General features: G+C 46.0%; 1 long non-coding RNA gene across 3 annotated transcripts; it reads right to left on the reverse strand.

Annotated features, from left to right (window-relative positions):
• Positions 1–21,331: 21,331 nt before the first annotated feature.
• Positions 21,332–120,803, reverse strand: LOC133268298 (uncharacterized). 3 transcript variants are annotated; one of them, XR_009743030.1, is made up of 3 exons: positions 120,718–120,803; positions 35,029–35,163; positions 21,332–22,809 (listed from the first exon to the last, which is right to left on the reverse strand). It is a non-coding gene; the product is annotated as an uncharacterized LOC133268298 (long non-coding RNA). The 3 variants fall into 3 exon arrangements; XR_009743028.1 differs by lacking the exon at positions 35,029–35,163; XR_009743029.1 differs by lacking the exon at positions 120,718–120,803 and having other exon boundaries at positions 35,029–36,847.
• Between the last annotated feature and the right edge of the window lie 1,093 nt (positions 120,804–121,896).

A 121,896-nucleotide genomic window follows, 5' to 3' on the forward strand; every position in this document is an offset into this window, starting at 1 on the left:
GGAAACAGATTACTCCAAGAGCACGTATGAGAAGAGAGCCCTAGGGGTAGCTTTGGCTCTATAAACTCCCTGCATAGAGAGAAAGAGAGAAAGGACACAACTATTCTCTTCCCAGATGCAAATGGGCAGGCAGGTGCCAAAAGCTTCTAACTACATGACTTAATTCAGCCTGGTGACAACATAAACCCATGTGTAGGAAGATACAACAGCTCTAAGCAATAGATTAGGGTGTTCAGTTTAAGCAAGGCCTAAATGCACTCTATCAGATAGGAACAGTGTTAATATATATATTCTTTAATTATATGTTGGCCCTGAGGTCATGCATCTGAACTGCTTTCTTCTTACTATGCTCATATCCTGCATCTCCATTTCCCACTTAAGCATGGTCCATGCTGCCAGTCCTGTGGCAAAGCGGTATTAGCACCTCATGGCCATTTAACCATTCTTTGGATCAAAGGCTTGCACATCTTTGAACATGAGGGCTGAAGAGGTTAAGGTAAATCAAGACAAATGCAACTCCTGATAATTACAGGAAATTCTGGACACGGAGATTCTTTGGCTGGGTGATTCATTAACAGGTTGCAAGAGGTGCTGTGCTGGTTTTGGCTGGGAGAGGGGTAATTTTCCTCGTGGTAGCTGGTATGGGGCTGCCTTTTGGATCGGTGATGGATACAGCATTGGTATCAGGGATGTTTTAGCTACTGCTGAGTAGAGCTTACACAGAGTCAAGGTCTTTGCTTCTCATGCCGCTCCAGCAGCGAGCAGGTTGGGGGTGCATGAGGAGCTGGGAGGGGACACAGGCAGGACAGCTGACCCAAGGGATATTCCACACCATATGGCATCATGCTCAGCATGTAAAGCTGGGGAAAGAAAGACAAGGGGGAGTGATGGCATTTATCTTCCCAAGTAATCATTATGCATAATGGAGCCCTGTTTTCCTGGAGATGGCTGAACATCCACTTGCCATTGGGAAGTGGTGAATGAATTCCTTGTAGTGCTCTGCCTGTATGCACAGCTTTTGCTTTACCTATTAAACTGTCTTTATCTCTACCCAAGTTCTCTCCCTTTTCCCTTCTGATTCTCTCCCCCATCCCACCAAGGCAATTGAGCAAGTGGCTGTGTGGGGCTCATTTGCTGGCTGGGGTTAAGCCACAGCCTTGCCTGTCAAAATCTCTCCAGTTATGAGCGCATGGCTTGCCTAAAGGAGCATAGAGGATGATTGGAGTATGGATTAGATCATTCTGCACCATAAGGACACCCTGTCCTCCCTATTTATTCTTTCTGCCTGGAGCTATGGGATGGATTATCCAAGCAGAGTACAGCTGCATCTCACAACTTGTGATCTATAATTGTGATGAAATCAGGTTTTGAACTCTCAGGGACTGTATGGGCCATGATGTTGACCTGGGAACCAAGGGATGAAGCGGAGAAAGGGACAGAAAGGTGGTGCTGTCCTGCCCAGAGAAGGAAGAGACTAAAACTGTCTGACTGCGGGGCCAGGGAGCCTGAGTCCTAGATCCCAGCTAAAACCTTGTATGTGTGCTGACTCCATACCACTCCTCCATAGGCTTTGGTTGTCTTTGTAAGGAGATCCAAGAAGCTGGTCAAAGAAGAGCTACAAGAGGCTCCATTATGCCTCAACTTCCGGATGACGTCCTGTGCTATGCATTGGCTGTACCCCTTCTTGATCCAGACCCAAATGAATCTGAGACAGGAGGGACTAGAAGGGTAAGGATCATTCCTAGGGACAACTTAAAGGGTGGACACAACACTGCTAACGCAGCTGCAGGAGGCTGGGCGAAGCTGGGTGTACTATGACAACTTCAGGTGGATAAAAATAATCTGCAGCGTGTCCAGGGCTGACTCTTAGGTGTTAGGGAGGACCATAAGGAATGGTACTTAGAGTTTGGAAGGCTGAGTGGAACGTTCCAGTTCTTCCCAAAATATACAGTGGAAACACTTGGGCTCAGAGAGGATTACTATAGCCAGGACAACAAGAGAAGCAGCAGTGAGTCCGAGTGCTGGCAGTGCTAGGGAAGCTGAGAGCTGACTCAGACATTATCTTCCATGCTGCCGATCCCAGCGTCCTCGTCTGGCCTTTGTCAATGCATTTCACTAGTGCTCTGAAGGCCAGATCCCCAGCTATGGGTCAAGCCAAAGAGAATAGGCTTGAACGTGGGGTGACTGGCAACAGAAAAACTTCTCCAGACACTTACTGTGGGCCAGAGGTGAGCTGATGTGTGATTGTTATTGCAGGCTGGGAGGCGTGGTGTGTTTGGCAGCTGCTGTTTCCATCTGCCTGCATGGCTGGATAGGGAAAGGCAAAGAGAACTCATCCAGGCTGCAGGCTCCAGCCACCCATGGGCCTGTCAAGGATAGTAGCCTTATGAATAGGTAAACCTCCCAGTGGGACAGTCTTTCCTGGTTTGCTGTCCCTTTGACAAGAGGTCACTATTTCCTGATGAAGGATTCCTCAAGGACATCAGGAATCAGAGGCCAGAACTGCTTCATTTTCCCTGTTGCTTATTCTGTTCCACCCAAACCATCATATGGAGTTTCTTAGTGCTTTGCCCAAAAACTTGGACAAAGGTTAGTGGACTGCTTCCAAACTGAACACGACTATTGATGATGCACCTCTGCTGAGTCTGTTTCAGGTTGTCACCATAAAATGATTATCTACTAATAATCACGATGTTACTGCACTTAAACTAACAAGCAGATTACAATTGGCATCCCATCAAGTGCCGCCAACTCCCACCAAGGCACCAAGGAAGGCAAAGCTCCTCCTCATATCAGTATCAACACATGTAGGTCCAGTGGCATGAAACTACATGAGTTATTCCTTCCATTTGTGAGCATTCAATCCAGGCATCAGCCAGACCACCAGCAGCTCTTTTCCTTTTGGCCTTCACCATATCTAAAGACAGCTTAGCAAGAGGAATTTCAGCCTCATTACAAAGGGACACTGTGTTTTAGGGCACATCCCACAGTACCACCCTTCTCATCAAACCAGGCCAACAACTGAAGCAGGACCAGAGCTGAGTTTAGGGCCATGAGTCCAAATTCCCTTCCCATAGCAACCAGCCATCAAGGAAAAACAGAGTCAGCGTGCATCCAGGGAGCACACCCAAGTCCCACCATGGGAGTGCTCCAAAGAGATGTCGTGGTGATGCTATTAAAGAAACAAGCACTGAGTTTTCCCCACCCTCACTGTTCAGTTTCACTCTTTATGATCATGAGGCCGGAAAGCATAAATAAATCCCACTTAATGTCACTGTCATTTTTCAAGCAGGAAGTGTCACTGGTTGACACCCAGCCATTAATTTGACATGGGGTAGTAAAATCATTTGATTCTGCAAGTAGGATCTTATAGGAATTAACCAGCCTAAAGATTTATGGCCAACATAACTGCTTTCACTGTAAAGGCTGGTATTAAAGAAAAGAAGCATCACGATTACTTATTGTAAAGGGTTTTTTGACAATGGAAACAGTCACTTAGGAAACCTGTTTTTTCTATAGAAGCACACACTAATTTTACTCACATTCTTTAAAGAAATGCCACAAAGGTATTTTAGGAGAAGCAGATATTGTGAGAGGCATAGAGAAATAGATGGGGTTTTAGCGGAGTGTAAACTTTGACCCTAAAGAACAAGCACATATGCTGCAGCCAAAGAGATGATGGTCATAGTTTACCTCTCAAAGGGTTTCTAACTGTCTAGCTACCTGATAAAACCTGAGATCATAGAATGGTTTGGGTTGGAAGGGACCTTAAAGCTCATTCAGTTCCACACCTTCCACTAGAGCAGCTTGCTCCAAGCCCCGTCCAACCTGGCCTTGAACACTGCCAGGGATAGGGCATCCCTACTTTGGGAACTGCAAGATGCACCCAGCTGTGAGCCACCTTCAGCACAAGGAGCACCACAACCGATGAATCCAAATTGGACATCCACAGCACCTGAGCTAACACCGTGAGATCCAGCATTCATTATTATGGACATAGCTGTGCGTTAACAGGCTCAGGTGGCTTCTGGCTTGCATCCCATCACCTTGGAGCAAGGTGGAGCCATTCCTGACCCACAGGCAGAGCTGCAATCCTACTGCTGGTGTCTGCATTGCCTCTGCAACACCTCACAGCCTCAGCCAGAATTCCTGCACGAACCAACCCACAGCAAGAGGGCCTCTGCACCAAGGAGATTTATATGTTCAACAGCAGGAGACTGTAGGAGAGCAGATGGAGAGGAGGTCATGCAAGGTCATATTGGAAATACATGGCAGAAGCAAGAACTTTCACCCAGTTGAGCTAAAACCCTCGCTCAATGGCAAAACCATGAGACCATCCTTGCCCTTAGAAGAGTTTTTCCATGCCCTAACAAGCCTGGTGGGGAACTTAATGACATCTGCGTGCTCTTGCCTGAGCAAGGACCTCATGATTTGGCTGGGGGCCATGAAAAGAGATGTCCAAAAGTTATGAAAATAAAGGTATTTATCTTCATTGTTAGAAACAGAGCCTGAGCCTTTTATTTCCCTCTCTTGGAGGATTAAGCTCACAGATTTACAAAGAACTGGTTGATTACCAAAATAAATACATGGCCATGCCAATTTATAGGACAGAAACGTAGGAAACCCATCCAACCAAATCAGGCAAAGTGTAATTCATGGGAGAGCCCTCAGCATGTGCAAAGGGCACAGTGCATGTGGAACAAAGTACATAGGGAAAACATGCTAGAAACCTCTATCTGCAGGAACAATTCCCAGCACAGCATACAATGGAGTTATAAAATAAATGGCTTGGCTCTCCACTGGAGGCAAAGCCCAACTGTTCTCAATGAGAAGGAGGATCATGTATCTTTATAATGAGAATTCAGTCATTTTTAAATGTTGGCTTTGCTCATATCACCACCAAATCTGTCTGCAGAGCTGACAGGCTGCAGACTTCATTTGGATTTCTAACTGTGATTATACATGGCAGTGATGGATACCACAGGGTTTCCAGGGGCTTAGGGTTTAGGGCTGGTTTTTGGTTTTCAGTTGTTTGGGGCTTGGGATCAAGGGGGCTGTTGGGGTATTTTTAGTGCCACTGTCCAATGAGGCTTAAAGAGCTCTTTCCTCATTTTAATAGTTCTGATAATGCACAGAGATGAAAGCAGACCCTGAACAAGTTCTTCTTTATATTGGCAAAGCTGCCCCTTCTGCAATGAAACCCAAGAGCAGTTTCTGCTTTCAGTGCTCAGTGAGATGGAGCAGAACATGCTTACTGAGGCTGAACATACCATTGCCCTCAGAGGTGTAAGCACCACCCTTAGCAGCAAAGGTGATCCTCAGAGCACTAAAACATCTGCTTGCTCAGAAACAAAACAACCCCATAACCACATGAACATAAAGGAGCGTGGCACGTTCAGGCATTAAAGGAACTTTCCTTCCTCACAAGGTAGAATATTGTTTTATAGACAATAGCACATATACAAGTGATGCGTTTCACAATCAGATCAGCTCCTTTCACAGCCCAACCTGAAGAAACAGTTGAAAATGAGGAAGCCTTCATGCAAGGCTTAAACCCACATTTGGAATCAATTCTTTCCCTGTCCCACCAAGGCTACAGACAAGCACAGCACTTGCATTACGGTGGGATGCAAAGCAAGAGACTCTGTTGTAGCCCCGTGCAGCAACATCCAAGGCTTTACAGGAGATGGGCACAGTTGGGTACTCAATTTCTCCACATCTTTGTTCCTATTATTAAGACTGAAGAGCAGAAGATTGTCCAATTACTGTTCTGGAAACCAAGTAAATGTTATCCCTAGGGACTACAGCCTGGTCTCCAATGGGAATAGCAACAGGAATTTTGACTTCTGTAAGGCTGTTCTCCACATCCTGAGGAGAACGTTCCTGCATTTGCAACACAAGACATTTAGAAAGCAGCAACCCACATATTAGCCTGATTTGGGGCACATGAGACAGACTGGAGTTTAGGCATGTGGGCCAAGTGGTTAACTGCTGCTTTGGAGACAAGTTAAATGCATATTAATCAGCAAGCTGGCGACTTTTACCGAGTTCACAGCATGTTCTTTACAAGTGGACACAAAGCAGGGCAAAGAACAGGTTCAGATGAGTTGCTGATAACAAATGTGCTCATCTGAGCTAATCTCGCACACCACAGGGCTTGCTCCCAGCAAAAAGGATCTTCCCCATACTTCCAAGCACCACGAGGTCCACAGCATAGAAGTTCTGCACAGAAGCTGGATAACACCTTGGGCTCCAGGCTGCTGTGGACTTCAGAGCAGCAGTACATGGCCAGGTAGCATGAAAGCAGCTCAGGAAGATCTAGACCACACCACGGTCCTTGCAGTGATGGGAACACACCGAGATGCTCTTTGTTCTTTGCACAAAAGTGGAAGGTTGGATGCAATTCCTTTGGGACTCCCATCCCTGCAGTGAGCAGCATTCTGCCACTACATTGATAGCGAGTTTAAAGGTGATAAGGACAAGTCCACGCTTCAAAACTGAGCCTAAAGCACAGATGCCCCAAAGTCCAGAAGCAGCAGCTCCCAGTACCCCAGCTAAGTGCTGCTGTGGCATAGACCAGCTGCAAAGTGTTCATAGAGCAAAGCACACAGCAAAGCCCAGCAGGGCTCCGGCTCTCCTCCTCATGCCAATCCCTTCAACCCAGCACTCCTTCCTGAGCTTTCGCCATCTGTGCACAGACCTCGAGGCCAAAATGAGAGGAGCCTTCCCAGTTGCAGCCTTTGGAGCAGGCCAAAGCCTGTACATGGTGAGCTGTGAAATATATGAACCCCCAGGCTTTACATGAGCCTCACTCTTCTGTGCAATATCATATGGCTTTTGGATTTGTCTGCCCTGTCCACCTCTCCCATGTGTTTCTGATAATTGCTTACATATGGAAGGGTTTCTCTTGTTTGCCCTTAGAAGGGACACGCTGTTGTTCCTCCTTCTTAGATGAGGCTACAGGCGTACACATCATTTTTATGGGTGTATTTTATTGCCCCTACTTCTTTACAGCACATGCCACTGGTCTCCCTAGCCTTTCCTTTCAGTCCGCTGTTTGCCGTTGCCTTGCTGTTAGGTCTCCTCATTCCCCATCTTTCTTAGTCAAAACAGGGGCCCCTAATTAAGAGAATGCCTTATAAATCTCCCTGCATCCAAATAAGATCCAGAGCCTGGCTGGGTAGACAGATCTGGAGACAGCGGGTAGGTCTGGCATTCCTCATGCTGCACACAGGCTTCCTCTGGTGATGCTCTGCTTGGCACATGAGCTTGGGTGTCTGCACTGGCTCCTGGTGCCCACAGCTTATAGCAAGCATCTAAGAGAAGGATGGGCTGGAGACCATCCACTCGGGCCCCAAACCTTGGTTATACAGAGCAAAGACCCAAAGTAGGATGCTGACCCTGCAAAGAGGCAGTCACCTTGTCTAGGGCTCCTTCACAGGACCCCATGGCACACAATGGTAGAGGAGGGTAGCAATCTCTCCCTACAAAAGCTGGAGATTCACTGCTGGGGATTCACACGGCCACCAGAGTGTTGGGTCAGGGGGCAAGCTGCATTCACATGTTGTTCTTCCTTAGTCAGGGCATATCCTACCCTCAAAACTCCCCAGACCAACCCAAAAAGCCAGGAGGGAGGGTCCCGTTATGAAGCCCTGCCTGGACTTTGCCCCAGTTTCACACTGACTGGTACAAGGCAGTTCCCACCTCAGCATACCCATCCCATCCCTCACCCATCACCCCATGGAAAGGCGGTCAAGAAGCTCATCATGGTTTAGGTCTCCTGGGTTGCTCTCTTCTCTTTCCATCAGTGATGGGTGTGCACAGGGAAGACAGGTCTTAACCTGGGCAGGATCACCCTGATGAGACAGCAGCCTGTGATTTACACATTGCACCACCCAGCTTATGTGTCCAAAGCGGAAGGCCTGGGTATGGCCCTCAAAACTCACAGTAACACCAAGCACCGTACTGAAAACCTGCTCCTTGTGGAAGAGTGATGCTGGAGGCACTATAACCCCAAAAGCACAAAGGACAGTGGTGGCCTGAAACAGAAATCACCCCACCCCACTAAATCACAGCATTACCTTTGTCTGTGCTTGCCCCCAGCCCTGACTTTTGATCAATACTGTGCCTGCCTGGGGATTTAAGCTCAGCCTCCAGTTGTGTCTCTGCATTACACTCGCACACAATAATTTCCTCAGTGTACACGTTGCTGGAGAAACAGCTGGTGCCAGAATTCCCCAATACCAAATCCCTCCTTGGGCCAGTGCCCAGTACTCTGAAAAGGCCGTCAGCATCTGGAAACAGTGATACTGCACATCTGCGAGACCCTCGGAATCACAGGATGGAGAGAGAACTACCTACAGGATGACTTATGTGGATAATTAAATCCCAGCTAGGAGGACACTATAGATGTACTCACCTTCCCTAACACCGTAATGCTTGAACTACCACATGACCCAAACGCGATGCTGCTGCCATAAACAACCCTTGGGGTAGAAATAGATGTAAACTTTGCTTGCCCTTACAACGGAATTGCAGCTAGGGAGGCTAAGCAGGTAGGATAAATCTAAGCAAGACATGCCTAATTATCAAGGGACTGATTCCAAGTCTCTTATTCACACGGAGTAGTAACAAAGCACATCATTGCACTGGTTGTCAGCATGACTCAGCATACTAGATCCAGGCTTTAACCACAACCAGGACCTCTAGGACCAAACTAGGGGGTCATATAAAGATTCTCCTGGCTTCCCACAGACTTGGGAAACCCATTTTCCCACTTAGGTTTCACAAAACATGGCTAGAAGCAAAATACCTTCATGGTTCTAGTACATTGGTTTTCTGGGTGCCTGGTATGGAGGGGCACAGAAGAACAGCTTGTGGTTTTAGCTGGGTTGGAAGCATTCCTTATTCATAATTCTGGTACAATTTATTCCACAACATACAAGATACCTTGCTCCAAAACATGCGACACTCTATCTTTAATGCATTTTCTTCAAGTCATTTAGGTTTTTACTACTAATGAAGTCCTGATTTCAAGACAGGGCAAGAAGGACCATGAAGCCCTCTCCTCTATTCCCCCATCAGCATCACCCAGCTCATGCCATGGCAGAGAGGCTCAGCTCACCCACCACACCACGCATTGCAGCTCCAGCCTGGCCAGCATTTTGCAGACACTCACCTACCCACATCACTTCACGTGCATGAGGAGCCCCACTGAAACCAGTGAGGCTGATGGGGCACCTGGTGCTGTTTGCTGCACTCATGTTTCAGGGATTGAAGAAAGAGGTTTTACCAAGTCACCCAGAAGTCAGAGGTGTTAGAGTCAAGAACTTACAGAAGGATCTACTTCAGCTGTTGCATTTGTGTACTAACACCTCCTGCTTGGCTCAAGGACCATGCGAATTCAAAGAGGCATTACTTAGTCTGTGTATGCTTTTCCATTCCGTTTACATTCTATATGCAGAAGTCACCCCTTGATAGTCAAGACCCTGGGTCTGCATCACCCCAGCTGCCCTAGAAGCTGGGAGGCATGTTTCCCCATGGTGATTCTGAACAGAAGAGCCATCTACACCAACAAAACACTCAATACAGGCTCTGAAGTAGCAGAAGCCACCTGTGCACCCTCCAAGAGCCATCCTGCTGGACAGGATACACACACTACAGACAGATAACAACTTGCACAAAGAACAACATTAGCAACCGTAACATGAAACACACGGTAATGAGGGTTTCTGACACTTATCCCTTTGATCCGAGACCTAAGCTCATTGCAGTTATTTTCTAAGTCATCACAGATAAATCCTGCCATGCATTTTCCATGACCCCAATCAAAAGCTTCCCCAAAATCAGCAGTTCACAGGCCCACGGTGCAGTAGCCTTCAGGAGTGTGTTTTGGAGAGGATGAGGGCAGATTTTTGCCCTTTTGCTAGTGAATAAACCTACTCTGCGGACACCCAGTATCGAAATGATGAGAGATCCGAGTTCAAAACAAGGGTTTTGTTTCGCTGTAAATCCTATTTATGGCTTAGGGTGCAGCTGATACGCCGTTAGCTTTTATTTCATTGATAATTCTGTGATTGCAGTTGAAACCTCGCAACTTAATGAGCTGATGTTATTACTCATACTGTGTGGCCATCTGGAACCAGTTTGGTCAGAGAGCCCAAAGCACCAAAAGCCACCTGTAATGCATTAAGCCTCAGCCCAGTACCAGCTCCGTGGATTTGAAAAGCCAGGCCTGCATAAATACTAACCTGTGAGAATGTAATTGGAGAAGTGATATTTAAGAACTTAGAGTTTGCCAGAAAGGCTCATTCTCAGGGGAATGCATGCAGAGGCTTAAAGTTTAAAGCCAAGCGGTTTTTAGTTTCAACATTGTGAATCAAGAAAAACCATTGCATATGGATGTCGTTGGAGTGTCCAAACCGCTAGGTCTATCCAAACAGACCAAGCTATGCCAGGGCTTTTCAAGCCCAAGGCTCCCTTCCTAGCACCTGAGCCTCACATTGCACATGTTGCTTATTACCGAGGTACTATCTCCAGACATCGCTCCAAAGGGACTGAAGAAACAAGAGGTCAATGCTTCATAATGATTCACAGTCACAAAGCCCATGTGACTGCCACAGTCGGCAAAGAAACCCCCGAATCATTATAGAGCAACCATGTGTATGAGAGGTAACACAAAACAAATCGCAAAGGCACAAAACAGCATCAAAACATCCCAATAAACACCAGCATCAGAACACCCCAACCACAGAATCATCACAGAATGGTCTGGAAAGGATCTTAACATCTTGTTCCAACCCCCCTGCCACAGAAGACCCAAACCACTCTACTAGATATTGTGATCAGATATAAGCTGCCTCTAAGCCAAGAAAAGAAGAGGAGCAATTGCATTACCTTGAAGTCCCTGGTGTGTCCTGAGCAAACCCATCCTTGGTGGCCTTCAGGGAGAACACATGAGCTGGTGGCTCTGGTACTGGGGCACCAGAAAGGTAGGCTGTGCTGGCAGAGACATAAATGAGCGTGGTTCCTCTGTGCTGGTTAGCCCGGTGCTGATTCACACCAGCTGGGGGGTGAGTCACTGCTCAGATTGCAGAGATTTGGGGAAAAACCAATTTGAGGAAAACACACATTTTTCTTCGGGGATTTCAAAATTCTTTTGGCATTTCTAGGGTAAAAATGTATATTGGGAGTTGGTTACACATTACCTAAAGCCCCTGGTTGAGTTAAAGGCTGTCATGGTTTAAGGCACACAAAGCTCTAGTGCTTCCAGGTAGGAGTGCAAATCCGAAGGGATAGAGATGGCTCAGCCTTTGCAAGGGTTTTAATTCCTTTTATTCCCATTTATCCCACAGAAGGGGACTTTATAGAGCAAATATAAGTGGTTGTCTTTCTTCTCACACGTCTTGTTCTTCTACCAAGCTAACACTGAGCAATCAACTTCTCGCTCCAGGAAACACAGGCCTTTCTGAAGACACAACTGGATGCATGGGCATTTTCCCTTAGAGGAGAGATTTAAGTGTTTCACAAGGCCCATGTAAGCATATAAACATGGTCCTTGTGTGAAAAGCAAGTTTTATTCAGCATCGTGTACATTTTACCCACTTAAGATACACTGCAAGGCCTCAGCATGGCCAGCACCATCCAAAGCTCAACTATCACATCCAGCTGTCTTGCCTGGAATTAGTTTGTGCTTTATTTATTATTTGCTTAATGCATTTTGGTGACAGGAATGAATCCAGTTTAGATGAAGGCCTCGAGTACCATTTCCCCCCTCCCTGTGTAATCCTGAAGTGCTTTGAAATTCACAAACAGTCATAAAACCAGGAAAAAAGGGCCAAGGAGAATTCTTTCTGATCTGGTTTTGATATAAGTGATGCGATGCAATATAAAAGAGCATCTACAGAAAGCCCACAGTAACAGCGAAAGCGTGAAGAGGTTTGATTTTAAACCCCAAAGTGTGGTGGATGTGTTAACCAGGAGTTGGGGAGAGGTCATGCATTCCTCACACGTCAATGTTTTCCAATCCCACCCCTGCCTGGAAAACAACCCAACCCTTTCCCCTCCCCATCCCCATGGCCAGGTAGGGGCTGCAGTGGAGGCTCATGGAGAAGCGGGTTGTCCCCTGGCCATGCTGACCAAAGCCCCACCATGGAACATAGGGAATAAAAGCTAACCCCAAAAGGAGGGCTGAATTTCCACATGGACATGCAAGAGACAGATCTGGCAGCCGCTTGCTTTTCACTCCCTTGCTTTGTTCTGTGTCAGAATATATTAAACAGGGGAAGTTTAGATGGAATATAAGGAGGAAGTTCTTTCCTGTTGGGGTGGTGAGGCACTGGAATGGGTTGCCCAGGGAGGTTGTGAATGCTCCATCCCTGGCAGTGTTCAAGGCCAGGCTGGACAGAGCCTTGGGTGAGCTGGTTTAGCGTGAGGTGTCCCTGCCCATGGCAGGGGGGTTGGAACTTGATGATCTTAAGGTCCTTTCCAACCCTAACTGTTCTATGATTCTATATTAGGACACAAATCTTTCTGGCTCACAGACATGAAAGCCTTTTTTGTGGGACAGCAGATACTTGTTTCTTCGTGATCCTTCAGACTCCTTCTTCTCTTCTGATTTCAGCAGATTCTTCAGTATTTTGTGGTGGGGGGTTGAGTAATTCAGTGTAAAACTGTCCAAGCAAATCTGCTCTATAAGAGCTCTTTGTGGCTTGACTTCCTGAGAACACACTTGAGAGCTCCATCAGAAATGCTGCTGTCTCTTCAGCCGGGTGAGGATTGGGATGGGAGGATAAAAGCCCACAAACCTTTGAAGGCTTCACAAAAGTATTTAGGAAACGTACTGAAAATTCCCCAGTATTTTCTAGGAATATTAATTTTTTTGGTTAAAAATATATATTCCACCTCTTCCCTGAAACGTATTTGTGGCTTGGACTGCAGTAGGAATCACTCTTGCCAAAGCTTTATTAGTCCGAGCATTCATAATTCCATGTACATAGAGGCAACAGGATGAAAGACCGTATCATCCCTTACAATTGCTGCATGCTGTAAGAAACCTTGGGCTTCCTTTGAACCTCCAGTTAAGTCCCATTTATTCCCTACTTTTTATTTCAAATCATTTTCTTCCTCTGAAGCTTTTCATTTTTCCTTGACACCGTATCTGAGATGGGAATCCCACCCATGCCAGTATGCCATTTCCCTGACCATGACTGCATCCTCCCAACCTCCTCCATTTCTATTCCACCCGTGCTGCTTTGATATATAAGATCTCTGAGGTTGGGATGGAAAGATTTTTATTCCAAATTTCTTTCACACTTAATCAGCCTCAGGACAAAAAAAAAAAAGAAAAAAAGAAAGAAAAAAGAAGGAAAAAGCAGGATTCTTGGGAAGCTCAGCTTGGAAAACATCAATCACAACTCCTTGAAGGCCTCGCACTCACTGATAAATCTGACAGTGAACAGTGCCACCAACTCACTGCTGGTGACAGCTCTGGTTCCACATGGGCCCCACAGTGACAGAGCTCCTTGCAGTCTGCTCTCTGAGCAGGTACCTGGTTTCCTGCAGGACAAGGATGCCCAAGCACAGCCTCCAGCAGACGTGTTCCCATTGCAGCCAGGAGCCACGCTCAGAATAGGATCCAAGAGAAGGTGCTGTTTGCTTTGCTATTCTATCTCGTATAAACCCCTTGGATTTGCTCTAGGAATAACAAAAATGCCTTGCTGCTTTGTTTGCATTTTATTCATTCACAGCTAGGATTTCCAAGAGCTCCGAAGTGTGGGCACACAGACGCTGCTCTGCAGTCAGCCCAGCGTTTGGCTGTCAGGAGAAAATTCAACCTACACTCAATGCCTACAAGGCAAAAAACATAAGGAAACCCATTGAGATTAACTGGCTCATTCAGCATCCCACAAGTTTTCATTCACAGCTTTCCCTGCCAGCGTCGCACCATTACAAATTGAATGCTTCAAAGCTTTGTTTCTCCAGAGGCTTTTTCCTTTCATATAAAATAGACGTTATTGCAATGCATCCCCATGGCACCGTGCCAGGTAAGAGCAGGCATCTGCACACACCAGAGCAAGCAGCTCGCTTGTGCTTAGCCAAGAAGAAAGGGGGGGGAAAGTTCATTCATGGACCACACAGCGTTAAGTTGGGGTACAGGGGCTGTATCTGTCCTGGACGCCTGCTCAGGGTCACCTCCAAGCCTCAGCAGCATCTGCGCCATCCTTCACTTGAATCCATCCTACACTCTGCTGTGTGTTCCCCCAGCTATCCCAAAAGCCAAAGCAACCCCCAGCTCCACGCATGAATGCCTCTTCCAGTGGCAAAACCAAACCTCTGGGCTTGGGTCTCAACAAAGAGACTAAATGGGGCTCAGCTCTTCCCTGTGGCCTTACCCTGTTACACAGTTTGCACCTTGCTCCTTTCCCTCGTGTAGTGCAGTAAAAACTAGGAGACAAAACCAGCATCATTTTATAAACAATGTGTGCGAGGACCAAAATCAAAGCCCAGAACTCACGTGACATATCCAATCCATGGGCTGCTCAGCAAAGAGAGGCTGAGAGATCTGGGCATGTTCAGCCTGGAGAAGAGTGGGTTCCTTAAGGGGAGACCATAGAGCAGCTCTAGTGCCTAAAGGGGCCAACAAGAAATCTGCAGAGGGTCTTTTTACAAGGGCCTGCAGTGATGGGACAAGGGGGAATGGCTTTAACCTGCCAGAGGGGAGACTGAGATGAGCTCTTAGGCAGAAGCTCTTCCCTGTGAGGGTGCTGAGGCACTGGCACAGGGTGCCCAGAGAAGCTGTGGCTGCCCCATCCCTGGCAGTGTTCAAGGCCAGGTTGGACACAGGGGCTTGGAGCAAGCTGCTCTAGTGGAAGGTGTCCCTGCCCGTGGCAGGGGTTGGAACTGGATGAGCTTTAAGGTCCCTTCCAACCCAAACCAGTCTGGGATTCTATGATTTTCCCAACAGTTTACATCTTTAGACCCTAAATCACCCATTGTGGATCTCCCCACACATATTGAAATATGCCTGTAGAGACCTCACTGGGGAGAAACCCTTTATTCAGACTGGGGGTGAGCCGGGCAGAGATTTCTACCTTCCTGTACTTAGCATTTCAAATCCTTTATTAGTGATACAAAGCAATAGGAAATTACAACCCCACTGTAACAAAAACCAAGCACCATGCTGCAGACCAGTGAGCATCTACCCAATCCTGCTCTGGGCTTACTGCTCCTATTCATTCACCTGCCAGAAACCTCCACTCCCACTTGAAATAAGAGTAACATGAAAAAATCACAGCATCCCACATGCAAAACCATGTTTATTTGCAAACGTTAAAGGTGAATCCTCAAGACAATGGGGCAAAGTGGTGAGTGGTCAACAATCACTCTTATTGCTTCCCAAAAGCTGACAATTAAGGCCTTTCTCCATCTGTCTCTCATAAGGAGTGTTTCTTCTTGCTGTAGCCCCTGTGCATCCCAGCGCTATGCGCTTGACACACTGCTTGACGTTTAATGGGACTTTAAAACCAGCAGGTGTGCAAGAAGCAACCCCAGGTCAGGCGGTGGGGATGAGAGGCTCCATCCAGTGCAACAAACCAAAGCAAGCATGCTCTTTTTCATGGCTTACAGCTGGTCACAAACAGGCCGGAGCACCGGAGCCCTCCCTAACCTCGGGGTCTTCTGCGGGCAGCGGATGGGAGGGGAGCGGGTGCCTCTGTCTCCATGGAAGTGCTTATCAGGTGGAAGGAAGTTATAATAAAATTTACTGCCGTTCCACAAAGTACCACTGTTTGCGTGTTATTAATCACTTACACGGGTCCCCGTCAGAGGAAATGGAGCCCCGACAGTGATTTATATGCTATTTAGATAACCTGGAGAGCATGTTCTGAGCTCTGTGCCCAGGCTGTTGTCCACTGAGGGGGTTCCCCCTCCTTCAAACCCCCTGGGGTCCCCCCTAGAGCCTTCCTTTTGCCTTCAAAGCCACCGCTCTCCTTATCAGGGCCACCGCCAAAGCAGGCGCTTTCCAAGCGCGTCCGAACGCAGCAGCTTTTCCCATCGCTGCGAGATCAAACAGTCCCTCCTGCCTGCAAACAAAAACCTGGCTGGAAAACAAAGTGGCTTTCCCCTCTCTACGAGTCCTGAGGGACACCAAGTGCAGGCAGATGGTGATGCTGAGGATCCCACCCAGTGCTGAGCTCTTGCAGGGCAATGCCCAGTACAAGTCCCATCCCCTGCCTACCTCAGCATGAGAATATCCCATTGGGATGTTCATTTTGCAGTCGTAAAGGGGTTAATAAAGGGACGTCAGTGTCCTGTCAAGAGTAATTTGCATAACTTTTCATTTTAACATACATTTTCATAGTATAGAATCATAGAATAGTTAGGGTTGGAAAGGACCTTAAGATCATCCAGTTCCAACCACCCTGCCATGGGCAGGGACACTTCACACTAAACCATGCCACCCAAGGCTCTGTCCAACCTGGCCTTGAACACTGCCACGGATGGAGCATTCACAACCTCCCTGGGCAACCCATTCCAGTGCCTCACCACCCTAACAGGAAAGAATTTCCTCCTTATATCCAATCTAAACTTCCCCTGTTTAAGTTTTAACCCATTACCCCTTGTCCTGTCACTACAGTCCCTAGTGAAGAGTCCCTCCCCAGCATCCCTATAGGCCCCCTTCAGATACTGGAAGGCTGCTATGAGGTCTCCATGCAGCCTTCTCTTCTCCAGGCTGAACAGCCCCAACTTCCTCATCCTGTCTTCATACGGGAGGTGCTCCAGTCCCCTGATCATCCTTGTGGCCTTCCTCTGGACTTGTTCCAACAGTTTCATGTCCTTTTTATGTTGAGGAAACCAGAACTGCACACAATACTCCAGGTGAGGTCTCACAAGGGCAGGTGAGGTCTCACAAATGCAGCCTGGGGTGCAATATACACAGGCAGCAGAAGCTGTTTGGGTTGCAAGTGTGTCTGAAGCACTGGCCTGGGCTCCAATCAGAGTCCCACAGTCACTGGACCCCATGTGATGCAAGGGAGGACAAAGAGAAGAGTCCTGCTCTGTTTGCTGTCACTGACACCCAGGCTAACCACATTATAGCCCTCCTTTTCTCCTCTTGATTCCTCCAGGAAAGCTGCTCCTGCTCATCACCCTACAAGCTGCTCCATGCTCCTGTAGGACAAGATGTTGCTCTGTGCTCCACTCTTGGAGACACAAGAAAGGACTCAGTGGACTCAAACCTGCAGGCTGGATGTGGCTCATTCTTCAAGAAGCTGCAAAACTTCTGTTTCTTCCCCCCCACACATACACCTTGCTTTCTCATTTTGGTAACTTCAGGCCTGATTTCAGTCAGTCCGAACCTATGTATTCTGCACAGGAAAGCCCTCAATTCTCTCTTTCCATCCTGATTCGTTTTCTCCTGTGATGTGGAAGTTTCTGCATCCTTGAAAAATCCACATCCCTGTTTCTGAGGAAGCAGGTCGGGGGGACGGGGCAGCAGTAGGCTAGTCTCAGTTTCAGTAGAAGGGTTATTTCCCTTGCTCCTAATCTCTCCTGCATATCACATTTCCTCTCTGTTTCATAAATGAACAAATTTATTGTAATCATTAGAGTTTTACTTCAAAATTAAAGGCAGGCTAATACAGAACTCTGCACGTATTAACTCTGACTTTGCTTTTGTGACATCAGATGTTTCTTAACCAAAACCATATTGTTTTGTGAAGTCTAGTGATTTTAGGCACCTTCAAAACAAGGGAGTTAACCTCCCATTAACTGTTAGCCTTTCTTCATCATAAACAACCCAGCTCCAGATCAATGGTGGTGACATTTGCTTTCGCAAATGCAAGTGTTTGTTTCTCTCTCTCTGTAAACAGAGGTAATGTCTTCATGGCCTTTTCGGTTTAGTTGACATTGAGAAACACACAGTGTAAAGACACAGCTCAGAAAGCCCTGGCTGCAGGGCTGGTTCTTCTGGGAAGGTCCGGAGTCTCATGCTAAGGGTGGCTCTGAGGTTCAAGCAGAGCTCCATGGGTTGGTGTGCTTGAAATCCAGAAGCTTTCTGAGAAGTTCATTTGGAACTCCAGATCTGACATTTGGCCTCTGCATCATTTCAGCCATGCCCCAGGCAAGCCCAGGACTCAGGACCATACATTTGGTGGGGCAGATGCCCTCACCTCTGCCTGTACGAGATAAACTACGTTGAGAAGAAACAAGAGTGGCTGGAGCCAAGCACTGGAGAGAAAAAGGCCATCTGCTGCCCACAGAAGCTGTGGCTGCCCCATCCCTGGCAGTGTTCAAGGCCAGGTTGGACACAGGGGCTTGGAGCAAGCTGCTCTAGTGAAAGGTGTCCCTGTCCATGGCAGGGGGTTGGAACTGGATAAGCTTTAAGGTCCCCTCCAACCCAAACCATTCTATAATTGCTCCATGGTACAAATGCTGTATTTGCTGGAGCTTCTTTTGTCCTAGTCAGGTCATGGGAAAGGGAAGACAAACACTGCAACGTGAAATGTGTCCTCACATGGGTTCTGTGAGGGAGCAATAGGGTCGGAGTGGAAATACAGGAAGATGCCAGAGAAAGGATCCTTCCCATTCCCTCAAAACCTATTGGAGAATAGGCTGCATGCATTTCATTGTTTTCCAGTCTAGAGGTTGCACCTGGGGTTGTTGATACCAATGCCACTTCTTCCCACTTTTCCCCTCTATCCCATGCTGCAGCTCGGAGCTGCTGTCCGAAGCAACCACTAGAGAAAGGATTTAACAGCCCAGGAGACCCAGCCATGGCATCTCTGTCTGTGCTTCAACCACAAGCTCCCACACTGGCCACAGGGCTAAAAATAAATGGGAGCTATTTAAATCGGAAAGCAAGATGTACTTTTCCTTCAGTCCTGCAGGTCTGAGCAGGAGCAGCTAAAAGAACAGAATGGTTTTGTTGTTTTCCTCAGCTTATTTTAATCCTCCCATGGATAAGTTATGAAATTGTGGTAGCACATTTATTGACTCCAAGCATTCATTCAGAAGCTGCAGACCACCGAAACCCACAATTTTACTCATGGAACAATCCCTCTCCCAACAGAAGCACCAGTTTGAGGCTCATAAATAACAACAGTAGGGAAAGAGGAAAAGCCTAAATAAGATGGGGAGAGAGGGTTCAATAACAAACACAGCTTGCTTTTCAAAACAGCCTTGCAAAAATGCTGTTTGTACCACAGGTCTCAGCTGGACAATACAAGGAATGTCAGGAATCTTATTTCTCGAGTCCATTCTTTGGGGAAAAGGCAGTTTTCAAGAAATACCCGATGATACGATCCTGAAAACAGTTCTATAAATCACAGCTAATTCAGCCCCAAAACAGCTATTTTGGAGCTCCAGCAACCATGGCACGAGACGTGCACATATCTATTACTTCTGGTCTGTGTTTCTTTCAGGACGGTTTATTCCAAGACCTAAGTGCTTTGCACGTATCTTCTTAGAATCACAGAATCCCAGACTGGTTTGGGTTGGAAGGGACCTTAAAGCTCATCCAGTTCCAACCCCTGCCACGGGCAGGGACACCTTCCACTAGAGTGGGTTGCTCCAAGCCCCTGTGTCCAACCTGGCCTTGAACACTGCCAGGGATGGGGCAGCCACAGCTTCTCTGGGCACCCTGTGCCAGCGCCTCAGCACCCTCACAGGGAAGAACTTGTGCCTAAGGTCTGATCTAAACCTACCCTCTTTCATTATCATATTTTTCAGTTTTGTGTTTTAATCACCTCCTCAGCACACAAAATAGCTGCTTTTCCTCACTGACTCCTCCCCATGCTCCTGTGGGGCAGCAGCGCGCATAGTGGCAGCTTCACCAGCATGGCTGACAGCAAGCAGAGGACAGAAACTACAAGAACTAAGCCCAGTTTCCCCCATGGCATTGCCTAATTGGCAGTGTCAAGAAGCAGAGACGCAAAGGCATCTACTGCCCACCAGAACCCCCCAGGTCATGGGATCAGCTGTGTGTCTACACTCACTGCATCAGCAAGGTATCAAAGGAGACATCCAGAGTGAATCTCCAGACCTGCTGGATGTAAAGCTCTGTTCATTGCGTGCCTGTGACACAGAGCAGAGGCGTGACACAGGAGCGTCCTGAGGATGGATGGGCTACTTAACACATTGGCTGTCTCTGTGGAGCTGCTTGGAAGGAGGTAGCTTAAAGGATGGAGGCTTGATGGGCAGGCAGGGAGTCTGTGTGCTTCTTTGACACACTGCAGTAGCAGTCTTTTGGGTGGAAAAATGATGAAAGCTTTGGAAACAGAAGAATCATTCCAGGGAAGGTTGAGAGAAGATTTAAAGTAAATTGGGATGGTGTCTGCACCAGGATGCCAGCGCTGCCAGGCATCCTGAGGGGAGGCCACCCTTGGAGCCCATCTCCTTCCCGGAGGAGGTGATTTCCTGGCCATGAAGCTGAGGATTATTGAAGGTTACTGGTCTTACCACTTTCCCCAGACAAGGAAGATGAAATGGCACCAACAGAGCAACTGAACAAGGCTGGGAGTTGGGAGACATCCTCATCATGGATGGCCTGTGCAGGAGCAGCATCGCAGCACAGCTCAGCCACCTTCCCCTCCTCAATGCCTGTCTGTAACCCTGTAACAGGGCAGGGAGCAGAGGCTGATGATGGCAGTAGACAGATTCCCATTCCCAGAAAGTCAGGGCTTCACAGGAAAAAACACGTTCATAGAATCATAGCATGGTTTGGGTTGGAAGGGACCTCAAAGCTCATCCAGTTCCAACCCCCTGCCACGGGCAGGGACACCTTCCACTAGAGCAGCTTGCTCCAAGCCCCTGTGTCCAACCTGGCCTTGAACACTGCCAGGGATGGGGCAGCTACAGCTTCTCTGGGCACCCTGTGCCAGTGCCTCAGCACCCTCACAGGAGAGAATTTCTCCCTAATATCCAATGTTCTCCAGGTACATCTCATGTCTACCAAATGCCACAGACCTGTTCCCTTGCTCCACCATTAGCTCTGTATGGACAGCCTCCACATCGACCTTGGTGGTACCCAAGTTCATCCTCCCTCCCTCTAGCCCCAGCTGCAGGGCACTGGGGTGTCTCAGTTGGTGCTGCCCCATATCCACAGTCACTTTGGCCCTGCTACCCGCAGTGTCAGTGGCTGAATTCCCCTCATTTGAGTGCTGCCCTAAGTGATTAACCAGACAAACACCACCCCACAGCAGACCAGCTGGACGGGTGACTTGAAAGCAGTTTTGCTCATGACACGCTTGGACTCTGCCTGGCGAGAGCGAAGGGTGAAGCTAAAAACACCATCCAGCAGTGAGCACATTTTTGCATTTCAAAGAAAAAACAATTTTACTTGCTAATAAATGATTTGTTTATTTACCCTTTCCTCCCAGAGAATGGCTTCATGGCTGCAAGTCCAGATAACTTATGCTTCTATTTAACCCACGTGTGACTTTGAGGTCATCCATTCAGGGAAGTGTAGCATTTCTTACCATGGTATGGAATAAAAATAGGGCTGGACTCTTGCCAGATGGGAGGTTTGTATCTCCCAATGCAGAAGACACCCAAGTGGCAGTCTGGCTGGTGGCCATGCGTAGGGGAGAGGTCAGGAGCCATCCATCAGGTTGGGTCCTTTCTGGGTGAGCAGAGCCGAGTCAGTAAGTAGTTAAGTCTCCTGCTCCATGCCTGGAATTGGAAAAGCCATTGGGAGTGGTGTTATTTTGCTGTGCAGTATAGCACAGAGTGTCAGCTGGTTTGTTTTGTTTGCTAATGTAGCCCAACAAGTGACTGGTGGGTGAATTTAATCCGCTGGAGAACACACAGTTCCTGGATAGGTTTTGAGATATGCCCAATAGTGAAGCCATTTCCCTGGACACCTCCAAGGGTTGGGGTTGCGGGTTGTTTGCTTCCCCTTTGCTTTGTTTTTAACAGAGAGCAGACCTCATTTATTGTAACAGGAAAACCAAGTGCTCTATTAAAGTCATGATTACGCTGCTGCCAAGTATTTGGGATGCTGGAGTTAGGATTTTTCCTTCACTAAGAAAAATCTCCCTGATCCCCTTCACAGGTAAATCTCTACACACCTTTCAAAGGTCAGTTTTTCTTCATGTTCCCCTTGTGTCAGTATCATTTGTTTCATACTGGTAAGTTTCAGATGAAAACAAGAATATCTCAGTGATTCAGAACTGAAGCACCCCAGTTCAGGTTTGCAATAGAAAACAGCTTTCCAATGAGACATTTGTGTGTCTTCAGGAGCTCCAACCATTGCCCAAAGAGAAGACTGCAGTGCTACAGATGCTGTCTAATTAATCCTCCCTGCACCTTTGGTGTATAGAGGGTATTAACCTCAATTTACAGATCAGAAATAGGAGGCAGGAGGGAGATGATTGACAGCTGTAATGAGCACATTGCTTCACTCAGCCAAGGATTACAGCTCATGGTTCCCAATTCCCTCATTAGTAAGCTATGCAGTTCTTCCAATGGACCAGAAATGAATATTGGGGAATAAAGCAAAATATTTGCCTTTAGATGTTTGTGTTCCTGCAAAATATCTTGCTACTGAAGGTGATTACAAGCCCTGCTTCTGCCACTGTCACCTCTCCTGGCTTTGTTAATGACAAATTCATCTTGAGGGAGGAAATATCTGCTGTCACACCACGTCATAGGAGGAAGCATTACAGAAATGTAACTATTCAGCAGTCTTCAGGGGATCTGGCTGTGCCGGGGGCTGTTCTTCACATGCTGATTACGGCTCCCATGCTGCTTTATTTGCTGAGTGTTTAAGTCCTGGTGCCAATGGAAACCCAGTTTCATCAACAGTGTTTTCTGGCAAGAGAACATAAAATTGATTAAAAATTAATTCAAATCACCTTAGTAAAATCTTAGAACTTTGTATAACTCCAACAAGTGAAAACCAACACTGCTCTGTAGATGACACAGCTTTTTTACATACATTGGGGCTGCTCAGCCTGGAGAAGAGAAGGCTGCGTGAAGACGTCAGAGCAGCTTCCAGTAGCTGACAGGGGCCTGCAAGGATGCCAGAGACGGACTCTTCATCAGGGACTGTAGTGATAGCACAAGGGGTAATGGGTTAAAACTTAAACAGGGGAAGTTTAGACTGGATATAAGGAGGAAGTTCTTTCCTGTTAGGGTGGTGAGGCACTGGAATGGGTTGCCCAGGGAGGTTGTGAATGCTCCATCCCTGGCGGTGTTCAAGGCCAGGTTGGACAGAGCCTTGGGTGACATGGTTTAGTGTGAGATGCCCCTGCCCATAGCAGGGGGTTGGAACTGGATGATCTTAAGGTCATTTCCAACCCTAACTATTCTATGGCTATATGCAAGCAGCAGGCCAGGAAAAATCCATAGGAGAAATCCCAGTGACTCCAAGGCATTGCCCCGTGACAGTTGATTTCACTATTGCATCTCTTCAACAGTACAGAAGAACAGATCACAGTGCCACGGAGATGCTTGTGGATTTATGGCCTCATCCTACCTACTCAAACCCCTTCTATACCTCCTGTCTATGGACTTTAAATCTTAAACTTCTGTAGGCACTTTGGGTTTAACAGAGAGGTTTTTCCAGAATAAAGTTGTTTGGGTTTCCCCCCACACTGGAAAAGAAAGGGTTTTCTATCAAAATCTGTGAGATTCATAATTGTGCTGCAAAAGGTATTCCCATTTTCCTGAAACGGAAGGGTTGATGCCACTCCGACTGGAACACCGCAACTTTCCCTTTTGCTTGCAATACAATGATATAATTTCTGAGAAGGGAAAAACACTTTCATCAGTGAAAAAAAAAAAAGACAACAGTTTATTTTTGGTTTTGAGATTTTCTTCCCATTTCGAAACTGTTTTTTTTCCCTGCCATTCCAGAATGTGTTTTCTCTGATTCCAGATTTTTCCATAAATAACAAGTCTGATTCCTGCCCTGCTCTGTTGCATCCTTTCTGCAGGGTCCTCCCAGGAATGGCATGCCTCAAGGATTAAAGAGATGTAATGTTTGTAGAGAGATAAAGATTAAGTTCACTCAGTTCTTAGACCTCATGCCGGGTCCGAGCACGAGGCTGGATTTCACTTTGTAGGAGTTATCACAACTGAAACTGCTCTTCAGTGGAAACCACTATGCAACCATCCATTTGCAGTTGTAAAAGTCAATATATTTAAGCCTGCAGTGCATAACAATGACCCCTATGGATCCTCCAACGTTTTTCTTGGATCTCTATAAGCCTGGTTTTAATATATTACTCATCTAAATTGTTCCTGGGACTTGATTATTTGCTGGAGTTAAATATCCAATCTGAAAAGATTTTTAAACATGTGGATGCTGAATTCCCCACTGCACTAAGCTTCATTTAGCTCGACTAAAACTGCCATGCCATAAAAAAATGCTTAAAAACATCTCAAACGAACTGCTCTCCTGGTTGGTGGAAGCTCCCCAGGCAGGATTCCTTAGTGATGATAATCTCTGGTTTTGGCTGGCTCTGTTTAGTTCCCTGGAAGAATAAAATCCAGTTTTCACTGAGCTGGATATTGAGGTGAAAACAGAGGGCACAGCCGTCCCCTCTCCCCTGCAGCGTCCTTCCCCGTAAGTACATGGATACTGGATGTTCCCCAAGGAAAAAAATGTGGCAAGCCAAGCGATCTACAAAACAATATTGATTTATGCTCTGCCTCTGAAAAGGGGATGAAATCACCCTTGTTTGCATGCGCAAGGGCTCGCTGCATTCCTTCCAGTCACCGGGGCTGTGGAGAGCCCTCCTTGGTATTCAAAGGCAAATCCCTGCAGATCCATCCCAGCACCGGGCAAGTCCCTTTGTAACCATCAAGTGATGGGGCAAAGCCTGCTGAATTCAAAGCAGATCAAAGCCTGTTCAGCCTTTGCCTGGTTTGCTTTCCAAGCGCCAGCTCCTTTTCAGGATGCTGGTGTAAATTAGGGGCCAGTCTGTTGAAGGAGATGGAGTTATAGGAGAAAAGAACTGGCTCAAAAACCAGAGAAGCCAAAAACCACTGCACAGAGTTCAGCAGGCGAGTTTCCTTCCCTATTTCTTCTGCAAAGAAGGAGAACTGGGTCATAACTGCATACAGCCTAGATATTTCCCCCTCCTCTCCTTTTCTATATGGAAGGGCAATTGGGCAATCATGCGAAGAAATGCATAAAGCTCAGCACAAGGTGCAGGGATTTTTTCCTCCTCCTCCTTGGAATAATCTTCCCTTTCGCTCTACAGCAATGAATACTAACAGGGGGGATGTTTTCAGAGTGTTAGGATGGTGTTTAAAGGAAGCACCACACATTTATTCCTAAACCATCAGGTTTGTTTGCCTTTGTGACTCTGAAGTTTGGGGGGAAACACCCCGATTTATGCACCTTTGATTGATACCTGTGGAAATTCAGAGTGTTTTTATCTCAGCCATGCAGTCAGATTTCTGCCGGTTTGGCCACAGAGCCTCCCTCCAGCTTCAACAACTTGATATCCAGAATGAATGAATCTGATCTGTGCATGCTTTTACAACCCCCTTGTCTTATTCCCCCCCAGGGAAAAATATCATCTGCCCTATTGTTGACTGCTGGGATTTACCCCCACAGTATCTCTCCCATCAACATGTGATTAATCACCCTAATCCAGCAGGCACCTCTCAGGAACTCAAGACCTTTTACAAGCCTTAATTAAGCCTTGCAACATCCCCGTAAAATAGGTTGAAGCTGGGGTTAAATGATTTGCCCGGGGTGACAGAGCAAATCAGAAGCAGGGATAGAAATCAGAAGGAAAGCTGCTGCTTCTGAACTACATGCATGGCTCCCAGGATTGATGCAGGATAGCAAAGCCTTTCTATTTCTCTTTGGAGATGGGGTCCTACAGCCACCAAAGCCATGCAGCCACGCAGGCAGGCTTCCCCAGCTCTCACCCACTGCCTCCATCTCTTCAGCCCAGGCATCCCCTGCAAGCCCAGCCTCTCCCCTTGCCCACGGTCCACGTTCACAGCTCACTAACCGACTACTTGTACAAGCTTTAAGTGCCTGTAAACTGGCAGCTGAACCCTGCCCCGGAGCTGACCATTCTTCATGAGCCACCTCTCCTCATTTGACACCCAAATTGGAGTCAGACCCTCGACACTTGGCACATCATCAATTGCAGAGAAATCAGAGCCAGGTGTGAGGATGCTGGGGAATGGGAATCTCCCTCATGGCCTCTGTAATCACAGCAAGGATGGTGGATCCAGGGAAGCCTTAAGGGAGGCAAAATTAGCAAAGGGGGGAAATGCATAACCTCTTTTCATGGTTTGGGAGCTCCTGACACCTTGCCAGGGGACTTTTGTGGGATCACTTCTTTTCTAGACCCAGGTATTAAGGAGTCTCATGCAGGTGGCGACGAGGGCTGACCATGTGCTTGCTTCTTTCTCTCCATCAAGTTGGGAAACACAGTTGTGGGTTTCTGAGGTTGGTTTTCTTCTTTTTCTTCCCAGGAAAAAATCTTTGCTTTGTTTTCCCTTAATTTGCCCCAGATTTTCATAGCAGACTGTATCATTAAACAAACAAACCAGCAACCCAAAATCAATGCTCTCTCAGCTGGCTTAGTGGTTTCCTCAATGACCCAGCAGCAAAAGCAGACTGGAAGGGGAAGGAAGATCTCTCCCTGTGGTACCCACCAAAGTGGGATCTGTTGGGAAAGACAAATACCTACAGCTCCAGGAAAATGTCAGTTTTCCTTAAAGAAGAGGGTTCCTCTATCCTTCCCTCCACTGCTTGCGCAGCTTCTTCAATGTATTCCTAAAGGTCATCCAAGGAAACATTATTCCTAGAAGACTCCTCCTCCCCCAGCACTTTACATCTCCTCTCACAAGCTTTACACAACTTGGCATAACATTGAATAAATCAACTATAACCAATTCTATGAGGAAATGATGGTCTGAGGCCCTCACGCATGCTCTGCCTGTGAGAAGGAGGGAGAGCATCAGCCCTTTACAGCACTGCTGAAAGCTTTAATGAAACATGAGAATAAGCAAAGCCACCAGATCCCCACTACTGTTTGGCATCTGCCTTATCTATTTTCTTGGGGGCCAGCTCATGTCTTTGGCATATATCTAGCCTGAGGGACATCCTGGCAAAGGGATTAACTATTCAAACAGAAAGCATTATCCACTGATGTGATCCCCTGAACACACAGGACCTCTCCAACCCAGTGGCCTTGTCTACCATGACTCCCTGGAGACACCCTCTGCATCACAGCATCTGATGGGGACAGAAAGCTGGTAGAGCCGGTGGCCCCATGCAGCATCCCTGGGGATGCTCTCGCGTGCCGGTCCATGTGGGTTACTCCCAGGAACAGCTTGTCTCCAGGTTTGCTTTGGTGTACACATCTGGGCAAGTGGCATACCGCAGCGCTCAGGCATCTCTGCCTCGAGAGGTCCCCTGGGAGCTGCATCAAAAGTACTCCTCTTCCTTCTTCACTTCTGCTCTGCAGTTGTATCATCCACCCTGTCACACACATGCTGTGCACAATCAGCGACTCCAACCATCCCTGTCCGATGCGCTCGGTCTGGAAGCAGTTAATACACAAGGTGCCAGGAAATGGTGCTAAAAATAAGCTGCATGGCTCCTCCATACAACATGCCATGCCTTACACATGGCTTTTTTAGTGTGGCTCTTCAGAGCAGCCCTTTACAGAACATGCTTCTGGGGTTGTTTTTCCTACACCTATTTCGACATCCCCAGCAGAGCCACAGGCAACGGGTGGGTTGCTCCCCCATTACATCCTCTTGCGAGGCCAGTGCTCCCAGCTCCCTCAGTCCTTCTGGCAAGTTTTGCAACATTTGGCTATTTTGAAACCTTAAGATAAATTTCCAGGGCTTGTGTTTACAGCAAAAAAGCTTGAAAACACGGATCCTAAACCCCAGAAGACAAACAGACACAACTCCTCATTTCACTGTTATTCTAATCCCAACAATTTCAGTGAAGTACTTGGGTTCTCGATAGGATTGGGCTTTTTTCCCTGCCTTTCAGAAACACTTCCAGAAATACAAGTAGTCTCACCAGCTGGATGGGAATATGGGGAATCAGGAAGTGCACAGAAAATGCTAATTAAAATGAGCTGAAAGCTCAGCATTTTCCCTGTCACCCTCCCCTGTCTGGACTGGCAGCTCCGAACTCGTCTCTCCGTGATGCAAGGGGAGATGAGCGAGCATCCTGTTTCAAACCCCCAAAGCTGCAGGTCCCTCTTGCATAGACCCCATTGCTGGGGTATGGCCTTAGGCTACAAGAAGCCTTGCACCACCCATTTCCTTAAGTCAGCCATGGTACTGCTGCTGTTATCAGCTGAGTAAAATAGCACTTGTTCCACAGAAAGCAGCCAGGAAACAGTTAATCCCAATTAGTTCAAACCAGCAGATATCATTCTTTATATTTTGGCAGTTCTTGTTTTGAAGGAAAAAATATGTTTGTGTTCTTGGAGTCGGTCTGAACAATAAAATCGGATGCCAGTTTTCTGGTCTAAATTAGGTGAAAGACCAGACTTTTTATCGTATGTGTGTGTGTCTGTGTGTGTGCTGTTCTGGTGCATGTTTATTTTATCCCTCTGTATATTTACCATCAAAATCACAGGCTGCCCCAGAGCATGCCGCAGCGTGGCAGGGAAACACGACAGCCCACTTCATTTGCTGAGGTTGGAAATGGAACCTGGTACCAGGAAAACGTGAGCCGCTATCAACTGCAAAAGGAGATTAATTGCCAGAAGATAAACATTATAAAGTCAGTCCTTGTCAGCATATCAAGTCAAAGCCTTTCCAGGGTGTGTGAATAAGGGTTTTAAACTTCTGCACTGGTCGAGGTGTTTTCATGTCTGATTTTAGTGTTTAACACTGAAAAATATCAGAACTCTGGGCTTCAAAGAGGCTAAAATCAAAAGGATTAACAAGTGGTAAAATGCCATGGTCAAAACAACCCAAGGCTGGCACTTCTTGTCCATTGTGAGCCCACAGTCAAGGTGCCGGCACCACTGCCCCATCAAATGGGAAGGAAAAGAAAAAGTGCTAAATAAGCACATTTTCAGCTCTGCTCCACACGCTGTTCACATCTGCTGAGATCAGCTATAGGAGCCCAAGCAGCGGACAGCGATGCCGTGTTACCACTTCTCACCGGCCGTGTCACAGGGCACACAGAACCCAACCTGTGTGATCCACCCGGGAAGGCTCCAGTTCCCGTGTGTTTCTTTCCATGCAAATGAGCTTTTCATAATGTTGTTTTCATCCCTCATTGTCTTCAGATGTCACTAATTTTCAGGACAGGCAAGAGGATGCCAGACTCGCAGTCAGCACAGACGCCGGCACGCAACGGAGAAACTATTCCTGCAGTGGAGCCCAAGATACAACACAACCCAGCCAAAATGTGCCTGGTTCGTCAGCCAGCAGCAGCTCAGCTCGCAGCACGACCCTCCCCATCCAAAATCCCTCCAAACCCTGTCCTCTAGTCACCAGTGGAGGTGCACAGCTATGGGGAGAGCTCGCTGACATCTGGTTTCTGCGCACTGAACTAGGAGAGCGCCTTTGACATTAAATCTCTGACACCTTGTTTACCTCCTTCTTATTGTGTTTGCAACGCTAGAGGGAGACAGGTTTCAAATCGGGTTTTGCAATGAGAAACCAAGATTTATCAATGATGGAAAGCATCCAGATTTGCTTGCAGAGCCCAATGCACCCAGGAGAAAGTAGGTGCCACCTCTGAGCACGGCCAGCTGCAGTCTGAGCAGCCCACTTCCAAACAGGGATTCAAGAGTATTTGGGGCATTCGACTCAAGAAATGCACATAAAAGATAAAATTTGAGCACAGGCTTAAATTTAAGCCCATACTGTAGAGCCTTCTGGCACAAGGGCTTGACCAAGGATTAAGAGCCACACACCATATTACTCTTAATTGAGCTACTGTCTTCCCATATGCTTTCCCCTGGGGAGATCAGTGGCTGGCTTATGAGTTCAAGCAACAACACCAGTTAAAAGACTATTTGAACAATTGCAGTTGGCAGTTCTCTGAATAATATGAATGTTACAGAGTGTCGGAAAATGTCGTATCATCAATTTTCTGGTTTCCTGCACTCATTGCTTTTGATCTCCACTAAAAGATTTATGGAATGGCTTTCATTTTTACATTAACCTACTCCAAATTACACCAATTGAGAGCTGGGTTGGGTTTTTTTTCCTTAAACATCCAAAGAGAGGTTTTTAAAGCTGAGCCTTTTCATTCCTTCCAGTTTTGATTGTTTGAAGCGAAGGGCTGTTTTGGCAGGTTTATGGGATGGCGTCTGTTTTGCTGACAGACATGCCTGATAGATTGCTGTTTCATGTTTTACTTTTGGAGCCGTTTGCAGCGTTATCTGCATTTGAAAACCAATTTACTTTGACTTAAAAGTTAAATCAAATATATGGAAATAGCAGCCTTGCTTGCAATCAGATCTTATATCTGTCCTGTTGAGCATCTTTGCCTCATTGTGGATGAAATGCAGTGATGAAGAAAGTGATTCCTTCCCCTCCAGCACTGCCCACATTCAGTCATTATTGCTCATAGGCAAGGACTAATTCCTCCCCATGAGCCCCACAATGCCTTGAAATGTGAATAAGGGCACTTCTTGCACTGCCTGGCTAACCTAAAGAGGCTATGGATGAGTGTGAAATTAAAACAGTCCTTAAGAAACAAGGTTACAGCAGCCAGGACATTTGACGTAGATGATCTCGCGCAACAGTGAGTTTTAGAGTGACCACAGTGTACATGAAGGATTATTTCCTTTCATTTGTACTGGGTATTCAATCATTTGGAGCCTTTGAGCTCGGCCTAGGAATTGCATTCCAGGAATTTGCTGGTGTTTAACAAGACTATTTTTACTAACCTGTGCCACACCAGAAGTGTGGGGTGAGATAGAGAAAAAACCCTGAGAACTTCTAGTGCCAACCCCTCTATGCAAGGCAACTTGCAAGTCAGTGCTCTACCTTCAGTTTTAAGTGATACCATTCACCATCCTCAGGGGTCTTACAAGCCTTGCTAAAAGAAGAAATGGATCTTTCATTTAAGCTACATTAAATAGAGATGCCTCATGCAATGTATTGAGACCTTCAGCGGCAGATCTGGAAAACACGTTTTCCTCTGCTGCTCTTTGCTCTTGGATGGACTAAACATCTTAAACCCATGAGCCAAGTTCACCTCCACAAAGTCCATCTGTGACAGCACTGATGAGCTTGGCCTCGCTGACACTTCTTGAAACAGCCTCCAGGCCCAGAATAGCCCTGCACACACCATAGCATCATTTCCTGAGCATGAATCGCAGGGACGAGGCAGGCAGGGAGATCTGTGGCAGCTCCTAACTGAACATCAGGTTTGAGGATGGTCCAGTTGTCTATAAATACAGCTAAACAAGGCACTCCTCTCCCACTCTGGATACTTGTTTTCCCTTCTCCTATCTCAGCTGAATTTTCCTACCAGCTTCCTGAAAACACTTCCCGATTTCACACCATAAACATCCTCCACTTTTATTTGACCAACACTTCCTACACTGCGAGGCCTTCCGCCCAGCTCTTCCAGAGCTGCTCCCATGTTTCCCCTATCTTTGATATCCCAACAATAAATGAAAAACAACCTTTCCTGTGCTTGGTACTGGCATGCTTTTGGCATTTATTTATTCCTCCCCCCTTCAGCTGAGTGGTGAGGTTATTTCATGCCTGGGTTAGCCAACAGCCTGCTTTGCAAGAGGCAGCAACGGTGGTGGAAGGACTTATTGCTCCCAAATCAAGGATGGGAGGAGCATCACGCCCGAAAGGAGCTGACGTGGTGCTGGAGGTTGCTCCTGTGCTGCAAGGACCCTTTCAGACACACATCAGTGAAGGCACACTGGGAATGGGACTGTCCACTACTGGAAGGCGGAAGGTCACAGACAGCCCGGTCTCCACAAGGAGCGCTCCCTCCAAGCCGCATGCCACTGTCCTCGGATCACCTCCTCCTCCTCCACTGGGGAATTCCCAGAGCTCAAGCCAAGGCCAGCTGAAGGCAAGGGATGTTTGTGTTGACCTCAGCAGCCTTGGACAAGGCTTCCTAGAAGAAGAGCTTCCTGGAAAGCTGACGGACAGAGAGATACTTCCTCGGGAGCCATGTTGCTGTCAGCCAGGTAAGATGCCACCTTTGTGCTGTCTCTTCCTCCTATGGAGAGCTTTAGCCACTGGTGGGGACTGACCATGCCTTATTTTATAGCTCCTCTTCAACTTGTTCAACACATGAACTCCCCAGAGCTCCAACCATGTACAGCTCTCATTGGAGCCATGAGCGCGCCCAGCCCTAGCAAATGAGAGGCATGTCCTCCACCACAGGCAGCTCACGAACACCCAGGACCCATTTTGTTTGGCTGATGAGCACCAAATGAAGCTGGAACAATCATGTTCAACCAGGCTGGAAGTCAGCCTAATGCCAGGGCTATGGTAGTACATAAAGGTGTGGTAGATGACTCAGCATTTGGATGCCTGAGCTTTAGCAGTATCGTAGTAGGATCTGCAGCATCCAGAAAGGGGTTGATTTTTGGAACTAGCATCACATCAGAAGGGTGATGCACTCCAAACAATGCAGCTCTGATTTAAGGAGAGGCCGTGTAACCTCAGCTTCTGCAAAAGTCTTTACAGAGGCATTTGGCTGGTGCGGTTCAGCAGCAGCTTTGGGAAGATCTTCTGACACATGAGAAAGCAAAAGAATGCGCCAGGAAAACTCGGCTGAGGAGCAGCAATGCGTATTTATGGACACCCTGTAAATGGGTGCTCTTAATTCACCACGATTGTGTTGGAGCCACTGGTGGACAAATGCCCTGCTTGTGATGTAAAAATGAGAAAGCGAGGATCAGTTGGAGAACTGTCATATTTTGTTTCAGCCAGGCTTTTTTAGTATTGGGTGCAGCCAGGGATATACTACCCTCCCTCGGAGTGGCCAAAGATAACATGCAAAGCTTTGCTAGAAAGGATGACTACAGAAGATGAGGGAGTGATGGGGAGGATGCTGCAGACATGCACAAAATACCTGTCCCATTATACGCATCACGCAGAGCCTCCCCCCTCAAGCAGCTGTATTTTTTCCACCCTACAATTCATAAGGGATTCTCATCATTAGATAGCATTTGACTGCATCTAGGGCTATTTCTTTTTTAACAAATGGGGTAAGAAGCTGAGAGCATCCTTTGTTTGTTAGCTGCTTCTGATTTGAAAGCAGGGAGGCAGCAGCTTCTCTGAGTGTCCACATAACATAGGAAAGGTAGCAAAGGAAACCCAACAGCTTTCATTAGAGCAGCTCTGGATATATTATTACAGATAAAGCACATTGTTGAGAGGAGATTAAAGCTGTGAGAGCCCTGGGATGCCGAAAAAAATCCTGTCCATTTCATTTGTGTTTTACCCTGTTGCTTTTCCTTAAAGGGAAAGGACAAAGAAACCATCTCACAGTGTTCCTTTTGGGCAGGATTTCAATCCACCTTCCATCACTGTAAAAACTGATGAACAGAACAAGAAATAGCAAAGTGGTGGTTTCATAATTCTAATTTCTGCAGCATTAGAGCATGATAAAGCAAATCAGAGTTGTCCTTGTTTAGTACTTACAAGACAACACTTATGGAGATTTTGTTGTGATGCTGTAAGAGTCAGGACACCTGTGTGCACAGTTTCCATCCTGTAATTTAAGTGTACACTGCTTAAGGCTGCCAAACATGCAAAGACCATAGCTCAGAAGAGACAGCTGGGTGCAGATGACTCCTCCTGTTTAATCCTCACATTTGGAGCTGAGGGAAGCTGAGCTGAAGCAACACTGACTCCATCCTACCCAGGGGCACCATGCTCTCAGCAGCAGGGCAAACCAGACAACACATAGCATTTGTTTGGTCTGCCATGGTGCTGTAATTTAATTGCCAACTGCCCAGCCACTGTGAGACAAGTAGGATTTATTAGGATCTATATACTATAATACTTTGTCTATTGGTAATATTGTGTTAGGAATAGGTTTGTGTGCAAGTATAGATATTGCCTATATATATTTTATATGTATATTTAAACTACACAGAGATATGCAAAAACAAAGCAGTAAAGAACTGAAGGCAAACATTACACAGCTACAAGCCTCAGGCTCAGAAACACGACAAGAGCACACAGCAAAGGCAGGTCCTGTCTCAACAGTGCCTGCAAGCAAGCCCAGGCCAGCCCAGCTGGATGGGGAGTTCAAGGCCAACAGGAGAACACAGCACACACTGGATGAACTTTGCCCAGGTCACAGCAGCTCCATCAATGGTTTTATGCCTGTATCACATGAGCAAAGAGCTTTAAGGAGGGACTTACGGCCATGTCCACACTGAGCAAGCTCTGGGGGCAGGCGGCTGCCCAAAGGAGGTTGGCAAGTAACGTGGCCACGCATGACAGTGGTGATCCACACCCTTGAGAGCAGAGGCTGCTCTCGGCTTCCCAGCACCACTCCAGAGATGACAACAATGGAAAGCTCAGCCTCTGAGAGCCCTACAAGCCAAAACATCTCTAAACTCCTTTTTCCTCCAATCAGTTTTCACTCGTGGCGAGAATCACTGGAGAGTTCAGTTATTTGTTCCAACACACATAAAGCAGCCATCCGGCCCGATGCCTGTGCAATATCAAACAAGAACAAAACAAAGGACAAACTTAAAGCTGGAGTCCCCCAGGAACGGGCCAAAGGAGTCCTTGGGAACAACATGCTGCCATGCACAGCACACCAGGAGAGTTCTGCTGATTCAGAAACAATGAGCCCCTCCATGGCGAAATACTGAGGACAGGACTCCACCTCTCCAGCATTGGAGATGCATTCAGTACACACCATAGCTCAAGTGCTGGGTGAAAAAGAAAAAGCTATTATCACTCCAAAACAGGCAAACAAGACTCTCTTGAGAAAACAGATCTGGGGAGAGTCAACAGGGCACGGGTAAAAATATAACAACAAACAAAACCCAAATTCTCTGTTTTCCAGCTTGTCCTTTTGGGCCAAAGCTTTCCAGGTGCTGAATGAACAAACTAAATTCATACCTTGGAAAGCCTCAGGGGCTGGGTTTTCTTTTCAACAGAGAGAGTCGGATTCATCTTCAGCCAATGCTGCCCATCAGGGATGTTATGGGGTGATGGATGTCCCTACCCCATTGGTCTTGGGCCCCCACCCCAGCTCTGCAGAATAAGGAGAGAGGATGGACCACACTGTAATCAGAAATCTGTTAAGCAAAAGGAACAGCAACATCAAGAGGCTCAGGCCGACAGCAAAGACACCTTTGTCCTCTGCACACCATCACCACTGATGTTCTCCAGATCATTCACTGCCATCTTCATCTCTCAGTGAGCTACCAGCTCACACACCAACCTCCAAAAACATGAAGACCTGGAAGACCATTAATCCCAATGGGGGTGAACATCTTCTGGCATCATTAGGCACAGCGGGTTTTGGTCCTCAGTGCAGACAGTCATCCCTGCCTGATACGCCATTGCTCCCATGTCCTCCCAACACAACCAAGACCACCAGATTGAGCATATTTGTCCCAGGCCAACTTATTAGCTCCCAACAGCTTGCTGTCTTATTAAAGACCCTTTTTGTCATCCAGGCCCTAAACACCTCTTGGGAGCACTTGTTAAAGGCTTGAATACCTGAAGGTTTCTTTGGGGGAAGAAGAACTCACGCTTCTCACAGGAGCTCGGCCAAGAAGGCTGATAATCATCTCGTGATCACAAATCACTTTTCATAAGGACCATTTATGAGGTAACAGTTGGCATGCGGAAAGCATTGCATTTCACCAGCAGCTCACTGCAAACGAAACACGGTGAACCCTAAAAAGAAACTGTGACTCAAAGGCTGCATTCTTCTCTCCCACAGTGACCCCTTTGTTTGGTTCTACCCGAAAGTTTCATTACGAAAGTCTGATACAGGAGCCTTATTAAATTGTGATTAAATGACGTGTCCACGGCGAAGCCTGCTCATTCCGCTGTTGATGTGGGCTGGTTTTCTTAGACTTTTAAAACACACAGGTTTATGAAATAGCTGTAATATCTTTCCCTGTGATTGCAAGGGAATGGAGGGTCTTTGCTCCCACTCTGGTTGTACCTGGCCTCGCTCCAGAGGATAACATTTTCATTAAAAGTGTATTAGGTGCACAGTTCACCACGCAGCCATCCTGACGAAGCGCCTGATCCAAAGCCCATTGACCTGGCTCAGAAGCCTTAATGGGCTTTGGTGAACTTTGCTGGCCGCTATAAAAACAGAATCACCCATCACTAGAGTGACTTTGAGCTGTTTTACCATCAGTTGGATCCATTGCTTTCCCCCTAACTCCTTCTACACTTTGGGATCTAAAAACCAGTAGAATAAGCAGCATCATGGCTCAGGCCAGATTGCTGATTAATATATTAGTTCAGCAGGGTTGACTTTTGGACACCTAAGAAAGGGTTAAACAGTAGAAAGTCAAAGCCAGTGACCTCCCCACCATTCCTGACCAAGTATTAGTTCTGAGCCTTGAGTAAAAGCTCACAGGAGTGATGCATCTTTCCCTACAGATGACTCACTTTAAATGGTGCCCAGTGATTTACGCACAGAAAAATGTATTCATAAATACAGAAATGCACAAATTCATACATCTTAAGGGCAGGGGAACAGTCACAAATGTTCACTCTGACCCTCTGGAGACTGCAGCCTCACCCAGCAACTTCTGCTTGAAACGCATGGCTTCTGTTTGAGTGAAAGCATCCAAATATCACAGCGAAATGCTTTAAAGTACTTTCCTCTAATAGCTGTCAGAAGGGATGTTGTAAAAACAGAATCCTCCTCTTCCTGCTGCTTCAGAAAATCCAAGTCAGGGTAGGGATGCTTAGAGGATATTATTATTATTATTATTATCATTATTATTATTATTAATAATAATCAGTATCCCTTAGTGAGATGCTGTTTCCATATTCAGTGCTGTGCAGCACAGGGCTTTGGGGCAACACTGGAAGCTCCCAGTCTATCGCACCCCTTCAGCACTGCCACAGGCAGCCCCACCAGCCTGTCTCACCCAGTCATACCCATCTATTCCACAGGCCCTTGCAAACAACAGGATACTGGAGTAAGTTCACCGGTTAGCAAAGCCACCGCTTCATATCATCTACAGCTTCCTCTAGGCAAGAGCAACACTGTGTTCGTCCAGCAGATAGTAGATCAAGCTACGCAAGAAAGGTGGCAGAAGATGGCCAGAAGCTTTTATGGCAATATGGGTTGTTTCTGGGAGATACTGGCAGCCTTCTGGCTGAGTCAGCAAGAATTCTCCATGGGGCATGTATCGTGGGCTGGCCTCCTCACAACCCCAGGACCAGAGGGCTGGATCACAGTCATCCAGCAAAGGCAATTTAAATCATGCATCACAAAGTACAACTGTGTGTAAATATTTGTGTAAGATAAGATCGGTGAGCAGCCTTGCAATATTTCAAAGGGCTGAGCAAGGACAAAAAAACAGATTATATATACTGCCTGAGAAAAATAAAATCAGGAAATCCAGCAGTGTGTTTATGTTAGGGTAACATTTGCTCTGGAGCGGGTTTCTGTCAATGGATGTCCTACACATGGAGCAGGCAGCGCAAATACGAGGGCAAGGCATGCAAAGAGATTTATCTGAAGATCAGACCTGAGTCTCATGAGGGACTCCTAATCAAGCCATCCACCAGCCACACGACATCAGAAGACTTTCAGGAAAGGTTGGTGGACCTGTCAAGTTGACATATGGAGGCACAGGCAGCTGGTTGCTAAGTTGTATTTTATTCAGAGCAAACACACAGTGAGCATCTCTGAGATAGGATCATAGAATACCTAGGGTTGGAAAGGACCTTAAGATCACCCAGTTCCAGCCCCCCTACCATGGGCATGGACACCTCACAGTAAACCATGTCACCCAAGGCCTTGTCCAACCTGGTCTTGAACACTGCCAGGGATGGAGCATTCACAACCACCCTGGGCAACCCATTCCAGTGCCTCACCACCCTCACAGGAAAGAATTTCCTCCTTATATCCAATCCATACTTCCCCTGTTTAAGTTTTAACCCATTACCCCTTGTCCTATCACTACGCTCCCTAAGGAATAGTCCCTCCCCAGCATCCCTATAGCCCCCCTTCAGATACTGGAAGGCTGCTATGAGGATTATCTGCTGTGAGATAATCAGTCTCTTCATATTCAGGAGACAAAGTTTGCTAGCTGAAGTAGCTGCAATGCTTTCTGACAAGGATACATTCCAGATTTCTTCCTTTTAAATTCATATTTTTTTTATTAATACTTATAGCCCAAGCTCAACACCATCACAAACCATTCTGAACTGGAGGCTTGGAGATGTGCCATATGTGCCACACCACCCTGTCACTCTCAGCAAGGTAACACTGCTAGTGCTGACCCGTGACGCTCCAACACAAAAGCAGAATCTATTTCCAGAGAAGGCAGAAAAAAGTCTGCCTATTTTATAGGTAGGAAGCAGTCAGTGCCAGCCTTTCAACTGGTTTAGGCCAGAGAATGAATAGTAACTCTCAGCTTTTCATAAAGATACTCCCATTTCCCAGGCATGAGCAAACTGCAGTATCAGATGTCTACAAAAAGAACTACATCGTTTGATAAAGACTTTGTACCTGTCAGTTGCATTTTGCATCAGAAACCAGATTCTCCGCATCACTTAATCACTTTGCCTAGCACGTTAACCTCCAGCAGTCAACAGTTTCTTCTGCCACAGCCACCTATATAGGTAGAATCCTAGAATGGTTTGAATTGGAAGGGACCTTAAAGCTCACCCAGTTCCAAGCCCCTGCCACGGGCAGGGACAGCTTCCACTAGAGCAGCTTGCGCCAAGCCCCATCCAGCCTGGCCTTGAACACTGCCATGGACGGTAATATGTTGAGACAAGGAGCTTATATGTGACTTCAAGAAGCTGGTTGGATTCCTGACCCCATCTCCACGCTGGGAGTGAGACCACTCAACTCTTCCCTGTCACCCAGCACTGAAACCACACACGGACAGCACAAGGTGGTACGTAACCACAGTGCAAGGACTTGAGCTTTCTAACTGTAGCCATCCGATCTGAAAACATGACTTGGGCAAGGAATGAGGGAGTCAAGCATGCAACCACACTCCAACCACCAGACAAACAACTGCCCCCCTCATTTTGCAGCCTCACTTTTCTCCTCCAGATGCTTTGCATTTCCCCTTTCCTCTGCCAGGTGTTTTTAGCACATCAATGTTAAAAATTTCAGCATGTTCTAGGATCCCAGCCTGCTTTTAAACAAACTACCACAGACCTGTCTTTATGGAAGATGTTTCTTGCCAAAAATACTATTTAATTTGTAAGCAGTTTATGATTTTCTAAGAGTTATAAAGTCTAGAATTAGGAAATAAATGGCCAACGGAAAAGATCCCTCCTGGTAGCCAAAGTGACCATATAATTGATTTTTTATGAACAGCATCTGAAGGAATGAGTCACAACCCATACGGCTGTTTTGGAATCTAGATATACATCTCCTTTTAAGCCTCTCAGAAGACTTATCCAAGTTTTCCACATATAATCAATGGTGATTAGACAAGGATATGAATCATTACAGTTCCTAAGGCCTAGCACATGTTTGCAGGGTGAAGGATTCACACGTTCTTGCTCTATAAATACCCATCCAAGGTTGTCCAGAGCATGAGAAACTCAGAAAGTGAAAAGGTATGGGCAGAGCAAAGTGCAGACTCATTCCAGAACCAAAGGCCTCCTCCCTTAGATGGGTGTAAATATTATTAACTTAGGACATGGTTCAAACTGCAGTTGAAGTCAGATGGAAAAACTTTACCTCTAAGGCGGGCTGTGTATCCTCTTTCTCCATGGCCTTACCCGTTTTCTCATAGCTTGGCCCAGCCGGTGAGGAGCTTAGGTTACAGATTTGCTCACTCCGCTGTGATGCTATACAAACAACACCCACACAGTTCACATGTGCACACTCCTCCCATGGGCATCTGGGCTGTCCAGTGGTGCAGAAACATCCTTCCTATGGGCCCACATTTGCACAACCACACACATGCACACCTCACACAGCTTTACACACCCAGACTTCCTCCTGGGTGCTGCATTTAGCTCCACCATTTAAGCCTGCACTACCTGTCCCATTGCCAGAGGATTCACATTCATTCCATGCCATGGAATCATGGAATCACAGAACGGTTTGGGTCGGAAAGAGCCTTAAGATCATCCAGTTCCAATGCCCCAGCCATGGGCAGGGTCACCTTACACTAAACCATCTCACTTAAGGCTCTGTCCAACCTGGTCTTGAACACTGCCAGGGATGGAGCATTCACAACTTCCCTGAGCAATCCATTCCAGTGCTTCACCACCCTTACAGTAAAGAACTTCTTCCGTATATCCAACTTTAACTTCCCCTGTTTAAGTTTAAACCCATCACCCCTTGTCCTATCACTACAGGACAAGACAGAACTGCATCCTGCACCTTCTGAAAGATGCCGAGAGCCCTGTTTGCAGTTGCTCAGGACTTCAAATTCATCCAACAGCAGTGTTGGGAATTTTGCTCACAATGACAGTAGATGTAACAGGTACAACCCCCTGACCAATTCAACCCCTGCAGACATGACTACTAAATTCTATCGCCTTTTATTCCAGCCTCAGGTGCTGGTTCACAATACCCTTCCTCTGCCCATGGCATGGAATACTGAGCACCTACGTACAACAGAGCACACTTGATTTTAAGGACTCCCAGAGAAGGAACGTCTCCCAGTACAAAACAGACTTCTTGTTACCATGTAAGTCTAAGCCAAATAAGTATTTTGCAAGTTCATATGCCATGGAAGAAAAAAAACCCATGAGCCAGGATTTATGCATGATCTTCACGCATCATAACTCCAAAGCATCTTTCCACCCATCAGACTTCCAGCACCCAGAATTGCTGCCTACAAATACTAGAGATGCTCGGCCTAGATTGCACATTTATAACTTTGGTAGACTTTTAGAACCAGAAGGGACTGTTATTAAATCCCATCCAGCTTCCTGTGAAACACAAACCAAACAATCTCAGCTGATAATTTCTGTATCGAGCCCTGTGACTTCTACTTGAATCAGCACCAGACGCACTCCCAATGTGCTACAGCCACTATATTATATACCTCACAATTCCTGTATTCCTCCAGGCAATGCAAAGGAGAAAAGGGAGCCACAGTCCCTTTTGCTGCCTCTTTGCCCTGATAAATGAGCAAGCAAGCTGAGTGCCGGCAGTATTTTTAAGAGCTGTCTCGTCTTGGAGGCAAGTAAAGCCTCTGCATTCCTTGAAAAGAGACGACGGGGTGATAGAAAATAGACCAGGATCCATAATGTGTTACACAGCTTTAACTTCATAACACTAGCACACATTCAGATCCTGTTTTAAAGGGAAGCTGAAAGATTAACATCGGCTCCTAGGCCAAGCCTGTAGTAATGAAACCCTTCCCTATAGTTCGACAGAGGCACTCACGGCGTCTTTTACGATGGCTGCCAAGGGAAGTCTTCAAGACAGACGAAAACTTTGAGGTTAAAATTTGAAAGGAAGACAAACTTATTCTCGTATTCATGTTACAGCTCATGATAAACTATTCCAGAGGGGATTCTTACCAGGATGCGAAAAGAAATTTTATGGAGAACTAGAGCCATTCATCTAATGTGAGGATGAAAGAGTAACGTATTACCTAGGAGGACACAAAGAAAGGTAATATTTCGCCTTCAATTTTACTGTGTTTCTAAGGCAATTCAGTCAGATAAAATTTGCAAAGCCATTTGAAGATGAAAAGGCCTTTACAATAACCAGATCATCGTGATTTAAGGAAATATTATGCCAGTTGTAGCAAAAGTAGAAGTGTTCATATTTGAGTTATTTCACGTTATTATGAAAGATACCAAGACTAGCATTCTTCCATCAGAAGATTTTCCAGATTTCCCACCCACATCGAATCTAAAATATCTATATAAGGAGTTTTTCCCTACTTCACACATCAAAGGAACCTTCCCCATGTTGGCAGCTCAGCTAGAAATAGGGCTTACATCCCTCAACATGCACTTCAACATCTTTAGTCTTGATTTAGCCTCTCAGTTAACCATTGCAGCAACAAGGAGACACTTTGCAGCCCGCTCTTACTACTCTTTGACTAATTGCCTCCAGAGGACACATCAGTTCTTCCGAGCACATGGAGGAAGATATGATTGCTTGAGTACTAAGAGCATCTACCTGGTTGATTCCCCAGGTAGCACAGATGATTAAACCACCCCTCCAACACAGGAGAATTGAGACTGGGAGGCTCTGTCCCCTCTGGTGTAGCAGGAGCCTTCATGGTGCCGAGGAGCCATGATGAACACAGCCAAACTCACAGCCTTGGAACAGCTCCTGCACCAAGAACAACAGTAAATAACCCGCTCTCAACCAAGAATGAAGGTTTCCAAGCTCAGCTGGGGCCTTTTCCCTTTTCTTTTTTCCCCCCATTTTTTGCCTGAGAAAAGTCAAAAAAGCTCTGAGATGCCTTGGAAATGTAGCCCAGCAAGTGCTGCTGAAGGGGATGTTTGCAGGGAGCCCTGCCATGACCTCAGCTTTTCAAACACTTCAATCAGAAAGACTCAGAAGTCATGCCAACGCCAAATTATCCCCATGCAATACAAGAAAGGCAGCTAATCCCTGCTTCTTGATGATAATTAGCACAATAAGAAACACCTTTCTGACATGATTTAGCTCAGAGCTAAAGCCTAAGCTGGCTCAGAAGAAAACTCGTTCGAAGGAGCAGATGATGACAAAGCCTTGAGTGGTGCATTGCACCACACGGGTGGTGGTCATAGAAACAAACCACCTGGCCTTCCTGGCTCATCTGCTGCATCTGGCCATCAGCCATGCCTTACCTCTCCATGTTTTTGGATACAGGCAGGAATTTCTTCTTCTTCTTCCCAGTGGCCAGCCATATTTGATTTTCTAGCCATTCCACCAAGGAAGTAATCCCCCAGGTGGTTATGTGCTACAAGACTCCCCACAGTGACTCAGCCCTTGTGGAAACGACTTCACAGGAAGATCTGGAGGAAAAAGAAAGTATATTCTTAGTGAATGTGACAGTGAATAGATGTGGTAATGAAACTCGAAGCAGATGCAGGTTTAACTCCCAGGTAACTTTCCGTGTGCCTACCCTCATCCCCAGGCCTGAACTGGCTCTTGTTAATGGAAAAGCCATCACAGGAATAAAATCTTCCATATGGATAATTTGTAGGGGTTGACTGGAGTTCTGCTACTGGCACCTACAAGAGGACAGGTGAGGGTTTCAGCAACAGTGCTGCCAAGCAATACTGGGAAGATGATTACATCAAAAGAGAGCCCTGCCTCAGACTCAAAACCTCACTGCTGCTATTTCTCAAAGGGTTTGAGGCTGGGAAGCCAGAGCTCCCTCAGCAGCAATCCTTTCAAGCTATGATCCAAGATATGGGGCAGGGGAAAGATGATGCTCCATCCCTGGCCATCCATGGCCAGGTTGGACAGAGTCTTGGGTGACATGGTCTAGTGTGAGGCTTCCCTGTCCATGGCAGGGGGTTGGAACTGGATGATCTTAAGGTCCTTTCCAACCCAAACCATTCTATGATTCTATGATTTCCACTAAGATGCCTTGATTGCCTCCAACCCATTAAATTGGTAAAGAACAGCAGGAATCAGAAGCTTTAAAAGGTCCTGGCAAGATCTGGGAATGCTTCTGTTATGTGCAAAAAGCCCCAGGTGCCAATGCCACCCCGCATCTCATCAGAGCACAGATGCCACCTACCCCCATAGCCAGAGCAAGGGATGAACCCTTAGCCCTGCTTTCCCCAGCACAAGCAGTGAGCAGGGAAGGAAAAACTTGCAAGGAAAATTAGAAACCCAAGCAAAAAATCCTGTCCAGAAACAGTTCTCCTCTGGGGGAGATAAGACGAGAAAGAGCAAATCACTTGTGACAGATGGCAGGGGTGGTGGGGAATGCACTAATGGGAAGCACACACATCCCAGGAGGATGAAAGCACTATAAAACCTTATGAAAAACCAACTGCATGTCTCATTGGGCTGCTTCACTGTGGTGTCTTTTATAAAAGATATATTCATTCAAAGGCAGATCTTGATTTCTGTCATGAGCCCATTATTACACAAGTGTTGTGAACTGGTGTTAAAGATACAGTAAGTCTATATACACCCACATGTATATTGAACCCAGATTTATACAGCTACAGGAAACTAGGCACTCTTTATATTAAATAAATGCGGAATTCAGTGCATCAGCAGCATAAACTGCAGTGAGACTAAAAGCAAGGTGCTGACTGCACTGCAGCATGACACCACTGCTGCATACATTAGCTCTGTTTAGAGCCATTGTAGCTGGGTCAAAAGGCAGCACTTTCTTTCTCTCTCTTTCCTAGCAATGCCTAAGATCAGCATTATTACAGGAGTGCTGCCTCTCAGCAGTGTTGGTACAGCTTAGATTTCACTTGTAGATCCAGCCTTAATCCTTTGTCACCGTGCGGATGCACCGGTTTGATGGAAACCCCTTTCCAAGCCCTTGTGCCCGCTGCTCCCCGCACAGTGATTCCCAAGTGATGCATTTCATTTTGGTTTCCTTCACTTTGTATTCTCCAGTTATACACCCTGCTCCAATCAGTGTGCCTGCTCAGGAAACATAGCATAAATACCAGTGCTTGGTCAACAGGACAAAAGATCAGCAGTGAGAGCACCACGGAGTGAGTCCTCCTCGGTTCTCTGCATTCAGGGCAGTGCTTAGGCAAAGGCTTAGCTTTAAGCAATATTTAATCTCATTTACTTTATAAAGCCAAACTACAGGATAAAATTCCCAGAACATTAATCCCATCTAACACTGGTGAAAAAGTAGAAGCGGTGGGTAGGAGCTCCAAATCTACACAGCCTAGTAGCACACTGCACAGGTCCCCCAGCCAGCTCCAAGTGAGTTAACAGCACACACAAAGCCACAATAACCTGGTATCGTATTTGAGTAAAAGACATAGAGATACCTATCTTACATCTCAAAGCTAGTTATCTATCGCAGACTCCTACCCCAGCATGAAATACTGCCTCTGGTGTAAGCAGGGTGGCAGAGGTACATACTCAGCATCCTTCCAGGCACTACCCGCCTCCTTTAGGGTCCCTTCCAACCCAAACCATTCTGTGATTCTATAGAATCAAAGAATAGTTTGGGTTGGAAAGGACCTTAAGGTCATCCAGTTCCAACCCCTCTGCCATGGGCAGGGACACCTCACACTAAACCATGTCACCCAAGGCTCTGTCCAACCTGGTCTTGAACACTGCCAGGGACGGAGCATTCACAACCTCCCTGGGCAACCCATTCCAGTGCCTCACCACCCTTACAGTAAAGAACTTCTTCCTTATATCCAACCTAAACTTCCCCTGTTTAAGTTTTAACCCGTTACCCCTTGTCCTGTCACTACAGTCCCTAATGAAGATTTATTGTTTGTGATTTATTGTTTGTATCTTCTGACACAAACACAGCCAGTACCTGCTTTCAGGATGGGCAGGCATCCCATCAGGCTGTTAGATACAAAAAACTATCAGAGAATACTGTATGGAGATATTGCATTCCAACCCTCAGGGGTATGAAGGACAGATTTCATTCCTGAGATGCAGCCCACTGCTTTAAAATAGCACATGCTGGTTTTATGAGATAGTCCAGAGGAAAACACCCAGGACACTTATCAGCTGAAACCCCAGGTAGCACACAGGGAAGCAGATTAAGGGAATAACATGTTTTGCACAGGCAGCCGTGCCCTACGCACACATGAAAAGCCCAGGGGACAGTTAACCCTGAGTACAGCTGCTAGGGTTTAGTACTACAGACCTACTGAAAGATTTATCTCTAATGCTCAAACAGGCAGGAGTTTGGTAGGGATTCAAGGAAAACAGCAGTGCGACCCTTTCCATTTAGCATCCTGAGCAAGCCTGGATAGAAGAGAAACTTCACCATGAAGCAGCTACAGGTAGGGGATGCTAATTCCTTAATGAAGCTCAGATCACAGGAGGTCAGTAGTAAATCATGCTTGTCACCCCATCACAACACAGGGAGACCAGCCCAGCCAGGGTGCTCAGGAACCCTGAGCTGGCAGCAGGCACCAAAACCAAAGATTTCGGATCATGAGAGCCAGGAGGTTGATGGAACCACCTTCCACTATAGGAATTGGGGTTGAGAAGATAGAAACAGCTTTTAAGATGGTTCTTGACCAATTTATATATAAAAGATCCAAGATGTGGCCTCCTCGAGCAGCTCAGGACAGTGACCCAGGACATCTCCCAGTCCAAACAGCCAAATACTTTTGCTACTCACAGCAAAACATTTTGGGGTTAGATGTTTGCTGGCCCAGCTTCAAACTGTTGTCCTAAACAATTTCTGTGATCCCCACTGTAACGCATTGCTTTGTTTTTGCTGTTGTGTATGAGCTTTCCATCTCTGGGTGTGCCTTACCATGGTGAAATCTGAGTCTGCCACTTAATTGATACCATAACTGCACACTGGAACGGCGTGCCCTGTGCTGAGCGCCATCCGCACACTCTGAGGTATTTGTTACTGCAACAAGGGAATACAAAGCTTTACATGCAGGAGATGGAAAAGGTTAAAGTCAATATTTTGGCTGGTGGAAATATTTATGGAAAGAACCCGTGAATTAGTGAGCTGTATTCATTCCACTGACATTTCCTAACTGCGTTAACCTTTTCTATTTCTTGTGGTTGGCTCCTGTTTAATATGTTCTAATTGTATGAGAACCAGGAAGCAAACGAACGGCTGAGATTAAAGTTAAACAACAGCCACAAATACTGCAGGACAGATCCTCAGCACTGAGCCTCTAGATTCTACCTCCAAGTTCAATGTCTCACAGATGAGACACATAAGCCTATCAGATACATGTGCAGAGCTCATAGTTTCTTGCCCACTCCCTCATCTGTGGGCAGAGTTTGTTCCTTTGATGGCACCGTGTTGATGTTTTATTGCGCATGTAGTAAAGCATGTGAGTTCATTCAAAGAGGGTTCACAAAGGACAAAGAGCTGCTGCAAAAATCACCATTTCCTCTGGTCTTCATACAATGAGAAAGGCAGGAAAAAGGGATTCAAAAGCCTTCACTTAATGATGGGCAGATGTTCACAGAGGCTTCAGCCAACCTTAAGCACCGATCAGGTACTACTGCATTCAGTGTGTGCAGTAATAGCAATTCCATTTAACGTGAGCAGGCAGTCATCCGCAGTGATTTATGAGCACAGCAATATCTGTTACAAAACACACAGGATTGGAATAACTTTCTCCCAGCAAAACGTTACATCACAAGCGAATGCAGACAGTTGCAGAATTCAGATCCACAAGTGGAAGATGCTAGCAATCTGTTCTAGTTCAGTTTGATGCACGAAAATGCCAGATGGCTACTCTGCTGTTCACCACCTCCAGAAGTGGATCATAGAATCACAGAATGGTTTGGGTTGGAAGGGACCTTAAAGCTCATCCAGATCCAACCCCTGCCACAGGCAGGGACACCTTCCACTGGAGCAGCTTGCTCCAAGCCCCTGTGTTCACTGAACACTGCCAGGGATGGGGCAGCCACAGCTTCTCTGGGCACCCTCTGCCAGCGCCTCAGCACCCTCAGAGGGAAGAGCTTCTGTCTAAGAGCTCATCTCAGAATCTCCTCTTTCAGTTTAAATGGAAGAGGAGGAAGAGGTTCAGGTATGCAAGTTGCCCCTTTTAACAAAATATAGTTGAAGCTGGTGGACAAGGAAGTACCAGCAACTTGCTGACACTGTCACAAACTCACCAGGTCAAAGATCGCTGGTGATGCTGACCTACGGAATAATTGCACTTCTGCTGGAGAATCAGATGTGGCTTCAGCATGAGGCACCCAACCTCATGCATTCGGGGGGTTAAGAGTGACAACTCCACTATGCCAACACTTACACATGGCCAAGGTGCTTTCACAGCCTGCAGTCCCCATCACACTGCCACCTACATCTGCATGTCAGCTTCCTTTGACTACAATGGGATAGTAAAGATGCTTATGGGTTGAGCAAGAGGGCTAATGAGATTACATGGGCTACTTTTGATCTAGCGACCTCCTGCCTCCTCGCAGACAAAGCAGGGATCCATGCAGAGCGACAAGGAAAAGGCCACCACCTTTTATCTATTTGGCCTGTGTGAATGTGTGTCCTCTCAGCACTTTGCTCTCCTCTCTATGCACGGTCCAGATGACTGTTCAGTATTCCTAATTGTTGTCTTGTAGCACAGCTTCCGATACGATGCAGCAACAAAGGGATTCGTGCATGTGGTTACAATTAAATCCCTGCTTAAGCACTTCACTGCAGCCAGGCGTTCACTGAACTGCAATTGTTGCTGAGGTGGGGGCCATCTCTTCCTATATGATGCCTCACACGGTTTGACCCTGATTGGCCTCCTCTACCCCACTAAAATAAAAACAAATAACTAGGAGTAATAACAATAAATGCTGTCACCCTGGGAGAAGTTTATTTCCTTTGTGTTTCCAAGAAGGGTACACAAGCTTCAAGGAGGGACGTTGCCACCTCCTACCACCAACAATGCCAAAAATAAATAGAAATTAAGTGAAAGAGTCAAGTTTCTAGCAGCACAAGTTCAACCACAGCAAATATTTTGTGGGGATGCGGTACAGTTTAGACTCCAACACGTTTCCTTATGGTCTATCTACTTCCTCAAATAATATCAACTATACTCACTCTACAACAGCCAAACCTAACAGAGCGTATCAGCTCAGCAAACAGCTCTATTCCGCTATTGCTTAGGGGCGGAAGGGATCCTAGAAGGTTTGTAAAGGATTTTTTGACAGCAGACTTCTTGGCTGATCTGTTAAAAACCCCTGTTTGCTTTGCCCAGCACAAGCAGAACCTGTTCATAGCCCTGACAGCCTCTGCTTTTCTTTTCAGCAACTCTGCTTCCCTCCCCATGCACCTTTTTGTAAATAGAAATGATTGAATATAGTGATCTTGGGTATTTCTTGTAAGTACATGCATACGCATATATACATATATATGGTGCCTCTGCCCCAACAGCCTGCATGCGTTAGGCAACCCCTATGGCTTTGCATGGGGAGGAATTTCCCCTTTGCCTGGTAGCTTTGCAGTCTTCCCTTTTGTAAAGCCAGTGTCATTAGAGACCTGAAGCACTTATGCTTTAGCACACTTTGGGGTAAATAGCATTACATTAGCACAGGTGCAAATAGCTTTCTAATTCTTATTAATGTAATAATACGGTGCTGCTGGTCCACACTAATTAAATCCATCTTGGTCTGTAGTAGGGGAACAACACAAGGAATTTCCACAGCTGTCAGCTGCTGTCTTCTCTCAATTGCTATGGAAAGCAAACAAACCATAAAGGCAATTCATAATTATTATAAACACTCCCTAACCTAAACCACGTTGATGTTTCTAAATCAGAGTTGCATGCTTGCTCTCGGCTGTGGTGTCAGAAAGGGAACAGAGCCAGCTGAAGGAAGGACAACCAGCTATTAGATTTGAGGGCCCAGCAATTAGTTTGATTTTAATGAGCTGCTTTAACACGCAGAAAGTGCTTCCCCCATCGCTCTGACCAACCCACCCCGCCTCTCACTCCATCAGGTTGAGCTTAGCTTGAGACAGCATTCGGTTTTCTGCTGTTTTCCTGCAAGGTAAGTGCTGTTCTGTTTGGAAAAGTGCTTGTTTAGAATAGCTTTGCCATTTCCATCCATGGGCATTCATTATCACCAGCTGAAACAAAATAGAGATCCGGTTCCCTGTGCCGAGTTTTCCTCATAAACCCATTCCAAGAACATGGCTCAAGCACTTAAGTGATATTGAAAGGCCTCAGCATGAGGTTTATGGCTTCCAACGTCTGCTGAGAATGTAGTTATAACTGACAAATTCAGAGGCAGGTATTTGGAAGCTCTGCCACAAATACATCCCTATAAAACAGATCTCAACTCTGACATTGACCAAGACGTCATTAAAGTGGTTTAGTAAAAGCAGCTGACAAAAACAGGTCTACACACAGAAGAAAGCCTACAGGGCTGAATCTGCCTTTCGAGCAGAACCAGGGCGCTCTGACTCTCCATTGAACTGTGTATCACACACTGATTTTGCCTGGTTTAATTTAAATTGCCAGCTTTACCTTCGAAGAGAGGAAATCCTTGTTTGCTGTTTCTCTTATATATTATGGTTTCATTTAGATTTCATTTGGTTTTGATTTGTGGTACTTCCTGAATGTCTTCTTTGTCTTCTATTTAATCCCCGAGAGGATGGTCAGAGCTGACAAGCTCAGGGATCAAGAGGCTCTCCCAGGGGGACCTGCATCCCCCTGCGTGTTGCATCCCTGATGGACAGACATGGCTTGTGCAGAGGGATGCTCAGAGAGGAGGCTGCCAGGGTCAGCCTGTGCCAGCCTCAAAACTGGGGTAAACCCATTTCTCAGACCCATCTGGCCAACTCCAAAGGGCACTCCACAGGACTCCTCGAATGCAGCAACACCAGAAAGCAGGAAGGGACCAGAGCAACATATCCCAAGAGAATGATAAGAAAAACCCCTCAGCCATGCCGCACAGGAGCACCCAAGCAAGGACTAAGGCTCATTCACATACTCCCAACTCTCCTGCGGGCAGAAATCCCAACCTGCAAAAGAAACCCAATCTGAAGTTTAACCTTTTTCTGAACCCTGGGAAGTTTGCTCTGACATAAACCAAGTTATTCATAACCTTCAAACCATCGCTGAATTTAGGTGGCAGGAAGGGCTTTGCAGAGCCCTTTTAGATCCTGTGAATTCTTCAGAAGCCAATTACTTTACCAAGGTGAGAAATGCCAGTAAGGAGCTGAGCCCTGCTGCATTAGGAGCAGCAGAGTTTCCCAGCCTCAAACAGCTGATGGTTTTGATCACCAGAGTATGCCAGCATCGAACATCAATGGCAATGTTCACTGGAGTCAAGGCAAAAGTTGTCACAACTCCTTTAGCGTGGCACCCAAAGGCTCAGTCACATCCAGGACCTGCACTGCACAGAGTAACAACAGACACGAGTTTTCAAACCTGCAGGACAGAAAGGATATCCACACTGTGCAATACAAACACACCCGGACCAGCAACAAACAAGGGACATGTCCCCATGGACACTGCACTGGGAGAAACCCATTTGTGCCTTTCTCCAAAGCTCTCCCTTTGTGCTGAGACAACACTCCCCCCCCCCCTGCCCCCAGGGCACTGATATGAAAGTAGGCTAAATGAAAAGTGGAACTAATCTGAAGGATTATGTTTCACCACTGCAAACCACTTGGCTGCCCTCAACCTCCAGCTCCTCCAAGCCTCACTGATGCTGAGCAGTTTGGCTGCCGCATCCTAAGGGAACACTTTCACCTCCCTGCACTGGTGTTCAAGTTGGGCTCAGATGGGATGTGCTGTAAAGCTCTCTTGCTCTAAGTAGTCAAGCAAAGAGGAGTCAACCAAGATGACTCCTTAACTGGCCTCTTCTAATCACCACATAACCCTTCCATGTACTGCGCAGCCACTGCACGTGCGCGTTGAACACCAAAATGAGCTGCCTCATTTGGAAACTCTGATTTCTTTTATATTGCACCGTGATGTTTGAAACACCCTGGTCAAGACCTCCCATGCATACAAAGCATGCTGAAAAGACCGTATTTTCCCCACAGGCTAATTCCTACTTTGAACCAAAAGGCATATAACATGCTTTACCTAGGAAATCGGATATGGTATACTCTTCTCACACTTTTACTAGGTCTCCACACAAGCATCCAAGTTTGACTTTCCAGCCAAGACCAGGTGGGAAAGTCCTGCTATTAAAACACTAACAGGAAGCCGTGGGGTCATTCAGCATCCCTACCCTCCAATAAAAGCTCCTCTTCCACCGGCATGTAGCTGGGGGCTCTTGCTTGTCTTTCCTCAACCACAAAACCGGGCTGGATGTTAATGTGAAACAGAAAACGTACCCAAACGTGATGGTAGTGTATTAAAAAATATAGTGAACTTAATGTAGTAAACTCTTCTTAAGTACAAGAACTGCATGGTATAAACACTGCTGGTACTCATAAAGCTTCAGTTGGCTTTAACAGCTTTTCTTGCAGCCTAGCATAGCCTTAGTGAAGGACATCTTTTATTTCATTGTGATCACAAGGAAACATCTTTCTTTAACAATGTCACCAGAAATAAAATAAAATCATGAAATAACATAAAATAACATAAAATAACATAAAATAACATCAACATGCATCCCTTGCTGTTATCTTTTTCAGGTCATTATGTCCTGTGTAAGATGTCTCAAGGATGACTTTTCTTTACCTGCTATAGAGTGGAGTTAAAAACATTCACCATTCTAGAAATGTTGCTAAGGTTTTTAACACTGGCCCTGGTTTAGGAATAGGGACCAAGCAAACCAAGTTCAGCCACAGTTTACTGGATCTCCTTTTTTATCTGGGGATAACGCCAGCGTAACTAAGCACAGGAAGGTCCATTTCCAAGTGTGCCCCCTGTACCTGGCCAAGCCATCCTTCTTTAAAAACACCCCAGAAATACAGCACGAGTAAATTGGAGATGAATGATGCTGAGCGACATTTTCCTGCCAGAGACAGATCATTTTTGGCTGTTGGGGCATTGGCACAGGGTGCTCAGAGAAGCTGTGGCTGCCCCATCCCTGGCAGTGTTCAAGGACAGGTTGGACACCGGGGCTTGGAGCAAGCTGCTCTAGTGGAAGGTGTCCCTGCCTGTGGCAGGGGTTGGAACTGGATGAGCTTTAAGGTCCCTTCCAACCCAAACCAGCCTGGGATTCTACGATTCTATAATTAATCAGCCACAGTCTAAATGGCTTCTGTCTTAAAGGACTTCCTTCTTCTCCTAACGTATCCTCTGTGGGTCAGAAATGCCAGCGCAGTGTTATCATTCTGTCTTTGCATTTCAAATACTAGCCACCATGCTGATGAAACAGACCTTTATTGAACTTCAAAGACCCATAATTACATATCCTTTCCTTCAGCTTTGATATTTTAATATTCAGCTGGTGAAATTATTATCTATTCTAGCCACAAAGCATTTATTTATTTTGCTTGCTTTATCTCTTGTTATTTCTGCAGTGGTAAGAGGCTGAGGAAGAAGCCCCCCTGCTTATTGGCAGCAGCAGAAAGTGGGAATTGAATGTACCAGGACTTTTATCTCCAGCAGCTGAAGAACGAAGTGTTTGAACTCCTTCTCGAACCCTAACGGGACTCAGAAACCTTTCCCTGCAGCCAGTTCCTCTCATTTATGCTTTTCAAGAGCCAGCCAATTTTCCTTATATAGGTTTCCCTGTGCCATAAGGGAACACAGGGGAGTCAAGAAGACACCAGTCAGCACTAATGATGTATGATGCTTGTGTTTGCTCAGCTCCAGCCTCACTAAGGTGGATGCACATGAAACAGGGGCAATGATACTTTATGTATTCATGCAGTCCATAGAGCAGCAAAATAAATACACACAGGTAGAGCACAGCTCCCCTTGCCAGCTACCAAAACAAGGTGGTGTTTCATGGATCTGTATCCCTCATGAGAGCAAGCCCCATGAACGTTTCATGCCCTTCCTCCAGGGAGTTTCAACAACAGAACAGAGCGGCATAATTCAGAGCCAAACCTGGATTTCCCAAGCTCAACCCACAGTCCTGGCCCAAACCTTCAACAAAACCAAGTGAAAAGTGCATTTACATCACCAGAAGGCATCAAAATAGGGTGGAAAAACCCCTGAGTACCTCTGCATCTCATTGAAACAGAGCTGTAGCGAGGAGGTGCTGGAAATCACATCGGAATGATGCTAGTGATAGCCTACAGTGCAATTTCTAACATAAATCTCCTTGGATGTGTCTGGATCTCTCTCTGGGAGAAACAGGCTGATGCTTGATCCTGTGCAGGCATTTCTCAGGAGACATCACAAGCCCTTTCTCTCTGTTGGGTCATTTCCAAATAATCCCCAAATCAAACCGGTGTTAGATGAGCCCAATATCAGCATATGGCTTTCATCAGATGATTTCCCAGCTCTTTAGGAACGTGACTTCATTGGACTTCACAGCAGCCCCTGATGGGTTTCAGCAGTCTTTGCTCCGCCTTGCTGAGCTGGAAACTGAGGAAAAGGCTCTATGTCACCTTTCCAAACTCGCAAAGCAGAAGTGGCAGAATTATCACTGAGAGACCTGAGCTCTTTGTCTCACGCTTCCTGGGACAGGCTTTCCAAAATCCATCTCTTTAAGAAGATATTTCCCCACAAAGGCAACTAAAGGAGCTAGACAGTTGGAGTAGGCCATTAATGCTAACACGTTCCATAAAATCACAAGCCTTCACTTAATTGAAATGATAGATTCTTACCATGAGCTTTTCCAGCTTTAAAACCAAAGAAGCTCTTGCGGCAACATATGGGGTGGGTGTCCAGGCCAGGAACCATCTCGTTCAGTCCTGGGAATCCAAACTAATGATATAGGACAAGGACATGAGATATTGATAGGACATGGGGGAATGGGTTTAAACTGAAACAGGGGAAAATCAGGTTAGATTTAAGGAAGAAGTTCTTTATTATGAGGGTGCTGAGGCACTGGAACAGGCTGCCCAAGTGGTGAATGCCCCATCCCTGGAAGTGTTCAAGGCCAGGTTGGCCAGAGCCTTGGGCAACACGGTCTAGTGTGAGGCATCCCTGCCCATGGCAGGGGGTTGGAACTGGATGATCTTAAGGTCCTTTCCAACCCAAACCATTCTATGATTCAATATGGAAGAGATATTAGAGAACTGGATTGTAGTCTATAGCAGAGGTGCACTACTCCCACATGTGGCCTCGCATGGGCTGTGCATGTGGCTGCGCTGGCCACCTCCAGACACCCCCTATTCAAACCTGTGCTCACCAGTCAGCTGAGGGATGCTCAGCACAGGAGAGATATAAAAGCCTCTTAAAACCATATTGGGTATGTATTTATTTACCAGGAAATACGAGGAGAAGGAATGGGGGAACCCTATAGAGCACACTCTTTTTGCAAATGAAAGAACTTGGGATTTAGTTTACAGTTGTATTAGAAAATCTGGGGTGGGGGGGGGTTATTTGCAAACTTTCATACAGAAATGACTGTATTCGGAAATGTTAATGCCTGACTTCCAGCCCCTGAAAAGATGCAAAGGAAATGGAAACCTAAACGAGTAGCATATGCCATCCCCTTGGCTCCAGCAAGGAAAATATTTGGCTTCCACTTGCAGCTAGCCTAATCAAAAAGAAGTCTGGGTTGCAGGAATGTAAGTCGAAGTGAATGTTACATTTACATTAGCCATTTGTTAATTAGCCAGCAAATGAATCACCCCCCTGGACTGGCATGGTCCGCACAATTTAAAGCAAACACTGGTTGTGTCAAGTTAAACCGATGCCCTGGAGTTGGCTAAGCAGAAACATTCCCAAATGTAATTATTAATAAGATTTTCTTGTATTATTAAAACCATCAAGATTAAAATACCACGGTGGGTATTTACAGGCAGGGAAGTAGGAGGGAGACTCAGGTGTTTATTAAATCCATTTCCACATATATATCCACCCGTGGTGTGCTATCCGTTTCCCTGCAAGCAAAAGCCCTCTTTCACCTAGTGTCTACCCCTGCGGGTACCTCTTTGGTTATTACAGCATGATTTGCTGGCTTAATCAATATTCAGGCTAAACAATCACTTCTTTTAGCAGGAAGGAACTCTGTCACCCTTCTCGGTGTATCGTGCCAACACATCAAGGGACCAAAATGTTTCCCTGGGGTGTTAAAGGAACATTCCTGAGACAGTGGCTCAGTGGGGACTAGAATAGCTCTTAGTGCTGGAGGGCTTGTATCATGCACAAAGTCTTGGCTATTGATCCTTCCTCTTCCTCCTGAAGTTGCTGACACCTTAGAAAAGGCTTTGGTAGATGGAGGGTTAAGGAATCACTGCAGCCTCAGTTCCTGATCCCACATGGTTTCTCCACTGGGTTTTCTCACCAGCAAACAGCAGAACAACCCAAATAAAGCTACTGGGGAGCCGGCTTTCTTAAGGACACTGAGACCCTGGTAAACTTTCCTGTACACTAACATCTGAAACTCAAGTGCCCCAAGACCTTCAGAAAAGGATATCATTCTTCTTTTTTTTCTCACTTCCTTTGAGCTTAGGCCAAAAGCCAAAGTCATAAATGGAAACAGTTATTCTGGGCTCAATATCACCTTTTGTGCAATGACAAAAATAATGTGTTGTTGAACTGCTTGGCATGACTGCCCGAGCATGTGACAAGAAGCTAATTACTTTTGAAGCCAAATCCACTCGAGAAAACAAGAATCTAACTTATAGCAATTCAGTTTTTGCCATTTCTTGCTCCTCGAATGCATAGTTTCTTTTTTCCTCTCTCTCATGACACCCTTTCGTCCTCTTTCAAATACTAACACAGTTTGTAGCTGAACTTGCAGACTGTCCTTCTCTCAGTCTTGCTCACTCCATGTGATAACCAAATCCTTCCTGCAGAGCTGGCCTCTTTTTCCACCGCCACACAGTACATTAATTCACTCAACACATTTGTTTGCAGCTGTCTTCCATCACCAACCCCACACCCGGCTGGCTTCTCAGAGGAGAGGGAAAACTTAATTTTCCACTAATGAAGGCATAAAGCAGGTAGTTCTGAGTCCTGTGCTCCCCAGAAAGATTATGCTTCATTTTACTGGGAAAACAACAAATATACTTGGGCTGCTAGTTCTGCTCTTAGGGTAGGTGATCAAATATGAGCCTCTCCAGAGAAGGAACAGCTTTCAGATTCGTAAGTTTAGCTAAATCCAACAGTGTCTTCTTAACACAACCTGCTCATTCCTATATATATGTATTCATATATACACATATATTCCTATATAGGGACAGCTACTGATTTGTTACGAATGATCGTATTAGCGGCTCCTTCCATTGCTCCCCCCAAACCAAACCCTTGCTTATTTTCACCTATAAATGCTAAGGATAAAACCAAACCAACAGCAAATAAAAAACCCCAAACCCAACCCCAACAAATGAACCAAACCCCCAAAAAACCCCCAAAACCCAAACCCCATCAAATGGACAACCAGCCATCTCTCATGCACAAAGGTTAGCAAGAAGATTTGCTCTAAGTGATGTTCCTAAGACTGAGTCTGCAAACACAGCCCTGCACCTGATATTTCAGAGGCATTTTCCTCTTTTCTCGCTCACTCTTCAGTCCTCCCTTCTAATGTCAAACACAGGCAGTAGCTTTGAAGCTTTTCCAAATGCAAATGCCAGAAGAGTCCTGGTTTTCCAGTCCGCCTGCCAACTCCAGCAATCATTAATTTTATGTGCTAATTTTAAAGTTGATTGTTTTTGCGTCTTTGACTTCAAAGGCAACTCCAGTGAAAAAACCTCAAATCCATTTCAAAAAGGTAGAAAATTATTCTGTTGAAATGTCTTTTCTTGCAAAAAAAAACCCGTTCTTTTTATTTTAAGGAGCACAGATTTCTTCCCTGTAGCATAAACGCTGCAGAAGATTTTCATGCCAAACATTCGGTTGATTCCAAAAAGGCCTTTAAGAAAAATTAAGAGAGTTAAAGAAATCACATTAAAAGTGTTTTCATTGGTTCCACTGGTGGCACTGTGGATTTTACGACCGAAGTGTGCACGTAACATACATGCAGAGCAATTATGTTTTTCAGTTACAAAACACTATTCATTAGATTAAATAAAATGACAGAGATTTTGGTCTCTTTCTGCCCTCAGATATTATACAGTCACTTGACTGGAGTACAATTTTGACTGTTTTCCCAGATCATCAGCGCATTAAAACCAGCTGTGGGTCTCCATAAATTGTTTCAGCAAAACCCACTGAAAATATCTGTATTTTCCTTCCTCTCAGCCCAACAAATGAAATTTGGAGGTCATTATGGTAGTTTTAATTATGATTTGGTAGGGATGTCCTTCACTGAAATCTGTAGTTCCATAAACAACATGCTGCTTCTAATATGACATGCTTCTGTCATATTAGATTTCTTTATTTCAATTGTAAAGTCACAAAACCATGTGCTTCCCATTTTAGCTCCTGGACCCCCTGCTAAACTTATACACATGAAGGAGCGGTAGCAAAGGGAGAGCAGCAGCCAGAAGTGTCCACAGCCTTATTCCTGCTTGTGAAAAGATGTTTACTCCTTCTGCAAACAACAAAAGAGGAAAAAAAGGGGGAGAAGAAAGAAAACCAAACCAGAACTCAACAGAGCAGGAGCAAAACCAGACTGGTGTGAAGGCGGGTGCAGAGACAGAGCTCCAGCGTGATAGGGGTTTGTAAATGTACAACAACTGCATGAGCTGCGAGCCTCATACATGGCTCTAAAGTGGAACCAGCTGCCAGCGCCTGGCTCCCTCACAGCAGAAGCTCTGGGACACGTCAAGAAAAGCTCCCCAGTGCTGCAAACAATTACAGTGGGTTTTTATTTGTTCCATTTTATCAAAGCTCTTAGACTGGAGAAAAGAGAAATGCGAAGGGAAATAGGAACAACATAGTGGAGAAGGTGGAGAAGAGCTTCGCTTGGGTTTAGTTTGGTCTTGACTGGGTTAAACGCAAGAAGAGGTTCCCATGTCCCACTCCCATTTCTCTCTAGTAGAGAAATTTTAAGTCCCTCCTCAATCTGCAGTAGCATTTAGGCTGTATTTTAACAGAGACCTTAAATATGTGCCTAATTTTAAGCACCTGATTTATTCTATTGACTGCAAGCCTAGACTGCTGGTGGGTGATGCACAATGTAGATAACACTGATTTAACTTTATTCGGTAACTCTCCGATAATTCAGGGCCCATAATATAAAGATGTCATTACCCTCGTTTATTGCTTCTACCACATGGAACATGTTTGGTGTCCTGGACACAACCAAGTGGTTAAAGTGCTGCTGAGATAGGCCCTTCCAATTAGGAGAACACTGGGAAAACATTGACAAACAACTGTCTTGAACAGAGCCCAAGCATTCCCTTTGACAATGTGCACTGCATTTAGAAGATGCATTTTGGCTGGAGAAGGAATATTCTGGCCAGGTATTAAGCATATCTGTGAAAGAGAAATGCCTGTGGAAACCTGAGAAGGTGGTTTTGCGCTGAAGAGTTCACACAGTTGGCCTGACCTCGTACTGATTCCCTCCTAGCTTCATATAAACATCTTAATTATCTCATCACAGGCTGGAAACCATATAACGAAGGAGACATTTGTATCTGCCCCACCACAAAACATCCCTCGTGATAATGAATTTCATGTTTGTCAGATGAAGACTTTAGGAGACTAAGTTGAAGTTTGGGAAATAGCACAAAATGTCCAACTTTTCGAGGGCAAACAAGTTCTTGGAAACCACAGTCAGGAACAAACCAAAGTAGTAGAAATTCCAGTTGAAAATGTTAGACTGGTTCCCTGCCTTCTGTTGGCAGTCGGATTTTGGGAAAGAACAATTAGTGTAATAGGTTCTGGGAGCTACTGAGCCAGAAACTGAGAAAAATGGAAACCCAGAGAAACAGCTGAAATATCTTCTCATTCTTATTTAGATTGCGGTTACAGCAGCTGAATGGCTATTTTTTCTGGTCCACTTGTGTAATACTGAAAACTGAGGAGGGGAGGAATTGTCCCAAGTCGACCTCACGGAACAAAGGGGAAAAACTGTGGGACAAAAAGAAAAGAGGGAAAAAAAAAGGAGAAAGATTTTCTTTGGAGAACGGGGAAGCGTGCAGTGTTTCCTGTTGGGATGGATCAATGGCTTTGCTCAACCCCAAAAGTAGATTACTTATTTTCTTTACAGACTGTTTTTAGAGGGGAGGCAGGAGAGGTGTTTTGAGATGTATAAGCAAAATTGAAGGATGTTCCAGGAAAGAAAAGAAATAGTTCAGATTGAAAAGCAGAATTTTTCAGAGGAGTTTAAAAAGGAATGTTCCAAATAAGAAAAAGAATCAAGTTTTCTAATTCAAACTTGTTGAAATAGTGCTCTTTTTTTGCCTTTTTTTGGTGGCAATTCTGTTTTCATGGGGAAAAAAAAATAAGGTATTTGACATAACTTTGCAAAGCAACCAAATTAACCTTTTCTGGAGGGAAGAAAGGAGAAGGCACTGTACCTCACCTGGATGGTGGGGCCTGAGCCCCAGCACATTACAGCAGAGCCCAGCATGGGTCCTGCTCCAGGGCAGATCTTCTCTGGAGGTGGGACCAGCACTAAGACACAGAGACCCCTCTTCCACCTTCAAATGTAGGATCTAAGGTCTGTGAAGCCCCTGTACGATGCCACCAGCCCAGGGCAGAAGCAAGGCAACATCCATGGGGTGCTGCAGGTGAAGAGAAATGTAGGGCTTGCAGGGTAGGGATAAGACCTGAGTGAGATCAGTCCTCACATCCCTCTAAAGAGCCAGGAGAGGAAAGGCAGACATAAACCAATTCCAGCCAGCCAGGTGCTGGTGCCACAAAGCCAAGCAATGACAACATCTGCCTTTTGAAGCACAGAGATTTGTTACCTGCCAAGTTTCTGGATGCATGCACTCGTGTTCCAGGGGCCCAGGCATGATAGTTAGACTATAAAACCCTCCCAGACCATTGCGGCTCTAAGGGTATTACTCAAAAGTTCTTTGGGGCGTGCTCTGTGTTTCTAGTATTGTCTTCCTATAGGATAGGATTTTCCTTTTGTCCAAAAGACACAGCAGATGGCGAGTGTTGAGCTGATGGATCTGGCCAAGAGAGATTTCCCAGGATGAAGACCTGCAATGGGTACCATTTAGCTTTCAGCGTTTGATCTAGACTAGTTGCAATCAATGTCCATGAGTAGGGTCCAGTCGAGAAGGACTTACAGTCTGAGTCCTTGAGGCTCTCATCGCTTGGGAGCTCAGCGTAGCACAGGGCTGCACTACCATGTGAGGTTAGGGGAACAGCAGGTGTTTGCCATCCCCATTTCACCCTAGAGGCCTTTTACAGCATCCCCCAAGATGATGCCCATGTGCCTCAGTGGCATTACTGCATGCTGAGCCCTTTTTATTGCTTATTTCAACTGCTGGCATTTTTAAGGATGCAAGATATAGCTTTCTCAGGCCCAGGTGATAGAACCAAGCCCTCACCACCCTCCAGCTTTACAAAGCAAATTCTCAGAGATCCCAAATCTGGTGTCCATGAGCAAGCCCACTTCTCCAGCCCACCGTGCTGGTCCTGCACATAGCCAAAAGCTGTTCCATGTGGGTTTGCACTTCCAGCTGCCCCAGGGGAACCCACTCATCAGTACCTTATTGGAGGCCTAAGACTCCTTTATGCCCCAAGGGACCTTCATACACAGACCCCATGGGAAGTGGTAAGTTGGTGTCAAACAGCTGAAGGAGCTCAAGAGCTTAATTTCAAGGAAAATTGGTAGTACCTAAACTCCCTTCAAAAACTGAACTTGCTTGAACAAGTTTAAAAGTCCCATTGGTGCATTACGGAACAAGCAGAAGGAGTTACTTGTACCACTGGAAAAACCCCTACGGTGTAAGCAGAGTCCTCCCCTCCTCAGAAACTCCAGCTGAGGGCACTAAAAATATCATTTGTGGCACAAGGAGAGGAACCCATACATGATCTTCCCCTAATCCTGACTAAAAGGCAATACATTATGTTTCCAAATGGTGGTTTTCCCTTGACGTGCTAAAATAGACTCAGATAACAGGGTTAGCAAGGGTCCATAGCCAATATGAGGGACATACCAGTGGGGTCACCCTTCCCTTCAGCTGCTGCTGTCCCCTGATCCAGGCTGCCTGCTCTCTGCTCTGAGCACACCTGTAACTGAAATGGGGGATCCCTTCAAAGAGGGACTTTCCCAGTGGAGAAGTGCCAAACCAAGACCTTCGCAGCACTAACAGTGAACTCAGATGCTTTCTGGTTCTCACGGTGGGGTTAGACACAGCTGTGCTCGGACCAGATCTGGGGCCAAGGGCTTTAGAGCTGTTTTAGATACTTTGGCCTTCCCACGTCTTTGAAAAGGTTGTCAAGGCATTCTGTGAAACAGCTGAAAAGCTTTATTAAATTCTGCAGAAAGCTCCAAAATCTCACACAGGCCATTCGGCGTGTATTAAACGGTATTGTCACTGACTTCCCCTGCGCTCGATCCCAGCTCACACCAGTAAGCCCTGACATGAGGAGATGTGCTTACTGTGTGAACTGGAATCATGCACTGGGCCAATTCAGTTTTACATCTATTCCCCCTTGATTGTAATCCTAAAACACATACCCCAGGTGCCTTATGAGATCATCATTTAACAATAGCATCATCATGGTTTGCTGAAGCCCAAATAGAGGCAAAGTCACGTTCTAAGGACTGAGTTTCTTCTTTCATTTGGAGGAGGGAAAGGCACAGAGCTGAGAAATCACAAGTGTCTTCCAAAAAGCAGCAGTGCTGGTGGACGAGGCAGGGAACGGGTACATGGATTGAGGAGTAAGGTCTAAGGGCTGCTCTTACTCCCTGCTTCAATGCAGCGCTGACAACAGCTGGTGTCATGCTTGGGAATTTCACCCTTGGAGCAGCTTCTCACCAGCTCTCCCCAGCTGTGCTGAGGTCCACATAAGGACCCCCAGCCAGTGCCAAACCAGGAAATGTCCCAAATGCTTGGCTGCGTGCTCTCCATTATATCTGCCCTACCTCACCACTGCGGCATCTGTGCCCTCTGGCAGCAGAGAAGCAAGTTGTGCTGGGGGGCTGTGAACCACCAGCCTTCTGTGGTCATATTTCCATGGACAGGAGATGTGTCTTCACTCTGGCTCTTGGAAAATGATGAGACTAAAGGTGTAAAAAAGGTGTGTAAAAACACAGCGTTGCCCCTGCTCCAACAGGAATTGAAGGCAGATTCACACAACCGCAAAAGATGGGAATCTAAGATGCAGGGGTAGCTTGAGAGCCAGGGCTATAAAACAAACCTAAGCATTACACATTCTTAACAAAGGCGCGATCTGGGCTCACTGCATTCTGTTTTTGTTATGTTTCCCCCCTGTTTTATGCTGCTTTAACCTTCGATTGTTGCTGTTGGAATCCTTTTTTGCGCTGTTCCACTTGTCATTCTTCTTATTTTTATTAGAGACACTTTGGCAGAAGACTTATCAAAATGCGCTGAGCTTGTCAACGAACGTCATTAGCAACGAGTTGAAGCAGGCAGTGTAAGCAGGGAAAGGGCATGGGAAAATATGCAATATAAAATCTTTTTACATGTCAAAGAAACGCAGCGGAATAATGGCAAAGGCCTTGCTGTGAATTATTTCTGATGTTACAGATGTAAGTTCCCACTATTAAGTGATTTCTAGCCACGTTTCAAAAGGTCTGCGCAGGGGACCAGATGCTCTTCTAGAAGATAATGGCATAGCTTCATCAAAATCACTGCACACTCTGTGTGCAGTGTAATCAGGTTGAGATTACACTGTCCACATCCGGTAAGCGACAAATTAAGGACTAGATCACCATTGCTGGCAATCAAAATCAGGCCACTGGCATAAATGTAGCTGTATCAGATTATGCCCAAATCACTCTTTCTTCTGGGCTAATACTACTGGTTTACCCAAGTGGCCCACACATTCAGCATCGTGCTGGGGCTCGATCTCAACATGCCAAGCTGTTTGTTACAGGGCTAAAAGGCTGCCCCTCTCTCAATCCCTCCTTTGAAGTTTCCTCAAAGACATTTGCTTACTTAAGCTCATGCAAGAGAAGGTGAAGCCTGACCCCACCAACCACTGGTGGTGTCCACTTTCATAAGGGTATGAGAAGAAAAATAAATCACTGCAAAATGAACGTAAGCAAAGCCTCACGGTGTGCTTACCTAATTAGGTGTAAGGTTATATTGCAGGTTGTACTGGACTGAACAAGAAGGGCTGGAATTCAGTAGGCTTAGGTTAAACAAAATAAATCATAAGGTCAATGGTAAGGTGAAAAGAGAAAGGCATCCCACCCACCACAGTACAGCAGCAGCAAGCAAGAAAAGTGCACTCTTGGCATCCCAAAGGCCAAGGAAGACATATGAGCCTGTAAGGTTTAGTCCCTTTGGCTGCAATTGCTGATTACAGCTCTTTGGAGATCAGCTTCTGATAAGTAAATAGGTCAGACTGCTCCTGGCCAAGGGTAATGGTCAAGTGATGTTATTTAACCTCATGTGCTTCCATGGGGCACTGGAGCCGGATGGAGAACCACCACAGAGGGTCACTGAACATGGGTGAGCACATCAATAGGAACACAAGTGAAGCCCCAAGGAGAAGAAATGGCAATAACAACAGACCCTCGCAGCTGCACCAGCACAGGAGGAGGGGAGCATGTGGTGGCTCATAACACATCATAAACACTGCTGGCTGCAGCTCATAGGGAGGGACAGGCAGGGCAAAGGTACAAAGGAGGGGAAACTTGGAAGAAAAAGCTGATTAGAATTGGAAATGCTTTAATTGATCACAACCTTCATGTCTTTGATATCCCTCCAAGTGTGATGGGGTCTAGCAAGCTTGCTAGACCACACGTGGGAATTCTATCAGAGAATCATAGAATCAGCTCGGCTGGAAAAGACCTTTAAGATCATCACGTCCAACCATTACTGCAGGACTGCCAAGTCCACCACTAAACCATGTCACTGAGGGCCTCAATCATCTCACATATGGAGCTGAAGACCTGCACAGGGCAGGGAACTACTCTTCCATCACTGCACAAACTTGTGCAGGTTGAGCAGATGTAAGGAAGAGGAGTGCAGAACAGGTTTGCAAACCTGACTCAGCCTTGATGGGAGCTAATGCGATTTCAGTGGGCTGAACATCTTTCAGAGCCTGCTTTACCGCAGAGAGCGTTTTTATGGCCAAAATAATATGTGCCATATGGAAAAGCCCTGCAGAAATTAATAGAAGTGCAACCAGTAGGACTGAAGAGAAATGAAATAATCTATGGAAATGGCTGTGTACTCTTTAAGGCTTGATAGAGAATGATTCCCTCTCCCAAAGACTTTTTAAGACATTCTATAGAATTGCTATGATGTAATTCGCTCTTAAATCCTAGTCAAAAGTTCCAAAGCCTAAGAATGGTTATTGTTTTCTGATTAAATTCTGTAAGACTTTTGCATAAAGAAAGAGCTGGTATTCTCATATCTCTGCTATCCAAATCTGAAGGAATACAAGACCACTGGATTTAATTATATCAGGCATATAAATGTCTTCCAAACCATTACATATATCTGTGTGCATGAAAACACTCATTCATACAAATTAGGTGCCGTTGGAATTGATAGAGGTGAACCTGCTCTGATGGGACCAGCTACTGAAACAACTACAGTGACTGACATGCTTTTAAAGGCCACAGAAGGGAAAGGGCTGGAAAGCTCTTACAATACGTTTTTGGAGGTGGAAAAATACCAGTGCATTGAGATGGAAACTGTTTGGAGGAGCACGGTGGGTTTGCTCTCACTCCTTTTGCAAAAAGGAATTTCTGGTAGTGCACAGAAAGGGAGTATGTGCTCACCCTGGTCCAGGGCACCCTGCGGCCTGGGGTGGGGAGGCCATCTGGGATGTGAAAGGCTTTAGAGCTGGGAATTGAGCCTGGAGTGCTGGCAGCCCTAATATTTCCCTCACCAGGGGACTGTAAGGTATTTGTTCTCCTCCTTTCTCTCTCCCACTCATTCATTTCAAGTGAGACCTATTGGTTCACAGTGAGATGGAGAGGGAAAAACAACCCTGCAATGACAAAGCGCTGTTGTGAGATGGAAAAACTGGGGTTTACCCAGCTCTGCTCCAAAAAACACCTAAAGGAAGAGATGAGAGTGGCTGCCTGAAGCCCACCTGTGGGTCATGAGGTTCTGCACACTGCTGGAGCATGCCTGGGATTCCTTCACCAGGATGCCAAACAAGCAATTGGAACTGGATGATCTTAAGGTCCTTTCCAACCCTAACTATTCTATGATTCTGTGATTGCAGCCAGGGTGAAGTTGCTCAATGTTGTGAAACACAGGAGGAAAAATGATATATTAAAGTAATAAAGGCAAGCAAAAGTACTCTCTGTAAGGGGGCTGGAAGGAGGGGAGATCTCAGTGTGTGGTAAACCGGTGCGAAACGCATCTTGGCATCATTTTCTGCACTGGAGGAAAAAGGGACATAAATAGATGCAAAAAAATCTTATGGCTGGCTGGTAGAGTATACATGGACATGTCGTTAAGGAGCTCTGATCCCTGATTTAGTGAAGTACTTTAGTGTATGTTTAATTTTCAGCATGTTAGTACTAAAACGGGTCATAGAGCACTAGTGAAAATGACTGGTGTTGGTCTAAAACAGATGAAAAATAAGCAATGATGAAAGATACATATTTCTTTTTAAGATTTCTTGGGAAAATTATTGCTTAAAAATAAAAAGCACTTCAATGGTTTTTAAAGAAACTTTCAAATTTAAAATTCCTATTAAACTCAACTCCTCTTCCCAAAGGAACGTAGGAAAAGATCCAGCACACTGGAGGGTTTTCCTGGAAAATGCTTGGGTTTGCCATTTCTTTTAAAGGCAAACATATGGCTGTGGATCTCCTGGCAAGGTTCAGGGTTGTACCAAGATAGCTCTTCTGAACGGTAGAAACAACTACACCATACATATGAAAAAACTCAACGTGAACCACTCACATCTACTCCCAACACCAACAGCCTGGTCCAGGGAGGCGGTTCTGCCCCTCTGCTCTGCTCCCATGAAACTCACATTCAGCTCTTGGGGCTTCAACACAAGAGGGATGTGAATCTGCTTAAGCAAGTCCAAAGGAAGAGCACAAAGATGCTGTGAGGGCTGGAGCAGCTCTGCTCTGGAGCCAGGCTGAGAGCTGGGCTGGGTCAGACAGGAGAAGAGAAGCCTCCTGAAGGGGAGACCTGAGAGCAGCTCCAGTGCCTGAAGGGGCTGCAGGAAACCTGGAGAGGGGCTTTGGACAAGGGCCTGTAGGGACAGGACATGGGGAATGGCTTTAACCTAAGAGAGGGGAGACTGAGATGAGCTCTTAGGCAGAAGCTCTTCCCTGTGAGGGTGCTGAGGCACTGGCACAGGGTGCCCAGAGAAGCTGTGGCTGCCCCATCCCTTGCAGTGTTCAAGGCCAGGTTGGACACAGGGGCTTGGAGCAAGCTGCTCTAGTGGAAGGTGTCCCTGCCCGTGGCAGGGGGTTGGAACTGGATGAGCTTTAAGATCCCTTCCAACCTAAACCATTCTATGGTTCTATGACACGAAGTACACTTGCCTCAACTTAGCTTTTATTATTCAGTTCAAACAATGGTCCCTGAGGTGGACCAAATTTCAAACAAGTCTTGGTTGTGCTTCAAGGGAGCAAGGGCCACTCCTACAGCTTCAGGTGCAAAGACTCCGTGACTTCCTTTTTCACATATATTTGACAAAGCTAAAATGTGACAATTTTAGCCCCACTGTGGGAATCTTCTCAAATCTCTGCCTTCTCCAAGGCCACCTGTCAGAGGATCATACCCTGAGCCTTTAGGCTGCTGTGATTTATACTCTATTATTTTATTGTACATCAGGAAAGACCACAGTTAGAAAATGAATAGTATATCATCAGTGCAAAAGTTTTTCTTTAGTAATTGCATTCAGCTGTCTTTTCAACAAAGGCAGTCCAGGGAGAGGCAGCAATTTTGCTATATTGGCCTAAATCTTAATTAAAAATGGGACCAGAAAGGGCAGAAGAAAGCCAGAAGTTGTTTTTCTTTGTCCAGTAGCCATCAGAAGAAAAATCGCAGTTTATATTCTGGATTTTATCACTTCTGCAAACTCTGCATGTTGTGTAAGACCAACCTGTCCCCAGTGAGGCTGGCACACTCGGTGATGCCAGAGAAGTGTCCTGCAGACCACAGAATCCAAAATGGTTTGGGTTGGAAGGGACATTAAAGCTCATCCAGTTCCAACCTCCTGCCACAGGCAGGGACACCTTCCACTAGAGGAGGTTGCTCGAGGCCCCATCCATCCTGGCCTAGCAAATAGTCACCTGGGAAGGGACCAGCCTCTCTGATGACCCTCTCATGGGAGAGGAGATAGTGTTACATGCAAGGCAAGGGGCTGTTCAGACACTGTGAAACCTTGGAAATCAGACTGCCCTTGTTCTTTGGGAGCACACCCAATGCTTTTTGCTCCCAAACTTACAAGGCCATATCATAACCAGGGCTGAACAGGCCCCCTCAGTAGTCTGTAGCCCCGAGGTAGGGTGTTGCAGCAGCCATCTGACGTGCAAAGGTCTTTGTCAGCCTGGGGAGCCTTGTACAAGCACAAACGCATTTTGACTTCCCTCTCCCATGAATGACCTCCTAAGAGGCAGTGGCAGCTGCCTGGGACCGCTCTTGCTGGCAGAGCGTGCCGCAGGTGGCACCATCTGCACCAGAAAGGCCAAGCCAAACAGCTCATTCCCAGCTGCAGGGAAGGGCCGGCAATGGGATAGTGACTCCCAGGCGGGGTGAAGGGTGGCTCACACACTGGCTCCCTTGTGGAGGAGGAACAGGCAATAATTAGCACCTGTAGGCAGCTCCCAGCCCCTTGCAATAAACACAAATATGTCTCCTGGCATGGCCAGCTAGGAAAACACAAGCTGAAAAAGCCCCCCTGTGCCAGACACATTCCGCTGTACGTGTGCCACTGCTGCGTGCCAGCTGCTTCCTGCGGGGATGTGTCCTGGAAAGCCAGCAAACCCGAGCCTGCTCCATCAGGAAGGATGGAAGCTCTTTCCCCCTCAGCTGTTTTCACATGCTTAGCAGCACGCATGGGCTTCAGAGCTACTCTCAGCTTCAGATTTTCTTTCAAGATGTGACCCCAAATGGATTTATGCTATTATTTTATGGAATGTATGTATAATTTGTCTAGTTGCTTCAATAAGAGTCATGCACACCTTCCTACCTCCTTCTCACCCCTCCTGCACGCACACTGCTGCAATGTAGATGTTATGGCATGAGGAGCTGCAGATTGCTCCATCCCTGGCAGTGTTCAAGGCCACGTTGGACGGGGCTTGGAGCTACCTGGTCTAGTGGAAGTTGTCCCTGCCCGCGGCAGGGGGTTGGAAATGGATGAGTTTTGAGGTCCCTTCCAATCCAAACCAGTCTGGGACTCTATGTGCAGCAGGCACAAAAAAATAACAGTACCAGCCCAAGACATGAAAAAACCCCTCTCACAATGGATATGGAATCTTCTCAGATGCCCAGAACCCATGAGGTTTATGGGATTTGGGAAAGACCTTGACCATGAGGGATGTCATCACAGTTGACAGTCCAAGCATGAAGGGCAAGTAGGCCCTCTGGTGATGGCAGTGTGGGAAAAACACATCCAGCCCTACACCCAGGGGGACATTCCACAGTGGGTGGCCATCACCAGGCTCCAAGAGGACGCGTCAGGCAAAGAGAAGAGACGCCCATGACCTTCTGCCACCAGCACCCCAAGAAACGAAGGCTGGACGTGGGAAGCTCCCAGTGACCACTCACCCCAGTCACGGAGGGGGTCTGTTGGAGGGGCTGATGCTGCCACCAGCACAGCTGCAGACACACCAGGCCCAAAGACAATAAACAAAAGGACTTTGCTCTCAGAGCTGGGGCTGGGCATGAGGTTATGTGATTTTTGGAAGCCTTGCAGAAACTCGTGTGTGACAGATGGAATTCAAAAGCCCTTCGCGTTGCACGGACGCCCTGGCGCTACGAGCCAGCTCTTGCTAAGCACTTTGCTAGGTGGCTACCTGCTGTGCAGCTCCATCTAATCAACACCGACCATCTCCAAAGGAAACAGCTCTGAACACTTCCATTGTTTAAAGTCTTCTGCTCTGGGCTCACAAAAGCCTGGTGCTCTGCTCTCTCAAGTGTGAAAACTGACTATAAAGCAGGTTGGACTCAGCTGGGGCTTAGCGGGCAGCGTGAGCTGCACACCAGTGATGGGTTTGCATACAAACCACTTGGCAGAGCTTCCAGGACAAGTCAATTCCTGGAAGGAAAAGTGGCTAATAGGTATGAAATACACTTTGCTTGTGTACCAGTTAAGTGCTAAGGCCAAATGTCTGACTGTCAGATTGATATAAGTCATAAAGCATTGACTATTGACAAGCTTCCTGCTCCTGAGCAGTCACACCTGAACCTTTGCTTCTCTGAAATTCATCTCCTTGATCAAAATATACTCTGGGGCTCAGCAGCTGAGATGTCCTGGGGCACAGAGCATCCATTAGTCACAGTTTAGCTGAAATTCCTGCTGGCTTCCTCGCTGTGCCAATTTGGACCCTGGGTTTACCTGTGCCTGGCCGGGGTAAGTGACTGACTCCTGTTATGTATTTCCCCACGTAAAAAGAGCATTTGTATTCCTTCAACCAGTGTGACTTTTGGTTTAGATTCAGGGAGAAAAGCAAACTTTTCCTAACAGGGGCAAAGAGCGTGTCACCTCCATAACATGCTACATAAACAGTTTCCCTTCTGGCAAGCAAGACCCACCTGAAATACAGAGGAACAGTGCTGAGCAAACACACTTAGAGGTGTGATGGAGCTACTGAGGGCTGCCCAGTCAGCAATGCCTGCCCTCCAGCAACCCCTTGTCTGCTTTAACAACCAGAAAAGTCAGTGTGGGTAGGTATGCAATGGCCCAAGCTGTGGCTGTGCTCTAATTCCCAGAATCATAGAATGGTTTAGGTTGGAAGGGATCTTAAAGCTCATCCAGTTCCAACCCCTGCCACATGCAAGGACACCTTCCACTAGAGCAGCTTGCTCCAAGCCCCTGTGTCCAACCTGGCCTTGAACACTGCCAGGGATGGGGCAGCCACAGCTTCTCTGGGCACCCTGTGCCAGTGCCTCAGCACCCTCACAGGGAAGAGCTTCTGCCTAATGTCTAATCTAAATCTCCCTTATTCTCTCTTATTAAATCTCCCTTATTGCTGGGTTGCACTTGAAGGTGCTCTAAGGTCTCCCCTTCAGGAGCCTTCTCTTCTCCAGGCTGCCCCAGCCCAGCTCTCTCAGCCTGGCTCCAGAGCAGAGCTGCTCCAGCCCTCACACCATCTCCATAGGTTCCTTGGGACTTGCTCGAGCAGGTCCACATCCTGGAAGTTCAGATGATGTTCACAGCTTAATTCTTCCCACTGTGACTTTTTTTCTCTCATTGTCCCTATCACCCAGGAAGAAGTTAGTTTGATTTAGGTTCTTGTGTTCAGCAGCCTTATCAAGCTCAGAGATAGCAAGAAAAATATTCTACAGAATAAATACATTGCAAAAGAAAATACAGGAAAGCTCATGTTGTCCTGCATCCAGGAAAACAACAGCAGCAGTGCAGTTTTAGTATGTCGAGTTTAACTATTTGATATTTGTAATCAGATAAATTTGGAGGAGAGATGGCCTAAGGATTTGAGATGGTGAATACCCTAAATAAGGAATGGCGATCTTAATGGGTTATAAAAACCTCCAATGTACTTTTATGTTTTCTCTTTTTCACTTGCTGTGATTAATGTTGTGCCATTGCTATGATCCAGGTAATAACCACATCAGAAGGAGCTCCTGTATTCATTTACAGATAGATCTGTCTTATAGTCATAGAATCCTAGAATGGCTTGGGTTGGAAAGGACCTTAAGATCATCCAGTTCCAAACCCCTGCCATGGGCAGGGACATCCCACATTAGTCCATGTTGCCCAAGGCTCTGTCCAACCTGGCCTTCTCAGAGACTCCTGAGAAAACTTGTCCAGTTCATGGTCAGTTTCCCCCCCTATTTTAGCACAAGCATCTTCACCCTGCCAAGGAAGGACTGCTTTAACAGGAAAGGGGTGACTTCCTCAGTGACCACCATGACTCTTTGTAGATGCCATAGTCCGTTGTCTATCCAGACCATGTGGAAAGGCACAAAAAAGGCAGCCAGCCCTGCTGCTCGCAGAGAACTTAGTGCTAATTCATGATTCCACCTGGGCTGAAGACTTAAATTTCATTATATGCTTTATAAACTTAAGAGGTTTAGAAATAACATATAATATTACTGGCTCAGAATGAATTTCCATCTAAAGGCAAAGCTTTGAAAGGGATGTATTAAAGCCAGGGAAATTCTGCTTCAAAAGCTCCACACACTTCTGAACATAATATCCCAAAGTCATACTCCAACGTTAAAATTTGATAAAAACTGGAAATTACTTGGCATCCCAGACTATTTGGAGATACTGAGTAATAAAATGGATAAGATCTGTGCCAAGAATAAGATTAATTTTCCCCATTGTTGGAATATTTGAACTATAATAATGAGAAAGTTCTGCTCAATATTTTAATGTGGCAGATTTTTAGTGGCATTGGTTTATACATCTACCTATTTCTCCATAGTTTTTCCCTTTATGTTCAGTGTAGGTAGCTGAGATCTCATCTGCTGAAATCAAGGTTTGGGTGTACAGCCAGAAACAGCCACGTAGGAGATACTTTTAACTGATTTAATGAATCTGCCAACCAGCAGAAGTCCTTTCCATGATCAGAGTAGATTCCATGATTCAGAGTAGACTTGTTATTTATATGACATTAGATGTTGTTCACTCCCGTCATCCTCGACTCAAGAATCATAGAATAGAATCAAAGAATAGCTAGGGCTGGAAAGGACCTTAAGATCATCCCGTTCCAACCACCCTGCCATGGGCAGGGACACCTCACACTAAACCATGCCACCCAAGGCTTCGTCCAATCTGGCCTTAAACACCACCAGGGATGGAGCATTCACAACCTCCCTGGGCAACCCATTCCAGTGCCTCACCACCCTTACAGTAAAGAACTTCTTCCTTATATCCAATCTAAACTTCCCCTGTTTAAGTTTTAACCCGTTACCCCTTGTCTTATCACTGCAGTCCCTAATGAAGAGTCCCTCTCCAGCATCCCTATAGGCCCCCTTCAGATACTGGAAGGCTGCTAGGAGGTCTCCACGCAGCCTTCTCTTCTCCAGGCTGAACAGCTCCAACATTCTCAGTTTGTCTTCATACAGGAGGTGCTCCAGTCCCTGATCATCCTTGTGGCCTCCTCTGGACTTGTTCCTACAGTTCCATGTCCTTTTTATGTTGAGGACACCAGAACTGCACACAATACTCCAGGTGAGGTCTCACAAGAGCAGAGTAGAGGGGCAGGATCACCTCCTTCGACCTGCTGGTCACGCTCCTTTTGATGTAGCCCAGGATACAGTTGGTTTCTGGGCTGCGAGCGCGCACTGAAGCCGCCTCATGTTCATTTTCTCATCGACCAACACCCCCAAGTCCTTCTCCGCAGGGCTGCTCTGAATCTCTTCTCTGCCCAACCTGTAGCTGTGCCTGGGATTGCTCCGACCCAGGTGTAGGACCTTGCACTTGGCATGGTTAAACCTCATGAGGTTGGCATCAGCCCACCTCACAAGCGTGTCAAGGTCCCGCTGGATGGCCTTCCCTCCAGCTTGGTGTCATCGGCAAACTTGGCAATGGGCACACTCAATCCCATTGTCCATGTTACCGCCAAAGATGCAATTGCTTCTTTCACCAGACCAACTAAAAGAATCCTTTTTGCCATTTCCCTCCCTAAAACATGATTTCTCTCAAAATCTGTATTTTGGCTTCCTTTGTGCTGTTGTGTTGTTTTTTTCATGTCCTGTCTTCTCTAGGGTGATAAATACCCAATATGGCAGGCCCAGGTTATTGAAAACAGAGCAAGATAAATACAACTTGGGGGGAAAACCATGTTTTCTGGGGTTTGTTTTTTAGGGGGAGTTTTACAACTGGAAGAACGAACATTGGTTCACTTTGTTCTGAAGGCTACAAAGGAAGAAACAGTATCTGAAATAAAGGGCTCTGCCTGGAACAAAACTGGGATTTCTTCGGAAATGCCTGCTGAAAATGAAATATGAAGGAGATGTTATTAGATGTGTTGGGCAAGGTCTCTTCCTAAGGCCGCTTCAGCAAATAAAGGCAACTGTGGATTTTAATAGCCACCCTGGGGAAGGGAAAACCAAATGTATTTGGCTCATCAGCATGTAACAAGAGTAATTGGTGATTTAGAAATAGGTGTGGCAACGAAACGGGACTGACAAAACGAATCACACATCAAGAATATGGGAAACTTGGAGGAAATCTGGAGAATCACCAACAGTGTTGAAACAGAGTATGCAAAAATAGCTGTGCTCCTACTCGCTCAGTTAACCCAGAGGTGATTTATGTGTGTAGGCAGTGGGACAGCCCACTAATCCAATCTGCAGGAGCAGGTGGGATTGGATTGAAGAAATCAATGTGATTGCTCAGTCAGAGGAGCAGTCTGGGATTGTGGCCAGTGTTGGCAGAGCCCAAGCACCTCTTTGCCCTTGGATCTTGGGCATTATTGTGTTATTTAGTTCCTTTACAGCTCAGTTTGCTTTTACATCTAAACAAAGTGAAATATTTAGTTATCACCTCTGTAGCACTTCATTCATTGGTTTATAAAATGCTTCTGGAGGAAAGACGTGAAGAATGGTTATCAACAAAGAGTCTAAAATCCTAGAAGCCAAAAAGAAGGGAGCAATCAGAGCCTCAACACGGCTACCATCAGATTCAGATGATGTTGCTCATCATGGAGGAGATTCAGTCTCTGATTCTGACATCACTATTTACAATCAACTCAGCTCATGCAGCCTCCGTTCTCTCTTTACGAGAAACCACAAAACAAGTTGCATGAAAATCCCAAGTTGCTGTGGGACAGCATCTCCTATTGTAACTCTTTTTCTTCTTCTTTGTTATTTGCAGTGACGTTGAAGAGTCACTGACATGAAAATCCACCTCCAATTTAATGCCATAACAGAGACAGATGCATTATATTAGGAGTTTGTACCGCTCTGCAGAGATGAGAAAATATTTACAGATAGTTCAGCTGATCTTTTCAAGTGGCATGATTTGATTGCCTATGAATAATTATTATGAAAACATTTGCAAGGGTTTTGTTACCTACCTCCCCTTCTCTTTAGAAGATGTCTTTCTGGAAAAGATTCTTCAGAAAAAATGGGGCGTAATGTAATACATGCCTATAACATAGATTGTTAATTTTTAGTGTAGCTGAATCGCAGCATGCTTTGATTGAGAGGAGCCAACACAAACATGCAAAATATGTGCCTCTTTGAACAGGATACACCACATCCTGCATTTGGTAGCCAAAGGTTCCAGTTTGCATCACAAATGTAGTCCAAGATCTCTCTCTCCTTGAGGTATGTACCTCGGGAAGTGCCAAATCTGCAAGACACGCTGCCTTTTTTTGTGTGTGTGTGTCATTTCTTTCATTCTTTCCTAGTTAGTAAAAAAACACAACAGTTGAATCATTTGCTTGTTTGGGTTTTAGCAGCGACCCAGCAGGTGATTGAAAGAGAGGACTGCGTTGTCAGGAGGGACTTTGATTAATCAGAGACTTGATCGCTTGATTAATCGTCCCAGAAAGAGCTGACTCCAGCACAAGTGCCCCAGCCAACATGTAAACACGTCGAAAGGACATTTTCGAAACACAGAGAGACAAATTGCAGTTCAAAGCTCCTCTTACTGGCCTGTTGATTTGACTGCTCGAAACAAAAGCCTTGCTGCCCGCTTGATAGAAACCAGGCCTTCGACGGGAGGAAACAATTGACTTCAGGTCCTTTCAAATGTTGAAGAAAAAGAGCTTGACATTTTCTTTGTTAATTACTTTTTCTTTTTTGTCTTCTCGTTCTTGTTTACAGTAATAAATTACAGCCCTTGGTCTTTTTATAAGGAAAGTTCAGTTTCCTCTCGTTTTCAAGCAATTTATAACACATGGTTAAGAGCTTCAGTTACGCAGGGTTCTGCAGAGCTTCCCAGCAAAGCATAAATTAGCACAGTGAGGTAGCAACCAAAACATCATGCTGTGCATTGTCCACTCATCGTCACATCTTACCTGCCATTTCATGCTACCCACTAGGAAACCTTGAGTTGGAAAGGTTTCCAACTCAAAAAGCCTGCCTGATTGACTAGCAATCTCATGTAAGGAGGGGGAAAAAAAGGGGGATTTCAGTTGTCTCTCAAGCAAGTGGAGGTCATAAAACCTCTTTCTTGTCACGGAAACACACGGTAGCAAGCTGTGTGGTGCATGTAAGCACTTGACAGTGTTCCTTCTCAAGTCCAGGAAAGCCCATAGACACCCTGTTCAGAACGGCGCGTGAGGAAAGCCAGTAAAAAGCAGAATTAGTATTGCAAGAACTCTGGGGAGGGTAGGAAACAATTTCCTTTCCAGAGAAAAAACAAAACTTTCCTACAGATTGTGCAAACAGAGAATATAGGGAGAAAATTGAATGTTTCCAGTGGTCAAGCCAGAAGCGATGGGTTTGGTCTTCACCCCACTCTACCTGGGGAAATCCCCTATTGAGGTGCTGTACCCTCCCTGAGCTGCCTACACAGAGGCCATAGCCTGGCAGTCACCAGCTCAATTCCTTCCCTATCCAATTACTCTAAGTGGCTTAATTGATGTTTGGTATCAAAGGCCTCAGACCAGGGTGAATCAGGAGCTTTCCCTGTCATCAGCAACACAAGAAAAAACCCAATGAAAAAATTTGGTTCAGGTCAAACCAAAACAGAAACTACTTTGCTTTTGCCAATGGACACCTGAGACCTCCCAGGTCCATCACCAGTAACCCAGCAATAAGGGAGATTTGATAAGAGAGAATAAGGGAGATTTAGATCAGTCCTTAAGCAGAAGTTCTTCCTTGTGAGGGTGCTGAGGCACTGGCACAGGGTGCCCAGAGAAGCTGTGGCTGCCCCATCCCTGGCAGTGTTCAAGGCCAGGTTGGACACCGGGCCTTGGAGCAAGCTGCTCTAGTGGAAGGTGTCCCTGCCTGTGGTAGGGGTTGGAACTGGATGAGCTTTTAAGGTCCCTTCCAACCCAAACCAGTCTGGGATTCTGTTATATGTATGTTGTGAGACTAAACAAGTCAATGAAAGTTAAAATAATTTCTAATAATGCTTTTGGACACTTCCAAAGTAAAGTGTTTCACTTTTCAAAACTCTGAAATATTGCATCTTGACTTTTACATTCCTTCCATGGCCACCACCCATGGTTTTGACATCCAAAACTTGATTTTGAAATGCTATTTGCCATTCCCGAGCTGTAATTTTTAATACATTCACTATTCCAGCTGCTTGTTGGTCACAGCTACTTGTTTCTCATACCAAGTGGGGTATGAGCTTGACATGTCTTGACAACACAAAAGCACAGTGCAGCACTTTTTGTGAAAGCATTAAACAAAACCAGTGCATCCAATCTGAAAAGATCTGAAAAGAGTCCACAAGCTGACAGTCTAATTGCTTATTAATATTTGCTGAAATATAAATAGACAAAGAACCCTATTCCCCAATGTTTTGCTAACAAAACGGAGACATACTAAAACATATTGGATGCTTTTGCAATAATTGATTTGTAATATACATATTTTTGCTTTGGTTGGCTTTCTTTTGCTGTATCTTATCTTCACCATGTTTTATTTATCATTAATTAACCCAGCTTCGTCAAAGACCTTGAATCTCAACCCTGAATTCTAGCAAAGCACCATGGAGAGCTAAAATTACCAGCCTCTCCTCCCTTCAGCTACAGAGCCAAGAGATGCAGATCTACTTCACCTCTTACAACTTCCTTACTGGCAACAGGAATCCAAAGGATATTCCTCCCCTCTTTTATACATCAATCATAAGTCCTTTGTATTCATTCTCATTGCCTGTACAGCCATATTTTAATTAATGAAATCAAAAGACCATCTACTAAAATAAACCAGACTTAATGAGGAAAGAAAGTCAAAACAAACAGGCTCTGTTTACTTCCTTTGCACTGATTTGCCAAGAAATGAGCTCCACATCCAACATTATTGATTCATGTCAGAAATATTGCCCTCTCGCAGCAGCATGAAGAGTAACATCTGGATCGAAAGGATGAGGGGGAACAGGCGTGCAGTGAAATGAAAGCAACATGACATTGGCTGCATGGCTTGGCAGATATCTTCATGCCCACAGGTAGCGTTTATGTCCTGTCGATCAATACTGCAGAGGGAAATGTGACATTCAAGGTCTCACATTTGGTTGTGGCTCCATCTCTCAATGGAGAAGGAATGGGGACTTCCAAGTGCATGGTGTGGCCTCCAGAAAGCACTGCTCTGAGCCACAGCTGGAGTCCCTGGCCCATAACACTGAAAGATGTGGTACCATATGAGCATAACAGAATTCAGCTGTCACTTACTACTGTGAAAGAGCTTGGGTTTAGTGGCCATCACAGCAAAATGTGACAGCTGTTCACAGGACTCAGTTTGTAAGGAAAGGAGGCATCCGACTGTCCCCAGAGCAGGTGAAAGCATGCAGAAAACACCCGATAGAGAAAACCACAGAAAACATCTAATCTGAGAGTCACCTTCACTGGTTACAGCTCTGCATACAAACAAACACCTCCACCCTTTTGGAATATTTTATGTGGTTTGTTTTCCCGAAACCAAAAGATTCAGTCCAAAAGTATCATTTCAATCAGAAGACCTTTTCCTTCACAGAAAAGGATTTTAAACCAAAATCTAATTGGGCTCTAAGTAAGGTTTGTGTTTTTAGAAAATTGAAATGTTACAAGCTTTCGTCCTCCCATCTTTAATTGATGCTGTTCCTCTTTCATCCCTACCCCACCTTCCTTTCACCACAGGCTTTTGGCTGGTGACACTGGCTTTCTTCCCTTTCCCTTGACATCTTCACACTATGCCTCCAGCTTCTGCAATACACAGGGCAGCGGCGTGAAGCCCTGCAGGACCCACCTTCAGCTGTGGTACCACCCTGGGAAACAGAAACAACATGAAGGGCTGCAATTTTTCTTCATAAACCCCTTGTTTTCCTCCTTTTCAACTGGCTCTGCAAGTATCGCGCGCGGATCTTGCAACACTGCTGGATTTCAGCAGCGCTCTTTGTTATGCCCCCGTTTGCCGACGAACAAAGAGGGAACTGGATGGCTTCTGCAAGTTGGAGCGGGATGTTGGCTCTCCACTCCCTCCTTCAGATTTGAGTCTCCTAACAATGAACAATGGTAACACACTGACTCCCCGTTGCTTTTGCGCTCCATGTGGCGTGCGAATGAGGCCAAGGGCATGGACATGGCTCTGGGACAGGGTATTTTGGTTTCCTGCCTTTTTTGTCCAGCACATAGCTGAAGCCAGAGCATCCACAGGGGTATTCCCTTGCTACACTTGGTGGCATCTGCCCCTCAGGGGCTGTTTTGTCGCTGAGAATAGTAAGAGCATTAAACAGAGGCCAAGGAAGACAGCAATGTGCAAGTGTCCCATTAACTCCATCCAGTATGATCAACTCCCTTCTAGTGGCAAACAGCAGCACAGTGTGCTCCTGAAGCACCTTGGTCTTCATACCTCATGCTCCAGGAGCCACAACTGCCCAGAGGATGGTCCTGGCCCCTGAGCATGGACTTAGTGACTGGATATTGCTTCTAGGAGTAAACATCCCATCAGCCAAGCCACTGGCAGCTCCTCCGTGTCCAAATGGGTAGACAGGCACTAGAGCAGCGGATTTAGAGGTGGCCTTTCCACTTGGGGTTAAAACCTATTGTCAGTCTGAACATTTGCAGCCCTGTGGATAAACACAGGCCTGCCCGGAGCCAAGCATTAAATCCACGCTCACATGCAGAATAAATAAAGAATTAAATGTGGTGCATAAATAAATACAAATGTTAAGCAGCATGGAAACTAACACAGCCTCCTCTGTGTCCTCACTGGAGGGGCCTTGGCGCAGGAGCCCGCCCCGTCTCAGCTCAGAGCCAGGCTGCTGCAGTCAAAGCTGAAACGCAAACGTGCTCTTATTTTCTTGGGCTTTCCCCCCCCCCTTTTATGCAGATCTGGTCCCTAAATTCTCACTTTACAGAGCTGACAGAGGTCAACACAGCTCAGAGCCAGGTGTGATGAGTTGGTGCAGAAACAAAGCCAACTAGGACAGTCCAACACGTTGGTAAAGTTGTAACGAGAAATGCTGACTCTCTCGTCCTGATTTCCTACCCCAGATTATAAGACACGCAGTGATTTATCTGGGTTTCTTATCCCATATTCACTGGTATGTTTACTTCTTCACTGCTGTTTTTGGGGGTTCTTTTCCATTTTTCCTTTCACTCCCTTGACTACAAGCCAGGGTGTCAGCTGCAGATTTTGTCTCTGTTCATAGCTATATCTATATCTTATATCTATAGATACAGATATCTAATCTATTTCTATATCTGTATCTATATCTGAAAGGATCTCTATACGTGTCTTTACAGAAATGCCTTTCAAGTACCAGCCTTCCAAGCAGAACTAACTGTCCTCCAAAGCACTAAAGCAAGTGAGCAACTAGACCACACCGGACTCCCCTCTGATCTCACACCCGTCATATCCATATAATGCAACCCATTTTGATGACATTGACATGAGAAGTTATTTCTGATTTGCTTGTGTGTGTGTTGACTCAAACTCAAGCCTCTCTCGCTGATGGGGGTGGCCAGATTTTTCCATATTATATTTTGACTAAGAAACTCAAGCAATAGAATCATAGAATCGGAGAATACAAGTTGGAAGGGATCTCAGGGATCATCTGGTCCAACTCTTCTTAGCAAAGCATGACCTAGACTAGATGTCCCAGCACCCTGTCCAGCTGAATCTTATAAGTGCCTAGTGCTGGGGAATCCACTGCTTCCCCAAGGAGATGATTCCAATGGCTGATTGTTCTCATTGGGAAAAATTTTCCTCTTGTGTCCAGTCGGAATCTCCCCAGGAGTAACTTGTACCCAATAAACAGCTAAGAACCAGCTGCTATACAGGTCTTCAAATAAGAACGTCAGCACAACACCAAACACCACAGAGGAGCAGGCCTGGGCCCACTGGACATGCTGGATCTACCACCTGAACCTTACAGCCCAAGGGTGCTCTCTAAAGACCTCTTTAGTCCAGACCTCCTTGTTCAGCGGAGACAACCAGAGCCTTGACATGTTATTCAACAAGGAGTTGGACCAAGCTTTTCAATTTGGGCTGCCCAAACCTTCCTAGTCATTCCAATGATACTGAGATATGGCTCACACCTAAGACTAGGCTACAAAACTGATACACAGAATGGCCTATTCAGATGGGAAAGGGAGCTGAAGCTGAAGTTGCACCCTAGTCCCTGGCAGTTATGGCCTTCACACTCTGTTCATGGCACAACTGTTTCCCAAAGGCAACAGGGCTGAGGATAGCCCCCCAACAAACTCTGCAAATGCCCCATGGCCAGGAGAGCCAGTGGTGCCTTCAGAGATGCAGCTGAAGGTCTTTGGAGTGATGGGAAAGCCATGCAGACTCTGCTTGCCTCAGCACAGTTCCTTCCAACCCACCCTGTACTGCCCCAGCACCTCGAAACCCTCACCACACAGGCGCCACGGGGGAACCTCCATCGTGAGCATGAAGACATTTGTGGATTTTTAGCTGAGTAATTCTGGTTTTCCACCATTTGGAGGATGAATTTTGAACCAATTAGCTATCAGATCTGTCACCATTCCCCTAATTGCCTATGAATTTCACAGTGAGCAACATGAAAGCCATTAGTGGTCAGAAAGTTACAACAGATTCAGAACACATTTCCAAAGGGAAGAATTATTAACTAAGATTTGTCCATGATGACATCTAAGCTCCACTAACAGCTTCCCAAGCGCTCAAGAAGGGATTGTGTCTATTTGGACGCATTCAAACTCCAGGGGTGCTATATCTCACAGTTAGGGTGGGGGCCTTTGGCCCACAGGCTTCTGACCACATCGTATGCATGTATCTAATAAAACTTGATAATAATTGAATAAGCCTTCCAGTATCTGAAGGGGGCCTATAGGGATGCTGGGGAAGGACTCTACATTAGGGACTGTAGTGACAGGACAAGGGGTAACGGGTTAAAACTTAAACAGGGGAAGTTTAGATTGGATATAAGAAGGAAATTCTTTCCTGTTAGGGTGGTGAGGCACTGGAATGGGTTGCCCAGGGAGGTTGTGAATGCTCCATCCCTGGCAGTGTTCAAGACCAGGTTGGACAGAGCTTTGGGTGAGATGGTTTAGTGTGAGGTGTCCGTGCCCATGGCAGGGGGGTTGGAACTAGATGATCTTAAGGTTCTTTCCAACCCTAACCATTCTATGATTCTATGATTCGAAGATGAACTTCCTATTAATTGCTAAGCAGCACTCAAGGACCACAAGTGCTGTCATGCCCCACTTCTCTACAGGAATAAAGGAGCCTTTCCATGGGTACCACATGGATGCTGCGTGATTTTCAGTGTGCAAGGTTATGATGTGCACTGCATGCAACCAAACAAGGGAATTGAAAAGGCCAAACTCCCTCACTGCAGCAAGGTCTCTGTTTGGTGATTTCATAACTCCAGCTGGTCCTCTTTTGGCAACAGAGAGGATTTTTATGCGGGAAAATGCTTTAAATCTGCTGTCACTGAAGGCCATCAGACACCATGTGGCATGTCCATGGTATCACCAGTGTGCGCCAGTTTTAAAACAGAGGTTTTAGCTATAAAGCTACCAACCAGGAAAACCCCATATGAGAGCAATGCTGAACTTTTAGCAGTGAAACATCCCTTTGAAAACCCTTCTTCCTGCTCCTTCTCAACCCCAAAGCTTTAGAGAGATAGAGAAGGGGAAAATGAAGGGTGTATGCTTCAACGGCCTGTGATAAACATCCCAGGATTAAAACAAAGCCAAACTGTGTGTCCCGTTTCTGAGCAGAAACAGCTGTCACTCAGCAAAAGTGTTTGCTTAATGACAAAGGAGCCAAAAACCCCCAAACCCTTCCTTAAAGAAGGCGAGTTTCTGTCTTTCATAATGTTCATTTTGCTCTGCCCTGAGTTAAAAATCAGGAGAAATCAGTGTTACATGCCAGGTAGGAGTCAGAGATGGAAATCTAGCAGGGTAAGTGTGAGCTACACAGCTATAAATTGCTTGCCTTAACTGTTTGTGACAATTGGTAGCAGACAAAAGTTATATATCTCCAGCAAGCGTTTCTGCAGCACACAGCTTTCCTTTCTGCTCCAGTTCCCGTGGTCTTTCTCACCACCTCCTTGTGAGAGATTTTCCCTGCGTATCAAGAAAACGCTCCAGGCTGGGAGGAGAAGGAGCAGGCAGAGCCGAGCCAGGCCACAGAAACCTTCTGACATGGCCTATAGCAAACAAAGGCAAAACATAAGAAGCCTCAGGGGAGTCGGAGCTCCACGAGGCAGAGATTTTGTGCATTGATACCTGCAGACAAAATCCCGATTGTAGACACCAGTTCAGTGCCAGAACACTTTTCCACTAGGAGACGTCAAATTTATGCTTCTAGTAGGGTTGAGAAGTTCACAGAAAGGTCATATTTGTCTGCTGCTTTGCACTGTAACGCAATATCTCTCCCTGTGATTGTAATTAAGACCCTCACAATTAATTTGTTCTCCCATCACATTTGAATCTTCACTACTTATAACAAGGAGGAGAAATGCTGCTGCAGTCGCTGCCTTCCCTACCAAAGAGAAAATGAAGACTCGTTACTTCTGTCAATAAATAAAGGGCTACTCACCCTACCCCCATGACACCCTGTGTTTTTGCACACAGGCTGAAGGTAATTGCTCATTTCAGCTGCATGATGCCCAAGCATCTTTGATTTTGGAGCGTTTGCCTTGTTATCCCACTGCCTGCTATTGGAGTTCCAACCAGCTGGCTGCGTGTGTGCACAGCAAATGTTGCATGTGTCAAGGTGTGGGCAGGTGGGTGAAAGCAGGAGGGAAAGGGGAGAGCAATTTTACAGTATTGGTATCATTTATATGGCATCACAACTGCAGAGGAAGAGCAGAAATGTGATGTTCACATTTCCCACTGAAGATGCCGCACGGTTGAGATTTACCCAACTGTTGATTGAGTAAAAACTGGAATATTTGCAACTTGGAAGATAAAGTTACTGTGATTGGGAAACTCTTCTAACAATGAAAAACACAAAAGAAGATACTTCCTGCCTATTTGGTTATGTGCAGGGTAAGAACATTCAGCTCCTAAATTGCATTCAGGTTTCTTTCTGCTCCTACACAAGGACTAAGTTTTCTAACTTGTTCACTTTTCTCAGTGCATGGGTTTGTGCAATGCAAGTGATTGGAAAGATTACAGAATTTGACCTTAAATTAGCAGAGAAGTTTAAAACCAGTCTTTTGGATCCAGGCACAAACTGCATTTTGTACTATTGCCCTGATGCATAGGCACAGGTCAACGGATGTCAAGGAGCTTGTAGATTAACCCCAGGCACAGGACAAACCAATGGGCTCTTGCCATGTTGCATGGACAGCTCATCACTTTGGGGTTCAGAGACATGCCTATATATTCAGCCAGCAAACATCCAGAGGCCTCCTGGGTGCACAGCTAGCATGCTATGTAGTGGTGGTGACCTGTCCAAGCTCTCTGTGGGCTCCTAAGGAGAGAAGGACCTTTGAATCATTTCAAATGGAGCTGATGTAACATTGTCACATTATAGTTTTTCATCACTCTTGTCCTGCCCTGTAAAAGTCTTACTCAGGTTTCTTTGATTCTCCCAGATGAGTAATGATGTTGAGCTATACAGAAAGCTTGGAAAGCAGCTTTGGATGGAGAACAAGACATGGACAAAGTTATGCAGTGCATGATCCGAATCTCTGAAACGTGGGGGTAGAACAAATAATCCCTTCTCTTACATAAATACCAGATTCATTCATCTGTGGAGGATTCATATAAGGCACGAGCTGTCTACAAGGCTACAAGGAATACAGCTACTTGAGCCCTTTGTGTCCAGGATGGGGATAAGCCCATGTGAAATCATACAAAAACTCCAGAGGGTTTTCCATGAGGTCACTTCAGAGCTGTCCTCACCGAAGGAGGAGGATGTGTGAATTTTAGCACTGCCAGTGTGTACCTAATGGTAAATGCTGAACATCTTTAACCCTTTCTGGTAAATGGATGTTCCTACACTGGGCAATGAAGCAAGGAATGGACATACCTGACTGCTGTCATTGCAAGAAGGCTGGGTAGTTTGGTGCTTACCATAGTAATCAAGGTCCTTCAGGAGCAAACTGGGTCATCACCAGAAAAAGAAGAGGCTGCAAGTACTATGTTGGAGCTCTGTAGAGTAGGCAGCAGTAGGATTAAGCTCAAAAGTTGGGTAGACAATGCAAATGAACTGGGCACATTCTTAACACTGGCTGAAATAGCACAGTCCTAGGCTATCTCTGAAACCATCACATCCAAACGGCAGAAGAACTATCTGTTGATCTGTCAGTTTGGCCCTAAGGATGAGAAGGGACTGCCTAAGCACATTGAAACATGGTGAATGAGGTTTATAACACCACACATTTCCATATTTCATGGATCTGAGGAAGGGAAAGAGATTGAACCTAAGCAACTTCCCAGGCAACCTACACAGTTTGTTGACTCTTAAGAAGAATACCTACCCTCACAGCAACATTCAGGTGTTTGGTGGTGGAGAGGAGCGGATTGCAGCCACCACCCAGCACAATTCCCAAAGGCCAACTGGCATCAGCCTTCTCAACCTGAAACTGGAATTACTCGGTCAGCAGCAGAGGCAGTAAGTGCAGACAGCTGGTTGGCCTTCAGGATGAAAGCCGGCTCCTATTCCTTTGGACCAGTCCTTGTCCATTGCTCCACTTGTGTGCTCTACTGTGTATATGTCTTCCAAGTCTTTCTCTAGCATTGGCTCTTTAGAGGTGTCCTGCTCTTAAAAGGTATTGGCCCAGAGAGGTATTCACTGCCAGAAATACAAGAAACCAGCCAACACAAATCAAGATGTCAATGCAGAGAAGAAAAGAAAGGAAAACAAAAGAACATTGTGACCAAAAGCCAAGCCTGATCTACCTCAAAGCAGAGGATGCAAAACCAGTGCATACGCATTGATGTTGTTAGGCATGCTGCTACATATCAAAGGCCAAACCCAAGTACCTACTGTTGCAGAAGGTAGTTTGAAGCACAGTCCTTCAGACACTTTCAGGATACACTCAGCCCTCCATTATCTGAGACAATGAGAATTAAGGATTATCCAGACAATACAAAAATGCAAATGATACCTATTATTTCTGGACCACTCTGGTATATTACAGAGCCAACTGACTCTGCAACTCAGTTCTTGTGGTTCCAGGAATTATAGAATGGTTTATGTTGGAAGGGACATTAAAAACCATCTAGTTCCAACCTGCTGTCATGGCAGAGACACTTCCCACTAGACCAGGCTGCTCAAAGCCCCATCCAACCTTTTAAAGGAAGGTTTATTAACTTTGCCACGAGACTGCAAGCATGTAGAGGTGCTCCTGGGTGCTGCTGGGCCCAGACTACCTCTGGAAGCAGTGGGGTTGCAGCTGAGCAATTCTGTTCCTGGGCTAATAAATTCTATAGATGTAAGATCACTGTCTCAGTAAGACATTTACTTTGTTGCCTGTGGCTAAATATATTTTTAAGCAGTTACCTCAATAAGTATGCTTTAAAGAAGCCTATGTTTGTGCCTGCCTGCTAATGAATATATTTCATATATTTGCTTAGGTTTGGCATCTTCTGGTGGGGTGCTCATAACGGTCCTCCCTCTCACAGCACTGCCCGCACATGACTCCCTGAGTGTCTGTGTTGCTACCAACAACCTAAGACAAGCACTTGACCACTCTCAAATCAGGAAAGTAAAAATAACGGTGCATGTAAGCCCCACAGGGCATCATCTTGGCCATCTTCATGACAGAAGGTCTCAACGCTGCAAGCATGTCCTAAGAAGTCAATGTGAAGATCTAATCTGGCCTACAACAAGAGTCTGAAAGAGTACATGACCACTGCAGAAGCAAAACGGTGCTCTGAGACAGAGTAAAGACAAGGAGATGGGAAGAATATGACCATCTAAAGAAGGAGTTGTTGAAGATCAACATTCCTAAAGGAAAAAACCATCTGGAGGACCTAATGGGTCAACTGTCAATCAGCAACAAAGATCATCTTAGTTCCCAGGGTAAACTCTGAACTTGCAACCTCCAGGCTCAGCTAGTAAGCAAATGTTTGCACAAAAAGCACAATAACAATTGTTTCAAGGAAAGATGTAGCAATCTACATGAAACTTTTGAGTAGGAGATAAAATTTGCTCCTAACTATTTGCGGTTCACAACACTTCAGATCTATTGTAACCATTTTATGACCATGAAAAATGTCATGTTGTCACTACACGAAGCCCTCCAGTCATATTCCAAAGGCATGATCCATCACTTGAGTTGAAGAAAACTGTCTTCTAAGGTTTGGCACCATGAGGGTCATGACACATATCCTGTCTCAGAGAAGATGGTGACACACATACTCACCAGCCACGCTACTACAATATAACAAACAGTCTGAGAGAGTATTTCAAGTCTTGCTTGTTTTCAAGTTTCCAAGCCTGAAAGTGCACCAACTGAATGGCTCTTCTAAAGTGTTTTTTCCCAAAGTAGCATTCAAGCAACAAAAGCAACATGGCACTTACTTTGTCAAACTATATCCTGATACTTACAACAGAATCACACTGTGGCTGAGAAGTGACACTGCACAACAGACAGGGCATTTTGCTGTAGGCAAGTGTCCAAGCAGGAATTAACTGGTCTGCTTGAGTGGCTTCAAAAAGAAGTGCAATACAAGGAAAACATGCAAAATTTGAAGGCAAATCAGCCTCAATCCAAATGCAAATCTGAAATTTTTGATGTTGGCCAAACTCTCTTTCTCAAGGTTGTTAATGCTGATGGTGCATATTTCTTCTTTCAGAGTGTTACAAATCATTTAGCATGGTTTTAGTAAGAGACAGCATTACAATTGTGCAATATTACTGCTTTATCTTGCATTGCCAAACTTCTCTCCTCCTTCAACCTCCATTAAAAGAGGTCTCTTAATAGTTCTTCCCCACTGGTATTGAAATGCCAGGTTCTGGGAGCTGTTTTAAAGGCCTTCAGGTTGGGATGGAGTTTGAAGTTCAGCATTTGACAAAGCAGCAAACAAATCAGCATCTCAGGTATTTATTGGTGGGATGGAGAGTATGTTCCTTAGCAAACTCGAACATACACTACTGAGCAGAAACTTTAGATTTATGCCCAAAAAGTTATTTCTTTCCTTGAGCGATCACCAACACTAATGGTCATCCAGTGACCTGGAAACTCTGCAGCTCCCTGAAAGACAACAAAACTCCTCTGCCTTAAAATGAATCAAACAATAGCAACTAAGCGCCAGCTGTGCACCACGGCCCAGCACTATCTACATTCCGCACGTACTATTCAGCACACCAAGTTTGGAGAAGGTGTGAGTTGATTTTGGGACTTAGTTTTCAAGTCACAGGACAGATCCCATTGTGTGAGTCTGCTATGGTCACCTAACTGGTAATTTCATCTTCCCTGGAATGAGTATTGTTAGAGGAGGGTGCAAGGCGCTGCAAGCTGCTCCCATTCTGCATGGGTTCAACACAATACAGTCAAGCAGATGAAAACTAGTAACAAGTGCTAAGATTTTTCACAAAGGTCTGCTCTAGTCTGTATCTTGTATTCAACCAAGAGGAAAAGCAAAGCCCAGCAGTGAAACAAGGGCTAAACACAAGTGAACAATGTCAAAGCTCTCCAGTGAAATGCTTTTCTGTAAGCTGCATTACATGCATGATAAACTGAATGAGCTCTGAATTCCTGCTCCAACTGGATACGAGGCAGGGGAGTAATTAAAGCAGCATAAAACAGTCGACCGTGTCAAGAGTAATCAAAATTAACAAACTCAATAGATAAAGATTGGGGTTTTTCTGGAAGCTATAAGTAAAGCTATCAGAGCATTAGAGGACACCAACAAATATCTCAGCATTCTCCCTTCGTTTACACAAGAATTATTCAGACCTACCAAATATACAGCACTCTGTCCTGGCCTTGCTGGCAGATGGCCCATTCGCCACGAAAAAAACCCACACAAAGATCTCAGTGTACAGAGCCCCAGACTGTGATGGTGTGAACTGGAGAAGCACCAGGGACCGAGCAGGGGTAGGAACTCATAAGACCTTATGGGTCCTTAGGCCGTATTGCAGCAAGCAAACTGCTCAGAAGGACAAAAAAGAGCCCATGAGAATGAGTCTGTGTCCATTAAATATGTTTGTTCTAAGGCAGAGTTGTACAAACTGTCCCTCTGCTGCCTCCTCGGAGGTGCTGAAGCCAGCCCAGATAAACTAAAGTGAGTAAGAGGGCAAAGGGAACATTTGCTGTCTTTATTGCTGGCTTCTATTACACAAATTAAGTCTTATGAAAGACAGCATCATGCTGAGGATATAAGATATCAAGTGGAGGCAGCCTAAGAAACAGGATTTTCCTAAAGCCAGATTTTGAGGTTTTCAATAGGAACAAGTTTTGTTTGGTTGCTTATTTAAAATTCCATTTTACTCAGAATTACTTTTCTTCCGGGAAGACAAAAAAAAAGCCCAAAATATAAACCAGAAAGAAACAGCAGTGGAAAAATACGGAGCAGATCTTTGTTCTCTGTTTGGTTCCTGGTTGTACATACTCTGGGAGAACCTATTCTGTATTCTGAGGCAGGTGAATTCAAAGCAGTGGGATGGAACAAGCTGGGTTAGACATGGAGCATGAATAACCATGGAAAACGGGTGGGTTTGATGCCTTGAAGTTGAGAAAATGCTTTTTTGGAGGTTATCTTTTCACTAAGACACAATCAGCTGGTCTCCATACCAGGTTAATCAGTGAAATCCAGTATCTAGTGGCTTGATGATGTCAGCCTGAAGATCCAAGCATTAAGTCCTAAACTCTACGACCCAGATCTATAAATGAACCATGTGAGGGGAATACAGCAGAACTTCACTTCTTGCCTTCAGTAACAGGTCCTCCACCAACCAAAAGCATCATTCCCTGTCTCATACTTCACCCTGAGGTGCGTGCACACCACAGAGTCCATACCTTTCCCTTACGGGTTGGGGCTCAGTGTCTGGAGAGGTTGTTTTAGCCTCACCACAGTGTGTTACACCTCTGTACCAGCCCTGGGCCTGTCCAAGGTTCATCGTGCCAGCTCCACAGCAGCTCAGGCATGGGCATCATACTGGCAAGAAAAACCAGGGGTGCAGAAAGACCCTTCCATGCTGGGCTTGAGGGCTGTCTCCATCTATCAACTGTATTTGTGTTGCAGTAGCACCTAGTGGCCAGGGCTATGAAAACACACAGCAAAGGGCACACTCCACTCCTGCCAAAAACCTAAATACAGTTAAGTTTAACCCAGAAACAGCAGGTGGTCATGTGTGACTGATGCAGCCAGCACAGGGTAACTCAAGTTGATTCTAAAGGCCTAATTCTCATGTGAAAGTGAGAGTAGAAATAATTTCCATCCTGTTCTTGCTGGCTCAAGAGACCTCAGAATAAATGAGAATCCAGTCCCAAATCCTCAATGGGATCCTGGCTTCAAGAAGGATTTCAGCTCGAGAAGGGGTCTGGGTTCCACTCTGCAGTGTGTGAACAGCTGAATGGGCAATTCATATTAGTTTAAGAAATGTCATGATGGGTTTGGTTTGGTTTCTGCCTTTAATAACTTCGCCTTGCTTACCAGGCTGTAACCAGGGGACCTGTAAAGACTGCTGAGCTAGGATCAGCATGGATCATCCCACCAGAAACACACAGTGGAAAACTGAGAATGCAGGAAGAAGAGGTGTTGCTGAAGAGCATGAATTGCAAGGAAAGCTACCTCTGGGAAAAACACCCTTTGTTGCATCCTTCCTGGGAAGGTGGAGAAGGACTCTTCATCAGGGACTGTAGTGATAGGACAAGGGGTGATGGATTCAAACTTAAACAGGGGAAGTTTAGACTGGATATAAGGAGGAAATTCTTTACTGTAAGAGTGGTGAGGCACTGGAACAGATTGCCCAGAGAAGCTGTGAATGCTCCATCCCTGGCGGTGTTCAAGGCCAGGTTGGACAGAGCCTTGGGTGACATGTTTTAGTGTGAGGTGTCCCTGCCCATGGCAGGGGGTTGGAACTGGCTGATCTTGAGGTCCTTTCCAACCTAACCCATTCCATGAGTCTATATTTAATTCAGGCATGCAGAATCTAAAAGCAAACTGAGATCAGAGAGCTTCATGGCAGGAATGCACCTGGGGGGTAAATTTCCCTTTGCCTTTTCATTGTTTGGGCAGAGCAAGGGGAAATAAGTGTCATGTGGCAATGCACAGAAGCAGGTCCTGAAGTCCCTTTTCTCTGTTCCAAAGAGGTCTTGCTGAACAGGTCTGGACTGAAAAATGAGAACTTTTCCAAGTCAGTGCATGCTTCACTTGACACTATGGGCTCAGTTTATGTATGCTCTTATGCTAGCTCTGGGCTGGAAACCACACTTGGGTCCAAGACTGTCATATTTTGCCTTGCTGTCTGGATGTTGTCTGGATCAACCAGTTGACTGTGGGGTGGGGAAACCACACAACTTACATTCAAGATCTGTCCCCATGGAAGAAAGGGATAGGAGCCATCGGCAAACCCAAGCTCAGAAACATCTATCAGGAGAACAGCTGTAGTCAGTGATGAGAAAAGTCATCACTCCTTGTCCTGCCATGCATCAGCCTGTAGAAAGAGGAATTATGGGTCTTTCAAGCCCAACAAATAGATTTCCATGTAGAAATTCCCTCCCACAGACAAGATAAAAGACAAGAATTGATGACAGGGAGTTGGAGAACGGAAAACAGTCAATGTCAAGGGCAGTTCTATCGCAAGGGGATGAGCCAGGCTAAGATGCACAGACAGCATCACAGTTCTGGGCCTACAAGGGAGTTAAATGTGTAAAATGGATCAACACTGAGATACCTGGAAAATGCACTTCAGGAATTAGTGCAAGAATCTACTCTCTTTTGCTCTGGTTACTTTCTTCCAGTACAAAAAACATGGAGAGGGATAAAACCCCACATTTCTTGCAGGACCTCTTTGGTTTAAGCTTTTTTCATTAGAGATGAAAAATGTTCAGAGGGAAATGAGCTCATTTCTGTCATCTGCTGCCACCATCTGCAAACCCAGAAGCAACATCTTTGAAATGCTGTATTAAATCCACCCACTTCTTTTGTTTTCGCCTTCCCTCCCAATGGGATGGGCAGTACAAGCCAGTAAAAAGGGAAGCTGGCCTGGCAGAAAGGACCCAAAAAGGGCCACCATAAACCCATGCTACTGCTGGCATCTGCCTGCCCCATGAAATACATCAATTTTTCCTCCATTTCTTCCTCTTCAGGTTGGCTAAATTAACTCTTCCTCTGTGCAAGGTTGATGTGTTACTTTAGAAATATGGTGCTGGAGGGAGTGTGGTGATCCAGGGGGAATTATACAGAAGCAGAGCCTGGTTTTAGAATCATAGAATAGTTAGGGGTTGGAAAGGACCTTAAGATCATCCAGTACCAACCCCTGCCATGGGCAGGGACACCTCCCACTAGACCACGTCACCCAAGGCTCTGTCCAACCCGACCTTGAACACCACGAGGGATGGAGTATTCACAACTTCCCTGGGCAGCCCATCCCAGTGCCTCACCACCCTTACAGTAAAGAACTTCTTCCTTATATCCAATCTAAATTTCCCCTGTTTAACTTTGAACCCGTTACCCCTTGTTTTGATAGATGATCAATGGTTTCTGATATGTGAGCCGCTCTGCTGCTGAATGCAGAGCTTGAGATAGGAAGATCACATAACAGTGTGAATGTCCAGGCTGGGTTGAATCCTCCAGTAAAAGCTTCTAAAACAAATACTAGCAATCCAGCATATTCTTTCATGCCCCACTGGTTCCAACTAGGACTGGGACCAGATGTGCCAGTTTTCAACAAGAAAGGCTACTCATGCTATTCTTGGCACAGCTTGAAGCAGCAAGTACCACTCTTTAATATGGTGCCTAAATGCCACAGACCCATTTGTTCGAGTTGCCTCGCTTGGTTTTTCAAGTTCAGCTGGTTCTGATAACCATCTGACCTCCAAGGCCCAGGTCAGCCACAACCACCCTTCACAACTGCACCCATCACTAATGTTTTCCTTCTGGAAATGGGTTTCTTCCTCTGCCTAAAGATTGCCTTGAAAACGAAGTTTGCAGGGACAAAGTGCAGACACTCCGCAATTTAGGAGTTAAATTGCACTGTGGTTTTAGTACTCAGATACAGATTGTGAAGCCTTTTTTAGGGCTTGGAGGCATGTTGGCATTCCAGATTAGCAAACTGGGCATGGGTGCTACTGACAGATGTTTAGCAAACTGTTCACATAGCTGGAGATAAGGGATTTACTACCCTGAATGTCCATGAAAATGAAGAGAGATACAAGCGTATCCAAGTTGTGTAGATAATTCATCCTCCCAGGGACATTTGTCTTAGAGGAAACAATTTTACAACATTCTTGGTGAATGTAATATACATGCACAGTTGGGGAATTGTCTCTTTGAAAGAACCTTACACAGGCTCTTATGTTGTGCAAAGATTCACATTATATGGGACTGATGTGCCGGAACTCAGATATAGAGCAGAGTAAATCCCCGTCTCATACTCAGCTCCGAATGATTACAACATGTTACCCTGCAGTCCTGTTCCTTTCAGTTTAAAAGGGAAAAGGTCATTGAAAACAATGTAATTTATAGAGAAGACAGACTCTGGACAGGCCTTCAGTTTGGAAAAGGCCAAAGTACAAAACAGCCTTTTTCCCTCTGTCTTCACCAGTAAATCTTCCTGCTAGACCACTGCACAAACCAGATTTGCTCACAAAAGAAAGGGACAGCCAAGAGTGGAGGAGCAAGAAGTCAGAGACAACTCAGGGTAGGTATAAACATTCCAGTAATAGAATCATAGAATCCCAGACTGGTTTGGGTTGGAAAGGACCTTAAAGCTCACCAGTTCCAACCCCCTGCCACAGGCAGGGATAGCTTCCACTGGACCAGGTTGCTCAAAGCCCTGTCCAACCCATGGAGACGGATGGTTTTCATCTCAGGGTACTAGAGGAAGTGGATGATGTGACTGTTAGACCACTGTTTATTACCTGCAAAAGATCACAGTGACTGGGAGAAGACCTTAATGGCCAGGAAAAGGCTGACATTACACCCACCTACAGGAAAGGTGAGAGAAGTATCTCTGGCAGCTGGGTTCTTTCCATCCCTGGAAGGACCGTGGAACACATACATTTCCACATCCCATGGGAAGAGCTAGAATATAAATAGGGAATAATGAACACAGATTTACCTAGGGCAGATCACACTTGACCAATCTGACTTCCTTATGTGGTGAAATAACGGGCTATATAGACAAGGTGAAAGTAGTGCTGTCAAGATACTTCGCTTTTAGTATGGCTTTTGTCACTATTTCCCATGTAAGCTGAGGAAGGATGGACTGGATAAACAGATCATTGTATGGGTCGAAATGGGCTGGACAGCTGGACTTCAAGCGTGGCAATCAAAATGATCCAGGCGCTCATTCCCAGCTGGGGAAAAAGATGGGGTAGAGGAAGAAGGCTTGTACAGTCTGAAGAAGAGGAAGCTAAGGAGGAATCTAACAGCCACCTGCAACTACATGGAGGAGGGTGACAAAGGTAACAGAGCCAAATGCTTCTAGGTAAGGAAAGTTAATAGGTGCAACACAAATTGCAGTATTAAGGAAGAAGTTCTTTACTGTGAGAGTGATGAGGCACTGGAACAGGCTGCCCAAGGAAGTTGTGAATGCCCCATCCCTGGAAGTGTTCAAGGCCAGGCTGGACAGAGCCTTAAGCCTGGGAGATGTCCCTGCCCATGGCAGTGGAGTTAGAATTAGATGCTCTTAAACTCCCTTCCAACCAAACTATTCTAGGATTCTATATGGGAAGCTAAGCTTGAACATTACAAAACTTTTTACTTAACAAGGTAGTGCAGCTCTGGAAAAAGTAATCAAGAGATGATGCTGCATCTGCATCCATGGTTGTTTTCAAGCCATGGCTGATCTGATCTAGTTTTGATGATAATCCTGATCCAACTGAGAGGTCCTCTCCAACCCATTTTTCTGTAATTGTGTGATTCAGAAGGTACCTCCATTGAGGAAGGAACTGAGCTAGGAAGTAAGGCAAAAGCATGTTAGGACATATCCTGGCTCATCTATCACTCAGTCTCCCATACAGAAACAGGACAGGACACAGCTAGTCCCAATGCAAGGGGTGGACGGGACATTATCTAAAGGGGACATGGCCACGTGGCTGGTTAATATTAATGAAAACAATGAGCTATGAAGTCCCTTCTGCCTCACTTCTTCCCCCTTCCACTCCCCAAACCTGGACTTGATAGCTTGCTGGAAAGAAACTTCTTAACATGTGAAAGGAGCTCCACTACTACTGCCATGAGATGAATAAATCACAGAAGAGAGAAGCAAGGCCAGACCAGCTTTCATAGTAAATAAAAACAGTTCTTTGTTGTCAAAAGGAGGACTGGATCTTTGGCAGAGTCTGGTGACAAAGCTAAGCTCCATATGTAGGAAGAGAGCTTCAAGAGCCTAAAAGCATCTGTTCAGATATGCCTGAGGAATAATTTGGTGCTTATTGTGACCAGTGATGGTTCAGGACAGAGCACCCCGCTTTACAAAGAGGCACCTTGATTTGTTCCCCATTGTGGGGCTACTGAGATGCAAAACCTTGTACCCACGTGATTTCAATCATGTTTTGGCACATGTACTCTGTCCTCCTCTGGCAGAGCTGTCACTCAGCAAGGCTGCCTCTGCTTAAGGCCTCCTTTCCCACTCCCCCACCCCCTGTTGTTACTAAGCAGGGCTTTTCTGTTTCGTCTCACTTCGCTTTTATTATGGCAAAGCCCTATAAAACTATCAAGTAGAGCTGGCTGAAAAGCAGTGTTTCCAGTGCCTTGAAAATGTAAGGGTTTAAATATATATATATGTATAAAAACTTGGGGGGGATCCAAATGGAACAGAACCTTTGTTCAGTTGTGTGTTTTTGAAAGGAGAACAATTTCCAGGAAGCCAGAAGCTCCCCAGACCCTGCTGCAGCCTCCCAGGGAAATGCACGTCAAAGCTTGTCAGTCTCAGTGGGCAGCTGCAGAGCTCCAGCATCCCTGGCCTTGGGGCAAATCCACCAGGTGCATCCGCTCGGGAGCCAGGGACTTGTACACACTCTGTTTCTCCTGTCCTGGAAGAGATCTGCCAGGAGTACAGGTGGGTTTCCTCAAGCTCTCTTCCTCAGGCACAGGGAAAGTCAATTGTGCTTAGCGCAGTTCCCAGCAGAAGAAGCCATGCTCAAGGAACGATGTTTCATGGGAACATTTCTGACCAGCTCAATTCTCTGGGATAAAGCATCAAAGAAGAAACTCGTTGGCTGAAAGAGCATTTTCACTGTGAGGATATCTGATCCATCTGCAACGTGATTCGCCTCGCATGAGCGTCCAGTCGCAGGGATCCTTTCCATTTAAGCTGGCTGCCAACAAACATGACTCCATATGGAAATGTCAAGACAACGACCACCCCACCAGTGCTAATGGTCGCTGGGGTGATGTCAGTGGATGACAATTTGGAACATCGAAACTGCTGCTCTTTAAAAGCAGAAGATCCTGGTACTGTTTTATGACCTCGTTTGGGTGTATCTTCCCTTCATGCACTTAGGCCCGGTGATGAGAATGGCCATAAATTGTTTGGATGACTTTTAAATGGATTCTTCTGAATCAGCCCATATGGATATGACAAGCTGGTGAAGCGTACAGCATGCTACAGCTTGGCATCACGCCTGCAGCTCCTTCCCATAAAATGGGCAGCTTTTAGACCCGTTTAATCACACTTAAACAAGCTTTTTATCTCATTTGTTCTGCGTCATAACTCTCCCTCCAAACACTATAAACCACTGTGGCAACATCACAAAGTAGAGGCCAGCCCCACATTTTAGAGTCATCTGCCTGGCTCTCGCAGTTTGTTTAAATCAATATATCATGAGGAATATCTCTTCTCTGTGGATGTTTTTTGCCAACTCGAGGAGGCATAGCCCTGCCCTAAGTTCACTTTCTCATGGTAAAATTGCTACCCTTTGCATCCACTACATCCTTGTTGAAGGCTGCACGTGCAGTGCCAGTGCCTCCAGATGTATGGAAATGGTACCTAAAGGGACATGTTAGGATTCCCCCTGCCTAGGAGATCCTTCAAATGTGGCACAGACGGCTTTGTGTTACCTGCTCCTCTGCACAGAGGTTATGGGAAAGATAAAGATTGGTTTGACTTCTTTCTTTCCACATTCAGCCTCCCTGTACAGCCCAAGTGTTTCAACACTCACGTGGACAGACCCCTGCTCCTCGCTTAGATGCAGTGGCTGATATAAAAAAGCCCCACGATGATGGGTGCAGAGGGGAAAATGCACTTCACATTGACAAGCAAACCAAGCAAGCAACTCCATGAGAACATCTGCCATGGGGGCTTCAGAAAGGGACAAGGACACATCCACACAGGTATTTATAGGCCACATTTTCCCTTCATTTACATGCAAGAAACCCTAACAATGGCAAAACTTCCCTTCTATTTTTGCCACACTCATTTGCCACACTCAGTTTCATGACAAATCCCAAGGGCAAACCAGGATCAACTGGATGCCCCATCTTGTGCCTCACAGTGCCAGTTCCCTTTGTTCAGTAGATGGTGCCTATCACAAGACCTCAAGAGTTAAAATGCCCTGATAAGCTTTAACCTCCTGAGGGAGAGGGAGAAAGACATCTGCTTTTTATTTTCACAGCCAAGCATCTCTGTGCTCCTCTCTGAAAAGCCTGCATTCCATATAAACAGAGAGAAGCCCTCATAATTTATGCAATGATACACCAACACGTTAAAAGGGATATATTTTATTCTAATGAGAGAAATAAGACATCATTTCCTTCACACGAGGAAGGAAGAGTTGTCATAATAAATGCCAAATGGGCACCCCTTAATTTCCTTAGGAGCAAGGATACTGGGACAGAAGAGACTTGGAGCTGTAGCTACCTATTAAAACAGACCTTTCCTGAAACAGATGTTGACCCTGCAAGGATATCCCGGGAACTAAAGGATGCAAATTTATTTGGATAAGCTTAATCAAGAGAAAAGCATGTCTGAAAATCTGTTGTGTATCTGAAGAACTCATTGCAAAAGGAATCCAAATAGAGCAGATGAAAAGAGCTCATCCTGCCAGACCCTTTATGGCAGAGGGAACTGGGCTTTTAACTCTTTTCTGAGCCTCCCATCAAAATCAAATGACAACCCTGATATGTACATTTACCCACACAACTCCTTGCCTCACCGACTGGTATTAAGTGTGTGCTTCTTGGATGGACACATGAGAGCAGTCACATCTGCACTGCAACAAAAGCCAGTGATGGCCATATAAAATCCACAGCTAGAGGCTGCTCTGTCTTTTGAGGGGGTTCATGCTGTTTTGAGAGAGTGGAAACATGAATCTAACTTTGTCCTTTGTCCTTATTCCTCCATCAACAGGAGGGAAATACAATGAAGTCTGCAGTTCTGCCCATCTCTGCCCTGTTTAGAGCATCTCTTTCTCCATACACCAACAGGGGAGAGCAACGCGATGCCCAGTGAAGTGGCTGCATTCACCTTGTTTGCTTGTGCTGCCTTTTCTGTAGTTGTCATCTTCCCCTCCCTCTCAGTGTAAAACCTTTTTCTTGGCAGCAGAAGGACTAGGAAGAAAGGCAGAAAGGGGTTTCATCCACAGACAGGTATGAAACTGCAAAAGACCTGTGTAAATATAAATGGTAAGAGAGCCTACAGGTGAAGGAGCGAGATCAAACAGCAGCAGTGTAGGAGAGGATGTTCTGTTCTTTGGATGAATTCCCATGGGGAGAATATAACTTTTAGACAGCAAAAATAAATGGGGATCTTCATGTGTGCTGCGGTGCTAAACTGCTTCTAGCTACTGCCTGGGCATGCAGACAACCAAAGGAGAAAGGTGTGTCTGAGTGGAGGTAACAAGCCAAATGAAGAGCAAATCACCTCAAAACATACCCTGATCACGCTCCAGAGCCTGTACAGCTATAGATAACAGGACAGCCTTTCTGTGCAAGACAGTGTTTGTCCGTTTGTTTGAGCATTTAAGCAATTTACCTAAAGAAGGCCTCTAATGTATGAATTTCAGTAGGATTTTACACAAAAGCAAAGAAGCTAAACTAATAAAAGGCAGCACATTGAAATTCATTTTAGAAAGACTTTGAAATAGGAAATAAGGACATAAAGGCAAGATGGAATTCCAGTTCCACTCTGCAACATTGTCTTAGAGATCACTACAAAGGGCCATTCAGCCTGAGATCACACTTGCGCTGGAGGAAGTCCTCTTTATGCGCTGTTAATTACTTCAACCATCTATAAAATTAATGGCTGAAGGAGCCACATTTATAGAGATGATATTTCAGATATTATTGGCATTTAACAGAATAGTCTTTGTTACTAATTACTCTATTTATGAACTGTTTGGAACAAAACAGGACCCACCCCAGGGAACCTGCTTTGATCCCACAAAAGCACCACAGACACGGATACACATCCTTCATTCAGCTTGATGCTGCACAACTGCACTGAGGGAGAGGCTTTTCACTGCACTTTGCAGTTGTCCTGAATCCTGCATTTTGTGCTCCTGCAAAGGAGGCAAGGGAGGACGCTCCATCCCTGGCAGTGTTCAAGGCCAGGTTGGACAGGGCCTGGAGCACCCTGCTCTAGTGGAAGGTGTCTAGTGGAAGGGTTGGAATCGGATGAGCTTTAAGGTCCCTTCCAACCCAAACCATTCTATGATTCCTTGAAAATAATGGGAAGAAAACACAGTATCATCCATTTCTTAAGATCCTTGTCACCATATCCAGCCCCTGTTGCTCAGAAGTTCGGGGAGACAAGGTGGTAGTCTCATTGCACTTGGAGAAACTGATGCATGGAATGGGACGAAGCACCCGACCCAAGGTCAAGGGGGATGTTTGTCCCCAGGGAGGAGACTGAGACTGAGTCTTGCAGTTTCCCCTGTGCTAAGGTCTGGCTCAGCTTCATCTTTTATAACACAAGCTTGGAGCAGACTGAGCAGAAAGCTTGTTTTCACTATCATCTCCCCTATGTGAATGCAGCATCACCCTCCTGTCCAATCCCAGCCAATGCTATCGGGTTAGGTGCTTGCCCACTTCAGGTCCCCAGGGAGGTTACGCACAGATTGAGGAGGAATCTGCAAACCCCATCCCACCATAGCTGCAGGCTGAGCCCCAAAACAAGCTCTCACCTTCCTCTGCAGTAGTGCTGAATGAGTACTGTACAGTACGTGATTTATGGCCCTCATTTCATCCTTCTTCCCTTCAGATCAGTCTGAATGCAGCACACAATTTCTCCTTTCGCCTCAGAGAGCTTTACCATGTAGTTTTGTCCAGCCAAAGCATCCATGTTGTGTTTAGGTCTGGCCTGGTTTGGGGAAGCTGCCAAATTACTTCCAAACTATATATACACCCCAACAGCTTTTAAACTTGGTTTCCAAATGTAGCTACGTGACCTTGAAATTAACATTGATCAGGCTTCCAAAACAGTGACATTAGCACTTGGATATTAGGAAGTTAACCCCAAATGGGCACAGATGAACTAAAATGACATGAAAAATGGGGATACCATGTATGCATGGTACATTCAGCCCTGGTCACTGCATCAGTCCTGCTTCCATAAACCCTGTGTCAGCAAGACGAAGAGCAGAGAGCAAAATGAGTAATGCTTTAAGGGCCTGGTCCCTATAGCTGCATTTTGGGCCCACCACAGAAACCTCACACAGAGGCCACACAGTAAATAGCACTGTGCATCTTTTTACTCTGATATGAACTGCGTTATGTTATAGGGATCTGGGTGCAATTTAACCGCACGCTGTATGTGGTAGAAAACCTGGATAATCAGTGCACAGTGCTGCGCAGGAACACTGATTGCCTTTAATACCTGTAACGAAGGATAAAGCTGGCAAGGGCTGGGAGGGGACCTAAGAGCTGCTTTCCAGGCACTTAGGAACGTTTTGCTTCACAGCCCAACCTGGGGTGGATTTGTGTTTCTGTGAGTAAATCCAGACCTGAATGTGGGTGTTCTGAGTAAAGCTTCACTGCTTTCAGCCACCAGCTCACGTCATCCCCAAGAAACGCTGCTTTCCTTTCCATGTGAAGTGTTCCTAGAGCACTGTCTACACTGAATTCATTACACTTCCACCTACAGAAAAGCATATATACACGAAGGCTGGAATTAGCTCCACAGCTGGTGGTGCCTAAGAGATGGCCACATGCAGTCCTGGGGAGCCAAGTCAGTCCAGGGGTTAGGTCCTTGCATCTGCCACCCCTAAAATCAATAGCAGGTCGTAGAATCATAGAATAGTTTGGGTTGGAAAGGACCTTAAGATCATCTGGTTCCAACCCCCCTGCCATGGACAGGGACACCTCACACTAAACCATGCCACCCAAGGCTCTGTCCAACCTGACCTTGAACACCACCAGGGATGGAGCATTCACAACCTTCCTGGGCAACCCATTCCAGTGCCTCACCACCCTTACAGTAAAGAATTTCCTCCTTATATCCAATCTAAACTTCTAGCATTAACATTTTTGTAAGGCTAGGAGGGCAAAGGGATCCTGGCCTGAGGGCAGAAGGAGACATCCAACCAGGTGTTCTGATGTCCAGGATGTACATTACCAAAAGGCCTGGTCACCCACTCCTCTTTATAGAAACTTCCAGCTAAAAGGAGTAGAGAAAGATCCTCCTAGGGGCAAGGCAAAAACAAAACACTTTACATTTAGATCCCTTTCTTAAACCAAGAGAATTTCCTCCTGCTGGCCCGAAATCTTGAAAGTATTATGAACTTCTTCTGCTATCTCTTCCCCCATCCGTGATGTAGAAGTAAATCTTCTTCTTCCTTAAATCTCTCTCCCTCTTGACTCATCTCATACATTCCTTCACTTGGAAACCCAGCCTCTCATCCGTTCCAGGCCTCTTTCCATGCCAGACTCTTTGGGAAGAATTTTCTTCTCTTAGTAAAAGCCTGGATTTCTCTCTTCTCCTTGCTTTGCTTTCCCAGATCAAGCCCACACCTTCCTGTCGGATCTGTTAATTATCCTCCTGTTGCCACTCTCCGTGTACGTTCCCATTTCCCTTCTGTTGCATCCAGGTTTCCACCTGCCAGATTCCCATTTCGGACAAGTTTATTTAGACTCGTTTTACTCTTTACCCATATTATCCTTCCTCTTCTCTTTTGGCTGATCTCACAAACCACCCATCTCTTTCATAGCAAACACAGGCAGGTGTTTCACATGTTTTACATAAAGCTGTGTGCATGTGCTTGTGTTTGTATGAACAGAGATGTAGTAACAAGCCAAAACGTGTGTTTCCAAGCCAGAGCAAAAGCATGATGATAAATTTCCCCTTTTCACATCCACTCAACAGTGACTCCACTTAAAGAATAATAATTTAGGGAGAAAATGCATAAACCGACTCATTTTTCTTCTCATATGATGGGCAAAATGGGGAAACACAATTCCTCCCTTCCTCGTTTGGGCACAAAATGCCATGGAGAAACGTGACCCACACACCAACTTTGACTGAGAACCACTGAGGTGAATGACAGCTTCCCTAACGCCTTCCCATGGCCCTAGGTCCCACCCTGAATGCTTGGACCTAACCCTGCAGTGTCCAGGTGCCTTTGGAGACCTCTTGGCTCTCCTCACTGGGGACAGGACCCAAGAGGCCAGGTAACTTGCTCTCCAACCTGCTTGCAAACCCCACTCCACAGAAGTCTCTGCTGCATCTTAAGCACCAAGATTCACTTTTGGACAGAGATTACAAATGGCTTGCTTTAAGCAGCAGGTAAAATCAGTTGTCATTCATCATTTTGAACAGCACACAAGGCTTTAAAACAGCAGTCACAGGAAAGAGTAATTAAAGACATCAGTATATATGGGAACTGGGATAGAATACAACTTTGGGATTTGCCAAAGACAGATATTCATTTCATCTGGCTTCTTTGCTAGAGATTTCCTAGAGGACACACAGTGAATCCAGTTGATCTGGACTTCAGTAAAGTATGTCATACAGGGCCACATGGAAAATGGCTCTTTACAGGAAAAAAATGGGAATTTGCACAAGATCTAAAGAGTGCATAAAGTGATGATTTGTATGACAGGAAGCGCATTATGTGAAAAGGAAATTCTTTGGCTAAAGGGAATTACTCATGGAGCTCTTCAGTGTTGGGTCTTAGGAATCCTGCCCTGTCTTCTCATTAATGACCATGGCACGTAATGTAAGAAGTGCACTGACGAGTCTTGCTGATGACCCCAATTTCAGAGATCCTCGAAACAGGGAGAACAAGGAACTGGATAAGAAGTCACAGAGAATGCACAGAATTTGCGCTGCAAGGCATGAGGCAATGCATCACTGTAACCTCCATGAAGTGGAAAGACCTGGGAGCACTGAATAACACTTCCAGTAGACAGAGGGAAGTGATAACACCATCGTACTGGAGTGTTGTGCCCACTTGTACATAAGGAAGGTAAATTCACAAGGCACCATAGGAAAGACCGGGATTAGTAGAAGAGGGAAGCACTGTCAGGAGCAGAAACAGGCAGAGAATTGCCTACTTACAAGGAGAGTGAGGACACCCCTTGACTGCACTCATCATGCTTCTCCAGTGACAGGAAAAGAGAGAATAAGCTAAAACCCAGCATTAGAGCACAGGGATATGAATGGGCTGAGAGGAAATCTGGGCTAGAAATTAGAAGGCTCAGTGGCAGCTTCGCTCAATGCATGCACAGGCAAAAATCCTGATTTCAGGATGGAGCTTGCATGGTTAGTGAATGTGTGTGGGATTTCATGGTCTAAGATAGCAGCCGCCTGGGCTGCTGACTGCTCTGCAACAGCTCAGTACTCAATCTAACTTCAATATGGAAGTTACTCTAAATGAAATGTTTTGCCTTTGCTTTCTTAATTGTCTCTTCTTCTAGACAGACCTCCATAAGAGAGGAAAGGCCCCTCTCCATGTGTGAAACCAACTGAAAATTGCACTTCTTGAGTCCCACACCCATAATGACCAAGACATTAAAACAACCAGGCAAGTCACTGAGGCAGAGGAAACAGTAGTAAGCCACAACTGCTCTTCCTGCATAATGAGAGCTGACTGATTTTTGTGCCCCAAATCAAATGTGGTTTAAATGAAACAATAGGCTTAAAGTACATTGGCCAGAAAACCTTGCAGAGCCTCATGCTCTGCTTTGGAATCCCAGACTGTTTTGGGGTGGAAGGGAGCTTAAAAGCTCATCCAGTTCCAACCCCCCTGCCACGGGCAGGGACACCTTCCACTAGAGGAGCTTGCTCCAAGCCCCTGTGTCCAGCCTGGCCTTGAACACTGCCAGGGATAGGGCAGCCACAGCTTCTCTGGGCACCCTGTGCCAGTGCCTCAGCACTCAAACAATAAGGCAAAAGCTCTAACAGGCTGCTAAACTCAATGATACTTGTTTTGGTCATCAGCCCATCAGTGAAGGAGCAGAATCTCCTCCCACTGATATCAGCTATATAATGGTCACCTGAACCCAGGCATCACCTGCATACTCTCTGTTAGAGATGCCCCATGCTTCAAAGGTGAGAAGCAGCTCTGGGTAGGACATGCAGCACGTGGCCAGGATGAGCAGCCTGGGAAACGGAAGGTGTTGCAGACCTGGTTTCTAAGATGTCCTGCTTTCTAAAATGCCCTGGTGTCTGAAACGGTTCATGAGAGGTGCCAACAACAAGAACATGTTGAGGCTCCATGTCTGCAGGCAGGCAGCTGTCCAAACAGCCAGGTGAGCATCAGTAAGTGACAGCAAACATAAGGTACCCCTCAAAAGCCATAGAGTACAGTAACACTAGCAAGATGTTCAAATCAAAAGTGAGCGGTGTTGTGAAAGGAGGTGGTAAGAAGCCAAAACAGGGTGAGGTTTCTACATACGGAAGAAGTCCAAATCCCCATCTTTCCATGCTTTGACTTCTTAGAGGGAAACAGACTTTTTTTTCTGCTTGTAAAGAAGAAATATTCCCTGCAGTGAACGCAGCCTAAATATCCCAGCATCCTGTTGTTGTATTCAGTCCAGGAAGTGAAACCAAGGCCCTGGGTCCATAATTGAGGCCACATGGACATCCCCACGCTCGTGATGAAATATTCTGGCTTCACCAGCCCAGCCAGGCTCCAGGTGAGAGCTGAGCTGAGGTACCTGAGCTCCTGCAGACTCTTTATCTGAGGGCCCCATCTGCAAAACTGGGGTAATCATCCGGCTCTCATCTCATCAGCACGGAAGATGTGTCTTCTAGATGAACGTGCAAGAGGGCCATGGTTTTGGCTAAGATAACTGAGTGCTACAGTTATACATGTAATAGAAATACAATTATACATATAAAATAGAAAAGATGGTCATATTATAGACATTATTACAATCAAGAATCAGTGGCTCTTCTCCTGAAAAGTCCCAGCACTTCGAGTTTTTCATGGTTTTGGTTTTGGAACAGACTAATCACTTTCACATCATAAACAAATAATGGGTTTAATAGATTCCACATTTGTGGAACATTTACAGCTAACATGTAGCAAAGCTCTTGTCCTCCCTAGGCTTTCTTTCCCTTTTTTTTTCTTCTTTTTTTTTTTGCTGAAATAGCAAAATATATTCTGTAGTAAATTAAGTGCGATTCATGTGGCACGTTGTAGGAACACGCTGTGGATGTGGCCTATGAAACAAGCTTTGTTAGAATTCTGTAGCCCTTATGTTCCAGTTTCGTGCTTACAATTCTCAATCTGTTTCTGCTGCAATTCCATGTAAGGAACAACAGGGGAGCCTTTCTCTGTCTCATGTAACACCTCTGAATCCCTATCAATGCAACTAACAGATGGGGAGGAGTCGGATGCTGCCCCGCCATCCACACGGGCCGTGCGCTTCCACCCCGCTCGAGGGCAGAGTAAGCGACAGCAGGAGCCAACCCTCTTAAAGCATGTATAATCTTTCACAGGAGAGTTCAAATCCTGATGAACCTTCTGGGATCATAAATTAATGTCTGCTTTCCCGGGCTACCCTGCCTTTTTCCCTGCTGTGCCCATATCAATCCTGGTCACAGGCAGCATCTGCCAAGCGTGCAGGAGGCAGTGATAATCCTTCAGTGGGATGAAGCCTGGGGATGCTGGAACTGTTCAAGGCCAGAATGGAGCAAGCTGCTCTAGTGGAAGGTGTCCCTGCCCGTGGCAGAGGGGTGGAAATGGATGAGCTTTAAGGTCCCTTCCATCCCAAACCATTCTATGGTTCTATGAACTCCTGGGACTGAAGTGGCTTCACCCCGTACAAGCTCAGTTCTCCCACTGAACAACCTTACTACTATTTTTGCTGTATTCACTATATCTGCATCTGTCTGAAAAGCCATCTCTCTGCAGAAAAGCTCAGCTTAGAGCGACTCAGCCCAAAAGAAAGCCTCTGGTGCATGATTTTCCTTCTCAAGCCCAGAAATCCCAGCTACGGAACCTCTGCTGGTAAAAACCCACTCCAGTCCTTGGAGTCGTAGGTGTCTAACATAAACCATACTGGCCTGAGAGGCCCGGAGAAAGGTGGTGGAGACAAGATTAATGGTTCCAACTGGGAGTGAAATCCAGTAATTAAGTAGTGACCCATGACACTGGAGAAGCAGTAACAGTTTGTTGACCACAAGAATGATTGCTCTGAGCGCCTTCTTGATGTTGTAAATGTGAAAATGATTTACAGCACAACCAACAGGGGAAAGAAAAGCGCGCTCGCGAGCAGACACGATTGACGTTAGTAATTGTTCCTGACTGCACGCATATGTGGAGGTAAGAAAGTAGAAATCCTTTTGGTGCGTAGCATGGTAGCAATATATCAAAACTGCTAACAGCAAAGGGCTCAAACTCCTTGAGCTGAGATGATTAAAAAGCGTACAAACACCATTCATAACACTGAAACAAACAAGAAGCATGAAAGGGAGGAAGGCTTTGCTTTTCAGTAGAGCTTGTTTGCCTCGGATCTGGAGCTGTGAGCGCATCAGGGCCTTGCAGACAGACAGAGTTAAAAACAAATGATTGCTATTCGGTATCTGTCAGTGCTGCTCTGCTCCTGAAGAAGAAGTGGAAAGGCTCTCAGGGGATTTCAGCAGCATCTGAAAGCATGAGTCATGTCAGATTTAGCAACAATGAGATCTAAGTGGAAGTCAACTGAGAACTGGCAAAGAGAGAAGGACACGATGCTTGTCCTCCAGTGAACTTCACTCACGCAGGGGATGGTGAAGTTCAGCCTTGCAGTGGCACCTTTATGGTCCTGAGAGAAGATGTGAGCATCAGCATATCCCAGCTTCCTCTTTGCTTGTAGATGAGGAAGACAATCAAGCCTTCTTCCCCTTGGCCTCAGGGGAAGTTCAACCAGGCAGGGATGATCTTCTCCAGCACAAGCCAGGTTCTGGCAGTCTCAACAAGCAAGATGGAGGCTTCTTTTTCATCCCATTACTTTGTGCTGCTAGCGGGGGAAAGAAAGAGGGTTTACGCTGCCCAGGTGTAAAGAGATCTGCTCTGTGCTGGTTTGGAAAGATTCCTTTTTTGGTCAGAGAAATGGATCTGCAGACTTTGGTAAAATGGTGATGTTTCATCCTTTGTGAACAGGAGGAGGACTGGAGAACAGCCTCATTTCCAACCACTGTTTTGCTACCTGAACCCCAGGTTTTCTTTTCCTCTTGTGGCTGATCCTGGGTCAAGGCAAAGAAGCTTTATGAATAGAGTGGGGCTATTCAGTGCACCCCAGGGAGACACATCACACCCAGGCACTTCCAGCCACCAGCCCTTGAAATGGCTCACCCAGATTACATGCAGAAAGAGACCTTACCGCATTTGGGTTGAAAACCATCTGCAAAGACCCCAAAAACTGTCACTGTTCAGACTTGAGGTTTTATGCAGCCTTTAGCCAGGTCATCAAGACCAACATCAGCTGATGACAAACGCACAGTGATTAAAGGAAACAGGGTCTCTGACCCAGCCAGCTGCCACAGGATCACAGAACTATAGAATGGTTAAGGGTTGGAAAGGACCTTAAGATCACTTAGTGCCTTGCAGTGCTGAGACCCCCTTCCCCTGCATGTCAACCTGAAAGGCAGTGGATTGCCGCTCAGCAGCCCCAGCCCAAAGCTGCTCTTCTCCCTTCTCCAAAAAGAAGATGTAGAAGGAGCAGGGGTCATAATAAAGCTGAGCAGAATAAAGAGCATGGCCTTCTTTCAAATGGAATTATTTTCATGCTTGGCTTTTTCAGCATCACTTAAGCCCCCAGTTCTACCATCTCCTGTTAAAAGCTGGTAGATTTTGTTGTGTTTTTTAATATGGTCATAACCCTATTTTATATAGAAGGGAAAATGCTGGCTCCCCGTGGCTTTCATGTATGTTCATATTGGTGTAATTCAAACAATATGATGACTCAACTTGACGTCGTTTCCTGGCTGCACTGGCGCTTGTGGTAATCGAGAGCTTAAACTTTATTGGGGCGCCTGACGGAGCAGCAGCAAACACCACAGAGAGCCCTAATGAAGGCCAGCAGTGGACAGGCTGCCCACCTCAGCCCAGCAAGGACACTTCTTACCCCGGGTAGGCGTCATCTGGCCAGGTGAGCACCCAAAAAGCTGTCACCTCCACCTGTGCAAAGGGCCGTGCACAGAGACCGAAAAGAAGCCAACCCCACTCCCATTGCAACATGCAAGAAGAAAGTAGAGGTATGAAGCATCTGTGCTACTACCCTGGAAGTTGGCCTTGTGCCACCCCAAATCCATTGTGAATTCTCCTCTTAATAATAATTCTCAGAGCATGAGACGAGTCAGTGTTTTGTTCCAATGAGGACAAGAAGCATTCACAGCCTGGTTTGAATTACAACTAGAGGAGGAAGGACAACCAAAACTTGAAGAATTAAGGTTGAGGACAAAGAGGTGAATAAAAAGTGGTGTCTTGGAAGCGCAGGACGTCGGTGTGCCATTGCATTTGTGCGTGTTTCCAGCAGGAAGCATCTTAACACAAGCACATGTCTTGGTGTCTGGTACATGCACATCCCTGTACATGAACACATCTAAGAGGCAGGGCTGGTAGCACAACCTATTATTAAGCTTGCCAAACATTTCCAATTACAAAGCCCTGTTTTCAATTGCTAATAACTTTATTAAACTTAAACCACTTGGGCTGCAGTTTTCCACGCCAAGTGTCTGCCTTGGGATGAATTTTTTGTTATGCCTTCTTTTCTTGTTCAGCCACCAGCCAAAAAGAGGTTCAACTGTTTCAGACAAGATGGGTAGGGAAAATACTGGGGCTTGTAATGCAAAAAACCCTACCAACCTTGTCTTGCAAAGGTCTATATCCCTCCTGCTTTAGAGAAGGGGCTGGAAATCTGCAAGTAGTGATGAATTTTGTCAAATTTGCAGAGAAAAACTGGCCTGAAAACTCTTTTTATATTCAAGCAATACATCTTACATCTCTGCGACTCCATGTTTCCTGGGCACGCTTTTAGCCTTTTGCTCTCATGGCATTGGAAGAAGCATTTGGGATCACTCTGTCACAGCCCATCTGCACTCAGAGAGAGGCAGAGAACATGGTTTCCTTTCAACCCAACTCTACTATCACCATCATCCTTCCCTTCCCAAAGGTGGCTGTCTTTGCTCCAACCGAGCACCCCATCTCCATATTCCACACGCTGCATTTGTCAATCCCAACAAGGAATGCAAAACAAGGCACAGGGTATATAGCCCTTCCTTATAAATCCCATGTGATGGCAAAGATGTGTCTTTGCCCTTTCCTCCCCCCATGCAGCAGTACCTTTAGGATCCCTGGAGTTTGCCCACTTATTAATACCGCTAACATTCACATCTGTTTCGGATTGGTTTCTGTGGATGGGATTTAATAACAAATATGTTCTCCATTAATGCTAGCCTTGCTGTGCCTACGTTCACTAACAGGCTTACGTACTTTCTGATCAGATCAGATGTTCTCTGTGGTTTGTTTGTCAGGTTTTCTGTTGGGTGACTTTCTTCTAGCAAATCAGGTCTGAAATGTAAAACATGCAGAGGGTAGCATGGAGCCACCAGCACCAGAAGGTTCAGAGAAGAAACAAAGCCAGACAGAAAACCCACAGCCCCACTCCTCCTGGATTGACAGACTCCTGGCCTGATACATGGCTATGCCAGAACAGCCTTTGCTGCCTCATGGGAGGTCCACATTCCCCTTGGCATTGCACTCCCCTCGAGATGTTAGACATGTGGCAAATGACACTTCTGTATGAACTTAAGGTCCTTTCCAACCCTAACACTTCTATGATTCTATGGTTCTATGTCTGGGAATAAGAGAGGGATCCAATGGCATTCATCCAGGCAGGTGTGTGAGGATTTCAGCTTGACAGGACTATAGGCAGAGGGTGCAGAGTTCTCAGTAGCTGTGTTTCTTAAAAGGTGAAGGAATCACTGAAATAATCCAGACCTAAATCCTTTACCATCCACAGAAAAAATCTAGAACAATGCCTACAGTTCACACAGGGTATTAAAAATGGAGATGCTGCAAAAAGCCCAGGAAAGGAGGAAAACTGATCTTGTTATGGCTTTTCAGGTGATGCTTCCCATGCACAGGTCTGGAAAGAGCTGGACGGAGAAGTGGTAAATGCCCCATCCCTGTCAGTGTTCAAGGCCAGGCTGGACAGAGACTTGGGTACTATGGTCCAGTGTGAGGTGTTCCTGCCCATGGCAGGAGGTTGGAACTAGATGATCTTAAGGTCCCTTCAAACCCAAATTATTCTATGACACAATGTGATGGTTGCTGGCATCAGACAGGGGGCTGGAACATGAGGTTTAGCCTTGAGTCAGTATAGCTCAGGAATATTCAAGACACAAAACAAGCAAGATATGGGAAAATCAGGAGCCCTACAGTGGGGCCAGAAGCTGGTACATATGAAGTGGCAGTGCAAACACAGTGGCTTCCAGCAAGGCAGACATGCTCTTAGCAATGAAGAATAATACATCAGTGGGCCGAAGGACAGATACAGACACAGGTGCTACCACACTACAGCAAGGATAAAATGCTAAAGCTCATTCGGCGTTCTGGGGAAAAACATCTGTTTTTTCCCATGCTGTATTAAAATGACAAATTGTGGTTGTTTTGAGAGACATCACCGACAATCCCTTTCCCACAGACAATCCCATGTAATTGCTGAGAAGATAAACTTTCAACCAGGCAGAAAAAGCCCAAAAACATGTATTCTGAAGAGAAAAACCCACTGTCTTTTGAAGCAAATCATCTACCCAATGCCTGTCATTGCAGCAAGGGACACACAACCCCCACCACAGTAGCAGCACAGTTCAAACAGAGGCAAAGCCATCAGCTCCCACCTCATACATTCAAGAGGCCCAGAGGAAAACCCACAGCAGGTTAAGACACTGTAATACATAGAATCACAGAACAGTTAGGGTTGGAAAGGACCTTAAGATCATCCAGTTCCAACCACCCTGCCATGGGCAGGGACGCCTCACACTAAACCATGCCACCCAAGGCTCTGTCCAACCTGGCGCTGAACACCACCAGGGATGGAGCATTCACAGCTTCCCTGGGCAACCCATTCCAGTGCCTCACCACCCTCACAGCAAAGAACTTCTTCCTTATATCCAATCTAAACTTCCCCTGTTTAAGTTTTAACCCGTTACCCCTTGTCCTGTCACTGCAGTCCCTAATGAAGAGTCCCTCCCCAGCATCCCTATAGGCCCCCTTCAGATGCTGGAAGGCTGCTAGGAGGTCTCCACGCAGCCTTCTCTTCTCCAGGCTGAACAGCCCCAACTTCCTCAGCCTGTCTTCATACAGGAGGTGCTCCAGTCCCCTGATCATCCTCGTGGCCCTTCTCCGGACTTGTTCCAACAGTTCCATGTCCTTTTTATGTTGAGGACACTAGAACTGCACACAATGCTCCAGGTGAGGTCTCACAAGAGTAGAGTAGAGGGACAGGATCACCTCCTTTGACCTGCTGGTCACGCTCCTTTGGATGCAGCCCAGGATACGGTTGGTTTCTGGGCTGCGAGCGCTCACTGAAGCCGGCTCATGTTCATTTTCTCATCAACCAACACCCCCAAGTCCTTCTCCTCAGGGCTGCTCTGAATCTCTTCTCTGCCCAGCCTGTAGCTGTGCCTGGGATTGCTCCCACCCAGGTGTAGGACCTTGCACTTGGCATGGTTAAACTTCATGAGGTTGGCATCAGCCCACCTCACAAGCATGTCAAGGTCCCTTCCCTCCAGGGTATCAACCGAACCACACAGCTTGGTGTCATCGGCAAACTTGCTGAGGGTGCACTCAGCCCCACTGTCTGAAAGAGATGTTTTCTGTTTCTTTCTTCAGTTCAAAAGCTGTTCTGTCCCCAGACAAGGTGTGCTCAGTGATCCAGAAGGATCATGGAAGATGACAGCTCCAGTGATCTCACAAAACATGGCTGGTGAACATGCATTTCTGCTTTGCTTTTTAAGCAGCTAATTCAGGCTGTGGGTCAGAGCTTGCACACCTGTTGGAGTTGCTCAGCTTGTGGGTAACCCACCTGATGGAACTAGAGTTTCTTGGATAAGTTCCTTGCTTTTCTAGACTCATAACTACACAGGCAAAAGCAAACAGACCCAGATTTTCCCCTTCTCACCTTCTGAGTTGACCAAACACAAGCCAAGACTAATCCAGAACTCTTACAGCCATCATACCTTGGACGCTGCCTCAGCTGACCACCTCTGGCCAGACCTGGCTATGGACAGGCTCACTTTCCCTGGGTGAAGTTGTGCTGATCCTCTATTTCACTGTTCCAAAGGGTATAACTGGGAATCAGGGAGAGCTGCTGTTCCCCTGCAGATATTACAGCTGGAGACCTTGCATGGTGCAAGGTGGAGACCAGCAGAGACTGAAACAAGCTCTGCAATGAGAAGCCAGCACTGAGGGCCCCGGTGCTGATCAGCATGATGTGCATGGATGCTCCCACCAAAGCCATGTGCCCTACAATCCACAGAGCAACTCACGAAGAGCATCCCATCGGGGTTGCTGCAGACAGAAGAATGCACATGACCACCACGAGGGAGACTTTAACCCAGCTCCCTCATCCTTCAAATGCCAGGTGGGAGGTTTGACCTTGGGCAGCAGATCCAGGGCCCGTCCCATGGCGCAGACACACATGTGCACATGCAGAAGAAGATGAAGTGCTTTTGCCCCTGACCCCAAGCGAAATGGCAAGCCCCAATCGTGCGGGGTATTCCAATGGCCACTTAGTGTTTGTAAGCTGTCCTCTGGGTAGGATTTCCAGGCGCACAGAGTCGTATCTTTCACACCTTCTGAGCAGGGCTATAAATTACAGCGAGAGTCCCTGTCACTTGAGCCCCAGCACTCCGTACTCCTGGCGCCTGCTGGGTTGTTGTTGTTGTTACAGCTACAGCTCTAAATGGGGAGCGGGTGATGTATGGCTGGGAAGGGACTTCTCCAAGTGCTCAGCGAAGCAGTCACAAATAGGAAGATACTGCAGTTTCCTACAATATTTAGCATTATATAGGCCCTCAGCAGTGCCACACTTTATTTCTTCATTTCTAGCATCCCCCTTTGAGAGCTCTACCCCACTTCATCATCATAAACATGTCAACAATCAGTCCCCGTGGAGGGCTCTGCTGTTTTTTCTTTGGCTCACATGGAGAAAGCATGTCCCTGCTCCAGCCCCCAGCACACATTTCTCTATGCTCAAAGGGGCCGGAGTTGGAACGCTGCCATCCTGTGGCTCCCGGACCTTGATATTTAAGGCAAAAAAAAGAAAGGAAGAAGAAAGCAAAAGCAAGGAACATGAACTTGATAAATACGATCAGCTGCCGGGAACGTGCCTGAAGCCTCCTGCTGCTGCTGTTGACATCAGAAAGCTGCAGAGCCTGGGAGATGGGAGGAAGTTTCATTGTCTTGCTCCTACCAGGAGCACGCGATTGCCGCTCCAGCTGCCTGGTGCTACCCGGCGCGTCTCTGTCACCGGGATAACAGGACATCAGTTCTCACCTCCTGCGTCCGCTGCCTCTCCCAGAGCCTCGGAAGGACTTTTTCATGGAAAACAGCTCCAGTGTGGCATTTTCCCAGACTAATCCTTTATTACACCTGAAGCTTTCCCATTATCCGCCTGACAGCTCTGTGTTCTGCAAGGGCTGCCAATGGGGCCCAATCCCAGGGTGCATCTGAGCACTGGGAGAGGTACCACTTGGGTTGTGTGTTTATGCTTTTTCTTGGGTGGCTCTAGGCAATCAGCAGGGCAGCCCCGGTTGAAAGCTATTCCATGGTTTAGGAAGAAAGAGGATCCAAACTGCTGTCAGCTGGCTTCTTTGAGTCCACGTTTCCCTGTCCGAGCTTAGCAAGGAAGTTCAGGCTTCCTTCAACTCCACTAACACAGCAACTTGGTCAGTCAAAGGCACAGGAGTGAACTTCATTAAAAGTGATGGAGAAGAAAGCAAGCCCATTCTAGTTAATAGATATATGATCTCAATGCGAATTCAAGTATTTGAATTAAAAGACATGAAAACTCCTTTGGGATAAAGGGAATCTGAAGCATTTTAGCAGGGGCATGATGAATAATTTCACAGTGACAAGTCTCGAATATATGTGATGAAGCCAGAAATACCTGAGAAGATCCTACACAAATGCCTTTTCAGACCTTTGTCATCCTTCTGTTTTCTTCCAGTGTGCAATGCTCCCTCAATCTTTCAGGTCCATGGCATTAGGTATGGTACAGGAGGGAACTGTTTTGCTCCATACAGGGAGCTTAGGCCCCCTGAAAGGGGCTGGCTGGACAGTTATAAAGATGTAAGCACTCTGTATATACCCTGAACAAACTTCCCTAGTGCTTTGCTATAAAATATGGTGCAATGCTTGGCTGGATGAAGCATGGTGAAAGAGCTCAGGCTTCATGGCTCATTTAGCCTGGGACTTCTCTTCAGGGACAGCCAACAAGAGCACTGATTTTGATCGCTTTCTTCTGCTGTGGAAAAAGTTATTCTGGGGTTGGAGCTGAGACTAGCTCCTTTTACAGGGCTTTTAAGAGGCTTCAAAGTGGTCACCTGGAGAAGACAGCTTCCAAATCTGTCCCACTCCAAGCCAGCCAGATCCTTTCTCACATGAACTTACGGCAGTAATGCATTTGGGAAAGAAAAACACCCATTCAGGCATGGGGTTTAAGAACTGTTTGTCATTCGGCTACGACTGCAAGGCAACATCTCCTCCTCCCAAGTTTCTAACCCTTTTGTAAGAAATGTTCAGATCTCTCTTCAAAGTAAAATGATATTTTTTTTTTAATAAAATAGGGATTTTTCTTCTAAAAACCCCCTTCCATTTGGCAGAAACAAGACAGTTCCTCATAAACACCACGGGGTTTTAATGACTGGAGCCCTCTTGGTGTTCATTTGCCCAAGCAGCCCTGGTGTAGGAATGTTAGGGGCACTCAGGTGTGAAGGTGCTGAGAGACCTGTAAAGCATTTGGATCAAGAAACAGAAAGAAAACACAAAATGAAACCTTCCTGAATAACTGAAGGGTTTCTTCTCTTCCAAAATCACTGGAGAACCCTTATTCCAAACTCCTCCTCCTCCCTCATTATCCCAGAGACAGATTTAAACAGCACTCTGCTTTGCAAAAGAGTTGTGAAGAGCCCTAGAGCCAGCCAACGGAGATAAAAGGCCACAGCTGAGTGTTTGTGTAAAGACAACAGTTGCACCATGAGTGACAGATATTTTGTTATATTGGCCCACCACACCACACAGATCTGTAAATGGAACGATGATGGCTTTGTGCAACCTATCACTGCCCTTCCCTGCATCAAGAAAGCTCTGGGGAGACCTTAGAGCAGCTTTCCAATAACTTAAGGGGGCCTATAAGGAATCTGGAGAGGGGTTTTTTACAAGGGCCTGTAGGGACAGGACAAGGGGGAATGGCTTTAAACCAAAAGAGGGGAGATTGAGATGAGCTCTTAAATAGAAGTTCTTCCCTGTGAGGGTGCTGAGGCGCTGGCACAGGGTGCCCAGAGAAGCTGTGGCTGCCCCATCCCCACCAGTGTTCAAGGCCAGGTTGGACACAGGGGCTTGGAGCACCCTGCTCTAGGGGAAGGTGTCCCTGCCCGTGGCAGGGGTTGGAACTGGATGAGGATTAAGTTCCCTTCCAACCAAAACCATCCTGTGATTCTGTGATCTGTGGCGCACAGGGCTCCCCATGTAGGTCACCCTGCTATCTGGGATGGTCAGGACAACAAAAGGCACAGACATCTTTGCTTTGAGCATACAGCCTCTCCCTCCTAATGTCAGGCTCCATTTGTATCAAAGAGTGGAATATGTCCCTGTGCTGGTTCATATCACAGGTGCACAAACCTGGCCCTTCATAAGTGCATTACTTATGACCCCTCCGTGCACAGCAGCCCCATTCAGGGAACGTGACAGCTCTCGGCACACTTTAATCCCTGTCTCACAACTCAGCAGCTGCCCTAAATCCCTGTGAGTGATCTCCTGCAGGACAACCCCTTGCACCTGAGCACACACCTGCAGAGCATAGACTCATAGGACCATCGAATGAAGAAAAGACCTTTTAAGATCACCAAGACCAGCCATTATGTTAGGTTGCAGGCAGGCACCTGCAGTTTTGCATATGCCCCTGCAGGAGCCCTGTACCTAGTCCCTAAACCCTCTCCTGCAGTTCCTGAAACAGCCTTTCCTATCATTATGAGGCTGAAAAGAAAATAAACTTTCATGACCATTTTTATTATCCCGTTTAAGAACTGTTTACCACCTGTTTCATTTCCATGTTAAAACATGACATTCATTTGGACCCAGGCTCACCTAACCCCTCCTTTTGTCATCGAATAGCTGTACTCAGATCGACTAAGACAGACTTATTATTCCTACATAAATCTGCTTCCCTCTCCATGCTGGCCATGGCTTTTGGCAAAGAGGCTTAAGAGGGGAGCTTGGAGGAAATGAATGATATTTTTCATCCTAGAGAAACAAATGCCAAAAGTCAATTTTGCAAAGATAATACAGCTTCAACTGACTCATGTGTTTGTCGAGATGCTGTGACCCTGCAGAGCCCCGGTGAAAGGAAGAAGCTGTGATTTCAAACTGCATAAACTGTTGATCTTTTGCATTGTTCGGACTTTTGCAATCAGATCTCTGCTCCAGTTAATAAAACGAAGGCAGTTACTCAAGAGGTTTTATATTCAGGGCAGTGAGCAGACCAGCTCTTGGAGACACCAGCCAACTGCCTCTAGTAAAGCCCAGTTGAATGCAATCACATGCAGCTGCTCTCCTCTGTCTCTGTGCAGCATTCCTGCTAAAGTGGTTCTCCCTCACTTAATCCCATCATTAAACCTGAAAACCAGATCCCATTGTTTTAATTCACCTGGCAGCAGCTCGCCCTGCTTTAATTGCATACCACTACAAATTGATATGAGAAAGGGAACCCAAACCCCATCTCAAAGCTGTCAGCAGAAACACAGTGTTCAACAGCCCTGTTTGACACACAACTCTGTGTTATACCTCTGAGCTTCCAGGCCTTAACTAAGCACAACACTGTAAGGATTTAAGGTCTCACTAGTAAAAGCTCTATTTACTCCCTGGGAAGTCACACGCAGGGTATTATTTTAGTGGTCTGTCAACACAAAGCTTCAATCTGAGTGGGGTTGTGCCATCCCCAGGCAGATATATTAATGAATCACTCCAACAGAAGCCGTAGCATCCTAATGCAAGCATCCTTTAAAACAAGAAAAGCAATCAGAATTCAATGTAAACCGCAAAACCAGCAAGTGGATATATTGTTAGGAGGTTTTGATTAAAGCTTTTGAAATTAAAAGGATCAGACTGAGGATCAGAGAAACATACCGCAAAATCATCAAAAGAAGATGAGGAGCAGATTTTGTAGCCCTTGCTCTTGAGGGAGATAAATCAGTGCTTTCTATTTTATGGAGGGAAGGGGTTGCAAAGCTTGGCCTTTGCTACACAGAACATGTTCTTAACTGATCTTGAGCCCCTGAAGCCAATTAGTCCTTTGGTGTTTCCGTACAAGGAGTCTCTGACAGGAGAGAGGCTTCTTTCTTGTCACTTGGCTGGATGTGTCAGGGTGACTTTAAGCACAGCACCAGCACGGTAACAAACAGGCAGATGCTGCAGCTCATCCACCTCTAATTCCTGGAAGCAGAGAAAGCCTTTTACAAAGCACCAAGTGAGAGAATTGCTTATATTGCCTGACGGGTACAGCTTAATGCTTTAATGTCATAAAACTCCTTGCACTGCATTTCTCACAGAGTACAAGCAGGGTGCCATATCCTGTTTTTTACAGGAAAACTTCAGCATCAACATCAATTTTTGTTTCCAGCCACACCAAAACTGAGGGAAGATCATCAGCCCGTACCCACCTCAACATGGCCAAACCCTCATCCACCCCGAATCCCTACTGAAACCCCATTCTAGTTCTTCACCAAACCATGTGTTTCTAACGTAATTTTGCCTAAAATTTAGCCCTTCCTTGGATGTGCAGGTATAAAAGCTGAGCATTGGATATAGACTTTGCATCTAAGTCTGTATGTGCACAATCAGAGCTGAACGCAGAGCAATGTAACTGCCCTGTAGCAGCGATTCCAGCACGGCTTGTGCAGCGAAACCAGATAAAAAGAGATGCTAAACCCAGACGCTAGTTTACAGATAGGCTTTCAGTTCATTTACAGTAAACTTCTCATTTTTTAGGCTACCCAAAAGCCACAGAAATGAATCCCCTTTTGCACTATGCCTCTGCTAAAGTGAACCCTGCTTAAACACAGGCTTGGAGAAGCCACCTGAATTTTTCTCTATTGGCTGCACGTTTCCAAGTCACGTTTATAAGTGACAGAGCAAAACAAAGCAAAACCAAACCAAAAAGAGGTTCTCTGCTGAGAATTTATGTGGCAAGCTTTGCCCCGCAGTGTGGTTTTATAGCCTGGTTATAAAGCCCTGGAAACAGAAGGGGATAGAATGGAAATACTGACAGATCCTTACCTAGAATATGGCAAATGAGCACACCATAAAAATGACTAATTACAGATACTGTAAACCCCAGCTTAGCTCTCGGGCCCAGCTTCTGGGCTGGAGGGGAGAGATGCAGACAGTGATAACAGAGGGCTCAGCCTCTGCTCCTGTTGGCTTTGCCTACATAGACAGGAACTTCTAGTTTTGACCCTTCATTAGTGGCCATGACCACAACAGGAAACACTTACAATGTTGTGACCTCAGTGGCAAGAAAGGTGTTTGCAGGTTACCTGGCTTGAAAAAAACCCTGCCCTTATTTACTGCCTGCAACAAGTGTCTGGCATATGTCCACCCATAAAGTCCCAAGCAAGTTTCACCTTATTAAACCTCACCTTTCTACTTCAGATGGGCTTGAGGATGTCTTAGACCATACACCAAACCCCCAGATTCCTCTAAGTGAAGAGGAGGGGCGCTCCTCAAAGGCTCTGAACAGCAAGAACAGGAAGACAAAGCGAGGAGCTGAGAGCTGCTGGATGGAGTCTGTCCACAGAAGGACACACAGGGATTAGGTGGTTATTGCACTGGGATTGGCCCTACTAAAACAAAAGAGACCAAAACTATATGGAGACTTGATAACACTGAGCACCATGCATCAGCAGGGGGAAGGTAATTTGGCTGCCCATGTGGAGAAGGCTAGTTACTGTGAACAATAGTTTCTGCATGATTGCAGGGATGGTGCACACACTGTCATGTTGTGGAAGGGCTCTGCACAGCTATTGCCTGCTAAACTGGGAAACAACCTGAAAGCTGCTGTCCCTTGGGAGCTGCTCCTTTGCAAGTATTAAGGAAGACCCTTGCATCCTTTCCGCCCATGCTGCAGAAGCTAATGTCAGCTGGCAAAGTGGAAGGCAGCAGGCTGGGGGAGAGCTCAGAGAAGGACAACCTCCAGCATTCCCATTTCCTCCTGTTCTCCTCCCTTCTGCTGGAGAACCACCCCGCTTGGAAGTGATGCTACCTCCATTGTCCTCCAATGCTTCCATCACATGTATGCTGGGTGCTGCCTTCAGTGCTTGGCTGCGCTGGCCACAGATCCCTGCACACTGTCCCTCTAATGCTCCCCAGGGTTACAGTGAGCTGATCTCTCAGCTGTATCCATTAGGAAACCTAAGTGGAGCCAGTCAACTTTACAAGAGATGGTTGAATTGTTCTTGCACCAGAGGGGCCCGCTATCACAATAAAGGCCTCAGCAACACAAGGGACAAACCCTGGCCACGGACACCCCGAAGGCCTAAAGATAAAGGGTTGGATTACACAAAGCAGCTTCTCATTATCCTCTCCTTGATACTGGTTGGGAACCTTGTTTTGAAGGAATCCCTTAATTAGGTTTTACAGTGCATAGGTTAGGCATTTTCCAGCAACAGCTTTATTGTAATGGGTTGCACATGTTCTCATACTGTACACTGAAATGAAACTTAGCTACAGGGCATTTCCTTCCGTTGCTCTTGCAGGGGAGCAGCTTTAACCTCTTTGCAGACACAAAGCCATATTTCACTCCTGAGAGGCCGCAGCAGTTCCCCACTCCCCATCACTTGGGGTCATTTCAACCCTTTAACTGTGCCATGAACTCACAAATGTGCTGCAGGGAGCAGTGGCAGGGAAGAGGTGAGGCAGAGATGGAAAACACCCAGGAGGTTAAAGCCCAGCAGTGCCCCAGAGTGTCCCAAGGAGCCAGCCCACAGTCCTCAGCCATGCAGCACATACCTGGTGGCCACATCGCTGACCATTGCTGGTAGGGGAATCATCTGGAGAACCTCCTCTGGTGCCAGCAGTGCTGTATTTCTGTGTCATCGAAGTCAGGACTGGTTTGGGAAAAGAGAAGAAAAAAGCAGTTTTAAGGGAATGAAGACACAATTCATAGGTAAAGGATAAACCAAAGATTGGAATGGGCAGATATATGGATAGGATTTGTCTGCAGACATCAGCTGCGGTGAGATGTTCTCCTGGCCCTGGACTCGAGACGAGTCACTCAGAGCAACCGGAGCTACTTCTTGGGCTGTAGGGTTTTCTTCAGCTGGAGACTGCTGTGACACTAAAGAAATGGGGAGCATGAACGCTGCTAGGTCACAGAAGTGACTCAAGGATTCCTCTATTCAGCTCACAAAACTGATGGTGCAGCATGGCCATCAGAAAAATCTCCAGATATGGCTTGAAAGAGCAGAATTTACCCCAGGTTTTGTGAACTAACCCAAAACTTGGAAACTTGTGACTATCTACCTGTTCAAAACAGTGAAAATAGGTCAAAAACAGCTGAAAGAGGGTAGATTTAGATTAGCTATAAGGAAGAGGTTCTTCCTTGTGAGGATGCTGAGGCACTGGCACAGTGTGACCAGGGAAGCTGTGGCTGCCCCATCCCTGGCAGTGTTCAAGACCAGGTTGGACAGAGGGGCTTGGAGCAAGCTGCTCTAGTGGAAGGTGTCCCTGCCCGTAGCAGGGGTTGGAACTGGATGAGCTTTAAGGTCCCTTCCAACCCAAACCAGCCTGGGGTTATATTGAAGGGGGCTTCCACATGGCAAAAGGAGATTTGTCTAGCTTCCAAATCAGACAAAAAGAGACACCTATACACACAGCACACAGGGAAGCAGTGGGATTTCTTGCCACAAGATGTAGTACAAAACAGTACATTTCCATGCATTCAAAGGGCAAGTAAACAAGTTCTAGGAAGCAAAAATCCTTCTAGGTATCCTAAGTACCAAACCACACTGTGCCTGGGTTTCAGTCCCACAAACAAGGATGTGGCAGCTCGGTGCTGAAGTGACACCTGCGGAAGTGTTTCTAGGAACAGGAATCTGCTTTCTGTGGTAGCCGCTCCTACTTGCACTTGGACCTTTGCAAATCAGGCTTTGGGTTCACTCACACTGAAAAAGGGAATTTGTGTCGTCT

Source organism: Pezoporus flaviventris, unplaced genomic scaffold (assembly GCF_033815535.1).
Source record: "Pezoporus flaviventris isolate CSIRO_AGI_PZ_B2104156 unplaced genomic scaffold, CSIRO_AGI_Pfla_v1 ptg000013l, whole genome shotgun sequence".
Classification (NCBI taxonomy): domain Eukaryota; kingdom Metazoa; phylum Chordata; class Aves; order Psittaciformes; family Psittacidae; genus Pezoporus; species Pezoporus flaviventris.